General features: G+C 35.5%; 9 protein-coding genes and 3 pseudogenes across 19 annotated transcripts; 8 read left to right on the forward strand and 4 right to left on the reverse strand.

Moving 5' to 3' along the window:
* Positions 1 to 1,996: 1,996 nt before the first annotated feature.
* Positions 1,997 to 2,782, reverse strand: LOC125196408 (SAUR-like auxin-responsive protein family). The gene has a single exon (XM_048094909.2). The coding sequence runs from the start codon at positions 2,711 to 2,713 to the stop codon at positions 2,330 to 2,332; it is 384 nt and encodes a 127-aa protein (XP_047950866.2). The 5' UTR covers positions 2,714 to 2,782; the 3' UTR covers positions 1,997 to 2,329.
* A 10,892-nt stretch (positions 2,783 to 13,674) lies between these two features.
* On the reverse strand, positions 13,675 to 16,746 carry LOC125193526 (putative late blight resistance protein homolog R1A-3). Its single transcript, XM_048091343.2, has one exon. It carries the CDS (start codon positions 16,678 to 16,680, stop codon positions 13,819 to 13,821), a length of 2,862 nt encoding a protein of 953 aa, XP_047947300.2. The 5' UTR covers positions 16,681 to 16,746; the 3' UTR covers positions 13,675 to 13,818.
* Positions 16,747 to 23,312: 6,566 nt separating this feature from the next.
* On the forward strand, positions 23,313 to 32,438 carry LOC125192086 (alpha/beta-Hydrolases superfamily protein). Its single transcript, XM_048089541.2, has 11 exons — positions 23,313 to 24,233; positions 25,063 to 25,339; positions 25,589 to 25,774; positions 26,119 to 26,271; positions 26,361 to 26,798; positions 27,078 to 29,294; positions 29,973 to 30,133; positions 30,236 to 30,391; positions 30,999 to 31,233; positions 31,340 to 31,653; positions 31,771 to 32,438. The coding sequence occupies exons 1-11, from the start codon at positions 23,464 to 23,466 to the stop codon at positions 32,075 to 32,077; spliced, it is 5,214 nt and encodes a 1,737-aa protein (XP_047945498.1). The 5' UTR covers positions 23,313 to 23,463; the 3' UTR covers positions 32,078 to 32,438.
* A 3-nt stretch (positions 32,439 to 32,441) lies between these two features.
* Positions 32,442 to 34,201, reverse strand: LOC125193531 (pectinesterase pseudogene; annotated as a pseudogene).
* A 1,184-nt stretch (positions 34,202 to 35,385) lies between these two features.
* Positions 35,386 to 37,632, forward strand: EIF3K (eukaryotic translation initiation factor 3K). The gene is made up of 8 exons (XM_048090681.2): positions 35,386 to 35,565; positions 35,737 to 35,793; positions 35,888 to 35,938; positions 36,025 to 36,087; positions 36,657 to 36,707; positions 36,830 to 36,896; positions 37,002 to 37,084; positions 37,229 to 37,632. The coding sequence occupies exons 1-8, from the start codon at positions 35,440 to 35,442 to the stop codon at positions 37,430 to 37,432; spliced, it is 702 nt and encodes a 233-aa protein (XP_047946638.1). The 5' UTR covers positions 35,386 to 35,439; the 3' UTR covers positions 37,433 to 37,632.
* Positions 37,633 to 37,952: 320 nt separating this feature from the next.
* Positions 37,953 to 48,557, reverse strand: LOC125192988 (phosphoinositide phosphatase SAC4-like). Of its 2 annotated transcripts, none has more exons than XM_089056056.1 (17): positions 48,314 to 48,557; positions 47,827 to 48,146; positions 46,825 to 47,029; positions 46,580 to 46,745; positions 45,253 to 45,475; positions 44,950 to 45,026; positions 43,872 to 44,059; positions 43,681 to 43,778; positions 43,358 to 43,491; positions 43,142 to 43,270; positions 42,191 to 42,578; positions 41,418 to 41,539; positions 41,046 to 41,159; positions 40,365 to 40,553; positions 39,579 to 39,737; positions 38,658 to 38,766; positions 37,953 to 38,429 (listed from the first exon to the last, which is right to left on the reverse strand). In XM_089056056.1, the coding sequence occupies exons 2-17, from the start codon at positions 47,944 to 47,946 to the stop codon at positions 38,310 to 38,312; spliced, it is 2,541 nt and encodes an 846-aa protein (XP_088912182.1). In that variant the 5' UTR covers positions 47,947 to 48,146; positions 48,314 to 48,557; the 3' UTR covers positions 37,953 to 38,309. The 2 variants fall into 2 exon arrangements, with proteins under 2 accessions (XP_088912182.1, XP_047946634.1); XM_048090677.2 differs by having other exon boundaries at positions 48,279 to 48,557.
* A 4,465-nt stretch (positions 48,558 to 53,022) lies between these two features.
* SMU2 (RED family protein) lies at positions 53,023 to 57,539 on the forward strand. Its single transcript, XM_048090679.2, has 11 exons — positions 53,023 to 53,197; positions 53,496 to 53,639; positions 53,748 to 53,797; positions 53,964 to 54,078; positions 54,448 to 54,496; positions 54,587 to 54,676; positions 55,167 to 55,235; positions 55,320 to 55,443; positions 56,002 to 56,357; positions 56,496 to 56,885; positions 57,124 to 57,539. Exons 1-11 carry the CDS (start codon positions 53,151 to 53,153, stop codon positions 57,400 to 57,402), a joined length of 1,713 nt encoding a protein of 570 aa, XP_047946636.1. The 5' UTR covers positions 53,023 to 53,150; the 3' UTR covers positions 57,403 to 57,539.
* Positions 57,540 to 57,956: 417 nt separating this feature from the next.
* Positions 57,957 to 61,262, forward strand: LOC125196573 (RING/FYVE/PHD-type zinc finger family protein). Its single transcript, XM_048095142.2, has 5 exons — positions 57,957 to 58,160; positions 58,589 to 59,485; positions 59,743 to 59,943; positions 60,216 to 60,411; positions 60,882 to 61,262. Exons 2-5 carry the CDS (start codon positions 58,637 to 58,639, stop codon positions 61,058 to 61,060), a joined length of 1,425 nt encoding a protein of 474 aa, XP_047951099.1. The 5' UTR covers positions 57,957 to 58,160; positions 58,589 to 58,636; the 3' UTR covers positions 61,061 to 61,262.
* Positions 61,263 to 64,974: 3,712 nt separating this feature from the next.
* On the forward strand, positions 64,975 to 75,053 carry FAB1A (1-phosphatidylinositol-3-phosphate 5-kinase FAB1A). Of its 4 annotated transcripts, none has more exons than XM_048095793.2 (12): positions 64,975 to 65,222; positions 65,759 to 66,447; positions 67,688 to 68,416; positions 68,989 to 69,142; positions 69,336 to 69,680; positions 70,411 to 71,283; positions 71,378 to 71,709; positions 71,964 to 72,087; positions 72,171 to 72,329; positions 72,537 to 74,003; positions 74,156 to 74,422; positions 74,505 to 75,053. In XM_048095793.2, exons 2-12 carry the CDS (start codon positions 65,831 to 65,833, stop codon positions 74,820 to 74,822), a joined length of 5,385 nt encoding a protein of 1,794 aa, XP_047951750.2. In that variant the 5' UTR covers positions 64,975 to 65,222; positions 65,759 to 65,830; the 3' UTR covers positions 74,823 to 75,053. The 4 variants fall into 4 exon arrangements, with proteins under 4 accessions (XP_047951750.2, XP_088913657.1, XP_047951751.2 ...); XM_089057531.1 differs by having other exon boundaries at positions 65,839 to 66,447; XM_048095794.2 differs by lacking the exon at positions 64,975 to 65,222 and adding an exon at positions 65,231 to 65,416.
* A 327-nt stretch (positions 75,054 to 75,380) lies between these two features.
* On the forward strand, positions 75,381 to 80,975 carry LOC125193206 (disease resistance protein RGA2 pseudogene; annotated as a pseudogene). 3 transcript variants are annotated; one of them, XR_016137724.1, is made up of 5 exons: positions 75,381 to 75,540; positions 76,018 to 79,237; positions 79,931 to 80,055; positions 80,176 to 80,442; positions 80,514 to 80,975. The product of XR_016137724.1 is annotated as a disease resistance protein RGA2 pseudogene, transcript variant X1 (transcript). The 3 variants fall into 3 exon arrangements; XR_016137725.1 differs by lacking the exon at positions 79,931 to 80,055; XR_016137726.1 differs by lacking the exons at positions 80,176 to 80,442; positions 80,514 to 80,975 and having other exon boundaries at positions 79,931 to 80,169.
* Positions 80,976 to 102,340: 21,365 nt separating this feature from the next.
* On the forward strand, positions 102,341 to 106,773 carry LOC125197086 (disease resistance protein RGA2 pseudogene; annotated as a pseudogene). Of its 3 annotated transcripts, none has more exons than XR_016128980.1 (3): positions 102,341 to 102,483; positions 102,838 to 106,040; positions 106,555 to 106,773. The product of XR_016128980.1 is annotated as a disease resistance protein RGA2 pseudogene, transcript variant X3 (transcript). The 3 variants fall into 3 exon arrangements; XR_016128978.1 differs by having other exon boundaries at positions 106,558 to 106,773; XR_016128979.1 differs by having other exon boundaries at positions 102,361 to 102,483; positions 102,833 to 106,040; positions 106,558 to 106,773.
* Positions 106,774 to 114,514: 7,741 nt separating this feature from the next.
* LOC125193542 (disease resistance protein RGA2-like) lies at positions 114,515 to 117,952 on the forward strand. The gene is made up of 5 exons (XM_048091366.2): positions 114,515 to 115,610; positions 115,822 to 117,205; positions 117,406 to 117,468; positions 117,560 to 117,779; positions 117,875 to 117,952. The coding sequence occupies exons 1-5, from the start codon at positions 114,515 to 114,517 to the stop codon at positions 117,950 to 117,952; spliced, it is 2,841 nt and encodes a 946-aa protein (XP_047947323.2).
* Positions 117,953 to 121,464: the final 3,512 nt, after the last annotated feature.

Consider the following 121,464-nt stretch of genomic DNA (forward strand, 5'->3'; position numbering starts at 1 on the left):
ATTAAATAAAATGGTATGCCACAACTTTTTTGTGGGGATGAGAAAGGCAGATAGGAAACGCGTTACAGATAATAGTGTTACCAAATGCGTTTACTTAACAAATCTCTTGTCTTCCACTTAACTTTAGCAAAATTATTTAATTACAAAAAAATTTGCATAAAAGAACTAATTAATAAACAAAAATAAGTTGTGTCCAACAACAAGAAGGTTGATCCGAACAACCCAATCATTATTTATCTGTATAAAAAATTGCGTAATTTATGCTAATCTAACATAAGTCGAACAAACTGATAAAATAATCCATAAGTTTGTTTGACTCGTTGTTTGTGCTTGACATTAACAAAATTTAAAGATGGCTTTAATATAAAATTATGTATTAATTAAAGTTGATTGGTAGATAGTTCCAAATGGTGCTGGCAAAAGTGAAGAATAGAAGTTTAAGTGCAGTAGTTTATTTCTTAATGTTGAATTAATTTAGGTTGAAAGCGACTTAATTTGTTGGCGATTTGTGCTTTACCATCTTTTAACTATTTTACTTGGAATAGTTAGGAAAGATGTATTTTAACTAGAAAAGTTCAAATGAAAAATATTGGGATGGCCGTTATTCTGTATAGGGTTTCTTGGTCGGATCTTGAATATTTATAATTTATGTTTTTTTGTTTAGAACTAGTTACTTTTATTGGCGGTTCGATAAGTTAAGACGTTGTCGTATGTTATATTCTCGTTTGTTGTTTGTTGTTGTTCTGTTCAGACACTTTCGCTTACTTTATGACTTGAGGTTTTCTAATCGAAAAAGCGATTTCTATAAAGTTCATAATTTCAAGGGAGATTTTGTATAATAATCATTCCTTTACTACTCGAGAAAAAAACAATCTTCCGAACATATCGAATGAAAAAAGTAAACTACCCATTTTCATTTTTTTATGTTACAAACACTAAATAAAAAATTACAGTAGTGATTAACAAATTAACAATACATAAGCACTTCCAAATATAAGCCAAAAAACAATGAAATCAATATCAACATCAACACAAATATAAAATTAAACGTTATGTTTAAAATCAGTGCATAAAATAACAATAACTAAAATGTACAATGTTTAATGTTAATTAGTATTTAATTTTTTTAATGGTTTTGATGAATCTATATATCTTTATAATATTCATGATAGAGACATTGGAATCACTCCAAAACTAAAAAGGAATGAGATTCTTTAACGTATTGCGACCTTTTTTTTATTAATAGCTAGTAGTAATAAATTGGGTGAGTCGGAATTTGAAATATTTTGAACTTTGTTAATATTATAGGAATTAAAATGTATTTTACTTTGCAAAATGTCAAGCCTTATTTAGAAACAATATCTACTAATTTTCTATAGCAATTTTCTTTCTGGACTTTGTCAGTTTTTGAGTTTAGATAAACGCAAATTATTTACAAAAATAAAGAATACACCTTAGACTTTTTTTTTTTGTTTTTTAAAACAATACACCTTAGACTTTATAAATTTAAAGCCTTAATTGAAAATCTTTATTACTTTCGTTTACATTATCTTTTCTCTTTAACATATGTGATTTTATTTTTCATCAACAATATTTAATTTTTTTTTATACTAGTAGTATTTTTCTTACTTTATTAACTTTGTAGTATAAAATTTGTATTAAAATAATTGATAATGAATGAAGAAGTAATAAAATGCAGTGTATCAGTTGGAGACTTGATTACATAAACAGATCAAGTGACAATGATACTTATCATTCAATTATACTTAGCCAACCTTTGTGGCCTCCCTCAATTATTATTTTTAATATTTCTAATCATACATCCTTTCTCCCTAAGTCTACATCATATCAAATTCCACCACAAAATTTCCCATTTCCAACGTGGCTTTTCCCCAATTATTCACCATTTTTAGACTAATTCATGTAACATTTTAGTTTCTCTTTAAGGAAATTCATTTTTCAACTTTTGTAATTTAAATAAAAATGCAAAGAGCAATAGAGCTACAAATTCATCAATTCAATATCCACTTTGGGAAAAAGAATGAATAATAACAGCAATTACAAATACTGAAAAACATTAGCACAAATATCCCATCGATTCGAGATTATGGGTTAATCTTGACCGTCAATTTTCACTCTCTTTCTTCAATGTATATAATCTACACCGCTAATCATCTCCTTATTAAACAAAAAAGGAAATTTCCGAAAATAAAAAAGGAAAAATATACAGCTATATACCATTATAATGTATGTTGCTGCGACCACACCCGATCCCACCCCTTCCCCGGCAAATTTCAGTTATTAATCAATCTCGCCGTCGCCGCCGCATTCAGCAGGCGTAGAATTCGACGAGTTCATCGAGCGATTCCGGCTGAGGATCGGCATTCTCGAGCATCCAGAGGAGGTGCTCGAAGAGGACGACCTCGCAGCCGACGGTGATCATCGCGCCGTCGTCGTCGGATCGCCGGTCGACGAGCTCGCGGAGGAGCGGATTGTCGAGGACGTCGGAGGTGATGAGGTAGCGCCGCCGCGATTTGCCGACGTAGACGGCGTGGAGGTCGGCGTTTGCGGCGGCGGCGGCGATCGAGCACGATTCGTCGTCGTCGGAGGTGTTCGCGGCGGCGATCGAGCTGGCGCTGGCGCGGCCGAGCTTGAAGGACTGCATCTTCTTCAGGACGGACTTGATTTTGGTGAGCTTGCCTCCCTTCGCCATGGATGAATGCAGAGAGAGAGAGAGAGATCGCTGAGAATTGAATTTGGGGGTTTTGAAGGGTTTGAGAAATGGGGAGGAAGCTTCGGTATATAAAGGGGAGAGGGGAAGGAGAGAAAGAGAAGAAATGGGGCATTAAATGAGTAAACGGGTGGGGCCCGGATAGACAGGGTCGGACCCATGGTTTTTCGGGTCAGGTCTGGTCTGGTCTGCTCCGTGCAAAACCATCGGCGCCTTTTTGACTGATTAATAAACACCTGTTTTTACTCATTTTTTTTATTATATAGAGATTTAATTTATTTGGTTTTATTTCCTTTCCGTGAGTTACGCATTCCGAAATTCCGAGACATCCGCTTCTCCGGGAGCACGGGTGATCGATGCCGGAGCACGAGTTGTGTCGCTCAGCGAATGGGCGACCCGTGGCTTGCTTCGTTATTTATTTTCTAAATCTGGAATTTTGGCGTTTTATCTGTAAATGCGTTCGCTTGTCACTTTATTATTCACACTTTCGCGCATTCCTTTTTTCTTGGCCGTAATTTTAATTTATTTTATTTTTAACAATTTTTCTCATTATCCGGGTGGATTCTAGAGACTTTTACATACTAATATGAAACTTTTAAAGTTAATGCGCAATCGTCGTGATCACGAGTACCCAAATGCTGAAGCGCGAGTTCTGATAGTCAAAGAATGAGCGACCCGTGGTTTTGCATTATTATTTATTTTTTGCAATGGAAATTTTGAATTTTTTTTCATGTTTAAAGATACACATTGCTGATTCATTATTCCTATCTTATTATCTTTACATTCTCCTTAGTCTTTCTTACTCTATCCATCCTATAAAAATAGAATCTTTTAGGACGATATGAGTTGTAATGTGCAATTAGTAAAATAATAAAGAAGAGAAAGAAAAGTAACTTAAATATTGCTACTAAAAATTGGGCCCCTCCTCATTAGAGAATTTTTTTAAAAAAAAATAGAAGTGTGTTATTTTTATGACCAAAATTGAAAGTGTTTCATTTATATGGGAAAAAAGAGTATAATTTTAAATTTTGACTATATTTTAAACTAATTCTCTCATCGTGTCGTATAAATTCTAGTGAAGTTAATGTGCAGTCACTACCATAGTCAAGTTTCGGTGATTTCATTATTTGGTCGGGTAATATCGAGTAGTAATTTTTTTGAAGTATTTACTTTTTTTATATTAATTACATACTTGTTACTTTTGTACTATTTCCGTCCCTGAAAATTTGTCACTTATTTCCATTTACGTCCGTCCCTAAAAATTTGTCATCTTTCACTTTTACTATTTTGGAAGTGGACCATATATTCACTGACTCATTTTCACTCACATTTTATTATAAAATTAATATATAAAGTAGGACCCATATGCCTCTAATTTTTTCAACCCACTTTCTATTACTCCCTCCGTCCCTGATTAAGAGTCTCACTTTTCCATTTCGGTCCGTCCTCAATTAAGAGTCACACTTCATTTTTACCATAAATAGTAAGTAAATCCTACATTCCACTATCTCAATTCACTCACATTTTAGTATAAGAATAATATAAAAAATGAGTCTCACATTCTACTAACTTTTTGAACCAACTTTCCTTTACATTTCTTAAAACTCGTGTCCAGTCAAAGTGTGACTCTTAATCGGGGACGGAGGGAGTACATTTCTTAAAACCCGTGCCGAGTCAAATGGTGACAAATTATGGGGACGGAAAGAGTATATTTTATATATCCGCAAATTAATTTAATTTAATTTAAAATTTTAATGAAATAAAAAAAGGTATACTGAGATGAATAGTGAATACAACTGCTGACTAGTATGTAAACAGTGTGCGCTAAAACATATACTGCTAAATAGAGATATGGATTGGTAAATATTGTTATTATCTGAGTGGTTAGAATTATTTAATGTTTCTGAACTGGGATTTTTTATTGTCACACATATGTATATAAAAGTGTGATTTCTATTGGAGGGCAAGTCATTTCATTACATAGCAACTTCAAAAGCTTTATGACTTTTCATATTTTAACACTCACTATTACTACTAGCTTTCATCATATTGTACTACAGATCATTGTATAAAATAAATAAATAAATATATTTCGTAAGGAAAATTCAGTTACAGTAAGTAATTTTACAACTATATTTGAAGAACATTTAATTCTGAGTGCTGTCTTGTCAGATTGTGGAAGAATTCACTGCATAAATTAGTTATATTCAATGATGAACCATACCAAAACAAAAATCAATAGCTGCTCATTAAATTTAGTAGTACCTGTATTATATGATTTCTTTCTCACGTTTTTTATTTGTATTATAAAATGGAGTAGCATTTAATTTGATTTGAAAGTTAAATTACTTTGAAATAATAATATATAATTTAAAGTAAATTTAACCATGTAAAAAAACAAAAAATTGAAACATGATAGTAATTATAAAATATACAGTGCCTCGATCATTTCAATTCAATCAGAACAAAATACCTAGTTAAAAGTATCTTTGAATTATATTTATGTCCCTCTCAAGTCTCAACAAACAATTCAAATAATTCCATTTTCCTATTTTATGTGACCAACCAGGAATAATTAATTCGTTGATTAAGTTATTAAGTCTAAAACTAACTCGGTTTATATAGTTACATTTTTTAATTGAAATACTATTTAGATAGTACATAATTTTCGGTGGTTGGGACCCACAAAAAATGCATAAATTGTTTTACCATTTTTTTAAATTCGTGGAAAATATTAAAAATATAAAAAAAAAACTTTAAAACAACAATAGTTAGTTCGGTTGCAAAATTTATTTCTGCTTCCGAGTCAGACATGGTCATTGAAAGCGACAGACATGTGCGAGAGAACTCTCCCATCACCATTTACTTGTCTCTTTCTTTCTTTTTTTCTTATAATTAATTATTACTCTTATCTGAATTTTGATACTAGTACAATATCATTATTTATCCATGTCAACAAACTATGCACTCAGATTATCAATCAGCAATTTAAATAAATTAACAAAACGAGTCTTGGATGGAGTAAAAAAAAAATTAGATAAGAGAAAATTAATTACTTTAGAGTAGGAACCATCTATTTGTTCACATGGTCTTCCTTACTCTACGATGTCCAGATTTATTTGTGACATTCGAAACCAGGTCATATTCAAAGAGTGCAAACTAACATTATAAAATGGAAAAGAACATTCTATTATGGCGATTAGGCTCTGGGCTAGCCGGGTAGAGGTTGTTACCCGAGCATTCCCTTCACACTTAGACTGTGGTTGACGAGTTTAGCGAAATCAGATAGTGGGTTAGAGCAGTGTATCGTTGTAAAGTGAGACTCTCTGAAATGTCAGTTTTCGATATGTATTATCTTTTGTCTGCTTGGCTTGGGAAGTGATTATTTACTTCTTCTTTTTACGCTACTTAATTTCCTTATGTTCGTGTTGTTTTTTGGAGTTTGTCTGTTTTGTGATTTTGCAATTTTTTTAGCATTGGCTGGTTATGAGGTGGTTTTTCCATATATGGCTCTTTCTTTGTTCTTTTTGTGTCGTATTATTTGCTCTATGTATGTGTTGTTGTTTTAATTTGTTTGGAATGTACGGCTCAACCGACGTGTTGGCTTGTCCTTTAAAATAAACGGTTTGAGTGTTGTTTATTTTTCTATATGATTGGATTGGATTGGATTGGAATATACGAACATCTTGGCTCGCACTTTAAAAAGGCTCGAAGTGTTGTTTATCGTTAAAAAAAACTATTTGTTCTTATATATGATACATATATTGTTACTAGGCAATATATGCATGTAAAATTGGAAAAAAAAAAGAAAAAGAAAAAGGAGAGTTACACATGTGCATAGAATTAGGTGGGTGATATTAATACATAAATTGGTGGAGAGGACAAGATTGTGCGGTAGGAAGAGCTTGGCTTCAACGCCACAAACAAGAGCCATTATTCTCATCCGTTTGCTAATTCACTAAATAATGTGTGTAATTTGTTTAAATCAAAAAAAACATTTTATTAGATTTTCGGTGGGAACATGGTTAGAAGAATTTGCACGACTCTTAACAAGGAAGTAAAGAGCTAGATGTTGAGCACAATCACTTTTATTATCAAGCTTTCATTTTATGTAATTTGTCAATTTTTAGATCTCAATAGTTATGATGTGTTAAAAAAAATAGTACTACACTGGTTTGGATTATGCTCATAAATGATCAGTGACATATTTTTCTTTTTTCGATGTAAAATAAAGGCTCGTATCACAAGAGATGAGCATAAATTTGCGATAACAAACACAAACAAAATATAATATATTGTATTATAAAGTTACGACAAGACCAACAACAAAAGACGTCCAGACCTATAGTCTACAACACAAAACATGTTCAAAATACGCACAAATAAAAAAAAACAACTAAATGGAGAGGCAAAATGCAACATAAAGAGAGTAGCTCCTCGATCAATACACGGAAGGTGAGGCTGGTTGGGACTCAAACACCCAAAAAGAAGGTCGAGACACACACACGTGCATCCACATAACAATGACCACTATGTCATCAAGATCTTCGGTTCCGACCACCTCCTAATATCCCCCAAATTGTTTATTGTTCTTATATGTATAAATCACGAATATAAATGAACGAACAAAACAATTGTTTACCTATTTTGATAGGATGCGTATCAACGTCTGATGTCAAACCATATATTTCACTATAATTTTCAGTTACAACTTACAATGAGATAACAACTATGTATAGACAACATAGCAAACTCTAATATGAATTGTATTGGGCCCACATACGTTTGACTTGAGGGTCCCGCCATGATCGTAGATTGATTCACTTTCTTTCGTCCACCATACTCAACAACGTCATAAGTGCTAAACTGACTATACTTCACTCAACCCTAGTTAAAGGCTTGACTCTACTATGTCGTGTATTTAGGTCCAACGCCATTTACAAAGCTAAACATAGGAAATAAATGTCCATAAATATGTAGAGGCATATTGTCTAGGCTTGAACATATGTGGTCCTTTTTTCGCTAGGAGGAAAACCAATTGACAAACAGGAATTATATATTCAACCTTTTCGGACAGAAAAAACCAAATACAAGAATAATAATTAGTCGATATATGTTTTGGATCATGGGATCACCAAATCAAATTGCAATTGATAGTCCTATAATTGAAAGAGAAATTGACACTGCATGTTCCTATAAAATCCATCCACATCAGCATGAGATTAAATTGAATGAATTTATTTTCTTAGGAAATGGAATACTTTAATTTAAAAAATAAATAAATCCTAAATGTCCATACCTTCCCATGTGAGTTTCATGTAAGTATAACAAAAATCATGGTATTGGTATGGGATAAGCCAAAATATTGTGTAAGAAATTGACCATGTTAGTCCTATATATATTTTTATATACTAGTCTACATGTGTTGTAACATATTTGATGGGATTGTATATTTATTTATAGTATAATGTAATCTATTAAAATATGTAGCTTCTATTTTTACACTTTATTTTGTTTTTTATAGTTGTTGTTAGTTAGTTAGTGCAGTTGAAGCCATATGATATAATAATGTAAATAGATTAACTTATTATAGCTAGACACCACCATTGTAAATAGAAGTGAACAATCTATTTTAGATTGGACTTTTGCCTAATCTAAACCTTTTCAAAAGTTCGAATATGAAGTGAATATAAATCTCATCCGAAATATCCTAAAATTTTAAAAATTTATAACTAAATCCGAACCAAAACGAAAAATCCAAATTATTGTAGAAAACATGAAAATTCGACTTAATTTTTTAATTATTATCATTATTTAAATAAACATATTTATAAATATTAAATATAGTTCCATTTGTTATTTTTAGATTACAAAAAACATTTCTAACAAGAAACCAAAGAGATTTTAGAAAAAATATGATCAATCCAAAAATTTGAACAATCAAGTTTAATACTACTATTTTTATTTGGTTTGGGTTAAGTTCGATTATTCTTATTTCGAATATTTTGCTCACCTATAGTTGTAAACGTGTATGATTGATATCACGTTTTGATCTGTCTGTTTTGTGACTCTTTGCACATGTGTACTCTCGCTCACCATGTAAGTGGTTTCAGGTTTGTGACTTTTTTTTTATTATAAAAAATTGATATCTATCTATCAGTATTAGTGATAGAACATAGCTTCGATTTAACATTTTTGTGATGTAATGATAAAAAAAATCATTTTGGAGACATGGAGTATAATTTTATCTTGTCAATTCATTGAATTATATTGATTAATTTCCCTATAATTGTATTGAAGTGCTAAACTTTAAGAATATTGGATTGCATTTTCACATGACTAATAAATCAAAAGACCAGATTCAAGGGAAGTGTTCATTAACAAACTATTGCTTTTTACATTAATAAAATAAAATGACATTAATTAGGGCTATATGTCTATATTTATAAATGTTGTTAGATGTATAAATGTGCTGTTTAGATTACATTGTAGCCTACCTAGATTCAATCGATCTCTCACTAAATGATGTTTAGCAAAATGTCAAAAACATGATTAGTGCTTTTTTGCTAAATATGAAATTTCCCACCAAAGTCGGCGCTTTGTTCCCCCAACATCACAAATATTTATAAATGACAATCAAGTAAATCTTTTTATTTTAATTATTTCATTCACCTCCAAGCAAAGATAGGTAAATTAATAAATACTAGAAGAAAATAGTGACAAAATGTTTGGTATTCAAGATTCCCTAGCTAGGTCTCCTGTTTTTCCAAGAATAAGTTGTTGAGACAACATATATAAATATTGGGTTTTTGTCAGTTTTTGAGTGCTGAGATTAGATTTTTAATTATTTTGAGATATTATTCTTGACTTAGGGGAGCATAATATCTTATTATATCAGGATATGCTGCTCATCATTGGCTTTATATCATGTTAATTGAATAATTTCCTAACACATTGTAACTATATATGTGTATTAATCACTAATTGTAGCTAGTTAGGCTAGACATGTGATCGATTATAATATAAGTATAATTAATTAATTAATTAAGCTTATGAAATTGGGATTACGAGGGATTCTGTCATGTGCTTACATATTCTCCCTCAATAAATGTGACATTACTGTTAGATCATGTGAATTTATATACTAAAAGCTTTGGTTATTATGATTTTTGGTTAGAAAAATAACAAGATACATTACTATCATAATTTTTTTAAATAACTAGCACAATGATCAAGTTAGTATAGACTTACTTGGAAAGATAACTCACACTTAGGTAAAAATTGTACCATAGAGCCCTCACAATTTACAAAGACTTTGATGAGTTCATTGAGTTGGTTCTACTATTTGGACTTGACCTCATCGACTATTATAATTAAGATTATATGTAAACTTAATATAAGCAAATACGATTGTATTTGTATTTTGTGGAATTCTTTACAAGACATATGGTTAATCACACTATTGCCATGTAAGATCCAACATAATTACAAATATATTAGTAGTATTAAATATGTATTTGGATTCGGATCTTGACTCATCTCACTTTGCTATTGTCTTTTGCAAGTCCCAATTTTTATATTTATTGAAATGATCAAAACATAGCGTAACATTAGACTCAAATTTTATGATTTGGGCCCTTGGCTAAAATATTTATAATTAAAAAGGCCCACACATATGAGAACGAATATTTGAGTTTTAGTTATTTTTTATAAATGGACCTTTCAGCCCATTTGTCCAATGTTTTTTACTGTATTATTTTAAATTTATTTCGTGTGGCCTCACATTTTTAGTTAGGGTTAGAGAAAAAAAAACTGAAAATCGAATGTCCAAACTCAATCAAAGAAAAATTTTGAAATTCGGTTCGATTTTTTTGGTTTTTCGGTTCGGTTCAGTTTTAAAAATAAAAAAAATTCGGTTTTAAATATAATATTATGTATATTTATTCTATTAATTTAAATATATTATATTATATATATAATATATTCTTTTAATATATTTATATAATATGTATTATATATTTTATTAATTTTATATTATATATTTATATTATAGTTAGCAAGTTAGCAACTTAAGAAATTTAGCAATTGATCACACCCCTATTAATATGAGCTCTATATTTTTTTTCGGTTTTTCGGTTTTATTGAAAATTTTGATTTTTCGGTTTAATTCAGTTTTTTTAGATCGATTTTTTGGTTTTTCGATTTTTGATATTTTGGTTCAATTCGATTTTGATTTTCAAGGAAATTCAGTTTTTCGGGTTTGGTTCGGTTTGAATAACCCCAACCGAAACTCGAATACACACCCCTATTTTTAGTTGCATATATGATACACGTTGAATGAAAACAAAAACTATTTATATATTTGTCTTCTCAAAGAATGATTTAAATGAATATGTGCATGGACAAAGAAAAAGGCTTGTAATGTTTGATTTTCTTTTGTTTTTTTGAGAGGAGGAAATGATAGTATGTGTTTGATGCTCCTACATAAATATTTTGATTTTCTCTATTCACTATATTATCTTTTTATGTTGTCATTTCAAATTATATGGTATCTAAGTTATGTTATGTCACGTCAACCTTTATGTTACACTCTTTCTCAAAATCTCTAGGAACTCCATTAGCCCGAAAATAACATTTCTTGTTCAATTTTATAAGAGATATTAACATCTAATATCATGCAACTTTTAAAAAATTGAATTTTTTTCACAAATTTTAAAATTGACAAATAATATCACGAACTTTACCCCGAGTTTGTTATTTCCCACCAATGAAAAAATTCCCACAAATAATATTATGATACGGATTTTTTTTCGTAATTTCTTGACAATAATTTTGAAAGCTTCAAGTTTTTCAATCTTTGAAGATAGTTTTTCTTGAAGCACACCCTCCAAAATTGTTCTTCAATCTATTAAAATAACATGAATTTTTTCATTTGTGGGAAAAAACAAACCCACGATAAAATTCGTGATATTATTTACCAATTTTAAAGTTCGTGGGAAAAATCCAACTTTTTTAAAAGTTCCATTATATTAGATATCAATATCTGAATGTAGCAACTACACATTCCAATGTTTAAAATAGACTATATTGTTATCAAATGTTTATATTGAACAAATTTCGAGATCTTAAACATAATATTTCCCACATTTTACGTAAAGTTGATTTAATTTGACATTAATAATTTTTTAATCACATCATATCGAAATAGAAGGCACCAGAAAATCGAGAACTCGCCAAAGCGGAGGGAACCGCACACGACTTAACTGCAGAGAACGCGCCAAAATTCCCAACCGTCAAACCGAACCAACTCATGCATACTCTCCACCGCCACCGCCGCCGCCAGCTCCGCCGCTGATCCGCCGCTGCTATGACGCTAGCGTCTGGCCAGTCTGTATTCCTCCTCCCACCGCCATCTATCCACCGGCACGGCACACCGCCATACCAGCATCCCCGCGCATGGAAACGCCGCCGTCTCAAGCCCAATTACTCCCTCCGTCCCCGATTAGGAGTCACAGTTTGACCGGGCATGGATTTTAAGAAATGTAAAGAAAAGTTGGTTGAAAAAGTTAGTGGAATGTGGGACCCACATTTTTATATTGGTTTTATAATAAAATGTGAGTGAAGTGAGTTAGTGGAATGTGGGACCTCCTTGCCATTTATGGTAAAAATGAAGTGTGACTCTTAATTGGGGACGGATTAAAATGGAAAAGTGTGACTTTTAATGGGGGACGGAGGGAGTATTTTTTTAATTGGGCACAAGTCGCTGAAACGACTCAATTTCTTTAAATTTGATGAGTAAAATTGTCATCCCACCTAATTACGGAATTTAGAGCATCTACCTACAGCCATTAACACCTAAAAGAATTTTTTAAAAAAATATTTCTTCCGCTTGTAATTATAAATATTTTCACTAAGTTGCTTTTGGTGTAATGCTTATGTGGCCTTAATTTATGCACTATTATAATTGGTTCAACATTAATTTCTTTTAATCGGTTCAATTATTGTCGACACAATTTTACAAACCGATCGACCAATTTATTATTTTAGTTATTTTTGGTGCTTTGAAAGTAATGATCTGAGAAAATATTAAATATTCAGTTTAAAGAGAGATGGGTCATAAATATTACAGTAATAAGTTGTTGGGCCTACTGTCCCATCATCGGCCTGTTTCCGAAAATATTTGGGCTTCAAATGAGGCCCACCAATCACAAGGAGAAGCAATACTATTAAAAGATGAAGAAATTTGGCTTTACCATTTTCGCCTCCAATTTTAATAGTATCTCCTTAACTAAAAAAAATAGTCTTATTTTTATATTTTAATCTGTCTATTAAAATTAGTACTTTTTTTCTATTTATGTAAAATTTTCTTAACATTATTTCTTTTTCTCTCTCTTCTCTTTGATAAATTTCTCACTTTTCCTTTTTTTTTCTTTTATTTACCAATTGCGTATTAAAAAGTCCAAAATTGAGATTATTTTTCGTAGAGAGAACGGTATGAAATATCTCACTTTCAGTCATATTATATCATGTGACAATTTCCGTCTCCATTTATGCAGACTGAAATAAGAAACCATTGTTTTCTCAATGCATGCATGATCAAATAAACCGATTAATACAAAAAAATTGCCGCAATGAAATTTGGTTCGTATTTAAATTTACAGATATGTATAACACATGTGAAGGAAGTTGTATGAAGAAAAAAATATTTGACATTTAGTATAAATTTTAGCAAAATTTAGTAAGGGCTAGTAACATTTGTGATAATTCACATAAATTTAAAATAGCAAAAGAATAGGATAAAGATACAATTAGTGGGTGATGAATTTTAGTAAGATTACCAACTCAATCGTGTAGTTCGCCAGTGACTTTTTTTTTTCTCTAAATAAATTTTAAATCAAAATAAAAGAACTTTGAAAGAAAAATGAAAGGGTTTGTATTGAGATTGTTTTGAGTGAAAGTCAACGAATATACCCTGCCTCCATACAAGTTTATGAGATTGATGTAAATGCATTGCAGTTTATATGGTAAACCATTACAATTGCAAATACAACAATACTACATTTTGAAAATGCGAAGAAAAAGAAATCTCAAAGCCAATACTTGTAATTAAATATATATACTTCAAAGTTGGGACCTGCGAAACTCCGGATTGATTGGTTCTTCCTGCGATGCCAAACTTTAATACGAAAGGGAAGATTGTCTCCTTGTAAATCCATTTGCTCCTCTACAATCTCTTTTGCACATTTCACCATTGATTCGTTGGGAAGATTCATCTCTATGCATTGGAGAGTCGGTATGTATCCAATTTCAGATGGGATACTTTGCAATCCATTCAAATCATAAAGGTGAAGCTTCTCAAGGCATGGGAAAATGGAGTTCGCTTCTGTAGTCAAATGTTTCAAGCGATGACACCCAAACAACCCCAAGTATTTGAGGCAAGGGAATTGATCTTCGAATATTTCCCACTTGCCTGTTCCGAAGCATCCAAACCACAGCTTTAACTTCTCAAGAAGGGGCAACGAACCTATCTTTTCCAACATCGGCTCCCATTCAAAGTGATGTTCCATTTGAAGATTCAAACTCTTTAGGGTTTGGGGAAAGGTGAGCTTATACAAAGAGGCATTCCCTCTGAAATCAAACCAACACAAGATATCGAGAGATTCTAATTTACACAGACGATCAATATTGCTCAGGCGGTAATAATCATCATATCCCTTTCCCTTCCTACTTGAATATTGTATCCTCAATTTCTTAATATTGGGAATTCTCTTAACCATCTCTCCTTCCCACTTGAAATTACGTGCTCCCTCAAGTACTACAAGATTCTCCATGACGACAATATCACTTGAAGGATCTGGCGGAATAAATTTTCTCCCTGCCATCTCAATGTGCCTTAGTTGAGGCATTTTCCACATCTCACTAGGCATATTACATCTACGCAGACTGTAAACTATCAATCTCTGTAGATTCCAAAGGTGATTGAAAGAAGAAAAAACTGAAGACCATTTACCAACTTCGACACCAAGGTGTCTCAAGTTAGGATGCCGAGAAACAAGAGAATTCACACAGTTTTTGGATTCACATGTGCCCATTGTCAAGATTAATTGATGGGCAGTAAAACAGATTGGTTCGCCCACAATATGACCAAAAAGGTGCCAAAAGTTAACATCCCGAGACGCAAGAGAATTCGGCCAATTTTTTTCTTCGTTATGTGCGTGTATTGTCCTCAACAATCTAATATTTAGACATCGTGGAACTTTTCCATGCTCCCAAATAATGGAACGAACATCTGACATAGATTGCAACTCATCAAGGACTTTCTCCTTTGAAGTGTTCCTGCGGATAACAACGCGCCGTTGGCTATTTATGCCTCGGGGACTAGATTCTCCTATTACATGATAAAATCCTTCTTTCTTGCCCTCGTTCACTGATACATCTCTCAGCAAATCATGAAGTTTGACTCGTTTTATGTTTCCGGTACTACCCAACCAATCAACTAAAATGAGATTTCTATCAACTAAATCCTTTATGAACCCTTTCCCAATTGTTTCCAAAGTTTTTCCTTCTACTGGTTTGAGAAATCCTTCAGAAATCCATAGTTTGATTAGCGTTGAGACTTTAATTGCATCATCTTCCTCAAACATGCCCATGTATATAAAACAAGGCTTTAAATAGACAGGCAAATGATTGTAGCTCTTTTTCAACAATCTCAAACAATGCTTATTATCATCCAAATTTACCACTGAAGTTAAGTTGTTTCTTATTGATTTCCAACGTTCTTGTGTGTGTTCCACATTTTTCAAAATACCTCCAACTACAACAATTGATAAAGGAAGTCCTCTACAATTCTTTACAATTTCCTTTCCAATTTTCTCTAATTCCAAAGGAAAATGTTCATCTCCAAATACAGTTTTAGAGAACAAGACCCAACTACTACCCTCATCGAGAAATTCAACTTTGTGACTATAATGATTGTTTAATCGAGGACTCAATTGTGATAGTCTAGTCGTCACCACTATCCGACTACAATTCTCATTGTTAGGAAAGAAATGTTGTATCCCATCCCAAGACTCGATGTTCCACACATCATCCATTACAATCAAAAATCTTCTACCCGACAAAAATTGGTATAGCTTAAATCCTATTTTTTCTTCGCTCTTTTCACCTAGTGCTTTCTTGTTTATGTTAGTAGCTTGAGAAACAAGTTCACATAGAATCTCTCTTCTATTGAATTGTTCGGAAACAGTGGCCCAAGCACAAATATCAAAACGCTCTTTAATAACTTGTTTCGAATAAACATCTTTAGCCAGAGCAGTCTTACCTATTCCCCCCATACCAGTAATGGGGATGACTTGGCGACCGGGTGCTTCCGCCACGAGCTTTTCCATGATCCCGTTCAAGACATCATCAGAGAACACCATCACGCCACTACTCTTCTTCCCAGTGGAAGAAAAAGAAGAGACGAATCTCCGCCCTTGATCACCGAGTATCACCGCCTTCTCAGTGTTGGCCTCCATCGCCACTCTCTTGATCCGATCCATTTCATCAATCACATTTTGCACACCTTGATACAACTTCTCCGCTTCATCATCACCATCACCGTGATTTGAAGAGACATTTCCGGGATCCATTGGACCTCGAAAGCAATTGAAGAAGCTTCCGGTTTTGGCTGCTTTGGATGATCTATCGAGCTGGATCTTGCGGACAATGTGAGATTCGATAACATCTTCAGCCGCATAAGCTGCATCTGCGATACGCATCTCCAATGGATCTGCTTCGTCGCTGTCGGAAACGGGGGACTTGTAAGCTTGCAGAAATTCCTGCAGAAAGTGAACATTTTGAGTGAGAGACCGAGTTTGGTGTTTGTTGAGAGAGATGGGAGGAGAAGGATGGTTTTCGATGTCATCAATGAGATGCATTAGAGAAACCAAGGCTGCATAGGCTGCCATGAATCCAACTAAAACAGAGTATTTTTATTATGAGAAGAATTTGATGAGATCTTTATTTAGCTTGTACTAAAACAATGTTCAAGAGCACATTTATATGAGTTCTGAAAGTGGTGATCTTTATTTCCCAAAACAATGATTATGTTTTGTAAAAGCCAAATTTAACCAAATTTTGTGTTTTTTTTCCTACAATAGAGCCGTTATTGCTCTTGGATATTTCCCAAAACAATGATTATTGTTGATTATTTCTCGTTAATTACGCGTTATAAGGAGTCAATTAGTGCGTTTCAAATGAATTACTTCTAAATTTCTAATGTTTAGCCTCTAGTTAAGAGAAATTACGATTTGACGTTTAATTTTCTAGCAAGCATTGATATTATTTAAACTTCGTTTTAAAATATGATTTCTAATTCAATAATTATTTATTTTTAGTAAAAAGTTTTAGTTATGCTCTTGACTACATTCCGCGTGAGACGGCCAGAAATTAATTTGCTGTCATTTTGGATATCTAATCCTTTAAAGGTTTGTGAAATGTAGAAAATCAGGGTGGAAATGTGCAATTCAACCAAAAAAAAAAACATAGGATCCTTGTCCAGATTTTGGTGTCGGATACTTTATTTAAAGTGTTTTTATATACTGCTACTCCATAATTTTTTTAATAGTGTTAAACGTACATAAATTTTGTATAAATAATTGGATATTTTAAAGTATTTCACATTTAAATTCGACTCATAATTTTAATTACTTAAATCAATTCTATGTAAATAATTAGATTTTTTAAGTTTTCACATTTAAAATCGGTTTATATTTTTTAATTATTTTTAAATCAATTAGTATAAACATATACTCCTTCCGTCCCGGATTATTCGGGTCACTTTGACCGGGCACGGGTTTTAAGAATTGTAATGAAAAGTGGGTTGAAAAAGTTAGTGAAATGTGGGTCCTACATTTATATATTAGTTTTATAATAAAATGTGAGTAGGAATGAGTTAGTGGAATGTGAGGTTCATTACCAAAAATGTTAAAAGTGAAATTGGACAAATTATGTGTGACGGACCGAAATGGAAAACTGGGACGAATTATCCGGGACGGAGGAAGTATATCTTTTGAGAATAGATACGATAGATCTGCCCATAAACGTGTGATAATTTTTTTCTCACCAAACACAATTTCAGAATTTCTTCCAAATAGCTAACCCTTCATTTTAGCTAACTCAAATTTGTAATTAATAATAAATTTAATTGTGCCCATTTAAATTGAATACTAAGGTTTAATTAAATTCATAGATATACTCCAAGCAACCTTGCAAATAAATAAATAAAATAAAATCCTAAACTAAACAACCTAGCTTGCAATTAAATAAATAATTAAAACCCTAAATTAAACGTCACTGCATCACGATTCAATTTCCGATTCTCCATCTTCACCATGCTCTTCTTTTTCTTCTTTGATGCATTTAATTTTTTAAAACAAAAAAACATAGGACTGGAGGATAGTTAATTTGTTACAGATTCTCATGCAAGCATACTCATGTAACATTGAATAGAAAACTAAAACTGGAAATTAATCTTGAAACCAAATTTATAGAAAAATTAAATAAACAAAATTAAAGCAATAAATCCTTCATAGCAACATCGTGTACTGTTAGTGGAGAGGGTAGTTTTCGAGCAACAAATCCTTCATAGCTAGGACTTGTCCAGATTTTGGTGTCAGATACTTTTTTTAAGTGTTTTTATATACTGCTACTACATAATTTTTTGAATAGTGATAAGCGAACATAAATTCTACAAATAAATAATTGGAATTTTTTAAGTATTTCCCATTTAAAATTGATTCATAATTTTAATTACTTTTAAATCAATTATATATAAATAATTATAATTAGATTTTTTAAGTATTTCACATTTAAAATCGGTTTATAATTTTTAATTATTTTTAAATCAATTAGTATAAAACATATATATCCTTTGAGAATAGATATGATATTGACTCAACTTTATTTTATCCAAATAATACCCGCAAGTGTACGGGGTTATCGTAGCAAACAGCAAGTGTATCCTTATAACTCTTAGACCTAACTCCTAATAGTTCGATTAGATTAAAGATCTCACTCAAAACCTCAACTCTCCCGAGTTTTATTGAATTAAGGTGTGAATAATTCTTCTTTCAAGGTTAAATATTTCATCTCCCGATTATTCTAAGAAACCCTATACTCTCAATTGGTGATCAAGCAATTGTTAGGAAAAAGCACAAGAATAATTCAAACAATTGCAAGAGCAAGATAAAAGCGAAGTCAATTGGATTAAGACTATAAATCAGTGCATCTTCACCAAGAATTCTACATAAAAGATGTTTAGCTACTCATGTTCATGGTAGAAAACAAATAGAAACAAGGAAAAACAGTGGAAATCATGATGCGAATCGCAATCGGCGAAGGAATTGAAGCTTGAATCTTCAATCTTCTTCCAAGAGTTCTTCACAAAAAGAGAGTGTGTGTTTTGTCGCTTGTCCAGAATGAATAGAATTGACCTAATTCTTCCTTCTTATTTTCTCTTCAAAATATTGCGTTTCAGCTCTAAAAAACGCCAAAATGACGGACCCGGCCGGGTGGAATTAATCCACTGGAAATTCACCCGGCCGGGGTGGGACTTCTTTGGTACTCTCTGGAATCTCGCAGGCATAATTACGCCACCCGGCTGGGTGGAATTATAGGGTAAAAATTCACCCGGCCGCGTGAGATTTTCTGGACAGCGCAGTGTTCGTATAACAGCCATAACTTTTTCTACCGAACTCCGATTGAGGCGTGCGAGATACCCACACGAAGCTCTTTCGAAGACGAAGAGATTGGTATGCATTAGGGGCTGATTGGACTTCAAAATCTCCAGTAAATATTGTCTCAAACCAAGGCTGCTGCACATCCACATATTTTATACCTTTTTCTACACATTCTTAACAAAATGGTCAACATACCAACATAATAGAGAAGTAGATATAAACACGCCTAACAATAGACGAAATATGCTCAAATTCATACAAAACCACTTTCTAAAACCATGTAAAATCCAAGTATGTCAAATATAAGTACTAATTATATTTATTAACTATAATCATACAGATTAAATACTATGTGATGTACAACATATACAGTAAAATCTAGCTATGAGATTCATACCAACGTAAATAAGTTATAAATTTAGATATATGAGATTGTATCACTGCGAGTCCGCAAGCATACGGCGCCTTCAATATCATTAATTATGCAGGTTAAAATATTAATTAAGATGATTAAGTGTTAATCATAGTATTGAATTGCTTTTGCACTTATGGAATGTACTATGTAGCATGCATATATAGTGGAGCTATATATATATAATATATAGGGAGATGATCAAAACAAGTAGTGCATTTAAATCCAGAAATGCAGCCCAAATCTTGACCCTTGGATTAAGTGATCTAATGATCAATAATTAACAAAAAACACAGAGGGTCATAATTAAACAATTTTAGGCCATATTATAAAATTCTATTTTATGCCATGTTAAGATCATTTTAGGTCATGCTTTGTTAGCATGACCTAAAAATAAACTAATTATGACATAAAAATGCCCTACGTATGACTGTGTTCTGCGTTTCTGTATTTAAATCTAGTTTTCATAGATCAAAACCATATATTCAATTGCTAACTCATCATTTAATTGCTAACTACAACTAATTTAAGGCCATAGGATTTTAGAAAACGTGTGGTCTACAATTTGCCACGTGTAATTTTCGTTTTTATTAATAAAATAAAAAAAGATTAAAAAAAACTTCAAATTAGGGTTTTAGATGAAAATGTCAATATAGTGTTTCGGAAATATCAACACAATGCTTTGAGAATGTCAACACGATGCTTTAAGAATGTTAACGCATTGCTTATATTGACATTCTACATGTATTATATTGACATATTTTATATAGTATGTTGACATTTCTGCTTTACGAAAAAATTGAAAAATTTTCGAATTTTTTTTCAAATTTTGACGTCGGAACATATGCATATATGATATCGTTGGAATCCTTATAAAATTATCTTTAATTTGATATATGTTATATGAATTTAAAGTTTTGGGATTTCTTTTAAAAGTTAGTTATAACTGAACATGTAGTTAATTTGCATTAATATCTCTATTGATATTTTATGGAATTAATCCTATGGCTTTATTGACGTTTTTTATTGATCGTATTGATATTTTTTGGTTGATGATCTAGCCCTTAATTTGAATATCTAATGACTATTATTTAGTTGTAGTTAGCAATTAGGTATTGAGTTAGCAATATAACACTCCCCTAGGGGAGTGATCAATTGCTAACTCATCATTTAATTGCTAACTACAATTAATTTAAGGCCACATGATTTTAAAAAACGTGTGGTCTACAATTTGCCACGTGTAATTTTCATTTTTTATTAATTAAATCGAAAAAGATAAAAAAAAAACGCCAAATTAGGGTTTTGGATGAAAATGTCAATATAGTGTTTCAAAAATATCAACACAATGCTTTGAGAATGTCAACACAAATTTAGGATTGACATTGTATATGCTTTATATTGACATATTATCTTAGCTGCATTGACATTAACCGGTGTACGAAAAATACGAAAATTCTAGATTTTTTTTTTCAAATTTTGACGTCGGAACATATGCATGTAGTATATCGTTGGAATCCTTATAAAATTATCTTTAATTTGATATATGTTATATGAATTTAAAGTTTTGGGATTTCTTTTAAAAGTTAGTTATAACTAACTTGACATTAATACCCCTATTGATTTTTATTGGAATTAATCCTATAGCCTTATTGACATTTTTTGTTGATCGTATTGACATTTTGTGGTTGATGATCTAGGCCTTTAATTTGAATATCTAATGGCTATTATTGAGTTGTAGTTAGCAATTAAGCATTGAGTTAGCAATATAACACTCCCCTATATATATATATATAGAGAGAGAGGGTAGTGATAAAATGCAAACTTATATATTGTACAAACTCAAAATTCCTCAACAAAGCTTCAACACAGTTTCAATACAATATCAACTCAGTGTAAAATTTCAAGATTTTAATGTCAACACAATATCAACACATTATCAACACAGCATCAATCATTGACTACCGTTGAAATTCTGTTGACATTTTTCTGTTGATGCTTTTTTGTGATCTGTTGACATTTTTCAATGGTCCAGATCATAATTTTGAGTTTGTACAATATTTAGAGTTTTCATTTGATTACATATATATATATATATATATATATATATGTTTATGTTTGTGTTAAAATGACACTGTGACACCACTTATACAACAATATTATAAACGCTACACAACAATATTACAAACACTACACAACAATCTATAGATTGTTGTATAGTGTGTCGGATATTGCTGGAAAAGAAATATTGATGTACAAAGACCAGCAAATTGCTGACCGTCTTTTTTCAGATTTTTTTTTTGCCACGTGACAGCTTATTATTCGTCCACGTGTACAAATGATTGGCTATGAACAGTGGTATGGTGTTATTTTAAGGGGTGGTGGCACCCTAACATGCCCATATATATATATATTCTATTAATTTATTATATTATATATATAATATATTTTATATAATATGTAGTGTATATATTCTATTAATTTTATATTATATATTTATATTATAGTTAGCAAGTTAGCAACTTAAGAAAGTTAACAATTGATCACGCATGTTACGGTTAATCGGAGAGGATCTCCTACTCAACTCCTCCTACTCCACTCCTACTCCACGTCTCACAATGCAATAAAATAATCCATCATCACTTATTAAAATTGGTCATAATTATAATATTATTTTATTGTATTGTGAGAGGAGGAGTAAGAGTGGATTAGGAGATCCTCTCCACCTTTTAATATATGCTCCATATTTTTTTCGGTTTTTCGGTTTTATTGAAAATTTCATTTTTTCGGTTTAATTCGGTTTTTTTAGTTCAGTTTTTCGATTTTTGATTTTTCGGTTCGGTTCGGTTTTGATTTTTAAGGAAATTCGATTTTTCGGGTTTGATTCGGTTTGGGCAAAAAACCGAACCAAAACCCGAATGCACACCCGTATTTTTAGTTGCATATATGATACACGTTGAATGAAAACAAAAACTATTTATATATTTGTCTTCTCGATGAATGATTTATATGAATATGAGCATGGACAAAGAAAAAGGCTTGTAATGTTTGATTTTCTTTTGTTTTTTGAGAGGAGGAAATGATAGTATGTGTTGGATGCTCCTACACAAATATTTCGATTTTCTCTATTTTTCACTATATTATCTTTTTATGTTGTCATTTCAAATTATATGGTATCTAAGTTGTGTATGTCACGTCAACCTATTTGTCACACTCTTCCTCAAAATCTCTAGGAACTCCATAAGCCCGAAAATGACATTTCTTGTTCAATTTTTTAATGTAGCGACTACACATTCCAATGTTTAAAATAGACTAATTTGTTATCAAATGTTTATATTGAACAAATTTCGAGATCTTAAACATAATATTTCCCACATTTTACGTAAAGTAGATTTAATTTGACATTAATATTATTTTCATTACATCATATCGAAATAGAAGGCACCAGAAAATCGAGAACTCGCCAAAGCGGAGGGAACCGCACACGACTTAACTGCAGAGAACGAGCCAAAATTCCCAACCGTCAAACCGAACCACTCATGCATACTCTCCACCGCCACCGCCACCGCCACCGCCAGCTCCACCGCTGATCCGCCGCTGCTATGACCCTAGCGTCTGGCCAGTCTGTATTCCTCCTCCCTCCGTCCTCTATCCACCGGCACGGCACACCGCCATACCAGCATCCCCGCGCATGGAAACGCCGCCGTCTCAAGCCCCCCACCGTCCGCTGCGAGTTCAATTCGCCGCCGCCGCCTCTCGATAACCTCGTCAATGGATTTCTATCTCAGCTCCTCTCTCTTAGCTCGCTCGATTTGATCGCCCCTGCAGTCGGCTTCGCCTCCGGCGTCGCGCTGTTCCTCTCTTCTAAAACCCCTAAATTGCTCCCTAACCCTAAATCAGCCGCGAATTCGAGCTCTGATATTGGGGAATGGATTTTATTTACGAGTCCGACGCCGTTTAATCGGTTTGTGACGCTGCGGTGTCCGTCGATTGATTTCCCCGAGAATGAATTGATGGAAAATGTCAGCGAGAAGCTTGTGAAAGAGGATAGGCATTATGTGAAATTGAACAGCGGGAGGATAATTCAGCCGGCGGAGAGTAGTGGTGGAAGCGAGGATGATGAGAAATTGGTGTATCAGAGGCTCTGTATTGGCACGGAGGATGGCGGAGTCTTATCGTTGGATTGGCCGGCTAATTTGGACTTGGAGGAGGAGCGAGGGTTTGATACCACGGTGTTGATTGTTCCGGGGACGGCGGAGGGGAGCGGTGAGAGAAAAATTAGGGCTTTCGTGTGCGATTGCTTGAGGAGAGGTGTATTTCCACTGGTCATGAATCCAAGGGGATGTGCGGCCTCGCCGTTGACAACGCCACGGTTAGCGTCTCCGAGTATAATTTCAGCTTGTTGATGTTTTATTACTCCATTATATGCTTTTCCATTTCTATTTTGTGTACATTATAAAGGCTGAATTTTGCCTAGATTAGTTTAGGAGGTTGATTCAAACCTGAGTTGTGCTTTGTTTCTTCTCAATTGTAGTACTTGATGAGTTGGTTTGGAAGTTTCACATAGAGTAGCTGATGTGGTTACTTGTGTTTCGTTCATCCCCGAGTGTGAAGTTCTGTCTTGGCTTGTCTATGGATAATAATGAACTTGGTGGACTGGTTAAAATGAAAGCTAGAATGGAGGCTTCTCTGACATAGTACTTGTTTAGGACCTAATTTTCGTGGTGAACTCCACTGTTCGCAGAGAAATTGTTGAGGAAAAAACTGGGGGATCTAATTAGATCTTGTGAATCGCTGCAAAGTATACACGACTCAATCTGCACTAATTGTGCAATCAAAATATAGTGCGATTAGGTATTGGCAAAAAAAATCTGCAGATCCTCTAGTGCTTGATTTGTCTGCGCTTGTGAATCAGTTCTGCCCACGTAAATAATTTACTTTTTCAGATAAGAAATAGATAATGCCTTTGTTGGGTAACAACACTTTCTAACTCTCGCTCCTCTTGTTTAAAAAGGTCTAGATATTCCCTTGAATTAATTTTTTTTGTTGGGTGATATGGTGCTTTCCCTTGGCAATAGGCATAAAGTCGCTTAATTTTTAATTATAGAAGAAGTTACATCCAAAATAAAAATAGATAGTTTCATTACTGTGGTAAAACAAGCTGATAGTGGGATGCTGCTATAAATGCTTCATCTATGTAGGTTATTTACTGCTGCTGATAGTGATGATATCTCCAAAGCTGTTCAGTACCTAATTAAGAGAAGGCCGTGGACAACATTAATGGCAGTTGGCTGGGAGTATGGTGCAAACATGTTAACGAAGTACTTGGCAGAATTTGGGGAGCGAACACCTCTTACGGCTGCAATATGCATAGACAATCCTTTTGACTTAGAGGAAGCCACAAGGTCGACTGTTTACCATCCAGATTATAATCAGAGGCAAACAGATGGCTTGATTGAGATACTTCGATGTAACAAGGTTGTTTTCATCTATAGGCATTGCCTCAGACTCTTGTCTAGTATACTTTCTTAGGATCATGCTTATTTTGGTGGAGAGTTTTCATGCCAATAAAGGGATTTTATATGAGTCAAATATAAAATTTAAGAATGTAAAATAATTTTTAAACTTGAAACTAATCTGTAAGAATTTTTACAATTTGATCATCTGTCCCAATGTTGCTTATGATTTTTTTTCCTACTGTCATCTGACTATGTACTCCGTACTCAGGAATTATTTCAAGGCCGTAGTAAAGGATTTGATGTTGAAAAAGCACTGTCGGCCTCATCAGTTCGCGATTTTGAGAGGGCAATTTCTATGGTTTCTTATGGATACGATACCATTGAAGACTTCTATGCAAAATCAAGCACACGAGATGTAATCGACAAAGTGAAAGTTCCTGTTCTATTTATACAGGTTTTATTTCCTTACTGTACTGCTACCTTTTTATGTTGCTAATAACTTTTTCTCTGAGTTCGCCAGATTGGTAATTGGTTGCTATATATTTAAGGCACTCTGATTATTGGTTGTTATATTCTATTGGTGCACAGACTTTTATTTATTTATTTCAGATATTGGAATCACATCTTAACACGTATTCTGATTAAAAAATGAGTGCTCTTATATTTCTTCATAACTTTGGTCCATCTAGATTTGTGCATGCTTATAAGTAGTCTGACTTTTACCGTACTTGTAATTATAGCATTGCATACAACAAATTACACTTAGATTTAACTATTGTGTTTGTGATTGATTCACAGAATGATGACATAAAAGCTCCATTCTTCTCTATCCCACGGAGTTTGATTGCAGAGAATCCTTATACAAGCCTTCTTCTGTGTTCTTACAAGCCATCTAGCAAAATTATGAATGACAGGTCAACGTTCTCTTGGTGCCAGCACCTTGCTTTAGAGGTAAATATGTTTTGAGCAATTTTGTGTCCTTGTTATTACAATAATGTTTTGATATGAACTGACTTTATGGAGAAAATGCTCACCCTCAGTGGCTCTCAGCTGTGGAGATTGGACTTCTGAAAGGTCGACATCCACTTCTGAAAGATGTTGATGTCACTATAAATCCATCAAAGGGTTTAGCACTAGTGGAAGGCAGAGCTTCGCCTAGAAAGGGAAGAGTTAGTGGGGCCTTGAATCTTACTGATGGAAGTTATACAAATCCTCAGTTGGGGATGTTTCAGGTTAATGGTATAGCCACAAGAACTCAATTAGAATCTAACAAAGATACAGGACATCCACATATCAAAGGATTGCAACTAGAGAACAACAATGCAAGGGAACGACCTGATGCTGCCGTTGACCCAACCATAGAGGAAGTAACTCCTTCTGAGGTAGAAAGAGGACAAGTACTACAGACTGCAGAAGTGATCATGAACATGCTTGACGTTACTATGCCTGATACTCTGACAGATGAACAGAAGAAAAAGGTAATGTCCTGCATCATTTAAGCTTCGTACAGTTTGGGTAGGGTATGTTTACCTATGTTGTAGAGGCAAGAAGGGAGAGAGAATCTATCAATTATAGGGAGCATTGCAGTTTGCTTGGTCTTGGTCACTAATAAATACTCATTTTTCCTTGTATTGAAACATAAAAAAAAACAAGTTATGTAGAAGTTCATTGTGGTCTTAATTAATAACCAGAGAATAAGAAATCTTATGTTCTTTTTGTTTTTAAATGTTTAAAATCTAGAGGGTGTTTTTATGCAGGTTTTCACTGCTGTGGGTAAAGGAGAAACCGTAATGAAAGCTTTGCAAGATGCTGTTCCAGATGATGTTAGAGGAAAGCTCACAACTGCTGTTTCTGGTATCCTGCAGAGTCAAGGATCTGATTTGAATTTTGATAAACTATTAAAGCTAGGACATAATAGTAAGGAGGCGCCAAAATATGACTCGAAGGTGCTGGACAAAGATACAATAGAGAAAGCAATTCATGGTGAAGATGTTCAGTCTTTGGACCAAAAGAAGAGGACTAATGACGTTCAAGACGGTTCATCTAGTGTTGATCATGGCCCTGACATGTCGTCTAGGGATATGAAATCAGAGAAACAGACACCAAAGATCATAGAGAAAGAGAGTGACCCCATTCCTGATCTTGGTAATGGGTCCCATAATGAGATGGGAAAATCTAACGAGTCTGGTGATAATACAGTCGAAATATCCGACAAGGAAATTGTGGCAGAAGTAAATCCAAAACAGGATTCATCCAGCATGTTCGATGGGCCTGATGTAGCGGAGGGTACTGTTGACCTAAAAAAAGTGGAAGAAGGCTCCGGTATAGGTAAAACAGACCCAACAAGCAAAAAAATTGAGCAAGAAAGTGATATTTCAAATGATCAAAAATCTGAACCCAACACAGAGGAACCATCTTCTGCTCCACCCCCCACTTCTGAGGCACCTGCTATGGAAAATAATGCAGAAAATAATCAGGGGAAGGAAGAAAAAGATCCAATATCTTCTTTAAGCCAAAATATGGGTGATTCATCAACCTTCAGTGTCTCTCAGGCATTTGATGCATTAACTGGATTTGATGATTCAACCCAACTTGCCGTTAATAATGTATTCAATGTAATTGAGGGCATGATTGATCAGTTGGAGGAGAAAAAGGGCGACATGGTAGATGAAGTCAAGAACAAAAAAAGTATAAGTGAAGGTAATGGAGTGGTGGATGTGAAGGAATTTAGTAATGGCTCCGTGTCCAAGAATCATCTTCCGCAGGATGACCTCAGATCTTCAGGGACAACGAATGCCAATGAAAGCCCAGAGTCTGGTAATCCAGATGGTACTACTTTGCAAGATAAAGAACACTCTTGGGACATAAATGCAGGACAGAATCATGCACACGGTTCATACAACTGTAATAGCACCGACATAACCAATACAGGGAGCCAGGTTAAGACCGGACATGAAATCTGTTTTCTGCCTCCATCAGGAGAATTTCCAACTGAGAATGTTGTGACAGATTTGAGTAGGAGTTCAGAAAAGATTCCTAAATGTATAAGTGAATTTCCATATGGTGATCCACTTTACAAAGAGTACCTCAAGACGTATCTTTCTTTGAAGATGAAAAACGCAAAGCCTCTTGGTGTGAATAAACCACCAGCATTATATTTAGACTACAGTGCTGAAGAAGGACAATGGAAGATTTCAGAGCAGACTGAAAATGATACTGATTATGGAGAAGATAAGACTGAAATCCACCCAAGATCTAAGAGTAGTGAAAATACTATTGAACCATCTTATGTGATATTAGATTCTGATAAATCTGAGGACCCAAATGAAGAACTTGAGAAAGGTACTATCGGGAACAATGCTGAATTTGATGAGGGAAAAGTTGGTGGTTCCATACCTCTCATCAAAGGTCTTATATTAAAATGTTTAGAGGTTGAAGTTGGACGTAGGGTCAGTGCTTTTGATCTGGAAGATTTGGAACTCAAACTTGCTGGAGAAATGGAGTATGTTGCCAATGCTGTTTCCATGGCAGCAGGAAAAGGGATGCATCATATGGAAAAAGGGAACGGTAGCCTTCAGGGGAAACATGGCATCCTTGACGGAGAGAACGTAGTAAGAGCTATTTCGTCTGCTGTTGAGGAGACGGAATATCTGAGAACAGTATTGCCTATTGGTGTTATCTTGGGGTCAAGTTTAGCTGCATTGAGAAAGTTCTTTGATGTGGCAGCAGTGAATGCTGATGATGAACAGATTCTGACCCTTGATCAGGTTGATAAACCAACAGAGAGGCTTCTTCTAGTTGGTGAAAAGGAGAGTAGGAAAAGGTCATTAAAGGAAAGACAAAATAAAGATAATTTCACCAGTTATATTGATGAAGAAACTTCTGATGATGATACTGATCATGGAAATTCTAAAGTTATAATGGGTGCTGTCACAGCTGCTCTGGGGGCATCTGCACTACTTGCTAATCAACATGTAAGCTAGCTTTCTTTGACTACTCAGAATCTCAACAATGCTTGTATGCTCATTATAATTTCTTGTGTTGAGTCCATATATGGGCTTCTTTGATCATCTAAAGCTTTGCAAGCCATCATTTTCTTCGACCTCCCTCCTGGCGTAGTAACTGCCTTTCAACTAGGGGAGGCTAGTTGAACACTTAGTGTGTTTGGCAACATAATATTTTCTTCTATAGAACTTAATTTATAGTAATATCAGATCATGCCTGGACTTCATTGATGACAATCAATCAACACATGGCGGAGCTTTGTCGTGAACTTCCCTCAAATTGTTATAGTCCTAGTAAATATGATTTGTAAAAAGGAAAATCTGACGCTTTGCATTTAATCTATGATATACCACTTCAATTTGATCTAACTTACTGCAACTGTTATCTATAGTTGTTGGACTAGTAATCATCTTCTTTGCATTTCTCCATATTTTGAGAAAATCCAGAATGGTGCTGCTTTTTCTGTATTTAACGTGCCAATATTATCACTGATACTACTGGACTGTGGGTTTCGCTACCTGTATATAAGTTGTAATGTTGTATAACTTGTGCATGTGTAAGTGCATCTAGTGATTGCAGTATTACCCTTTTGAACTGCCTGAATTTTACAATGTGCTTTGGAGTACTAAAATTGTCAACCTTTGAAGGAACCTTTGAATGAGGAAGAACAGAGTAAAGGATCTTTCGAGCCAGACGAAATGGACAAGAAAACCGAGACCAATATTGTTGCAAGCCTTGCAGAGAAAGCAATGTCTGTTGCTAGTCCTGTGGTGCCTATGAAGGAAGATGGTGGAGTTGATCATGAAAGGTTTGGTTTGTTTACTTCATCCCACATTAATGCTTGTTCATTGAGTTATTTTTTTGTGGTCAAAATGTTGATTGTTGAACTGTTATTGGATCTGTCAAATAGGATTGTATCGATGCTTGCTGAACTGGGACAGAAGGGAGGTATGTTAAGGCTTATTGGAAAAGTTGCTTTACTTTGGGGTGGAATACGTGGAGCTATGAGTTTAGTTGACAAGCTCATCTCATTTCTGCGCCTTTCAGAGCGGCCATTGTTTCAAAGGTGAACTGTATTATTGTTTTTGGATAGTATGGTGTCTTCATAATTTGGATAGTTATTCGTTTGTGAACTCCTTGAATTTATAACATCATCTCATATCTATATGCTGGAAGTTTGTGGAATCCTGAAGTAGTTCTGGTTCCTTAACTATGCAAACATGTGGAAATATACTGTTTGTTGTGCGGGTTGTAACAACGCGCTTTGTTTCAGGGAAAGATTATTTTTGCGATCAGTTACAATTTTTTTGTTTTGCTGTGATATACGATCATCACAAGAGATATTACTTTAAGTGCAACCAAGAAATAGTTATTTTGGAAAAAGGAAATGAACTGTGTTGGTATGTGCTTGATGCATATATGTAAGCAAATTTTCTGTACTTTTAGGGATTCCTACATTTAGATTTTGTTAGTAAACCTGTGCAATGCACAGAAAGGAATGTCATTAAAGCACATACTGTGTATATCTGTTTGATAGCACTTTACTATAAGTCCATCAAATTAATTATTTTCTATGAAAAATGAAGCATGCTTCTGCATACTTGAACATGTATGCACCTCAGTTTATTTTTCCTAATAGAAGTAATTGACATTTCCTGCTCTTACAAATGCAGGATCCTTGGCTTTGTCTTTATGGTGCTGCTTCTATGGTCACCTGTTGTTCTTCCTCTGCTTCCAACACTCATGCAAAATTGGGCAACAAGGAATCCCTTTAAAATTGCTGAATTTGCTTGTATTGCTGGCCTCTACATCTCCACTATGAGCATGATTACGTTGTGGGGCAAAAGAATCCGCAAGTATGATGACCCTCTTGTGCAGTATGGGTTTGATTTGGCTTCACTGCCAAAGGTATGGATTCAACATCATGAAAGCTCCCTATATAACTATGGAGTTTATTAACGATTACTGCATTGATTATCCAGTTTAACATATGTGATGATGGTGATGCCTGCAGTTGCAGGATTGTCTGAAGGGTCTGGCTGGAGGAGTCGTCCTTGTTACACTGATACATACTGTCAATGCATTACTTGGAAGTGCACATCTACATTGGCCAACCACTCTGTCTTTACCATCTTCAGATCTTGTTGCGTCAATGAAAGCATATGGACGGATGCTTCTGCTGATTGTTAGAGGAACTGCAGCAGCAACTCTCATTGCATCTGTGGAGGAATTGCTCTTCCTCTCATGGTTGCCCCAAGAGATTGCCGCTGACTTTGGATTTTACCGTGGAGTATTTATCTCAGGACTTTTGTTTGCTTTGTCTCAAAGGTAGCATCTTTATGTTTCACACTGCTAACAATTAACATTTCTTACCTAACCAAGATAAACATTTATGGTGGCAACTTCATTATATGTATGCGTGACTCTATTCCTCTTGATCTTCAGGTCATTATTGGAAATCCCCGGGCTATGGTTGTTATCCATAAGTCTCTCAGGAGCCCGGCAAAGAAATCAAGGAAGTCTCTCGATACCAATTGGGCTCCGTGCAGGGATAATGGCTTCTAATTTCATCTTAAGAACCGGAGGCTTCCTGTCTTATCGACCCACTTATCCTCTATGGGTCGCTGGCGTCCGCCCTTTTAAACCATTTAGTGGACTCGTTGGCCTTGCCTTCTCTTTGGTTTTGGTAGCTATTTTGTATCCTAAACAGCCTATTCATGAGCAAAGAGGAAACAGAGTCATCAGAGAGTAAGTTCTCTCAATTTCCTGAGAAAATGAAGCTGAGTAACTCAAGATCAGTTCAGAGGATACTACTCCTTGCGCCCTCACGACCCTCGGAAAATCGTTCGATCTGTAGCTGCGAGATTAGCAGTTGTATGTTCAACCAATTTTGAGATGAAAAGGGTATGCTAAATGTTGTACCCATGATACATACCTTGTACAAATTTGTAACATTCTGCTAGTTTATATACACACCCTTCTGTAGTTTTGGAAGGCAAGAAATATTTGTACTACTTTTTTTGGGGAAGAATCATCATGTAACAGAGCCATGGTAAATGTAATCACATCAACAATTGTATTATTATTTACACTTGAAGAAGCATAATTCTCCACATTTCCATTGCAAAAATCAGGATTTGATCCATTTTCAATCAAAAATTGGTATCACAGTCGACTCTAACCAGTCATCTTCTCCATGTAAGAACTCTAGAACTGCAAACCGCTTCGCCATCTCCGCGGTGCAGTTGTTCCGGTAACCACCCCACGAGATCCGCCGCCTCATAGATGCACCGGGCCCGTAGTTCCTGCACTCGACGTACTCCACCGTATCCGCGTCGCTGTACAGAGGCCACTCCAGCCACCCTCGCGGGTGTATCAGGTCCCCGAGGTAGCTGTTCGCGACGAACACCCTCGAGTACTTCCTCCACGGCCTCCCTAGGTACGTCGCGAAGCGCTTCCTCTCCGTCGAGTTGAACTCGGCCGCGGCCTCGATCGTGCACTTGTGCAGGCTGATCCCGGTGTTCTGGTTCGGGTCTTCCCTCCCCTGCGCCGTGATGGTGTTCCTCTGCCCCGGCAGCGGCCTCCGCACCAGTATCCTGCACTTGCTGAACACGGCCGCCGCGTTCCCGAAGATGAAGTCGATCGTCCCCTGGATCGTGCACTCGTGGTAGAGCTGGCGCAGCGAGTGCGCGTAGAGCGTGTCCTGGTGCGACGCGATGTTGCAGCGATAGAATGCTGCGTTCGAGGTCACGCGTAAGGCAACGGCCTGGTGCTTCTCTGCTGCTGCTGTGTTCTGTATGGTGATGTCCCTGGCTATGAACTTATCTCCCACCACAGCTAAGAAAAGAAATCAAATCAAATCAAGTAAGTCTGATTTTTTCAATTTTCAATATTCAATTTTCAATTTTCAATACATACTAAACATGAAACAAAAACACCTACTGAGAGTGGCTGATTCAAAAGTGGAGAATCCATCTGCTAAGCTTCTTGAAGCAGTGATGATGGTTGAATTCATCCCTTCTCCAACCAGCATGATGTTGATCTTCTCTCTTGGGATCACCACATTCTCCCTATAAACCCCCTTTTTGATCTTGATCACATAGGTCTTCACACTCATGTTTGGAGCAGCTGCAATTGCTTCCCCAATGAGGCTAAACCTCCCTCTCCCACCACAATCCACCACCACATTAGCCCTCAATCTCCTCCTCCTCTTCCTCCTCCTCCGAGCCAATCCGGTCGCGGCCTCACCGGTGACCATCTTGACATTCTTGACACTTTCTTGGGCCTCCACATGCCTGATCAGCGCCAGGGCATTGCTGATCATCTGAGACACCGGGGTGAGGAGGCTCTCGAGAAACCTCCCGTTTTCGACATCCGAGAATCCGTCGATGCAGGTGTGCTGATTGGTCATCGCGGCGCTGAGGAGCGTCCGGATGTTCTGGTACGGGGGCCGGGAGGCCGGGAGCTCGGCGAGGGCGGATTCGAGCTCGTAGACCGTCTGGTCGAGGAGGTCGGCGCAGTCTCGGGCGGGCGGGGAGGGGGGCTTTTGGGAGGAGGAGAAGTGGTCTAACGCGGCGGCGCGGGCGGAGGCGGCGCGGGAGAGGGAGAGGTGGAGGGAGAGGGGGAGGAGGTGGTGGGAGGAGTTGGGGAAGGGGGAGAGGGAGGAGAGGCAGAGGGAGGGGTAGAGGGTGGCGGAGCAGGCGGCGGAGAGGGGGGTGTTGGGGGTGGGGGGGCGGTGGAGGTGGGAGAAGTGGAGGAAGATAGAGAGGACGAAGGCGGAGATGGCGAGGGAGAGGAGGGCGGTGATGACTGTTTTGGTGCGGGTTTTGGTGAGGCGGGGGATGGTGATGCTGATTCGGATGCGTTTGAAATCCATGGGGGATTGGATTTGTTGCTTGATTCAACTGAAATGGAGCTGCTTCTGCTTTCATCAATGGCGGATTGGATCAAGATTGAAGATGAAGGTAGTTAGTTGCGCGGGAGTTGTTTGTGAAATGACGAAAAAGGGGCTGCGCGTTTAGTTCTTGGAAATTGGGGAATTTCGCGATTAATTATAAATCGTGTCATCTATGATTAGGATCATTTTTAAAGACAGAGCTAGTATTATAAACCGAATTGTGCCCTCTAAGTTTTAGTTTAAATATGAAATTTTTTTATTCGTAACTCATTATACTCCATAATCTCATATAGCTTACAATTAGAGTTAGGCAAATTGTAATTGCGTGCTGAAAGATGTTATGTGATCGGCTTGATAAAAACCAATCTATTACGGCCAAACACAAACCTGTTACTGATACGGTCTGATTCGTATTAACTTGACACGATAAGAACATGATGATGACACAAATCAAACATGACACTAAAATGACATGGTTTGTTATGGCAATATATATAATATGAGAAAATAATGACCTAATTTAATTACTATGTACTATAAGGTGGTGTTCGATTTCTTAGATAAAATAATATCAAGATATAATTTAGGATTGAGTTGTGAGATTATTTTAGTCATAAGAGGTTATGACTAATTATTCCATGATTGTGATTAATTTGTGGGATTGAATCTCATGAATCAAATACACTGTATTTAATTCTAAATATAATCTTGCAAACTGAACTTCTCCTATAATTACTGATAAAAACAATTGAGTGTATTATGAGTTAAAAATATGCCTAATGGCTGCAACATCAATTTAATAAGTATTACCTCTATCCTCCAAATTTTGACACAATTTACCATTTTGGTCTGTCCTTGAAAAGTTGACACACTTCATTTTTACTATTTTTGGTATTGGACCTTATATGCCACTAACTCATTCCTACTCACATTTTTTTATAAAACTAATACTTTAAAAATATGACTCACATTCTACCAAACCTTTTCAACTCACTTTTCATTACATTTCTTAAAACTCGTGCCGGATTAAAGTATATCAAAATTTGGGGGACGAAGGTAGTATGATACTTATTCATAAATAAACACTGATGATATGGCCGAGGAGATAGCCCAGCCCAATTCGTAGGGCCCAATAGAGGCGATAAAGCCCTAAAATCAACTTCAGTGTGCAGCATTGTTCATCTTCTTCAATCAAATTTAGCGCAGAAATTGCAAAAATGGGAAGAGAGATGACCAATCAGAAGCCGCAGTCGGAGATGTCTTACACCGTCGAGCAGCTCGTTTCCGTCAATCCCTACAACCCCGACATCCTTCCCGATCTCGAGAACTACGTCAACGAGCAAGTAAGCCGCTATTTTGCTTCACCTAGGTCAATTTCGATGTCTGGGCATTTCCAATTTTGGATTTTTTCACTTGGGCTTCGTTCGACTTGTTGCTGTTTTGCTGAATTGATAATTAGATGAAAATGTGATTTTTTTCACCTAAAATGTTTCGCTTTGATAATGTGATTTTAGGTTTCGTCGCAAACCTACAGTTCGAATGCGAATCTGTGCCTTCTGCGTCTCTACCAGGTTCCTTGTTTGGAGAATTTTTTTTGTTTGCATCATTGATGGAAGTTGTGATTGTGATTGATTTTTACTCTTTTGCACAATTGAAACCCTACAGTTTGAGCCAGAGCGGATGAGTACTCAGATAGTTGCTCGCATTTTGATTAAGGTCAGTTGAGTGTGTTTTTTAGATGCAGAGAATTATACTGAGTATGTGTTGTGCATTTGTGATTAACAAATTGATGTTTTACACAGGCACTGATGGCAATGCCGGCCCCGGATTTCAGTCTCTGCCTCTTCCTAATTCCTGAGAGAGTGGTACTTTATCTATCTCTTTAGTCTCTCAAACCACAGTTACTTCCGAGTTTTGCCTTACTTCAAGTCCAAGAGAGCTTTAGTAAAAGACCTAGCATGTTTGCACTATGCTTCATGTTTGACTGGGAAGCAACTTCTGAATATGAGAACTGAGTGGGTGCTTGGGTTATGGAAGGGAAGGGGAATTACAATTGGTATGGTAATAAACAGGGGATAGTTGCTTCCGTTCCTCCTTCACCCAATGCATTAGACAAAGAGTACTTGCGATATAATAACCAGATCTTTCCCTTTTAACAATCTTATCAATGTAGAACATGATATTTATATAAGTTGGCTGATGGAACTATGCATGTTTTACTTTTAGTTGCTGTATAACTTAATGCATTTTAGCTAATGGAAGATCAATTTAAGACTCTCATCGTTCTCTCGCACTAGTTGGCTGATGGAACTATGTATGTTTTTACTTTTGTTTCTTTATATATTATATATCATCGGGTGCATATCATTGCTTTGTTTCAAAGGACATAAGTATTCTAACATCTTGTCCTGCTTTTTTTGTGTGGAACCATTAGCAAATGGAAGATCAATTTAAGACTCTCATCGTTCTCTCGCACTACTTGGAGGTATGTTTATCATCTTTTCTCTACTTTAATCGCCATGAAACATGCTCCTTTTGGTCATATGCCTTGTGAGATATTCATTTGTTAGAAACGTATCATACTATGTACTTCTACTTCATGCACAGACTGCCCGATTTCGTCAGTTTTGGGATGAAGCTGCTAAGAACTGTCATATATTGGAGGTCGTACCAGGTATATGGAGTTGGCCACTATTGTTTCTTTGATTCCCCACCACAACATTGTGCATTCTCAGTGCTTGCCTCTGCTGTAGTTTACTGACATGCCTAGCTTAATCAGGTTTTGAGCAAGCAATCCAAGCATATGCAATCCACGTCCTTTCAATAACTTATCAAAAAGTTCCCAGAACAGTTCTTGCCGAGGTATGATTCTCTGCCTTGAAGCACCCTCTTTTGTAAAATTCAAATTAATATAAAAGCTTTTATATAACTCAAGTAAAACATTTAATCCATTCCATTTATTACCAAACATGATTAAGATGTTTTGAATGGCTGGTTATTTCACAGGCCATCAACATCGAAGGTCTGGTCTTAGACAAGTTCATTGAGCACCACATCACTAACTCCGGTTGGTCTATAGAGAAGAATCAGAACAAGGGTCAACTTATCATCTTTCCTCACAATGAGTTTAACGATCCAGAGCTTAAGAAGAGTGCTGCAGATGGGATTCCTTTGGAGAATATCACCCGTATTCTTCCCATTCTCGGCTAATCTCTGCTGTGGAGGGGCACAATTTGGAAGTGATCGTTCTTCTGAAGAGATGCGTGATTTTCTTGCCAAAACACTATTTTTGAATCTAATATGGAACTATAGTGCTTTCATTAAAGAAGACCTATTTGATCTATTTTCAGCTGTAGCATATTATTATCATGTACGAGGATTAAATGCAAAATCTTGTTATTTGACTGTAACTTCTTTTTTCACTCTATCTTCACCTTTCTCAAGCAAGAACCAATTAGGTTGAAGTCACATGATTCTTGCTGCACATTTTTGGTAGGTTTGAATTGGGTGGTCACATAAAGTGTCAACTTCCCAACTATATAGTTTGTGCCAATCATAACTTTTCTGCTAATAAATAAATCTATTGAATACCAAAAACAAGTTTGCAAGTTAAGAATTATTAGATCATATGTTTCATATCAAATCCTAGGAGCTGCAGTATATTGAGCAACTTTTATCAGCCAGAATGAGGCATTCAAACTTGAATACTGTAAGAATCAACAAAAGGGAGTATGGTTGAGAAACTTATTTGCAACGTCAATTGTTTCCACCAAAGTAAAAAATCCACAAATAAATGAAAAGAATCAATAATAGTAGCCCTAGTGCTAAGAAGGTGGAGCTCCGACCATTAGTTTATGATATGGATATATACACATATACTAGAGGTGGTGTGGAGGACTAAATATCAGAGCACATAAACAGAAGGGAAAGGAAAAAAGGAACAGAAAAGAGCTCCAAAAGAATCTTAAAAACTGTAGTCTATTTACTCTTTCAAGCTAAGTTATCTTCCCAGGTGTGGCCTAGCTTCCTTGCTGCCAACGGTTCCTGGAGCCGATAGCTATTAGTGCCGGAGACAAAATTATAGCCTTCAGTGGCAGATTGCTTCCCCGTAGGTCACCCAACGCACAAAACTATCAGAGAAGTCTTCGAGAACTTCATAATTTTGGGCTTCAGTGTAGCCAAGCTCAGTCCCGGTGTGATCTCTACCCTGCATTCGTAAAAAGTAGAACCAGTGCATCCAGTGTTAATGCCCGGTAGATGTCATAAAGTCAGAGTAATCGGATTTCTCAGTTTGTATAACAAAATTTCAGTGCTTTCAAAAAGTAAACAACTTAAGGCTGACTTCTTAATATCATATAATTCCTACACAATTCCTTTCCACATCTCTGTAACTTGATCTTTAAAGCAAATACATGGGTGGGTAGATGAACATTACCCTTCTGCTGGATCCACATTCACTGGTGGATGCCGTGATTTCACTAATTGTTTCATTGATAACATTTTCTGATGATAGCAGAGCTGTTGGAGATGCTAACAGCATTGACCTGGGTATGGAAAAAGAGAAGGGTTAGCTCATTAAAATTCTGAAGGGTTCACAGTCAATTGCCGAGAACCACTGTCCACTGCCAACCATTGTTTATGATACTATTCTGGCCTGCTGGGTAAGCCCCAAATAAAACTATGTAAAACGTGGATAAAAATTTGAGCAAATATTTACTATTTAAGTACATGATACATGGAGATTTTGAGGAAGTATTCATATATGAGAAGTCCAAATTGGATGTTACATCAAATCTGGACTGTGTTGGCCGATTTAGAAAGTGTGGTATCATATATTGAAAATTTGAGAAAGTATGCTCTCTATCCGAGTCAGTGATGAGAAGTCCAAGATTAAGAAACCACTCTATCACCACAACCAGAAAGAGAGAGATGCAGGTCTCACAAAAAAAGAATCATGAACAACCATCTGAGAACAGCCTTAATGAAAACTCTAGCAAGTCAATATATATCACGATGGATGAGCTACAAGTCCCATTAATAGCATGGAAGGTGGGTCATTCTATAAATGGCATGGATAAAAAACATAACAACTAAGATCATACGATGGGAATCAGAAGTAATACGTACTACACATTCCAAATGAATGGCCAGCCCTATGTTGTAACAAATGAAGGGAATAGAACAATTTAGAATGATATCAAGGTATACAACTTAGGATTGGAGTGAATACTGCTATTAAAGAATGACAACAACAATTTATGTCCATTACGGACAAGGAAATTTAGAGAATAATCACTGCACCGCCTTATAATTATGTCAAAGAGAAAATTCATATTACTATGTATAGAAGAGTTACCTTTCTAATAGCTCTTCCTCGCATGAATTTCCAGAGGAAGAGAGCCAATCTAAGTCAACAAAGTTTGAGCAGTCAATTGCATCCCCATTTTCATGTTCAAGGTACCTTACTCTTTGCATTTCAGCAAAAAGCTCCCTGTTAGGCATTGGAGAAGTATCACTGCAGAAATGACAAGATGATTAATTTTCTATAAAAATAATATAACAAAAGGAAGAGTTTTCTGATTCCGAAGGAATCTATTATTGATCGAGATAAAACAACAAAACATGGCATTTCCAAATGTAATGAACATACATGAGTTGTATACATGTCAAGGAAATGCATAAGAACCTTAGGATGATAATGATATTCAAGATACAGTAAAGAAAAAAGAATGATATTCAGGATAATTGGGTTAAACGCCTAAATTACATCAAATCCGTCATTCCCCGCATATTTTGACAAGGGCTAGACAAAGTGTCCAAGTATATTTGAGTCCATGGCTACCACAAGAATATACAAAAACCTACTGGAGGGCAATGCAAAGATGCAAGAGAACTTTTGAGCAATGGAGTGAGTTATCCAAACAACACAGCATATTTTTTGTGATAATTCTAGGAAATAGCTCGTGGGTACTAAGGCCGTCATCCTCCAACATGAAGCCTCCTACTGGAGGGCTATGCAAAGGATACAAAAGTGTTGCAATAATACTGATCACTTAACAAATACATGCTGTGCAAGGTTCAAGCAATCTTGCCCGCATAAAAAAACATTATAAAGCATCAAACCCTTAGGAGAGTAATGCACCTCGAATATGCTAACTCGCTTTCTGATGTACACATATTTGGTACAGACTCGGAACTAATCTTGCTTCTTCTATCCGATTCACCAGGGAAACCAGCACTGGACATAACTTTATTAATGTTTGGTGTAGATGAGGGTGAATGACTTTCACGAAGGATGTTCCCATCTGACCATGATCTTTTGAAAAGTGACCTAGAAATGCAAACCAAGAGCGAGTGTCACCATGAAGACTGCCACCAGCACATAACACACAATATAGTTATAGAAACTACATCTTGGACATTTCGTATGTTGTTTTCCCTACTGATTTTAAACTTCACCAATTAACACCACACTAAATGAATGGCATGCCACTCTTTGAGAATTGAGATCAACAGGTACACATCATATTCCCCCTTTAAACATCAAGAACCTAATTCAATTACAACTGGAAGCAGACAACACAGGATATTAATATTCACTAACAGACTGAACTAGGATCAAGGATCCAACTAAGGTCAGTTGCCTGTCATTGATACTTCTAATTGTGGTTAAGAGAATAGTGCAGTGGACAAAAATATAAGCATACTGAACATAACTAAGAGTTGTACAAGTAATAAAATAACCACCCACATATGCACGTTTAACTTAATAAGCATCACCATAGTATCCTAGCAGATATGTAGCTAGGCACTCTGGTTATACCTTCCATATTGATCTGAATTTGATTGTCCATTTCTTCCCACATTGTAATGCTGATTTGAATCAAGCTCCCACAAATCAGGTTTATCTGGTTGAGGTTGAAAATGTCCCAAAAATCTGCTCCATGATACAATCAGTTAACTTAAGTAAAATTGTGACATAAACCTTGAAAAGCATAACAGACAACTGGTGCAAGAAACAAAATATTGAAGTTAACTATTTACAATTTATGGAGGATGTCAGAAATGAGAGAACTACCTAATCAGCTATATTACTGAAATATCAAAGTCACTCTACCATCTCATTTCCAATTTAATCTCTAAACATGGATAAATATCTTGAAAACGCATAAAACTATGAGAGCTTTTAACTCACACATTAATTGCATTTTGTTTCTCTCCATCCAAGTATGCATTGTTATAATATCTCTGGAGTGTGCGGAAAAACTCCTGTGACTGTGTTGCTGCTTTCCATTGGCCTCTTCTCTGAGAGAAAATCTATGATAAAACAAAATTTCGACGTGTTAATAGGTAAAACAATTAAAGTCCTAGCTGAAAGCAAATTCTGGCAACAAGAAGAAATCCAAAACATTCTATTCCATCTTCTCCCTCTTCTGGAACTACCAATATCAGAGAATAATTCAGTTTTTATTAAAGGAATAGAGTGGTTATGAGGACATCTAATTTGGAGAAGTGTGCAAGTACAGGGACTCAAAATTGCATATGCCTTTGAAGAACACAAAGTTCACATACATAAACAAAAGAAGCTTTTACTTGGTGATATTTACAGTTATAACTTGAAATGTCTCAATACGAATACCCTTGACTCGAAAATTTTACTTAGTCAGAGACGCTGGATTCAGTACTAATACAAGTCATGATGCGATGTTTAAGTACAGCTTTATAGAGAGTACCTAATGTGTGGATATATTCTGTAGTTAAGGTTGAGGACTGATATTAGTCCCCTTCCAACTATAAGATTATACAGACAACCTTATCATATAAACACCCAATGGCCTTCAACCAGATATTAAATACATAGGCTTTCATCATTGCACAAATAGCTATATTAAAGAACTATTAACAATGCTGAGGAAAACAGTAAATGAATCCAAATATATGAAGAAAAATAATAGAACATTAACTTACTTTGTTGTGAGCAGCAGAACCACCGTACTGGTGTGCTAGAGTATCACCCATTCTCTCATAACATCCCATCAATTCTTCAGCCAAAGGATCATCAAGGTCCATCTTTGTCGAGTTCGTTACTCCCAAGGCATGCAACTGGTGCCCTAAAGCAGCCAAGCCATATGCATACTGCGCAACATTTGTGCGATCCAAACAATCTATGCAATTAGTCCGAAGCACTCCATTTTGGATCATTGGTGGCCTGACAGAAGGATTACTGTTTGTGCTGCTATTTCCCCCACTGGATTTTCTATCTGAGCTATCAGAATCCTCAGTCTCCTCATCATTATGCTTTCCATTCTCAGAATGAGAACTTGTTGAGGTAGCCATGCCAGGGGCAAAAAGATTCCTGCATTAAAACGCAACAAAGACTCCAATTAGCATCTATACTAAGTTCTAGTGCCAGTTATATTTCAAAGAGTAGTCAAACTATTCTGTAAACTATTTTGGGATCTTTCTTCAGCACACTGTTAAGAAATGCTAAAACTCTTTTTCAATGAACAGTTTACAATTCTAACTAGCATATGAAACATTAATACATTACTTTGAGCATAAGTATCTCTTTGAAAATAAGAATATCATGTACTCTCTCCTTTCCAGAAAATAGTGCATACTTTGTCATTTTGGGGTGTCCCATAAATATTAAAATAGTGAAAACTTCTGGGCTTTCTTTTTTTGGAGACCTTTCCTTTATACTTTATCCTCATTTTGCACACCAATTTACAAATAACTAACATGGCCCACAATTATCCACATTAACTAACATAAAAGCCAACACAGGGGGCACGATGGACATAATACCAATAAAGGGGAAGCTGATAAAACAATGATATCTAAGAATAACATTGTGAGGAAAATAGAAATGTCAAAGAGAAGATTATAGTTTGGTTACACGTGGAATGTGCGACTTACTCATTACTAGGGCATTTAAGTTGTCCCCCTGATAGCATCTCTGGTGTGGCTTGACAATAGAAAAAACCTGTTAGCGTCAAAGCATATGTAGCCACCTTTCCCAACAGTAGCAATACATTTGCAGATTTGCTGGAGAAAATCAGAAATAGAAACATCAAATCAGATCAATAACATATGCACATAACCAAGAGCAATACAAAATTGAACATTAAATACCTTCGAGAATGTTTATTCAGATCCCAGTGGAGAAATTTAAGACGCTTCTCCTCAGAAAGATCCCTATTTATTACTTCAATGGCATTGGCGAACTCTGTGCGAAGAATGGATTCTCGCGGTCTCTTTTCATTTGTCTGTTAAACAAAAAATTTGAAAATCAGTGTCTATATACACAGACATGAACATTCTATGTATAGAATTGTTTCAGCGAATACAGATGATTAGGCAGTTATTATAACTTGGGCCTTGCAGAAAAATTTGTGTGTGCCTTGTTTCTATAAAAACACTAGAATGCCAAAGCCAAACATATTAAATTCTCTTGCCTTAATCAAATTCAAAATAATGATGGGATTCCCATATCTATTGGCAAGATTTTCAAAATGAAGCCTTGTAGCTTCATATCTTTGGTCCCTCTTTGACACTACAAAACAGAAGTGACAGCTTAGAGATTATATGCATCTCTCATAGATATGAAAAATGAACAAATACAAATCAAGTAATTGGGCAAACATACATATAATATCCGGTTTGATATTTAGGCGGGAGGTTTCTTGTGACCAGAAGAGTGGTATTGACCCACGATTTTGGACCACAGAACTAATTTGCAAAGGCAGTCCTTCTGGAACATCCTCGGTTAAAATTTGCTCAGTCTCAACATCATTTGCCACTCTGCCCCTCTCATTGACACCTCGCTTCAGATATCTGCATTAATTAATTTTAGCTTCATATGGAAGGCTCAAAAGGACAGAATTCTCAAAAAAAAACTCTACCCTGACAAATTTAGAGGTGAAAAGGGCAGAGGGAAAAAACTTAGAGAATAACAAGCGGGATGTGAGCAATGATTCAATATGACCTAACTAAGAGGAGCATTATAAGTTAATAAAGCCTAAGTTATGCAACAAAACATTTGTCCTGTCAGGTAAAGCACCACCACAAAAGCTCAAAAGAGCTATTTCTTTCCAATCTCAGTGTTCATTGTATCCCAAGTGATAGTAACAGTTGATATATGTCATACAGACCTCCACAGTGTATACGATATTCATAACCACAAATGAGAAAATAATAAGTTTGTTATTAGAACACTCCTACACCTCATAACCAGCTAATGAGTGTCAAACCACTAAGGATCCAAAGCTGCTTTCCCTTTGAGTAGCGCAATTTAATTTTTTTTTTTTTTTTGTATTTTGATTGAGATTTGTCAACCCTTAATAACACTTGACTTTATGGAATTAGATATCATCCTAACACAAGCATGCTTCTAGCAGCACGTGCCAAAAACATCTGTATGCATTTCTTTTACAATTTTTTTTATTTTTTATTTTGGGAGGTGGGGGGTCCAACTGGCCAAAATAAAACAATATCCCATACTGAGAAGTAAATCAAATGAGGGAGTTATGCATAGTTGCATGCTTAAAGACGAATAAATTTAAGATGTGCCACGTCCTGCATTCTGTGTCTATTAAAGCAGTAGAGTTTGAAGATCCTCGAAAATAGATAAATGCATGTTTGAAACAAAGTGCCATAAGAGAATATGTAACTTGGACTCGACTTATATACTCCAAATTTTGACACTTTTACAGTTGCAAACTTACCTAGTGCCAGCATAATGTCGGGAACGCCTGGATATTAGAGTCAGCTTGAGATCCCTCCCTGATATAGAAAGTGTAGCCTGGGTTGGGTTCATCAAGATCATGCAATCACAATCAGATTCTAAATACTTGAAAAAGGTAAGCAATGGCAAGATACAAAATCATTTAATAAGCACAATTATTGTGATTAAATGGAGGTGAAACGGCAATACCAAATTAATATATAAGATTGATGAAATCTGGAAGTATATCTATATACTCCTATATATTAAGCCGGAGCAACTCATGAATATTGTGCAACCTCACCTGCTTAAAAAAGCCATAGACCAAGGCAACAGTCCATACAGTATTCTGAAGAATATTTCGTATTCCACGAGTCAGAAATTCATTCCACACAAACATAGTTTCGTACAAGACTTGCCCAGTCTCATTATCACACATGTTCCTCTGGAGACTTCTCATCACATGGTAGGAGTAACTAAAGTAGAAATCCTTAGTAAGATCCACCATGCACAAGAGCTTCTTGTATCTATGTCACCAATAAATAACAATGTTCACTAAACAATTAAGCAGCAAAATATCCAGAAATGCATATTAGGTATACAAAATCTTTGCATGGAACATACTGGGTATAGAAAATACAAACAAAAAAAAATTATGTAAAAAAAATTTAGTTTTTATGAACTGCTTATGAGAATTTCGCTGAATAATAAATAGTACAGTAGTATTATATTCAGGAAAATTTTCATGTTGCGCAATCAAATATCAAACAGCAGGCAACAGTTTAGGTGACACGAGTTATAAGTAAATCCTGTTTGGCTTTGGCCTAAAGAAACTTAGAAGGAAATAAAGCGAACTGTGGGTTAGCAATCATTTAATAGAGCCCTACTTGAGCTTGACATTTGTTTACAGAGTAAAAATAAGATATTAAAAAGTATAATAAAAGTGAAGACGATCATTTAAATAATAAATTCCCAAGTTCTCGATACATGTCCAAATTCCGAAACTAGGGAGTGTTTGGGATCAACAATTATAAAATCATAGGCATAGATATCAAAGATCAAAGCAACCAACATTCCACCACACTGAGGATCTTAAATCTCAATTCCAATACAATAACAATCTACCACATAGATTATTTAGTTTTCTGCAACCATTGTCATATCAGTAATGTCTTGTCTAGGGAGAGTGGTGAAAACTATCTGGCATAGAAGACATGCGTCCAACTTATTTGGACAAGAATTACTCTCTTAATTCTCTCAGCTTTAGTAGCTTCCATTCCAGAATCCATGAATAAAAAATTGGACAAGTCCAGTTATGATGGAAACTAGTACATTACATTGAACTGAAGATTGACAAGATCCACTTCATGTCACTACTTTAACAAGACATACTTAAGTATTATAAAACACCTGCTCCAACTACAAAAGTGCATGGCATTCTCGCATGAAAATTCCTATACCCCCAAAGTACTAACATCATTTATTAGAGAGATACTAAAAATAGTTATATCATTTTAATAAGAAGTGATCATAAAATAAAATAGGATTTAATGAAATGGCTCACAGCTTGTCATCTAAATTAAAAAGAAATTGTTTTAACGAGCATATTACAAATGCAGAGAGGTTATAACCTGTTCTCATTCTTATAGTTGACCATATTGGCTCTAACTGCCGAATTTGGCAAGGGAATTATCTCGCTTTTGGATATAGCATACACATTGTGACCACATATTACACCGATCTGCTCCCTTTTTGTTATGAGCACCATGTAATATGGCCCAAGAAATTTAATGAATCCTGAAAATGAAAGATGAGAATGGATTATCAAGACTATCATCGATAATCTTAATAGGATACAATCAGCACTAGAACGCACCAACGATGCCATAACAAGTAGTAATAAATTTAAGTCCCCCAGTAGCTTTGTTTCCTTCATGTATTCTTCTTAAGAGATCTGAGCACTCCCGCTCACTATATGTGGCAGAATCTTCAAGAATGTTAAGCTCTGATGGTTCCAACCTATCAATTTTCAAAATTTTCCAGAAGGTTCTAGTTTTGTCCCTTCCTACCATATAAAAATTCTGCAACCAAAATAACAAAATATAATCAGATGTAGATAAAAACCTGTTGATTAGAACTTAGAACGTTGGGTTAAGAGATATTCAGTACGGAAATATCGGTGTACATCCAATTGAAGTAACTATAAGGTACAATTTTGATGTTGTTCCAAGGGAATGAGAAATTGGATGCATGTAAAAATAATCACATTTTCAATATTGGCACAGATATTTCAGTTTATCCAACAATTCAATCTAACAGTTGAGCCCTTTCAATTTCAGCACATGTGAACAATCGAACTATATTCTCAGCAACTAAAAACACGAGCCAGTTATAGGTTACAAAAGCATATAGTTCAAAATAGTATCTATTGGTACTCCAAATGCCAACACGTTATGGCAAGTGCTTTATCTAACCGGTGAACCTAGCACACAGAAGGAAAAAGTAGTATCTTTTCACTTTATACTAAACTAAGCACTGCGTGAGGGATTTAAGTAAGACAAATACGCAAGTTTTCAATCATGTCCAGACCACATCCAGAAATTCAATTAATTAAGCATGTAGCTAGACATCGATATTTATTCAACTTCGAACTTGCGTGTTTGGAAGTCGGGAACACAAATCCAGCAATCCAAACAACATTTTTTATTTGACAAAACGAACACAATAACAATCAAAAGCTTCTAAAATATCTCCGATTCATTTAGAGAAATCTCACAGCATGTCATAATCATATAGCATTTCAAGATCAATAAACAAAGAATTTAATTTTCACTGGATATGCCACCAACAATCATAAGCTGAAAAGACAATACCATACCGATCGAGTCTCATAGAGCCTGAATTTCTGCATCAACCCCTCAGCAGGCGGCGCAGGAGGCGGAGAATCCGGCTGAACTTCATGCTGTTCTAGCTGTACAATATTCGACACATCTTCCATTGCTTTCCAAATATTCTTCGCGAGCCCCGAGCCTCGGGCTCGGGAATCAATCACGCTGGCATTCAATTACAACTCACAACTCTCCCTCTACTTCCTCTCGCTACCACCACCGTAGGCTGCTTCAGGTATAGCATTCCCCGACGAAATCAAAATCATACGAGCTTTTGACTTTCTTCCCCAGCTTTTCCACTACCGAAAACCTAAATTCAACAGCAGCAGATACGTGAATTACAGAAAAACAGTAGCTGATCTTCAACCGAGGCTATGAGACTGAAAAATCCCCCATAATTGAAACAGATTCACGCATCATTTCCCCGAAAAAAACACCTAACCTTCACAAAACTAAAACAGATGAAATCAAACGTGCCTGTAATAGCTGGAGCTCACAAAAACACAACAAATTTGGGGCGAATAGGTTGAAAAACAAGGAAATTGGTGGAGGAGCTGCGAGGAGAAAATTTCTGCTTGATTCAAATGATGATTGCAATGATGATGACGATGAACAGAGAAGAGTGGTTCCAGTTTTTGATTGATTCCTAAAACAATTTAAGAGAGAGGAGAGAGAGAGGGATGAACAGCTTGGATCTGCAGAGGCAAAATGAAAACCACAATTTATTTGGTGATGAATAATAGAATATGCCTTTGCTTATATCTAGCTATTCTTCTCTATCTATTTTGCCAACAGATAATGATTAAAAAATAGGTTTATCATTAAATTAATTGAAATATAAATTTTTACTCCCAAAAACTATATTTTGCCCTAGCTATATGATGATAGTTTTTTGTAAAAAATTATGTGCATGTAAGTTGGATATAGTATAGTGAGATTCAAAGATGCAAGAGCATGCACGTCAGCGTGTTTTTCTTTTAAAAATGCGCGCATTTTAATGCTTAGTTTCATAAATACAATGAGCGCGCGCATAATTTTCGCCTGCGCTTGCAAATTAAGCACACATAGGTTAGCCAGTGCCGCATAGCTTTTCATTTTAAGAAATCTCGATAATTAAAATAATAATATGTTAAACGTTTTTGCATGCGCAATAAAAGCTTCGAGTGGAGAAGATAATACGTGAATTGTGTAAGTACTTAAGATTCAAGTGTTTTTCTGCGCATATGGTACAATTGTTCTAAGCATTCGTATATAGTAAAAATGGTGTAGTGAATGTTACATTTATAAATTTGTGTCAAATATGTCATGGTAAATCTTACCTTTACTGATATATCCACCACAAATTTAGCCACAAAATTCATTAGGATATACTTAAATGGAGTATAAAATAATGCAACCCCACAGAATCTATAAAATTTTTGACAGCAAAAAGTGAGCTAAAATACATATTAAAAATAACTACTCATATTAAAAGAAAAGGCCATGAGAAATTATTACTTGCATAAAGCAAGTCTAATTCTTTTGTGAACAATGTGGGTCTTATTAGTTATTATAGTATATTACACTCTACATTTTACATTAATTTACAAAAAATGGAAGTAATTAATTATTTTAGATGGGCAAAATTTGGGAGTGAGACAGTGACTAGTAATTGGTCATTGGTCACTGTTTCTATTTATTATCTAAATGCATTGCATATATTTTGGACATAATCTCTGTATTACAAAGATTAAATTTCTAATAATTAATAAAATAATTATATTTTATTTAAATAATATGCGATAAATTATAGAAATATAATAGTCCTATAAAATATACTACTAAACATTTTCCATTAACTATCATCAAACTTTCTCTTTCTCATTGAAAATCAAACTTTCAAATATATTTTAAATATTTAATTACTCCTTCTCGATCTATGTTGACCTCTTTTTCTTCTTTTGTTGTTATACACATTAATCAAAACTCGAACAAAGTTAAATATGATCTCAATTTAATTAACAAAATTCATGTACCACTATTTTTATTGGTCTATATATTATTGATTTCATATAAATTTTATAAAATTACCTATATATATTTATATATCATGTAGTAACAATTATTATCTACACCCAAAATACCTACCAACCAAACAACATTAAACTTTGCTGTACACTTTCCTCTGCCGTGGCAATATAATTTTATAATAATTCAAGATCTTATTTTTTTAGTAAAAAAATGTTTATTGTGGCAACTCACATCATTACAACTCAACCCCCTTTACCAGGAACAGGTCAGAGAAATTAGTAAATTAAATCATGGAAACGTGTTAATATCTCCAATTGACCACATAATCCAGCTAATTTTTGTTTGAAAATTCTCATAATCAAAATCAAAATCAAGCCAAAAATTATGATTATTATTAATGGAGGTCAAGGCTGAGTACCTCAGCAGTATTCCACGTAACATCTGTGAAAATACGCTAGAAAGTCTCATAATAAATAAATAAATAAAAAGAAGAGAAAAGTTAGTGTATAAGATATGTGACATAAATATAAAATGTGATTGATAAATAAATTTATAAAAAGAGAGAAAAGTTATGAGATGTGTGATCATAAATAAAAAAATGTGATTGCTGCTTGTTTAGGTTTGAAATAAATAAAAAGTGTAATTCAATGATTGAGGGTTTCTATATTTTTGGGTGTGGAAATTGAAATGAAATGAAAGATGTGAACATGAGGCCACGTCTAGAACCTTGGAAGGTAATATGCTTTCTCTCTCTTTCATTAATTTCACACACATACACATCTCCAATAATTGTCTTCTTAATTGATATCACGATATAGGAATTGTGGTTATTGGTGAATATTTTGATAAATATTTATTATAGTATTAGATTGGATTGAGATTTTGTAGATAGTGTATTATGAAGACGACTTGTGGGTCGAATTGTTGATTATTGAGACCTTATTTTATGCAAATATAGGGAGAGTGTTTGAAAACTACTAATTGTTTTAGTTTGGTCGGTATTTCATTTCAAAATTGATTTCATTTTATATTTGTAAATGAAATAGTATAGTAGTATTATTTGTTTTTATATGGTGAAAACGACAAATAAATTATTGAAACAATCGAGAAGTCTGAAACTATGGAATTTTAGACAAAAACTTAAGATGCATGCAACATCACAATACACGCATCTCCACTCGCCTCTTCTTCACCGCCGCATCCTCCTAGCCCCTCATCTTCCCTCTCTATTTGTCGCCGACATCGTGGGATACTCCTATGTGGTGAGACTCGTCTAGGTAAAAAAAAATGTTCAAACACTAGCAGAAGAAAAAAGGTTTTTGGTTGTAAATTTGTACTACATAGTATTTCTAATTAGTTGTAGGAGTATATGTGATGCGAGTAAGTGAAGAATGTGTATGCATAAAGAGCAAATGAGCATTTGTAGATTGAGAAATATATACTCTGTAAATTTGTAGCACCACTTATTCGATTATTAAAATAATTGGGCAAGTGTTGTCACTTTGTAATATAATTAATGCATGTATTTAATACTTTGTTTAATAAAGCATCATCATTTTGTAAATCTCACTAATATAACAATGAGCAGATCTCAAATTAACAATATTGACCTAATTAACTAGCTCAAAACAACTTGTTATTTTGCAACCACGAATGCATGATCTAGTTTATTCATGATATAGTAGTATTTTTTAGTATTGTTACTAAACCAAATTGGATATAGTAGTATTCTAAAACTTCACGTGGAATGTTGGTTTCTAACCAAATATATTTAAGTTTTAGGTCCAAAAAATAATAAATAAATTAAAAAAACACACGCCGCGACAAAAATATCCATGCATATAGAGGGCTTAAGATTACTACTTAATTTATAATTATTGGAAAATTGCAATGAAATAATATATATTGTACCACTTGTGGTGTGCAATGCAAACATATTTCACATGTTGATTCAACAAAATGTGAAAATCAGGTATCTTTCCTTTTCATCTTCTTCTTTTTTCATAGAGAGAGAAATTAATGTGATAATTAATTAAGATAGTGAATGTAGCCTGCGGAGACCAGCCCCAACATAGCTTAATAATTGCTAATTTACTTTCCCATTAAATAATGTATGAATATGTTTGTTTACTTTCGTTTTCCTTTCAATGTGATCATGTTCTTCATCAAGTCAGATGATATAGGTAACAAAGTAGGTACAAAATATTTTTATCTTAATGTCACATTCATATTCCTATTAATTATTCAACTCCCAATCGCCATTTGGCAACTACATATATACGGTTGCTTCATATTATCATAGTAGTATATAATTAGGGCCAACATTCAAAATGATTGTTGCTTGAGAGTGTATAAAAAATTAAATATAATCAGGTTAAAACAACATAGTTCTAATTATAAATACAATGCAAATTAGGTTGTTTCTGTATGGGGAAATATAGTCAGTAGTACGTCCGGACCACTAAATTTTTATTTTCCGAGACGCGGAACTCTGGAGATTCTATTATATAAATACAATTCGCCCGCAGGGGCGTAGCGCAGTTGGCAACGGAGGGGCAGATCTTGCTGCAATGAGTATGAGTTAAAATCTCACTGCTGTCGTGTCACAAATGTGAGGCCTTGGGAGTGTAGTTGCTTCCATCTCTCAGACACAAATGTGAGGCCTTGGGAGATGGGCTCCTGGTAGGGTTAAGACCTCGCCCTTAACGGGCTACTACATACCCTGATTTAACCTCTTCACATGATGTCGGGCCAGAGTGGTGGAGCTAGTTGCTTCCATCTCTCAGGCACAAGTGTGAGGCCTTGAGAGATGGGTTTCTGGCAGGGTTAAGACCTCGCCCTTAACGGACTACTACGTACCCTGATTTAACCTCCTCGCATGATGTCGGGCTGGAGTGGTGGGACTGCCAATGCGACAGAATCGCCTTTTTTGCTGCAATTATATAAGTACAATTTCATAATTACACATTTATTGAACATTTTTAGAAAGAACTTTTTACTAATATTTCTTTAGAATTTTTAATTAGGCTGCAGCCCAATGAAATCCAATCTGTAACCAAAATTTTAATTGGGCCTTAACTGAAGGCCCACATTTCCTGTTTCAATTTATTAAATGCAAGGGTAGAGTTGTAATTTCACTCCAATTCGCGAAATAGCAACGGTTTCTCTCTCCTCAGATGAATTAACCGCTTATTTCAGTACTAAATTTCCCAATCGCAAAAGCCCTAAAAACGAAAAATTTCATCAAATTGAATTTCCGATTTGACGGATTAATCATCAATCGGCGCCTGAAACTTGCTCGGCGATGTCGTCGAAGCGCAATCACAAGGAGAAAACCGTGCGGCGCCACCAGTACGGGTTTCCTTCACCTTCTTCGCTGCGATTATTGTGCTTGCATTCATTTTTACACCTTTTTTCCTGCATTTCGCTTGCCGTTGTTGTGATATAAGCTCACAATTTAAGTTTTTCGAGCTGGTTTGATGGAAAACGCGAGCTCTTTTAGTGCCTCGCTGGTTTCATAGTGATGATTGAATGTTGATTGATATTGCACTTGTTTGTTATAATTTGTGGAGGTGGTTATGTTATGGTGTAATTGTGCTGAGAGTGTGGATTTTTTTTTTTTTTTTTTTTTTTTTTTTTTTTTTTTCAGTAAGGAGGAGAAGCCGGAAGAGCCTGAGCTGCCGAAATACAGGGACCGAGCTAAAGAGCGGAGGGAAGATCAGAATCCAGACTACGAGATCACTGAACTGACGTCGTTTCATGCCGTTGCTCCTCCTGGAAGTGTTGATATATTGTGAGATGCTCAACATAACTGGCTTCAGCTGTAGTTATGCGTGCTCTTTGTATTTTAATTTACTTTCGTTTCAGTGTGTTATTATGCTTGTCTTCTTTTGTTACTCAGGTCTGCTGATGCGCACAAGTTATCTATTGAGAAGAGTAAATATCTTGGAGGTATGAGGCTTTAGATGGTTACGCAGTTACTTATTTCGTCTGAATTTTTGTTGTTTTGATAGTTAGTGCTTTTGGCCATGTTTTGGTGGCAGCCTGTGTTTCTGTTTGAGCTAGACTTACATGTTTCATGTGAAGGTTCTTATGAGTGGCTGATTATGTTATTCAGGTGATGTTGAGCACACTCATTTGGTCAAAGGGTTGGATTATGCGTTGCTTAATAAAGTGCGAAGTGAAATTGATAAAAAGCCCGATGCTGGAGAAGAGAATGATGGGAAACCTAAGTATGTTACTCTTTTCAGTTCGTTAGAGGCTTGGAATCTGTTTCTACCCTTTCTTACATTTCTTTTGTGGCTTGTTGGGTCCTCTTAGATTTCTTCTGGATTACGTTGTTCACACACACACACTTACTTTTTTAAAAAGAAATGGCTTGTATCCTAACTAATAAAAAGGCCCCATGTATATATTATCAGATCTATTTGTTCTGAAAAAGGAGTCTTTTTTCATAAGCCAACTGGGTCTTGAATGGAAATGCTATCTTCATAGTTAATTGGTCAAAGAATAAAGGACTACTTGGTGAAAAAGTTCAGGCTTGGTACTAGTATTTAATTTCTTAATCCTGTTCATTCATTCTGCGTTTTACTTGTGTATAGAGTACAAAAGGACGATCAGCCTGTAACTTTCCGCACTGCAACAGCAAAGGTGCATATTTTCTTTCTTCTGGGGAATTTGGTTTTTGAAGCTACAGCTGGATATTTGTTCTTTGAACTAATTGTAGTGCTCTTATAACAGTCAGTTTATCAATGCATAGTCAAGCCACAAACAGTCATCAAGACAAATGAAATGTTCCTTCCTGGAAGAATGGCTTTTATTTTTAACATGGTAAGACATTTAATATTTGTAGGGTCCAAGCAATTCACAGTTTTTACTGAAATAAAAGAGGTGAAAACAATTTTTTAGCCATCCATAGTTGGGTAATCGTGAGCTACTTGATTGATCCTAATATTGCAATGATGCTACGCACAGAGTGTCAATGAGTCCCTTTTCCACCATTGCACTTTGTTATGATAAGATAATCCATCCTAATAGCATCAAAGGATCATGATCTTGATTCATGCTACCGAAATTATTATAGTTCAGCTAGCCTCACAAAGACTTAATGATATATTTTATGTTCACCATGCCATTATGTTAATGTTTTCTGTTGTACCATGATGGACTGTGCATCTATGCAAGACTGATCTGGCAGCAGTTTGGCTGAGTGCTTTCATTTGCTGACATATTCGTTTGATATTGAAGCCTAAATAGTGTCTTGAGTAAAATTGCCTTGTTAGCCATGTTAAAACAATATTTTGTGTTACATGTATGTCAGGAAAGTGGGTTCTCTCATGACATTCCAACAACTGTCCACAGAAGTAAAGCCGATTGTCCTGTTCCGGAGGTATTTTAGTCCTCTTTTTTTTGTTGGTTTTGTTTTGCCTTTTTTATGACTGTGTATAATACCATGCCATTCCTTTATCTCCAGGAGATGGTTACCGTGAGTGTTGATGGTTCAGTGCTAGATCGAATTGCTAAGATCATGTCATATCTTCGCCTTGGCTCATCGGGGAAGGTTATGAAAAAGAAAAAGAAAGACAAAGATGGAAAAGGTGTTTTATCAAGCATTTGTTGAACTTGTCTAAGCTGTTTCCTATTTCTATAGTCATAAGACGCATTATAGTTTATCTATTAAACCACAAACATATTCGATCTTGGAAGCTTGTTGTGCTTTGCTATTTAACATCGGTGTAGATTATCTATTAAACCACAAACATATTCGATCTTGGAAGCTTGGTGTGCTAATGTGCTATTTAACATCGGTGTAGATTATCTATTAAACCACAAACATATTCGATCTTGGAAGCTTGTTGTGCTAATGTGCTATTTAACATTGGTGTAGATTAAGTAGATAAAGAGCATGATTGCAAAATGGAGTCAGGAAAGAGAACAATGATAGCACAAAAATGTGCTATCTAACATATGATTGTCCTTATTTTGATACTGTCACACAACAACCATTGTTGCTAGTTTCTTATTTGTCTTTACAATCTTCTATTATTGTTGTGGTTCTTTTGACTTCCTTTCTGATATCTCGCAACTCCTAAGCTTGCCTTTCCATTCCCTATATGTCTTGCTGTGCTTGTTCTAACATGACCTGTAATTTTTAGGAAAGAATTTTTCTGTTCCTAATGGATATGAGGAAGATGAAAGGATTTTGAAATCTGAGTCTCTGAAGAATCAAAATGGTGGAGAAATCCGACTGCCACCACCTCCCCCACCTCCCAGAAAGAATTATCCTGACACGAAAGAGAAGGTGGAGTCGCCCATTGTTAGGAAAGAAGAGGAAGATATTTTTGTGGGTGATGGTGTAGACTATACTATTCCCAGTAAAGATATGAGCCACAGCCCAATTTCAGAGGATATGGAAGAATCTCCTCGGAACAAAGAGAAACAGTCCTACTTTGCTGAGCCTGCGTATGGTCCAGTACCACCTGCTGAGCTATCTCATGGCTGGGAACAAGCAGTTAGTGCATGTTATTTTTTCTTTCTCTTTTGGACTTCTCTGATTTATTTATCATTTGAATCTTAACATTCCGTTTGTCCATGACACTTCAGTTTTATTACTCTATGCTTCTCAATGAGTTTCATCTTTGCTGCTCAGGATGGATACGAGGCTTTGCAAGCACAAGCGTTGGCTAGTGGCTACCAAGGAGAGTGGCAGAATTACCAATATGCTGAGCAACTAGCTTACCCTGAGCAGTATCTTCAGCAAGACATGCAGGCTTATGATATGCAAGCTCAAGCCGATCCAAATGCTCTGCAGGATCCGCGTTTCATGACCCAAGAAGAGAAGGATAGGGGCTTGGGATCTGTGTTTAAGAGAGACGATCAGAGACTTCAACAACTGCGTGAAAAGGATGCCCGAGAGAAAGACCCTAATTTTATATCTGATAGTTACTCTGAATGCTACCCTGGTTACCAAGAATATAACCGTGAGGTTGTCGACAGCGATGAGGAAGGTGATTTGTCCAAGATGGACATGGGCGGACGAGTAAGTTTTTGCTGTTATTTCTTAAAAAGTCAATTACACGTATAGACAAACACAAAAATGGAAGAAAAATTTCTGGATTATAAACAATCCCATATAGGAACTCAGAACAACATTCTGATGGTCCAAATCTGAAACATATGTGAAACACTCTGCCTAAGCTGATCCATTAATAGCCGTAGAATGATCATATCATCATTCTACGAATAAGTATATGATACTCCTATAATATTTGGTACAGGCAAAGGGACGGCTTCACCGGTGGGACTTTGAAACGGAAGAGGAATGGGCTAAATACAATGAGGAGAAGGAAGCAATGCCAAAAGCTGCATTCCAGTTCGGTGTGAAGATGCAAGATGGTCGGAAGACCCGGAAGCAGAACAGGGAACAGAAGCTCACCAATGACCTGCACAAGATAAACAAACTACTCGCTCGGAAGAAGGCCGAGATGGGTGGCGACAAAAATGATGACGGCAGGTCGTATGGCGATGAAACTCCGGGAAAGAAGCTAAGGATATGATGCAACTTGTTACACATATATATTTGTATTATGCCATTTCTAGCCAGTTTTCTTCTTCCCATTTTTTTGGTTTTGAGTTTTTTACTTGGATATTTGAATTCTGATTTACAGTTACAAATGATGACTACTTGATGAGATATGCAGCCTCATCTTTTCTACTTCTACAAGATAATTCTACCTCTGTCCATGATCAATAATTTTAATGCAACACAAGTTTTAATGCAAAATACTAGTACGAAATAAATAAATAAATATCGGATTTCGGTATACTGAAGAAGGAAAAAAATAAAATAAAATAAATAAATATCGGATTTCGGTATACTAAAAGGGAAAAAAAAAGGTAAAGAACATTTCCCATATTCATATCCATCTACACTGTAATCTAGTGATCTTTTAAAATGAAAGTTGAAACTTTTTGATACCTTTGAATGCCCAAATTTAGTAAGTTCCATGAAGGTTGGAGTTTGGGCACATAAAAAAATAAAAAATAAAAATAAACAAATGACGTGTCAATTTGAGGCATTTGCCGAAATAAAATGTTTTCTTGCGCATCATATCTTCTCTTCACAAACGCAAACATCAAAACCCAAACCCCCAAATTGCCAAATCCCGATAATTAGGGTTCGTTCAATCTTTTCGGATTCTCTTTTTAATCATCAATTAAATCCCAGTTCGGCAGAATTTTAGTGTTTCAATCCATTATATATTCATCGCCTTAACCTTGGAATTCAAGGGTCCCAAAATTCGTTGTCGTCTCTGTAAGTAACATCTGTTTCTAGTTTATACTATCGACTTGATCGTATACATGGCGCGGTATTAGTTGCTTTATGCATATTGTTAACTTCTATTGAGCCTTTCTGAACTCTCAATTTAGGTGGATTTGGTTGCAAGTTATGAACTTTACGCTTTATTATGTGCAATTTCTTTTTCTGTTTTTAACTTTGGTTGTTTTTCAGAATTATGGTGATTTTGTAGCTTCTTCTGTTGATATTTATTGTTTACATGCAGCATTAGATCCATTTATTTCAGATTGCTCTTCCACCACTTAGCTAACTTCGAATTTGTTTGGTTAATACGATGATGTTCATTTGTTTTCCTTTAGCTATTTCTCCTTTATCGTCTGAGAATAGACTGGATTATGATTATAAATTTGCTTTCTTTTTTTATATAATTTGCCTTTTTTCAGGTGTCATTTCCAGTATCTTTATTGTCTGTTTACCGTGGGGCGTAATTCATGGCTTCAGAGGGGAAAGTTTCGTATGCGTCCCTGTCTAATATGGAAAAGGCGAATACCAAGTTTTCTTATGTAGATGATTTTGATGACACTCCCTGGCCACCGCAAGAAGGCCATAATGCGGAGGTGTTGAATCATAAAGTGTCATATCCAAATCCGCTTGATTCTGATGATTTTATGGATCGAGGTTATGACTCGGGTGAGGATCAGTACCCACCGGTGTCGAGAAATGGCCCACCTGAGGTGAACTTGAAAAATGTTATGGGTGGGATATTTGCCATTCTTACTGGACGGAATAAAGATCATTCTGCTGTAAGAGGTCTCCCTCAGTTGCCAAGTTCTAATGTATCATTCCTTGGATCTGCAAAGGATGGAGAAACAGTCTTGCATTCTTCAGTTTACATTCCGAGTGCTCCCCCACTTCTTGAGCAGAATGCTTTCAATTATAATGCTTACAAAGATGTCCTGGAGGCTGAACCACCGGAATGGCTTCCAGACAGCTCGACAACAGTTTGCATGCAATGCACTGCTCCCTTTACAGCTTTGACTCGTGGTAGACACCATTGTCGCTTTTGTGGAGGCATCTTTTGTAGGGTGTGCTCAAAAGGGAGGTGTTTATTGCCTGCCAAGTTTAGGGAAAGGAATCCGCAGAGGGTGTGTGACACTTGCTATGATAGGCTTGATCCATTGCAAGCTGTATTGATCAATACCATCAGCAATGCTTCCCAGGTTGCAAAGCATGATGTGATGGATTGGACTTGCTCGAGAGGGTGGTTAAATCTTCCTGTGGGGTTGTCCATGGAGCATGAAATATACAAGTCGACCAATACATTGAGGAACTTTTCGCAGGTTCAAGTGTTATTCACTTAAATGCTCTTTAAATTTCTAAGAATGATGTTGACCTGTTCTTGTTTCTTATCTTACTATTCGATCTTAAGAAATACTGAAATAGTATGTTGACTGTGTTCTTGGTTGAGTCTCATGACTTTTCGTTGATACAGCTTTTCATCGAACTTTAGCCATTGTTGATGAGTGAAAAGTTTTTCCTCATTAAATGAAAACTCTATCATCTGTAGATGGTGAAACTGAAATCATCTAATGAACAGGTGGCTAGGTTGAACCCGGAGAAGTCCATCCCTGCGGCTGTTTTGAAAGGAGCAAGAGGATTGGCAATCTTAACAGTTGCTAAAGCTGGTGTGTTACTTTCTTATAAACTTGGGACTGGCTTGGTTGTTGCCCGGCGATCAGATGGGTCATGGTCGGCACCATCTGCCATTCTCTCTGCTGGTTTGGGATGGGGTGCACAGGTATGCTTGTAGACCTCAGGATCTGTATATATGTTGCATACTTTCTTTTATGAAATATATAAATTAATTTACCTGTAACAAGGAACTAGAATCAATTGTCAGCGAGTTTAGTTAAACTTTCATATCTGTGATTTTATTTTGGTGAGAGCTCTATGTTCCCATTCTCTTTGGAATTTAAATTGTTTGTATGTATTCTGAGTCTCTGACACAGACTAGTGTTTCCTCCTAAAAAGCTGTATATTTGAGCCTGATTTTTTGCTTGTTATTCACAGGTCGGGGGTGAACTCATGGATTTCATAATTGTGCTGCACAACACCAAAGCTGTGAAAACATTTTGCAGTCGCATGCATTTTTCTCTTGGTGCTGGTTGCAGTGCTGCTGCTGGACCAATTGGGAGAGTTGTTGAGGCAGATCTACGAGCTGGAGATAAAGGGTCCGGCATGTGCTATACTTACAGTTGTAGTAAAGGTATGATCTCTTGGTATCTCTATCTGAATGGTAGCTAATAGTTAAAACGTTCATGGGGTGCAAAGCCCCCTAAGGTTTTGCACACCTTTAAAGTGTTATTTGCACCTTGTTCCTTTGAACTAACCACCGTTGCCTTACTCAAAACAATTTCAGACTGAAATCATCATTTTGTTTCAAATTTGCATTTTGTACTCAGTTGAAAGCTGTGATATGAACGAATGGATACATGATGTTGTCGACAAGTTTAGTGACCATAATTGATGCAATATCATGAATATAACTTGATTAGAAATGTTTGACTCTTTGAACACTGATTATAGAATTCGATTCTACCCCAAGATTGGGAGCTCAAACCAAGAGAGTTAAATAATGAAATGTTAAAGCATTGAGTGTACACTTCTGCCAATATCGATATGTTAACAATCATATACAGGAATAACTCACCATATACTTGGATGGGAATGTCTCAGGTGCATTTGTGGGGGTCTCGCTCGAAGGGAACGCTGTTGCAACAAGAATGGACGCAAACCTTCATTTCTACGGCGATCCATACCTAACCACAGCTGATATCCTTCTTGGAAGTGTGGATAGGCCAAAGGCTGCAGAACCATTGTATGCTGCTCTCAGAGACCTTTACTCCAAGCTGTGAAGCGCTAGTCCTTGCCCGGGCCGGTTCGCGTATAGTATAGTGCTTGCTGGTGACATGTACATATCAGATGCTTATATTTTGTTCATCTACATTTAAAAAATGCTCATAAACTTGTACATAAATTGGTTTATGTTACTAGTCACATACTTGAAGTACTACTCTTCTCCTAAAATATATATGAAGATTTCTACTATTATTTTTATTTAGGATCATTAGATAGTTACAACACTTATATTGATAAATAAATATAAGTAAATCTTTACATTGTTATGTGTTTTAGATTATGTTATTTAGATAAAGGTCGAGTTACAAAAGTATCCTCAACATTCACATAAGACACGAGATCTATCTGCTTTTTGCTATAAATGGTAAAGATCACATTATATAAAATACTAATATTGGGGATCAATTATTTATTTGCTTTTTGCATTATAATTTGTTTCTATTTGAGGCCCAATGCCAGATTTGTTGTTACCTGAAAAGGTGGCATTCCTCCGGAAACTACAATCTGTCTATTTCTCAATCAATCTCAATAATGCAATAATTTATGGCATTTTCTTCTTTTCTGGTGTTTTCCATATAATAATACTATGACTCTACAAGAAAAAAAAACAACTGTCTTTCTCTAGATTGATATTGAGTGATTCCTAGGTTTATAAGAGCATCCACAATGGATGCCTGATCTCACGCCCGATCGGCCGAGATCGAGCTCGGGCATGATCGGGCATCCATTGCAAGTCACGGGCATGCCCGAGGACGACCGAGAGTTCGGTCGCGCCCCATCTCTCGCCCGATCTATCGGGCGTGAGATCGGGCGCCCATTGCAAGCCGATGCCCGAGCCCGAGTCCGATCATTTTCCATTTTTTTTTTATTTTAAATTATTTAAAACCTAATTAAACCACTACAAATACTCCATTTTTCTTCACTTTTCACACACCAAATCTTTCACTTTCTCTTCTCTATTTTTAATTTAGTATTTTAGTTTTAATGTAGTTTTGTTTTTTAGCTAAGTATGATATAGTTTCACTTTTAAATTAAGTAATGTATTTTTTTTTTGGCATTTGTGGTGTTTAATATAATATATTTTGATATTTTAGTTTAATTAAAAATAAAAGTAAAAAACAATGATTTAAAATTGAAATGAAAGTGGATAAGACATAGGGCATCCACTAGGGCTTTATCATTGCAGAAAGATAGGGCATGCTGATATGGCAATCACTAGGACTCTCATTGGGGCTTTTACTAGGGCATCCATTGTGGATGCTCTAAGTACATTTAATTATTAGAAGCTCATTGGGATTTTAGTTTTCCAAATAGAATTTAACCTTTAATTCAATTCATTATTAAAATTTGATTATAATTTAATAACTTCCAACTAAAAACACAATCATGACCTTATTTGATAGTCATTATTTAATTAATTTATTGATCACTTGTGCAAGTAACGTGAATTCAATCTATTCCGAAACCTCCCTTTAATACATGAAGTTCTATATATTTGCAATAATATTTTTAAATTATTGACACAACAGTAGTTAAATATAGCTCGTGGATTTATAGCAAAGTAACCTTTAATCTAGTTAATTAAAACAACAAATTTGAATATGACTCTATCAATAGGTAACAATAAGAGCAGCCAATTTGAATTTTAACATAATAAATAACTCAAGAAAGTCGATTTATGTCCAAAGTCATAGAGTTATTTAATGAAATTAGCTCATTCTAAACAGACAAATTAAGCTATTTAAGAGGTATGGTATGCACATACATTTGAGTTGAGATGATGATGCCAACTTTTATCTAAATAAAGTTGGATGAGGCTTTATTTAGGCAATTGAACTTGGTCGAATTGATCGTTTGTTTAACAACTCTATAGTACAATCTAGTTTGTCTTCTTATATAAAATAATGGAGTATATAAGAATAAATGTAGCTTTAGTCCTTTTCAAATGGATATTGACTGAAAGGAATATATGAGTTATTAAATTAATAGGATAAATGTTCAATTTTGTCTAATTGGTTAATAATCTCAACAAAAAATGCCCATACTATAAAAAAAAATATCGAATTCTTTTCAAAATGGAAAAAATTTTATAGGAATATATTTTGTAATTGGCTTAGGTGGCATATTTTGTTAGAAAAACTAAAATGATTGGGAAAAATTCAATATTTATCCAAATTAATATACGACAAAAATTCAATCAATTTGTTGAATAGATTACAACAATAGTAATAAAATAAAAATGAAAGTGAAAGACAATACTATTTTATTAATGTGGAGTTGCTAGTTATGTATGCGAGCTGGATTCAGAATTTCAAACTGTCTATTTATGTGCATGCAATTTAATACTATTTGCATAGTCATCTGATTATAACAACACGTAGAGTTATTTGCTTCTAATCATTGAGGTCTTGATTTTTGACACATTTATAATTTTATATCATGCTATCATTGATCATGCACTTGCTAACTAATTTTATGCGATGTGTCGGCCCTCAACTTTTATTACATAGAGATACTTTGAATTAAAATTTTAAATTGTAAATCTGAAAATTGGCTTTTTTTTTGATGTAGTTCAATAACTAGCACTAAATCATATGTTGTACTACGAATTTAATAAAGCTTTATTTATAAATTAGAGTTCCTAATTCAACACATTCATAGAGATTATGGAGGGACAAAATGAGAGAGAAAAAACAACAAAACAAACTCTTCTTACTGACTAAAGGGGACTAATTTGATTAAATTAAAATTTGTTTTTCTTATATTATCCCTGCTTATTTCAATTTATGAGGGACTCTTACTTAATAATTACATATAGGTTTTATTCATTTCGATATACTGAAAATATGAATTATTTTATATGAATAATTATTCATAATTTTGATAAAATCCTACGTATACTATTCTTTAAATACATAAAATTTAGCAATATTTGACAGCCCTTAACGACGTCATATGATCTAAACAATACTTTGTCTTCTTTTCAATTAGTGGACACAATTCTATTAAAATTACTTGTAACGAATCTACATGGCAAATATGGCATTTAGACAAAAAAAGGTTTGGCGTTTAGACACTCAAATAAAATGCCACAAATATATGTTGAAGGCTTCAATTGACAACTAGTAATATACTCATATGGAACTAATTAGAGCCTATTATATACAAATGAAAGTACACAAAGTACAAAAATAACTATATGTACATGAATATTTATATTCCATCAATTACATATATCCCGTGGCTTCAAAATATTTAAAAATAGCAACACTCTTTTATAATTCTCCCAATAAAATAATAATCTCATTTTACTATTATTAATTATTATATGTTCACTGATTTATATTAAAACTCGTATCATTACCAAATTCTCATTTTTAAGGAACAAATGGAATATAGATTGGAGGCAAATATTTGAATTCCAAGTACATATAGATATAAAAAACGGATCAATTATACCGCAAATCAGCACACTAACATCCAATAACCTTTAATTTCTATATCGGATAGTTTAATTCACGAAAGCAAGTAAATTAATCGAGTCAAACTAAACTACGAGTGGTATAAAATAACTCCAATCATCATACATACAGAAAGTGGTGGATTTAGGCTGGGTACGTGGTCAATCGACTCCACCATCAACTCATAAAGACTGAAAAATTTCATTAAATTCGATTTTTGAAACTGTCATTGATTCCACAATACGAAAATTCCGCTCCAAGGAGTTGTGTTCAATTTATTGTCACCACCGCAGGTGGTTCTCCAAGCTAACAGACGACCTTATTCATTGTGTTTGACTCTGTAAATTCCGAATCACAAGTAAAGAAAAAAAGAGTTTTATTTGGAGGGAATTGAATTATTTACTTTGGTGTGAAAATTATTGTTTGTTTCTCTGTGAGAGTCGAGTCATGAGCTGCGTCGCCATCTCCGCTCATACCATTTTCGTGACCCTCCCACTTACCCCTCTCTCTCTCCATCGCTCTCGCAATTTCCATTAATTTTTCTGGTTTTTCCTTCTCCATTCATTCCAGCCACCCCTGCGTAACCCGCCATTTACCACCGCATAAAAGAGTTGCTACTTTTTTCCTTCCTTTGGAGCTTTCCGACGCTCCTCAGCCACAAATTATGCGTATTTTTCCTGCTCAAAAGTCCTTCCAGGTTAGCATTTCTGTGTGAATGTTTTTCGGTTTCTATTGTGGCTGTAATTGGATTAGGTAGACACGTATTTAAGCAATAGGTCACATGCGGCACTGTGATCAGTCGCGCTGGATTTGTTGAGGTGAATATGTAAGCAACGTTGCAGATGTGTGATTTGTTGAGTTTGCCTAAGTTCCGTAGCGATTCGGAATAAGGTATCCCCTTTTTGAATTCAATTTGAATAAATAGCTGAGCTGGTGATTATTTGAAGTTCGTGAATGAGGCTGTAATTGGAAAATTTGTCGATTTTGTGCTTGTGGACCGCTTGCATTTATTGTTTTTCTACCTAGTCTAGTCGCTAGTACGATTTGGCAGCTGGAATTACTGAAGAAGTTGTGTGATTATTGTTTTGCTTTTTCGATCTGGTTGTGTGTGGTTTTTAATCGGATTTGTTTGGGCTAGAGGTTGTTTCTGATGTCCTGGTAATTGCTGTGCTTTTTAGTTTTTTATTTGTGGTTTCTATTTTTATTTTTTATTTTCGTTTTATGGTGTTTTAGGAGTTCTATAGGTAGCCTGGCAGTGGCTGATGATTGATTCATAACCATGAGGTTTGATGTTTATATGCGTTCATGGGCAGTACTAGCGAGAATAACAAATTGTCTGAGATTGTTGACGTACTGAGATCATGGATTCCAATGAAGGGGGAATCTGGAAATATATCGAGAGATTTCTGGATGCCCGATGAAAGCTGCAGGGTGTGCTACGAGTGTGATTCTGCATTTACTGTTTTCAACCGCAAGCATCACTGTCGGCTGTGTGGGCGGGTTTTCTGTGGCAGGTGCACCTTAAACACTGTGCCCGCACTCCCTGATGAGCCCAAGAGTGGGCGAGAAGATAGGGATAGGATTAAAGTTTGTAATTACTGCTTCAAGCAATGGAAGCAACAGGTTGCTACTGGCAGTAACGTGGTGCAGTCGAGTCCCGGGATCACTCCATCTCCATCCTCATCGAGCTTGGTGAGCAGTCAATCTAGTTGCTGCACCTGTAACAGTGGCAGTAGTGCTGGTTCTACTGAATTCTCAACAGGGCCTTTCCAACATGTTTCATGCGCTGTTAGTCGGAGTCCTCATTCTTCTGCAGGGATGGATTCAAAGTCACCAAAGCAAGACCAGGCAAGAAGCCCTGAAAAACTAGATTATATTGATTCTATGGATCCATTTGGCCATCGGTTGGGATCTTGCAGCAGGTAATTCCAGAAATTCCCCTTCCTTATTTACATGACATAATGATAACATGGAGTTACTTTTTTTTCCCAAAAGATTCACTTACTGCACCTCAATTATATTCTATTTTATGCTACTGCTAATTTTTTATTACCTTTTGCCTTCATTTACTTACAGTTCGGTTTGTCATAAGCATTAAATCGAATTGAGATGCACAAACCTCATGGTTCATTGACTTTCCTGGTGGCATGTTATAGGTGTTTGCTTTTATAAATGGCAATTTTTTTTGAGTGAAGCATCTTAGGAGTTAGGACTGACTTATGAGCTTCATCCGAGTCCTTGGTGAGGATTTGTGTGCCCACTCTTGCATAATATTTTCTGGAAGAGAAGTTTTTCCCTAAGGGTGGAACTTTTTTCTTGACCATTTGCAGTTTATTATATTGAGCCTGAGAAATTGAGCATGGAGTTGAAGGTGTTTCTGCATAGTTGGTTGAATGTAAAGCTGCATGTTATCTGTTTTCACTTCCCAGAAATGTATAAATGATCTTAAAGTGAATTTCCAAAACCCTTACTATTATAACTGTCATTCTATTGAGAAAGCAAACAGTGGATGGAATCTTCAGTGCTATCCATAATTTAATCATTACATTTCCAGTATCTGAAAGGATAATTATAGTGAAGTTTAAGAAAGAATGACAATCCAGTTACTGTTCTACCCACGTTATCTGTTGGCCAACTTGGTCTTTGGGGTTTGGTACAACATTCTTAAAATTAAAATGTTCACTTATGATCTGGAGATGATCATATAAAATAAGTTAAATCTTTTGAGACCCATTGGGATATAACCACACTATTGATTTCAAGATTCTTTCTTGGATGTTCCATCAAGTGGCTGCAGAATTGGCTTCTTTGGAATACATTGGGAATCTTTTACCATATCAACCCAACAGTCCCTGTCAAGCTCGGGTTGATTAGGTCAATTCACAGAGGGAATTGTTGTTCTGGAATTGGTGCTTAAACTACTAGCTTTGTGGCGTGCCTTCAATTTACAATTTTATAGTCATGACATTTGGTGCAGTTCAGTCATGTCCATAGAGTTAATTTTCTATATACAGAAAACTTTTATTTGTAAAGTGTTACAACGAGTAGAAGTGTATTGGTTGCCTACTTCATTGATTCATTTACAAGTTTTGTACTTTTATTTAGTTGGTTTATTGGAAGTTGGAACTCATGTTTTGTTCGTTATGCCATTGGCAATCCCAGGAGTGATGATGAGGATGATGACTACCCTGTTCATGAACCAGACTCCGAAATAAATATAGTAAGCCCTGACATGGGCTATGGAACCAACAGCTACTGTCAGATTGATCATATCTATGGGCCTTGCGAAGCAGAATCGAATGAGGAAAGCACTCACCCAGATTATAATTCAGCTCTGGTACCTGAGAATTTAGAGACACAAGGATCATTGGACTATAAAACAAGTACAGAAGCAGATACACAAAATAATGATGTCCAATTTGGATTAGCTCCTCCACATGCGATGGATGATGCAGATGTTGAAGCTGTGGATTATGAGAATAATGGTCTTATCTGGCTTCCTCCAGAGCCTGAAGATGAAGAGGACGAGAGAGAAGTCTTTGTATCTGATGATGATGATGATGATCCTGGTGAGGATGCCACAGGAGAATGGGGTTACCTACGATCAAGCAGCTTTGTAGTTGGGGAACTTCGAAATAGGGATAGATCAAACGAGGAACACCGGAGAGCAATGAAAAGAGTAGTTGATGGGCATTTCACAGCTCTTATATCCCAACTTTTGCAGGCTGAGAACTTTCCTGCTTCAGACTATGAGAGTTGGTTGGAAATTATTACACATTTGTGCTGGGAAGCTGCTACTCTTCTAAAGCCAGATACAAGTCGGGGTGGAGGAATGGATCCTGGGGGATATGTAAAAGTCAAGTGCATAGCTTGTGGGAATCGCAGTGAGAGGTATTTTATTTACTTTAGTTTTCAATGTCAATTTGTTTAGGAATGACATCCTTGGTCAACTTAATTAATGAAAATATATCACTTTGCTTTATGATCCACATATAACTTTACAGTTCCCACTGATTTCTGTTTCATGTAATGTAAATGCTTGCTAGATATCCTCATGATTACCCCTTCCTCTCATATTCGAGGTGTTGATGCCGTTAGATGGTTAGAGTACACCATCATATGATTTTTCTCTTAGACAACTTTCATTAGGTTGTTAATGTATCAGGCGACATGATATGATTTTAGTGAATACTTTAACACCCTTTTACTTAGTTTCTTTGTTGTCTGCTAACTGTTTTTCAAGAATTTCTGAATATACAAATTTAGTAATCTAAGAAACTATGTAACTCTTAAAATTAAGAAAATGGAAATACTTGGATAATAGATAGTAGAAAGGAAATATCTAACTCTCTAGGTCACGAAAATTTGGAATTGGATCCTACATTCCTTATTTAATTCATGCGTGTTGTATTCTGTTTTGTTTCTGATGATGCTGATGAAGTTATTACCTCTTTCCTCACAAGTTCGGTGATCAAAGGGATTGTTTGCAAGAAAAATGTGGCTCATCGGAGGATGAGTTCAAAAATTGATAAAGCACGACTTCTACTGCTTGGGGGTGCCCTGGAGTACCAGCGGGTTGCTAATCACTTATCAAGTTTTGATACTTTACTGCAGCAGGTTGTGACTATAACTAAACTCTGTAGAATTAAATATTGTCATTACATTATATTACCCCTGAAACTAATTTTTCTTTGTTTTGTTCATGGATAAGAAATAATCTCCTTTACTACTAGGAAACCATGCTATTAACTTCTCTACTATTTGTCTACCAAATTCATTAGCCTTTTGCCTTTGTCTTGTGCTGCTGCAGGAAATGGACCATTTGAAAATGGCTGTAGCCAAAATTGATGCCCACCACCCAAACGTTCTTTTGGTAGAAAAATCGGTATCTAGATATGCACAAGAATATCTTCTTGCAAAGAACATATCCTTGGTTCTTAACATCAAAAGACCACTTTTAGAGCGCATAGCTCGCTGCAGCGGGGCACAGATAGTTCCTTCAATTGACAGTCTTTCTACCCCAAAACTTGGATATTGCGACTCATTTCGTGTAGAGAAGTTTATTGAGAATCTTGGTTCTGCCGGGCAAGGTGGAAAAAAGTTAACAAAGACACTGATGTTTTTTGAAGGCTGCCCACGCCCATTGGGATGCACTGTAAGTTACATGACTTTAGTGTATTGCAAACCCATGTTATTGTAAAATCTTTTATTTATAATAATCCTGACGAACATAATGGCCAAAAAGGTGTTGACATTTAGCTTATGTATGGATATTGTGAGCATTGGAGTGCCAAATGAGCAATTCTCTCTGTTAATATCCTCGACAACTTAGCCAAATGTATCTTTAAAAATCTAGATTGTGAGAGATGGTAGCCACAATATTTGGATTAAATTTAAACATATAAAATTTGATTACTCCTGGTTAACGTGAATTCAAATAGTATATTACACTTACTTCCCTTAAGAAGAAATAATGATTGTTTTATAATCAGAAATAGAGTTAGCTTTTTACAGAACATGTTTGACCAGATTCCGAATACTGTATCAATTGTTATGCACCATCTTCTATATTGTCATTTAGTGACTTACAACAATTGTTTGCTTGTCATCTCAAAGTTTCCTGCAAGATTTCACACACATGCACTCACACACATACACACACATCTATGTTTCCGTTGAGGAGAGCGTGAGGAGAGAGTTTAGTCACTATTGCCTATTGGTAGTCGCTCTTGTCTTTTTCCTTTTATTTTATCTTAATATATTAGGAATTCTGGTGTTTGGAACCTTGGATTAGTATTTATGTAATCTGCGAACAACTTGGTGATTTATAAAATTTGAGCCACTTTTTCAGCTGAGTATTAATTTTATTTCATTTTGGGAGTCAGATTCTGCTCAAGGGTGCTAGTGGGGATGAACTAAAGAGAGTCAAACATGTAGTTCATTATGGTGTATTTGCTGCTTACCATTTAGCACTCGAGACCTCATTTCTTGCTGATGAAGGTGCTTCTCTGCCGGAACTCCCGTTGAAATCTCCAATAAAAGTGGCCCTGCCAGATAAGCCCTCTAGCGTTGATAGGTCCATCTCTATGATACCTGGCTATAATTCTCCTTCCACTGAAAAACCTCAAGCACAACAGCAGCCCACTAATGCAGTTCAATCTAGAAATGACCTGTCTCTGGATAGCAGACGGTCTCTAGTAGTTTCAATGTCTGTAGCAGAGCCTGTTTTTTCTAAAGGTTCCACTGCTCAAATTCCAAGTGCTGAATCTAGAATTAGAAATGTGGATAACATCACGTCTGGTGCTGACATATCAGGTTCTCAGTGGGAGCAGCTCTCTGATAGTCCTTATTCTATGGAAGGAAATAGGCTGGATGCTAACGGATACTTTGATGCTAAACAATTGACTAATCTGGAGAGAAATTATACTTTAAATTCTGAACATTTATTTGAGGATGAGGCTCTAGGACAGGGATTTAATTTTTCGCCGGGTGATGCAAATAGACTTCCTTTGAACATGGACAAATCTGAGTCAGTACTCTCGGGGCAGCATGGAAAGGACTACTCTGGGGAGTCGGAAACACTGAGAGATGAATTTCCTCCCTCACCATCTGATCATCAGAGCATTTTGGTCTCTCTTTCAACAAGATGTGTGCTGAAGGGAATTGTATGTGAGCGTGCTCATCTCTTCCGAATCAAATACTATGGGAATTTTGATAAACCTTTGGGTCGGTTTCTTCGAGACCATTTGTTTGATCAGGTACACTATGTTTTATTCATGTGTCTGTGTACACTAATATTGCTGCATTTCTTTGAAGATCATCTTTGATACTGGTCTATATATTGTCTGGCAGGGCTCACGATGTAGTTCATGTGAAATGCCTTCAGAAGCTCATGTTCATTGCTACACTCATCAACAAGGCAGCCTTACCATCTCTGTGAAAAAACTTCAAGAATCCCTTTTGCCAGGCGAGAAGGAAGGAAAGATATGGATGTGGCATCGTTGTTTACGATGTCCACGAACCAACGGTTTTCCTCCTTCTACAAAAAGAGTTGTAATGTCAGATGCTGCCTGGGGTTTATCTTTTGGAAAATTTTTGGAACTCAGCTTTTCAAACCATGCTGCTGCAAGCAGAGTTGCTAGCTGTGGTCATTCCCTTCATAGAGACTGTCTTCGGTTTTATGGGTATGATTTGTGCTGATAAGTCCCATTAGATAATTAGGTTTTTTAAAATCATTTCAATTGTAAGTCCGTATGTGCTTCTCATGTCTACTAAAGGGAGTTTTCTCTTTGAATCTGACTTCATATTTTATTTTGTGCTGGACTGCTGGGGGTGGTGGGATTTAAGGGCAGTGTAGTTAGAATGTCAGATATCACTTACAAAGAGTTAGACTTCTTTTATTATCAATTAAGTCTTGATTGGTGCATCTTATATGCAGGTTTGGGAGGATGGTTGCATGTTTTCGGTATGCTCCCATCAATGTCCATTCTGTTTATCTTCCACCATCAATGCTTGAATTCAACTATTACAAGGAGGAGTGGATACAGAAAGACTTTGAGGAGGTAAGATAATATGGAGAATATGCTTACTCTTTATCTGGTTTCTCTGATTTGCAGTTTCATAACTGGATTTGATGCAACTATAGGTCAGCAGCATGGCATATGTCTTTATCACTGAGGTTCAGGATGTGCTGCATCATATTTCAGACAGAGTAGAGGATGATTCCGGCGAAAAAACCGATGAATGTAGAAAACTGCTTGCCGAACTAGAGTTGATGCTTCAGAAGGAAATAAAAGAATTTGAGGTTATTCTTGTGCACATGCCTTTTAATTATTCATTATGTTTGGTTAACAATTAATTCCCTAAGTTTGATTCTTAATTCATATCAGTTAATTAACCGGTACACTGGTAGTGTTTTTGCATTCAGAAGAAACATTGTGACATCTGTCATGTTTAAAATACATTAACTTTCGTTTTGTATTCCTAAAAAATGAACTTTTGTTTTGTATAGGAATCATTGTGGTATGTGTTGAAAAAGGAAGTCAAACACGGTCAGCCAGATATGGACATTCTTGAGATCAACAGAATAAAACGACAGCTTGTTTTTCATGCTTATGTCTGGGACCAGCGGTTGATGCAACTTTCAAAATATAAAGTTGGTACACTGAAGGAGAAGCCTGCCAATATCAGGGAGAAGCGGTCCGAGGTGGATACGATTTCAAGGTTCACTAGAGGGTTCACCAGCTTGGATTCTTCTTTTGCTAATATGATGCCTTATTTAATGCCTAATGAGGGAGAAGAGAGCAGGATCACCCGTCCAGATGAGATTCATAAAGGAATGGATATAGATCAGCCCTCGAGAAATAAAGAGGATCCCAACCTTTATCAGCCTTCTGACAGAAATTTGAGTAACCAGTCAGACATCCCAGAATGTAATAAAACTGTGCGAAGGGCCCGATCAGAGGGGCAGTTCCCAGTGATGGAAAATACATTGGATAATCTCGATACTGCATGGACAGGGAATCAGCAGTCAGAACGTGTGTATTCTGAAGACAAAAAGACCAATACTCCTAACACATTCCTACAAGACTCTTCTGGTGCATTTTCAGTCACTAATCCTTTACGTTCTGGATTGCCTGCAAAGGGACCTAATGATATTGAAAATCCAAAGAGTTGGCTGGGTATACCTTTTTTGGCTCTGTATCGGTCAATCTTCAACAAAAATACTCCAACTACTTTGCAGAGGCTCGGCAAGATTGCTGAGTATAGCCCAGCTTATATCTCCTCATTTAGAGATCTGGTACACCTTGGTGGTGCTCGACTGCTGCTACCTACAGCTGATAGTGACATTGTTGTCCCAATTTATGATGATGAGCCTACTAGCGTCATTTCGTATACTCTGGTGTCACCAGAGTATCATAACTTTATGTCAGCAGAACCAGATAAACAGAAGAGCTATTTGCAGTCCTCGTCCTCATTTTCATTACTAGATCCGATGAATATATTTTCATTTAGTTCTTTTGATGAGTTGAGTTCAGAACCAATGAAAGGTCCTGGCTCTGCTGATGAAAGCATCTTATCCTCGGGTTCTCGGAGTTTCTCTGGTTTGGACTCTCTTCTTTACCCAAGTACGATGCATTCAAGAATATCCTTCACTGATGACAGTCCTCCGGGAAAGGTGAAGTATACTGTAACTTGTTATTTTGCTAAGCAGTTTGAGGCCTTGAGGAAAGATTGCTGTTCAAGTGAGTTGGATTTCATCCGCTCTCTTAGTCGCTGTAAGAAGTGGGGTGCACAGGGTGGTAAAAGCAATGTCTTCTTCGCCAAAACTTTAGATGACAGATTTATAATCAAACAAGTGACTAAGACGGAGCTTGAGTCATTTATAAAGTTTGCACCATCTTATTTCAAGTACTTGTCTGAGTCGATAAGCATTGGATGCCCGACATGCCTAGCTAAGATCTTAGGCATTTACCAGGTATAAATTCTTAAACATGCAGAAAGAAACCTTTCATATTGTCATATTGTTCGAGTGAAGAACTGTATCGTCTTTATATGTATGCTTACTGTAATTAGTAATTCTGTTACATACTTGGATTAGCTAATCCTTTGTTGGATGTTGGCATGAAGGTCACCTCGAAGCATTTGAAAGGAGGAAAAGAGACAAGAATGGATGTTTTGGTGATGGAGAATCTTCTATACAGACGCAATATCACACGACTGTATGACCTCAAAGGTTCTGCTCGATCAAGATACAATCCAGATTCAAGTGGAAGCAATAAAGTTTTGCTCGATCAGAATCTGATAGAGGCTATGCCAACCTCTCCTATTTTCTTGGGAACGAAGGCAAAACGTCTGCTAGAGAGAGCTGTGTGGAACGATACTGCATTTCTTGCTGTAAGATTCAAATTGCTTTTCCATTTTAGCCCCAAACATTACACGTATATTATTGTCTTCTTACATCTTATGGCATGTCCAGTCAATAGACGTGATGGACTACTCGCTTCTTGTTGGCATTGACGAGGAAAAGCATGAGCTGGTGGTTGGGATAATCGATTTCATGAGGCAATACACATGGGACAAGCACCTGGAGACATGGGTGAAGGCATCAGGCATTCTCGGAGGACCCAAGAATGCTTCTCCCACAATAATTTCTCCAATTCAATACAAGAAAAGGTTTAGAAAGGCAATGTCAGCTTATTTTCTAATGGTTCCAGATCAGTGGCTGTCCTCGACGATCCTCCCGAGCAGTTCCCAGCGCGAAGAAAGCTCGCAAGATAAGGTCACCATACAGTAAAACTTCGGGTTTTGAGCTTCAATTATTTACTGTAGCTGCCTCATCTGTACCTGTTTGTAGATCTGGATGCAGAAAAAAAGGCTCTTTTTCCATCACATTCTTTTTCTTTTTTGGGATGTATATAGGTTTCAGAATCTCAGTGTAAGGAGCCAAGTGTAAAATGTAGTGTGTCAACTCTACACAGAACAATAGTCTCTTATCCCTTTCTTAATAAGATGATTGCTTTCTGCCTTTTCATTTCCTACATCTATACTTTTCCCTTTTCCAAACATCTGTGAGATTCATGTTTGTTTTAGATTATAAAGATGTATTAATCCATCTGTACATTCAGAACTGAGGTTACTTGAAATTTGATGGAAAATTATTTTGTAGAAAAGGATAATCGTGACACATATTTTGTGGAAAGTAAATATAATTATTTCAACGAATTAATATTTAATAATCAGTTTGATTATGAAATTAATCCAAAACCAAGACAAAACCATAGAAGCTAAATTTGAGTTATTTAAGTGGGTTGTTTGAATCCCCACCAATTAGAATGAAGAAGGTAAGAGGGTTGTTGGAATCTCATTAATTAAAATGAAGCTTGTTTGAAAAAATCAATTAGTCAACTCTATGGCTCTTTCTTGATGGTGCATTATTGAACTTCTCTCTTTTGTCTGCAACTGCAAATCTCTATTGGCAATTATACGTTTGGCGTTGTAGTTCTAATTGAAAGGTAATGATATTATTGATTCCTTCTTACTTCCAATTCTATTGCTATCTTTAGTTTTAGTGGTTTGAGTATTGACATAACACCATATGAATATCCAATTTGCGAGTTGAAAACTGAATTTTAGATTTTACGATAAAGCCGTTTCTATCTAAGAACATGCCAAAGCATCCCCTCATATTTTAGCATGTTATTCATGAAAAGACTTCCTAAATCAACACATGAATAATTTAACATGTTGAGGTATTGTTAATTAGCATGTTGAGGTTCCTTATCAATTCCAACTGCAAATCTCTATTGGTAATCATATGTTTAGTGTTTTGAGCATTGAAAACTGATTTCTTAGATTTTACAATAAAGTCGTGTCTATCTAAGAACATTTCAAAGCATCCCTTCATATTTATCATACTTATTATATTTGAAATTTGGCTATTAGAATAGTTTTCTCAAAAGAATTCCTTATCTGAGTTTTTGTTATGGTAGTATGGCCGAGGCATTTCTTAAAGTCGTTCTTGATAATCTGGGATCGCTTATCAAGGAGGAGATTGGACTGATATTGGGCGTTGATGAAGAGATGCAGAAGCTTTCAAGCACCTTCACCACCCTTCAAGCTGTGCTGGAAGATGCCGAAGACAAGCAAATCGAGAGCAAGCCTATTCGAGATTGGCTGCAGAAACTCAACGCCCTTGCTTATAAGATTGATGACATCTTGGATGAGTGCAACACTCATGTCTCCAAACTCAAACACACTCGCAACAAACTCAGTCGCTACAGCCTCCAGAAGATTTTGTATCGTCACAAGATCGGGAGGAGGATGAAACAAGTCACAAAGCAACTGGATGGTGTTGCTGCAGAGCGTGCTAAATTTCATCTGCTTGAGATGCCTGTTGATAGGCCAAGAGAAGTTGCTGCCTCACGTGAGACGGGTTCTCTGTTGAACCATACTAATCAGATTTATGGTAGAAAAAAAGATAAAGAAAAGATTGTGGGGATATTGTTGAATGATGTAAAGGAGAATCAGGATATGTCTGTGTTGCCAATCATTGGCGTTGGTGGTCTTGGAAAGACTACTCTTGCTCAGTTAGTCTTTAACGATCCGCGGGTGGTAGACCACTTTAATATAAGAATTTGGGTTTGTGTCTCTGACAATTTTGAGTTGAAGACTTTGGTGAAGGCAATGATAGAAGCTGCCACAGGGAGCGCGAAAGCTACGGATCTGCACCAGTTGGATGTTGTAGAGCACCAACTTTCGGACTTGTTGAGCCAAAAAAGATATTTGATTGTACTTGATGATGTTTGGAACGACCAGCAAGAGAAATGGTTTGAGTTGAAAGATACTCTATCATGTGGTTCAACTGGTGCATCCATCATTGTCACCACACGCCAAAAGAAGGTTGCTGATATAATGGGAACACTTCCACCTCATTTCCTAAAGGGGCTGTCAGATGAGAATTGTTGGATGCTGCTAAGGTCACGTGCGTTTGGACATGAAGAAGAGGCGTCTCTACAGTTGGAATTGATTGGGAAACAGATTGTGAAGAAGTGTGCCGGCGTGCCCCTCGCTGCAAAGGCGCTTGGAGGAATTCTACGATTTAAAAGGACAAGAGAGGAATGGATATATGTGAAAGAGAGTGAATTATGGAAGCTCTCGCCAGAAGAGAGTTTGATACTGCCAGCTTTGAGATTAAGTTATCATCATCTTCCGTTGCAGCTCAGACAATGCTTTGCTTATTTTGCAGCCTTCCCTAAGGACCATGAAATTGAAAAAGAAGAACTGATTCTTCGATGGATAGCTCATGGTCATATTCCATCAAATGGAAATATACAAGGGGAAGATGTTGGAAATCAAATATGTAATGAGTTGTTACTCAGGTCTCTTCTACAAACAAGTGTTAGGAATGACAAGTTCATGATCATCCATGATCTTGTCCATGATCTAGCACAGTCAATAATGGAAAACAAAGTTCCCGGAATACCAAGTGATAGAAATATTCTAAGGGCATCTACTATTCGTGAGGTAAATTTGGTAAACAAAACTATCTTGTTTCCTAAAACTTTTCAGCAAAATATGAACATTTCATCCATCTTGGAGCTCACAAGTTTAAGAGTATTATATGCAAACTACAAGGGAATAAAAGATTTGTCTCCTTCAATCGGCAATCTTAAACATTTGAGATACTTGAATTTGTCTACATCTACAATTCACACTCTCCCGAACTCATTATGTGCTCTTTGGAATTTGCAAATCCTCAACTTGGATTATTGTCATAGTCTTGTGGCCTTACCTAAGAAGTTTACATCCTTACATAATCTCCAACATCTGTGTTTATCTAGGTGTGAGTCGTTGTCTGAGATGCCCTCTAGAATAAGAGAGTTAACTAGCCTCAAAACGATGAGTATGTTTGTAGTAGGTGTCAAGATTGGTAACCAACTTGAGGAACTGCAGTGCTTGAACCTCAGCGGAAAGCTTGAGATTCGACATTTGGAGAGAGTAAAAGACCACTTGGATGCAAAGAAAGCAAATATGGCTGCCAAAAAGAATCTCAAGGAGTTGAGCTTGTTGTGGGAAAGAGATGATTTATCCAAGTTAGAGGAAGACATTGATGAAAAGGTATTGGAAGCACTTGAACCTCATCCCAATCTTGAATCTCTTCAAATAAAAGGCTTTAGAGGTAGATTTCTTCCACGTTGGATGACATATTCAACTCTGGGAAATGTTGTTAGGATTAACATAACAGACTGCCTAAATTGTAGTTGCCTTCCAAAACTAGAAGAGCTTACTCATCTTAAAAGGCTGGAGTTAAAGAATATTGGGGTGGAGTACATTATTGAAGAAAATGGAAGTGGAAACCCAGTAAAGATTCAGTTTCCTGCTCTGGAAGAGTTGATTTTATCAAATATCCCAAATCTGAAGGGGCTTTCTAAGGAGCAACTGAGTAATGAAGCATTCCCAAAAGTTAAAAGCCTATGGATTCCACATTGCACTTCATTAAGACTGCAACAACTCCCATTCCTCCAAAAGTTGGAGTATCTAAATTGCAGTAGCTCAACTCTGGCTTTATTATCTGAGCAGGACATTCCTAGGGCTCTATGTGTGTATATTGAGGAGAGCCTGACATGTTTCCCAATGGAAATGCTGGTACAGTACCCTAAGCTCCGGTCATTAATAATTAGTGATGCAAAAGAGATCTCTGTAACAAGAGGAGGTTTGGAAGCCTTAAAAGTGCTTACATTTTTACGTTTATTAAATTTTGATACAATGACATGTATTCCACAAGGGATGTTGCGAAATCTATCTGCTCTGCAAACCCTCAGTATAATATCTTGCAGAGAAATTGTAGAGCTGCCAGAAGAGATTAAACATCTTCATAATCTTCAAAATATACACTTATCCCGACTTCCCAGGATGGTGTGCTTAAGGAAACCTTTACAACACCTCCCCACACTCGAATATCTATACCTAAGTGAACTTCCTGAGCTGAATTCACTCCCAGACCAGCTACCATCTCTTCACAGACTCAAAGTTACTGCATGCCCAAAGGTTGTATCTGTTCCAGCTCTACCAAATGCCAAAGAACTAAGAATCATTGCATGCCCGCAACTAGAAAGACGATGCCATAGAGGAACAGGAGAGGATTGGCACAAGATTTCCCACATTCGCCGTCTTCGAATTCATTATAGCTAACTCCACTCCATTCCACAGGTACGTATCATTGCTTCGACCAAACACACTAGCATTTTCAGCAACTTCAAGTCACATTTTCTTCTACTGAATTTATGTAGAGTTCATAACTGATTTATCTTCCCAAATCTGCATTTCTGTTTTTCACACCTCATTGTAAGTCTTTAACATAAACATAAATGTCTTTGAAATGAGTCGATCACCCTTTCTTGTTCTATTCTCCTTCAACACCATGTCACATTTTTTATATTCTTCACTAGTTCTGCTAGAGTTGGCCATACTTGTTCTATTTTGTTTTGGTTCTCTTATTGAATAGCCATATTTGTTTGTAGCTGCCTGATGGGATAAAGTTCTTTCACGCATTTGAATTTGGATTACTTTTGTGGACTAAATTGAAAAAAGGAACAACTTGAGAAAATCAACTAAATTGCATTTAGTATCATGTGATGAACTTTACATATTAAGATTATGGTATTTAACCACATCTTGATATAATATGCTACATTACAATCTTCTAAAACTATAGAGGTTGATCACTTGATTTACTGCAATTCTATAATTCTATAATCACTAGACCAAATTGGTTTCTATTTAAAAATAATTGCTACTTTTGGCGAATTCTGGTTTTGAATTTTAGCTTTAAGATTTGTGTTCTAATTGCTAATCTTTCGATTTGGTTTCATATTGCAACATACTGATATTGGCTAATAACAGTGCTCACTCGACTTACTTAACGATCGAAGTGGAATTATTCAGCAACTTCAGAAGCTGACAATCTGCAACATCCCTTGTTGAATACATGTCACTTTGTAACAATAATATAGACATAAACTCGAAAGGTCTTTTAATGCTTCTAGACCTTCTCTTGCCACATAGATTTCTCTTAAATTGTTTCAAACATTCAGTAATTCTGTTACAAACTTGGATTAGCTAATCCTTTGTTGGATGTTGGCATGAAGGTCACCTCAAAGTATTTGAAAGGAGGAAAAGAGACAAGAATGGATGTTTTGGTGATGGAGAATCTTCTATACAGACGCAATATCACACGACTGTATGACCTCAAAGGTTCAGCTCGATCAAGATATAATCCAGATTCAAGTGGAAGCAATAAAGTTTTGCTTGATCAGAATCTGATAGAGGCTATGCCAACCTCTCCTATTTTCTTGGGAACAAAGGCAAAACGTCTGCTAGAGAGAGCTGTGTGGAACGATACCGCATTTCTTGCTGTAAGATTCAAATTGCTTTTGCAAACATTATACGTATACTATTGTCTTCTTACATCTTATGGTATGTACAGTCAATAGACGTGATGGACTACTCGCTTCTTGTTGGCGTTGACGAGGAAAAGCACGAGCTGGTGGTTGGGATAATCGATTTCATGAGGCAATACACATGGGACAAGCATCTGGAGACATGGGTGAAGGCATCAGGCATTCTCAGCCAATAATACCACTACCTTCCTTACATTGCAAGCTTCTCTCCACTAATGGATTTGAGAAGATTCTCTCGACGTGAAAGAAAACTCAGAGCTGTGAGTTCAGGGCGAGACAAGAATTGAAGCCGTGGTAATTTTTCTCTTGGATGTGTTGGTCATAAGTTGAACTAATCTGATTGATCTGCTACAGATAATGTTTCATTGTCCTTTTTTTTTGGTAATGTGTTCATCATTTGCTTTATCAAATCCTTAATTATTTGTTTCAACAGATATTGTTTGTCAATATTACATTAGCTTTATCATATCCTTATATCAATATCTATTGATTGGTAAAGAGAGGAATTATTGTTCCTATTGATGTTGGATTTTTGAACCACATTTTTGGTGGCTATATTCACAAGAATATATTTTTGAAAAGAACATATCCTTGGTTCTTAACATCAAGAGACCACTTTCAGAGCGCATAGTTCGTTGCAGTAGACCGTCTCTCTAGATTGCCGTTGGTTTTATAGTTACGTGATTTCTACCGATAAGCATGTAGTCTACACCTACGGGAGATAAAAGAAAGAGTCATTAGATTTTTTAAAATCATGTCCAATTGTAAGTCAATATGTGCTTCTCATGTACAAGAAAAAGGTTTAGAAAAGCTATGTCAGCTTAGTTTCTTATGGTTCCAGATCAATGGCTGTCTCCAACGATCCTCCCGAGCTGTTCCCAGCACGAAGAAAACTCGCAAGAGAAGGTCATAATACAGTAAAGATGTTTCTACATAATCCTAACAACCTCAAAAGTTTCAAATATGGCAATCATAAAAGTTTTCTCAATACCGGAGTTATTGATCCAAAAAAGAGAAATGATTCCTAACAACTAATTGGATGTGGTAGTGCATCAACTTTGGGAGTTATTAAGCCAAAAAAGATATTTGATTGTACTTGATGATGTTTGGAAAGACCACTAAGAGAAATGGTTTGATTTGAAAGATACTCTATCATCATGTAGCTCAACCAATGCATTCATCATTGTCACCAGACGCCAAAAGAAGGTTGTTGATATAATGGTCACACTTCCAACTCATTGTCTTCAGTGGTTGTCGGATGAGAATGTTGTATGCTTCTTAGGCCACGCCATGGGCGGATCTATCTTAGGGTTGGGTGGGGCATTTGCCCCTCATATTTATCCACATACATATACTATTAAATATAAGTTTTATTTCTTTTAATCTCTCACTAAATGTCCTCCTCTAATTCTTAAAGTTTCATGTATAAATTTTTCCCCCTCCCTACAATTACTGGCTCCACCCCTAGGCCACACACCTTTAGCCCTAAAGAAGAGGTGTCTCTGCAGCTATAAATGATTGGGAATGAGATTGTGAAGAAGTGTGTTGGCGTGCCCCTTCGGCTAAGGCGCTTGGAGGAATTCAAAGGTTTAAAAGGACACGAGAAGAATGGATATATGTGAGAGATAGTGAATTATGTATGCTCTCACTGAGAGTTTGATAACGCCAGATTTAAGATTGAGCTATCATCATCTTCCGTTGGAGCTCAGACACTGATTTGCTTATTTTGAGGCCTTTCCTAAGGATCATTTTATTGAAAAAATAGAGTTGATCCATATATGGATAGCTCATGGCCATATTTCATCAAAGGAAAATATGGAAGTGGAAGATGTTGGAAATCAAATATGTAATGAATTACTACTCAGATCTCTTCTACAATCAACTTTTTTGGATAACAAGATCATTATGCATGATCTTGTTCATGATCTTGCGCAATCAGTAATGGAGAACAAAAATTCACGGAGTAAGAAGTGACAGAAATATTCCAATCGCAACTACCATATGCGAGGTAAATTTGGCTGACAGAACTATTTTATTTCCTAAAACTTTTCAGCAAGATATGGACATTTCTTCCATCTTGGAGCTCACAAGTTTAAGAATATTATATGCAAACGTTGATGGAATAAAAGATTTGCCTCCTTCCATTTGCAATCTTAAACATCTGCGATACTTGAATATGTCATCCTCTAGAATTTGCTCTCTGCCGAACTCAATATGTACTCTTTGGAATTTGCAAATCCTGAACTTGGATCATTGCTATAAGCTTATGGCTTTGCCTAGGAAGCTGACATCCTTATATAATCTCCAACATCTATGTTTGTCAAACTGTTGGTCGTTGTCTGAGATGCCTACTAAAATGAGGAAGTTAACTAGCCTCAAAACACTGAGCATGTTTGTAGTGGGTTCCAAGATAGGTAATCAACTTGAAGAACTGCATTGCTTGAACCTCTGCGGGAAGCTTAATATTCGACATCTAGAGAGTGTAACAGACCACTTGGATGCAAAGAAAGCAAATATTGCCGATAAAAAGAATCTCAGGATGTTGACATTGTCGTGGGAATGGAATTTTTTATCATAGTTAGAGGAAGATGATGAAAAGGTGTTGGAAGCACGGGAACCTAACTCCAATCTTGAGTATCTTTGTATAGAAGGCTTCAATGGTAGATATCTTCCACGTTGGATGACAAGTTCAACTTTGGAAAACATAGTTGAGATTGAAATCAGAAATTGCGCATATTGCACGCGTCTTCCAAAACTGTGAGAGTTAACTCATCTTAAAAAACTGGATTTAGAGAATGAGAGAGAGTGAAATGTGGAAGTTCTCGCGTGAAGAGAGTTTGATAATGTGAACTTTGAGATTGAGTAATCATCGTCTTCTGTTAGAGCTCGGACAATGCTTTGCTTATTTTGCAGCCTTGCATAAGATCATGAAATTGAAAAAGAAAAAAACAGATCCTTCGTTGTATAACTCATTTCCATATTCCATCAAAGAAAATTATGGAAGTGGAAGATGTTGGAAATCAAATATGTAATGAGTTACTATTGGGATTTTTTCTACAATCGACCTGTTGGGATAACAAGATCAGTGTGAATGATCTTGTTTATGATTTGGTGTATTCAATAGTGGAGAACAAAATTCTCGGAGTAAGAATGAGAGATATATTCCAAGGCATCTACTATCTGTGAGGTGAAATAAGAACTGTGCGAATTTCAAATCACCGTGCGGATTTCAAGTCATTCTGACACCGTGCGGATTTCAGGTCATTCCGACAAAGAATATTTCCGGTGCATTTTAGCATCACTGGCGAATGATTGTTTACTAGTCATGGATCTCTTGCTTGACCATCCAACATCGATTGGTTCCAAAACTACCAAATAATCTAGATAGTTCGCGCTACAAAAAAGCGCAAAATAGTGACGAAATTAATGACAGCATTCAAAAGCTCAACAACCAGTGACAGAATTAGTGACGATAAAGAGTTAGTCAATAATCAGTGACAGATTTTCCGTCACTAATGCGAGGTAGTCCCATATGGTTTCACCATAGTAAATTTAGTGACGGAAAAATCCGTCTCTAAATTTTTTACTGACAGTTCTGCTAAACATAATCTGCAACTAACTTGTTTAGTAAAGAAATTTCACTGTTTAGTGACGGATATTTCCGTCACTAATTGGCGATTTTTTTGTAGTGTCGTGGGAGGACTTTACACTCGCTCTTCAACTAAAATTTGATCTAGATGCCATCATCTTCACCATGATGAAGGAATAACTAAACAAAATGATGGAGACAGTTGCATACTTGGCAAAAACTGAGGTCACGTTTGGTTTCGTCTTAGAGGCTGTTGCAAAAATCGAAAATGAGTCGCAACCAGAAGTGCTCGCCGAGACAATGGTTGAGCATAATATGGTTGAAACAAGATTTCTTCCAAAATTCATAGCTCAGAACTCTTCGTTGTGGTCACTGTTACGCCATTGAAGTTGCTGAAGATATATATCCCATGCAAAAAGACCGTTTCTCCATCACTCGGTGGGGTTCCATCACTCTGTTTATGTGATTGGATCTCACTTGTTTATATTGGATCTATTAATTAAACTAGTAATGAAGGATCAAATATTAATTTTGAGTTTACGGCTGCTTGAACATTTCTTTGCAATTCTGATGACGAGGTCAGTTAAATTTCTTAATTGAAAATGTCTGATAATGAAAGCTGATTAAAATAATTTGAGTTAACGTCTGTTTGAAAAGTCTTTGCATTAATAACCTCATTTTTATGCCTCCATTTCTCTTTCTTGATTGACCATGATATCTTTAGTTTTATTGCTTAGATTATTACCATATTATCATATATCATATAGTACTCCGTATTACATTGGCAATCTAAAATGTTTTCTCGAAAGAATTCCTTAATTAGATTTTGTTATTCTCGTATGGCACAGGCATTCTTTCAAGTTTTTTATTTTTATTTATATTTACTTATTATTATTTTTTAAATAATCTGAGCTTCTATAGATTTGTCTATATACTTTTACCAACTTTCGACATTTGCTGACTCTTTTGAGCGACCAGTTTCTATCAAAATAAAATTGTGGTGTTCAATATTTTGGACATTTTTTTAAAACTATATTGGATTATGTCAAAGGTCAGATTAAATTTTTTGAATAAATTATGAAATGACATATTTTTATCTTTTAAATTGCTTGGTTATAATTTCCTTTATTTAAATTATGTAATTTTAAAAAATTTGAACAGATTAATAATTAAAAAATTCATTCTCTTTAAATTTCAATAAATATAAGTTAATATTTATGTCTAAATTTAAAACAAAGTGTTGGATATTTTAGAAAAAAAATAAATCATTATAGAAAAATCCAAAAATTTTCAAAACGTTGAGGAAATTTTTAGAAAATCTTAAAGTTTGGGGTTCGTCTATAAAACCTCAAAAGTTCACTCAAAAGATATCATTTTAATACTCGATGAATTTGGCCGATCTTTGCTTTTTGCTAATATTCAACTATGTCGACATTGTTGTGACGAAAAAATGTATCATCCAAGTTAGAGAAAAACGATGAAAAGGTGTTGGAAGCCCTTGAACCTCACTCCAATCTTGAGCAGCCCTGACAAACATTTTGGATGAGAAATTCAACTTTGTAAAAAATAATTGAGATTAATATAAGATTTTGCACATATTGTAGGCGTCTTCCAAAACTGGAAGATTATTGGATACAATTATTCGATCCTCCGAAGATGACATGCTTACCACAAGCCGTACAACACTCTCTTCGCTCAAATCTCTCATATTAACCAATCTTCCTGAGCTGGAATCACTCCAGACCAACTACCTTCTCTTCACAGACTCGAAATTACTAATTGCCGAAAGATTGTATCAATTCCAGCTCTACCAAATGCCAAAGAACTAACTATTAGCATATCCCCAAATCTGGAAAGACGCTGCCAGAGAGGATCTGGACGGGATTGGCACAACATTTCTCACATTCGCTGCCTCGGAATTCCGTATAACTAACTTTACTCCACAAGTATGCATTGTTGCTTCTGATCATCTTCACACAATGCCCCATATTGTTTTAAGAATGTTTTTTTCTTTATTTTTTAGGCATACTTATTTGCTTGCTGGATAATGACACGAGCTCCTTCTCATTCAAACCATCACTACCATCCAAACAAACCACCCAAGTTAATGATTATGTTTAGTTATTTCCTTACAGAGTCAAATTTATCTCTTATCGAGTCAAGCTTTAGTTTCCTTCCGGGTTTTCTTTATGGTTCTTTCCTCGAGTTGGAGAGTCGATCCATACAGTTCTAGGTTTGTTTTTTCTAGTATTATAAAAGTGTCTTGTTTGCCACATTATTTTCAATTAAACACTACTCTTTATCTTTCTCCTCCGTTTCTTGGTTCTCCTACGTATATGCATGTCAATCTCCTCTTGATCTTTATCAGATAATGTTCTTTAGTTAATGCATTTAAATTTGGATTACTTCTGTAAATATAAAACCATCTTAGACTATTGTTGTACCAAAATAGTACTTTGCTTGATCATATTTGCTAAGATCATTTTGTGGATTTGTGAGGATTGTCCTTTGCTTGATTTCAGAGGATTAAATGGGGAGTACTAGAAAACTCAGAGCTGTGAGTGTATTTGTGCCCTTTTTAAAATGCGCAATCTGGGATATACGTTCTTCGCATAACGTTGTCATCCATGATCCCTTTTCCCAAAATTGAAAAAAAAAAATTCATTTCCGTTTGTCTACTTTTTTTTTATGATTCTTCACTATTTCTTCCCACATCATGCATTTCTGTTTTTTCACACCCCATTGTAATTCTTTGACATAAACATATAATATATGTGAAATGAGTCACTTACCCTTTTCTTGTTCTAATCTCCTTCAACACAATGTCACATTGTTTTTTATTCTATTTAAATTTGCATTACTTTTAATAACCAAATTGTTAAAAAAATGAACAACTTTAGAAAATTAACTAAATTGCATTTAGTTGAACAACTTGAGAAAATTAACTAAATTAACTAGCCCAGAGTTAGCGTTCATTGTTAATGAGTTGTGTTTTCCGAGTCCCAAGTGGAATGAATCATCCGATAATCCATAGCTCTAGCTCATCCAATGTGTTTAATGTATATTGGGAGGAGTAACAAGTTCTCATCTTGTTATTCTTGTTTCAATCGTCTTTTGAATTACTTTTCTCTGTAATAGTTTGAAACATCAAAACAAAGTCCAAATTTTACGTACTCTATTTGTTTCTTGAACTAAATCACCTACGTACATATGGTTCAGACACTCTAAATATTGCAATGGACGCTGTATTTTTAAAGCCCACTGACAAATAACATTATTTTTCAATGGAAATTTTCGTGGTTTAGGAGATAGTGGGCTTTTTGTCATTCATGTGGATAGACCTTTTTTGGTGTTTGGTAAAAAAAAAAAAAAATACATCCACAAAGTCCACTGTAGTTGTTTTGTTGAAAGGGCAAGTGTTTGAAAATAATTATAATATGACTAAGTTGCCCCTGACTTGGTTTATGAATGACAACCGAAGCATCAATTCATTATTGTTCTCATAGGTCTTGTAGTCCAACCCCAAAAATGAAGGTTGAAAATAATATAAACGGAGATGGAAGAACGATTGTATTTTACTCCACACCAGAACACCTCAATTCCCTCACATGCCTTTGCACTTTTCATCACCAACACCATCCTTCCATTTCCGTCGTCGTCCTCTCCACCACCTTCGCTGCCGCTGCTTCTTCCGTCACCTTCCTCCGCCCCCTCCCCAGTCTCCTGCTCGACGCCAATTTCACCCCCATCGAGCACTTCTTCCAAACCCCTCGCCTCAACAACCCTAATTTTCGATAAGCCCTAGCTCAAATCTCTCTGAAATCAAACATTGGAGAGTGTTTTTACCAGGTTGGGAGAGTGTTTCAAGGCTACCAAAAGAAAAACAAAGATGGTGAACAATGCCATTTCATGCTATTTCTGGGCTACCAGTCAAATCCTTAGGTGTGAAAGCTATCGGTAAAGTGAGAGAGAGATGGAGGGAAAATGTGGTGGAAGTAGTGTTAGTGAATAGTAGTGTCCACATTTAGAATGATGTGAATGATTAGTACTCCATCCAACCCCAAAAACTAGACTAGTATTTTTCATTTTGGACCGTCCCCCAAAATTAGGCAAAGTTTAAATAAGGAAAGTTTTGAACAAACACACATCACAATCCACTAACACTATTTCCACTACCCTTTTCTCCCTCTCTCTTACTTTTTCCCATCTCTATCTTTCTTTACCAGTTCCACATTAAAACGCGTGTCATATATAAGAGTGTCCATAATAATGTGCACAAGCCCAATGCACAGCAAAAAAAAAACTCTTCCACCAGCCAAAAAACTTGTCCATAGCCAAAAAAACTTGTCCAAGTCAATAGTGGACTTGTCCACAACAACAAATCACATTATTTTATCAATTATTGGCATATTTTAATTCAAGTTGAATAAAAATTATTGGACTAAAAGTGATTAGAAAAAGAAACATAAATTAATTAGAAATAAAATTAAAACCAAATATTCATTGTATTATAGATACGGGAAAATTATACAACGAAAATTTTATAAAAACACAAAAAATAACCCCGGCACCGCCTACTCGATGGCATCATCGGAATCCGCCGCTTTTATTACATAACTATTAATTATAAGTAATCATACATAAGATTTACAATTTTTGATATATTATTTACTAAATACGTACATAAGATTAATATTTATTACATAACTATTAATTAAATTTTATTACTATTATTTATATATAATTAATCATACATATTATGCATATAATTTGAGATATGTATATATCACGAATTTGAAATATTGTGTACAATATTGCACTTCATAATGAACATCAATGGAAATTTGCACTAACATGTTGAAGAGATAATGGACATCTGCAATCTGTATAATGGACAAGTACATGCACAAAAAGGTTGCTTTAAATAAAAAAATTAAATTATAAACTTTGGGATAAAACGGAAAATATTCCTTTATTTAATGAAATATATCTATATGATGAAATCGTTATTGAAAGCGTAATGAAAAAGTTTCATATACGATTATGGTATATCATAATTAACAAAATCAAATTTAATCAAGGAATACTCACCGTCTGGTCATATTCTAATGCTTATAGCACCCTAATCCAAAATCAAGACTAAATCTCCACCCTTAGATTTTAAAATGAGTGGATGAGATTAAATCTTATGAATCTCAATCATATGATAATTTTCGTGAATGTTTTTTTATATCAACATAGTGTATTACAAATATCAACAATATGACATAAGAATATCAACACTAGTACAAGAAAATATCAGCACATATTTATTGAGATTTTTACATAGTTTTATTGAGATTTTTACATGGTATTATTGATATTTTTTTGATATATTTGTTGATAAAATTCTGGTTATTAACATTTACTAAAACTAAAATAAAAAATATCAAATTTCATCATCCGAATGTCGTCGGAACATATGCAATTGAGATCTCGTTGGAATCCTTATAAAATTATCTTTAATTTGATATATTTTTTGCGAAAAATAATTTAAATCGAGAGAGTTACGTATATTTAAAGTTTTAAGATGATTTTAATGAGAGAGAATTGACATTAATATCTTCTAAATTTATTTATTAATTTTCTTAATTAAAAATATAATCCATGTGGTATTATTTCAACCACTAGATCTTCTAATCTAATGGCTAAGATTTAGTCTTAGTTTGGGATTGCTAATTAGTTAGCAATTGATCACTCCCCTACTCACCCTACATATTGTTTTGATCTATGAAGACCAAATTTAAATATAGAAACGCAGAACAAAGTCATACGTAGGGCATTTTAAGGTCATAGTTAGTTTATGTTTCAATCATGCTAACAAGTTAGACCTAAAATGATTTTAACATGACATAAACTCAAATCTTATAATATGACCTAAAACTACTTAATTATGACCGTCTGTGTTTTGGGTTAATTATTGACCATTAGATCATCTAATCCTAGGGCCAAGATTTGGGCTGCATTTCTGGATTTCAAAATGTATACTCCCACTTTCGTGTCTCTCTCTACTTATCTTCCCTAAATTCCATACTCAAAAATCCCTTGCTAACTGTTAACGAGCCTTGCCAAAAGAGTGAGAACGATTTGATTAGTGAGGATAGCAATTGCATGCCTGTCAATGCATCCTCAGATCGCATGAATGAAGATCTCCTTCTGAGGATAAGGAAACAAAATAAATCGAGGATGTGAGTTAGCATGAACCACTCTTTGCATTAATATGTAAATATTTTGCTCCTAGAATAGATAGAAATTTCCCTTGTATATTTAGCAATCATCTCTATATAAAGAGATGGTCACTGCATTACATTACATCACAATACAAAACGATATTCTATGCAAGACACTCTTTCTCTAGCAATATGAAAAGCCTCAGTTTTCTTCACTAACAACATCGCCAATCGTCACTCAAATTGAACACACCCAATGAGAGAAACCAAAATTTAAAAGACAGGTATATACAAATGGAGTATAATTAATGCAATCTTTCTTTATCTCAAACAAACAAGAAATCCATATATGTTTGAAGAAAGGAAAAAGTATAGATGAAGGAAATGAAAAGGCAGAAAGCAAACAGGAAATCCGTAGATGATTCATCTTATTAAGAAACGGAAAAAAAGACTATTGTTCTGTGTTTTTTACTTTGACACCCTGGATATTACAATTGACTGCTTACACTGAGATTCTGAAAACTTTATACTCCGAAAAAATTTGTCACCTATTGACGGATTACTTTTCACTTTTATCATTTTGGGTAATGGACCCTACATTCATTAACTCATTAACACTCACATTTTAATATAAAACTAATGTATAAAAGTAGGACCCACATACCACCAACTTTTTCAACTCACTTTCTATTACATTTCTTAAAACTGTACTGGGTCAAATGGTGACGAATTATTAGGGACAGAGGGATTACATCTGTTACAATCTTTGAAGAACTTGAGGAAATAAAGGAGAGAATGAAGCTAATGATCTTGAGAGTGTTTTTTCAGAAAACTGTGAAAACAGAATATTATTGAATAAGAAAATGAAATCTTGTTGTTCCACTCTTCCTCAGCTGAGTTTACAACTATACACACACTCCTCTACTAGCAAACCGCCACCAACGGCCTAATCAATAAGGAAACACAAAACGGAAACGCAACAGCTTTTTCCAATGGCTATTTTAATTCCTTGAACTGATCTCTTTTCCCTCTCTTCCTTAGTTGCTGATTTCCTCGATGGGCTGAGCTGCTCATGCACACCATTTCCCACAACATCCAAAGAAGAAAAATAAGCAAACATTGCCTTTCTAAACCTTTTTCCTGTACATGAGAAGCACATAATGACTTACGATTGAACATGATCCACATATATCAAGTAGCGCAAGATGTTCTTAGCAAACATGATTTCCCCAGCCCCATTAGGTGAAACAATTATTTCATATAGACAGTATTTTGCTACAACAACTGTCTAACGATTCCATCTTCGCTACTCTTTCTAATGAAAGAATCTTGAAACATTTGCAAAGTATGATTACTCAGTAGAAGTTAGTTGTCACGATCAACTAATAGCGATACTTGAATTGTACTCCAGTATGTTATTTATTTTATCATAAAAAACATACTCTCCCGGTAAGAGTCTCATTTCTTGACGACACGAGTTTTAAGAAGTGTGAAGAAAAGTGGGCGGAGAAAAGTTAGTGGAATACAAGTCCCACTTGTATATAATAGTTTTAAATGATATGTGAGTGGAATGTGAGACCCGTAAAAATGACCAGGTACTCCTATTCGCCGACGGACTAAGATGGAAAAATGAGACTCTTATTCGCGAACGGTGAGAGTATTATTGAAGTGTTATATTTAATATTTCATCATTTCATTCCGCCTCCTCTATTTTTGGATCCTGGACCCACTGCTATAATGGCATGAATATGCCTAGGAGAACCGAAGGAGAAAAAAGATAGAGACTAATGTTTAATTGAAATAATGGCAAAACAAACTCTTTTATAATGGAAAAAATAAACACACTATTTGGTTAGACACTCCTACTCTGATCTGGGAATGAACAGTAAAAAAAATCCGGAAGGAAGCAAAAGCTTGACTTGATAACAGAAAATAACGAAGGGTTCGTTTGGACAGTATCGTCTAACAGTGGTTAATGAAACTAAGATAGCAATAGAAATATTTAAGGATTTGATAATGCTAATGATGATCACATTACACCAAAAAAGGACATTGAACCATTACCTAAGAAGTAACATTCTCACAGTGAACCATATCAAGCAAGACCTCGACAACCCGCTCAAATCAACTGGTTCTCAAATCCTGAAATCCAGAATTCAGTTGGGATAATTTGATTATACAGAAAATTATCCCAGCATGCAGAAGCTTACATTGCATACACATTTCTCTTAAAATACCATAAAAAAGAAAGAAGAGACAAATGGAAACTAGAATCACTCAATTTCACTCCGAAAATATATAATGATTGAGTAGAGCAGGAAATGTATGTATCTAATGCTCAATAAAGAAAAGGAAACGAAGGGGAACAAACATGAACAACTTTGCAGAACTAGTGAATAATCATACAAAATTATTTGGAATTGTGTTGAAGGGGATTAGAGGAAGAAAATGGTACTTGGATCATTTTAAAAAGAATTATGTTTATGTGATTTTGTAAATATAAAACCACTTGTGTTCCCTACATAAATTCAGTCAAAGAAAATGTGAAATGAAGTTGATGAAATGCAAGCGCGTTTGATGGAAAAATAATTGAGGAGAAGCAATAATACATACCTGTGGAGTGAAGTTAGTTATAAGGAATCCGGAGACGACGAATGTGGGAAATCTTGTGCCAATCCTCTCCTGTTCCTCTTGGCATCGTCTTTCCAGTTGTGGGCATCCTCTGATAGTTAGCTCTTTGACATTTGGGAGTGCTGGAATTGATGCAACCTTTGGGCAATTTACAATGAAGAGAGTATGAAGAGATGGTAGCTGGTCAGGGAGTGATTCTAGGTTAAGAAGTGACTGTATGAATAGAGATTTGAGTGAAGAGAGGTGTGGTAAGGCTTGTGATAAGTTCGTCATCTTGCGAAGACCGAGTAACTGCATGAAATCTAGATTATGAAGATGTTTAATCTCTTCTGGAAGCTCTACTAATTCTCTGCAGGAAACTATAGAGAGGCTATGCATAGCAGTAAGATGCCGCAACATACCTTCTGGAATATATGTCAATGAAGGACAATTTTCCAGAGTGAAACATGTAAGCTTTTTTAATGCTTCCAGACCTTCTCTTGTCACAGAGATCTCTTTTGCACGCTCAATTTGCAATTCCCGGAGCTTAGTGTACTTTATAACCGTTTCTATTGGGAAACATGTCAAGCTCTCATCGACTTCCACGCACAGTGTACTAGGAATGTCGTGCTCAGATAATAAAGGCAGAGTTGAGCTACTGCATTGCAGTTTATCCAACTTTTGGAGGGATGAGAATGGTTGCAGTATTAATGAAGAGCAACAACTAATCCATAGACTTTTGAGATTTGGGAATGCTTCTTTACTCATTTGCTCTTTTGAAAGCCTCTTCAGATTTGGGAGTTCTGATAGAACCAACTCTTCCAGAACAGGAAACTGTATCTTTGTTGGGTCTCCACTTCCAACTTCTTCAATTGTTGGGTTTCCACTTCCAACTTCTTCTTCAATTGTTGGGTTTCCACTTCCAACTTCTTCAATTGTTGGGTCTCCACTTCCAACTTCTTCTTCAATTGTTGGGTCTCCACTTCCAACTTCTTCAATTGTTGGGTCTCCACTTCCAACTTATTCTTCAATTGTTGGGTCTCCACTTCCAACTTCTTCTTCAATAATGTAGTCCACTGACATACTGCATAAGTACAACCTTTTAAGATGAGCTAGCTCTCCCAGGTTTGGAAGACACATACATATTGGACAGATTCTTATATTAATCTCAACTATTTTTCCCAAAGTTGAATTTGTCATCCAATATGGAAGATATCTACCACAGAAGCCTTGTATGCTAAGATACTCCAGATTTGGGTGAGGTTCAAGAGCTTCCAACACCTTTTCATCGCCTTCCTCTAACATGCAATAATGATTTCTTTCCCACAACAAACTCAACGTCCTTAGATTTTTTTTGTCAGCAATATTTGCTTTCTTTGCATCCAAGGGGTTCTTTACTCTCTCAAGATGTCGAATTTCAAGCTCTCCGTTGAGGTTCAAGCACCCCAGCTCCTCAAGTTGGTTACCTGTCTTGGCACTCACTACAAACATACTCAGTGTTTTGAGGCTAGTTAACTCCCTCATTTTTGATGGCATCTTAGACAAAGACTCACAACTTGACAAATAGAGATGTTGGAGATTATGTAACGATGCCAACTTCTTAGGTAAAGCCACAAGACTATTACAGAAGTTCAAGTTGAGGGTTTGCAAAGTCCAAATAGTACATAATGAGTTCGGTAGATTGCGAATTCTAGATCTTGACAAATTCAAGTATCGCATATGCTTAAGATTGCCGATGGAAGGAGGCAGATCAGATATTCCCATATCATTTGCATATAATACTCTTAAACTTTTAAACTCCAAGATGGAAGAAATGTGCATATAATACATATCATGGTCATATTTCATCAAAGGAAAATATGAAAGTGGAAGATATTGGAAATCAAATATATAATGAATTACTACTCAAATCTCTTCTACAATCAACTTTTTTGGATAAAAAGATCATTATGCATGATCTTGTTCATGATCTTGCGCAATCAGTAATGAAGAACAAAATTCCCGGAGTAAAAAGTGACAGGAATATTCCAATCGCAACTACCATATGCGAGGTAAATTTGGTTGACAAAACTATTTTGTTTCCTACAACTTTTCAGCAAGATATGGACATTTCTTCCATCTTGGAGCCCACAAGTTTAAGAGTATTATATGCCAACGTTGATGGAATAAAAGATTTGCCTCCTTCCATTTGCAATATTAATCATCTGCGACACTTGAATATGTCATCCTCTAGAATCTACTCGCCGAACTCAATATGTACTCTTTGGAATTTGCAAATCTTGAGCTTGGATCATTGCTATAAGCTTATGGCTTTGCCTAGGAAGCTGACATCCTTATATAATCTCCAACATCTATGTTTGTCAAACTGTTGGTCGTTGTCTGTGATGCCTACTAATATGAGGAAGTTAACCAGCCTCAAAACACTGAGCATGTTTGTAGTGGGTTCCAAGATAGGTAATCAACTTGAAGAACTGCATTGCTTGAACCTCAGCGGGAAGCTTAATATTCAACATCTGGAGAGAGTAACAGACCACTTGGATGCAAAGAAAGCAAATATTGCTGACAAAAAGAATCTCAGGATGTTGACATTGTCGTGGGAAAGAAATGTTTTATCCAAGTTAGAGGAAGATGATGAAAAGGTGTTGGAAGCACTCGAACATCACTCCAATCTTGAGTATCTTTGTATAGAAGGCTTCAATGGTAGATATCTTCCACGTTGGATGACATGTTCAACATTGGAAAACATAGTTGAGATTGAAATCAGAAGTTGCGCATATTGCACGCGTCTTCCAAAACTGGGAGAGCTAACTCATCTTAAAAAATTGGATTTAGAGAATGAGAGAGAGTGAATTGTGGAAGTAAGTTAGAGGAAGATGATGAAAAGGTGTTGGAAGCACTCGAACCTCACTCCAATCTTGAGTATCTTTGTATAGAAGGCTTCAATGGTAGATATCTTCCACGTTGGATGACAAATTTAAATTTGGAAAACATAGTTGAGATTGAAATCATAAATTGCGCATATTGCACGCGTCTTCCAAAGCTGGGAGATCTAACTCATCTTAAAAAACTGGATTTAGAGAATGAGAGAGAGAGAATTGTGGAAGTTCTCGCGTGAAGAGAGTTTGATAATGTCAACTTTGAGATTGAGTAATCATCGTCTTCTGTTAGAGCTCAGACAATGCTTTGCTTGTTTTGCAGCCTTGCATAAGGATCATGAAATTGAAAAAGAGAAAAACAGATTCTTTGTTGTATCACTCATTGCCATATTTTATTAAAGAAAAATATGGAAGTGGAAGATGTTGGAAATCAAATATGTAATGAGTTACTACTGATTTTTTCTACAATCAACCTGTTGGGATAACAAGATCAGTTTGAATGATCTTGTTTATGATTTGGCGTATTCAGTAGTGGAGAACAAAATTCTCGGAGTAAGAATGAGAGATATATTCCAAGGCATCTACTATCTGTGAGGTGAAATAAGAACTGTGTGAATTTCAAATCACCGTGCGGATTTCAAGTCATTCTGACATCGTGCGGATTTCAAGTCATTCCGACAATGAATATTTCCGGTGCATTTTTAGCATCACCGGCGTCTACTGCATCAATGCATTTCTCTAAGTCATCAAGGATCTCTTGCTTACCATCCAACATCGAATGGTTACAAAACTACCAAATAATCTAGATAGTTTGTGGGAGGACTTTACACTCGCTCTTCAACTAAAATTTGATCTAGATGCCATCATCTTCACCATGATGAAGGAATAACTAAACAAAATGATGGAGACAGTTGCATACTTGGCGAAAACTGAGGTCATGTCTTGTTTCGTCTTAGAGGCTGTTGCATAAATCGAAAATGAGTCACAACCACAAGTGCTCGCAGAGACAATGATTGAGCATAATATGGTGGAAACAACATTTCTTCCAAAATTCATAGCTCAAAACTTTTTGTTGTGATCATTGTTATGCCACTGAAGTTGCTGAAGATATGTATCCCATGCCAAAAGACGGTTTCTCCATCACTCGGTGGGGTCCCAAGTAATGCAATTTTGATTGCAAATGATGATCAAAACAACAATAACAAATATTATTTTTCTGACTTCCACCTTTAAGGCGTATGATTTTCAACGGTGGGAAAGTTGATAAAAGAATGAATAAAATAAAATATTTGTCATTCTCTCTTTTATGATTTCTCCCCCATGGAGAAACCTATTTCTCTCATCTCTCTGAAAAACACTCATTCTCCTACTCTTTGCCATGGGAAGATATTTATAGCATGGCTACGGTTGATTAAATGGACCTTTTCTCTAATAAATTTAACTGAGATTTATATATTCTAAGGTCCATTTGATTAACACTTTTTATATTATGATTCCATATTCTTAAAAGTTAAATCTGTTTGGTTTTAAAAGTAAAAAGAAAGTACTATGGTTCCCAATTTTAGTGTACAGGTTTGAAACCACGTGATTTTTTCCGATTTATATAGTGATGGTGGAAGTTTTAAATGTACCATCAACTACCAATATTAATGCATTGATAAAGACCTATAATTAGCTTGTAGCCGTTTAAATCAAACTAAAGCAATATATATAAAATAATACTCCCTCTGTCCCATTTTTATAGTCACATTTAGTTATGACACGGGTTTTAAGGAAATGGTGGAGTGTGTAATTAATGAAGTGAGATGGTAAAGTGTGTAATAAATGAAGTGAGATGAAAGAGTGAGATGATGGAGTGTGTAATAAATGAAGTGAGATGATGAAGTGTGTAATTAATGAAGTGAATTGGTTGAAGGTGGATCCCTCTTTGACTTTTTGGTTTTTTATTTTTGTGTTAATAATGACATTTGGGTGTAATTTTAGTGAATAATGGGGTAAAATTTTATGTCAAAATATGAAAAATTCTAAATGTGACTATAAATGTGAGACGGACTTTTATGGCAAAATGTGACTATAAACTGGGACGGAGGGAGTACTACTATATCTTTGAGGAGTCGCGTTAAAATACTTATAATTAGGAGTTGATTAGTGGATCTATCGTTTGATAATGAATCTTACATTTGGTTAATAGTAATGACCTATTAATTAAACTAATAATCAAGGCTCAAATATTAATTTGAGTTTACGGCTGCTTGAACATTTCTTTGCAATTCTAATGACGAGGTCAGTTAAATTTCTTTATAACCTTTGAACATGATATATTTAGTTTTATTCATTACTTTGTTTCTCCTTCATTTGGAATTTGAATTCTTATACGAACTTTCGATATTTGCTGACTGTTTTCAGCGACCAGTTTCTATCAAAATAAAATTATTTGTTGAATTGGTCTAGTTTGGCTTTAAAAAATTTTGAAGAGTTCAATTTTTTGGACACTAATTTTTTTTAAAACATATTGGATTATGTCGAAGGTAAGATTAAATTTTTTGAATAGATTATGAATTGACATATTTTTATCTCTTAAATTGCTTGGTTATAATTTCCTTTATCCAAATTATGTAATTTTAAAAAAATTGACATATTAATAATTAAAAAATTCATTCTCTATATTTTTCAATAAATATAAATTTAAAACAAAGTGTTGGATATTTTTAGAAAAAAAAATAAATAAATCATTAGAGAAAAATCCAAAAATTTCAAAAGTTTGAGGAAATTTCTAGAAAATCTTAAAGTTCGGGAGTGGAGTTCCTCTATAAAATCTCAAAATGATAGATGTTTGAGGCCAAAAGTCTCAACAATTGCAATAACATCTATATAATGGACTAATTGATTAGTTTTATTCTTATAAATACTTTGATTTTATAATGACATTTAGTGTTGGCGTTGGTGGTCTTGGCAAGACTACTCTTGCATAGAACTTTGAGAGTTGTTGAGCCTAAAAAGATATTTGATTGTAATTGATGATGTGTGGTACGACTACCAAGGGAAATGGTTTGAATTGAAAGATATTCTATCATATGGTTCAACTGGTGCACATCCATCATTGTCACCACACGCCAAAAGAAAGTTGCACATATTATGGAAACTCTTTCAGCTCACTGTTTAAACGGGCTGTCAGATGAGAATTGTTGGATATTGTTGCTCAGGTCACGTGCCTTCGTACCTAAAGAAGAGGTGTCCTGGAAATGATTGGGAATGAGATTGTGAAGAAGTGCGTTGGCGTGCCCCTTGCTGCTAAGGCACTTGGAGGATTTCTACGGTTTAAAAGAACACGAGAAGAATGGATATATGTGAGAGACAATGAATTGTGGAAGCTCTCTCCATAAGAGAGTTTGATAATGCATAAAATTTGATTATAACAACTTTTAAATTTTAATAATGTGTTACATCAACTTAATTTTCTCTTAGATATTGAAATATCAGGACATTCTCTCAATTTTCTCTTAATTTTCGTTATATGACCGGTTTTTTAATCAATCTATAGTTTGCTAATGAATCTATCATTTGATTTATAGATATATGTATATTCACTCCGTCCCGAAAGAATATGCAATTTTGGTTCGACACGAGTTTTAATGCGAAATTAGTAAGCAAGAGAGAGGTAGAGAGAAAAAGTATTAAGTATCGTTACAGGAGAATGAGTCACGCCTTATTAAAGATACTAAAAGAATTTTTAATATTGGAAATTGTATATTCTTATGAGACTAACTAAAAAGCAAATAGTAATGCATATTCTTGTAGGACGGAGGGAGTATATGTTTAAATGGGTCTCTTTTGATTAATGGATCTATTATTTGATAATTAAAGCTCAAATATACAATTTTCCCCTACTTGAACATATTCGTTAAGTTTTTAATTTTAAGAGGAAATAAATTAATGTCGCATCACACAACTTTACTAAAAATGACAGATTTGACAAATAATTAAGTCAGTCAACATAAATGCTACTATCAAATGAACAATGTTTCGAGTCAGTCAACAGAAACGACGCAGTTTTAATTCATTTGCTAGTTGCTACAGTATTTTTTTCAATTAAGCTTTCACTGAAAATTTGGGCACTAACTAATCCATAAGACCGTAATAATCCATATATAATAATGTGATGATCAACGTTGAACAATGCTTTTATTCAAATAACGATACATTAGCATTGAAACATTCATTCAGTTTTAAAGATTATTTATTATCTTATATTTAGTTAAATGCTTATTTATATTTTACGATTTAACTATTAATACAATGATAAATTAATGTTATGTTAATAAATTATAGTTCATCTTATCTTTGGAGTAATCAATTCTAGTTATAATTTGTTTTAACTAAAAATTTATCAAATTCAAAATGTCATTTTGTATTTAATTTTATAACTCAATCACTATTATACTAAAAATTAATTTTAAAAAAATAATTGAAACTCCCTTTGTATTGTTTTTAAAATTATTTTTAATGTTATATTAGTAATTAATTTTGAGATAATGATTTAAGGGATGATTGTCATTTATTTTTATTGATTTCTTGTTAATCTCATATATTGAAATTTGAAATATAGTATAAGTTTTAAATTTTTGTTGATTGTCTCACATTTCTCAACATAAAAACTAATATGACAAAATCAAATGCTCCATCCGTCCAAAAAAATAAACTAATTTTACTATTTTGTAGTGTCCACTAAAATTAGACTAAGTCTAAAAATGGAAACTTTTCAACCAATACTAACCATACACATTATTCTAAATATGAACCCAACAATCCAATAATACTCATTTCACTACTTTTTCCCCCTCTCTCTTACTTTACCAATTATACATTAAAACCCGTGTCATTCACAATTTTGTCTATTTTCCGTGGATGGAGGAAGTATAAAAAAATAACAATTTGACAAGTCTTTTGATAAACGATATCATTATATTTAGAGTGTTAATTAAAATATGGTGGTGGGGTGCGTTAAAATGACAACACTTTTTAAAATAACACCATACCACCATTCCTAGCCAATTATTTGTACACGTGGACGGATAATAAGCTGTCATGTGTGCAAAAAAAAGGTAAAATCTCGGCCAGCAATATGTGGTGTCACGATGTCACTTTAAGGTGTTGTCATTTTAACACAAACCTATTGTGATGTACTCCCTTCATTCCATAGTAATGGAGGCAAAACTTTTTGGCACGGAGATTAAGAAAAATTGTGTTAGGTGAGTTAAGTAAAGGGAGAATAAAGTGAAAAATGAAAAAATGTAGAGATATGAAGAGATAAAAAAGTAAGAGAGAGTAAAGTAAGTGTGGAAAAATGGGTTGACTTTTACTAAAAAGGGAAATGACTCTATTACTATGGTGGAACGTACCAAAATGACAAAATGACTCTATTACTATGGAATGGAGGGAGTATAAAAAATGACGTGGTTTTGTTGCCATATCATATTATAAATTTTATTATTTTACTTTCAGTTTTGATCATCATAGGACAATTGAATAACATGAAATGTTAGTATTTGGGTTTCAAAATTATGGAATTGATCAAATTCAATAAAAGATTTTGATTTAATAACAGTTACCAATTATCCCTAAATTTAAATATAAAATGAGTTTTCAAAATTGATAAATTTTTAGTCAAAAATAAATCAGAAATCGAAATTGAAACTTCCTACTGCAATAAATAAGCTCTTAGTTATGATTTTAAATAATAATCTATTGATATTACATTAATTTATAACAATAGTATTAATTAAAATAATTTGAAATGGTAAATTTTGAATTACTAAAAGTTATTACTAATATTCAACAAAGTGAAGTAGTATTACTATAAGTAAATTTACTATTCAACAAGTTTTTAAATAATTTCGTCAGCGGCGGAGTGGAGTGTGGACAGTTGTAGTGCAATTAACTTAAACAGTTGACTAATCATGGATACAAGTCTACAAGTGAATGCTTAGTTAAAAAAGTACTATAGCTGTTCCCACCACGGCAGGAAATCCACTCCCGTATAAGATGGCATAGTAATAGAGTGATTGATGTTCGATGCCAAAGTTTTCAACAATTACAATAATACCTATATAATGGTCTAATAATGGACACTTCTATTAAACTGTTTGCAGTGATGCTTTGAAATCTTCCTTTAATTAATTGTTGTTGTCTTGTTGATGTTAGGTGTATGCTTTCGTTTTGCATGTGATACTCCCTCCGTCCCAGAAAGATTGTCCCAGTTCATTTTTTGCACTCGTTTTACAAAAATAATAGTAATAAATAGGTAGAGTAAAATAAGAGAAAGAATAATTTAGGTACAACTATTCTGTACGTTACTTTCTCTTTTACTTCACTCTCTCCACTTTAACTATTTATTATTATTTTTGCAAAACGAGTGTGGAAAAGGAAATGAAACAATCTTTCTGGGACGGAGGGAGTACTACTTTTTATGATTTTAAGTGTCATAGAAGAAATATCTAAAAATTACTAAATCTTAGTCGTCCATCTTGAATGGATTTTACAGTGACATTTATTCCACAAGGAAGTCTTTGCATCTTATCAACTTAACATATCTAAACTTCCACAACCACTCATTGTTTCTTCATTATACACTGTTGAACTTGTCTTTCTTGTTTCTGAGGCTCCCTCTTCTTCATTTCATCTGCAACTTCAAATCTTTATTGCTTGCTGAAAGGTAATAATGGTATTTTATTATTGCTTTCCATCTTACAATTCCAAGGCTGTTGTTATCTTTAACTCCTTTTCATCTCTTCTGCAACTCAAATCTTTATTGCTTACTGAGAGGTAATGATGGTAGTATTATATTATTGCTTGTTATCTTACATCAAAGTCTGTTTCTATCTTTAGTTTTATTGTTATGAATATTGCCATATCATTATATCTCATTTGCAAATGGAAAACTGGTTTCTTAGTTTTTTACAATAGAGCCCTTTCCACCTAACAACGTTTCATAACATCCCCTTAAAATTTGGTATTTAGAAAGCTTTTCTCTCTGAAGAATTCCTTATCTGAGTTTTTGTTAGTGTAGTATGGCAGAGGCATTTCTTAATGTCGTGCTTGATAATCTGAGCTCGCTTATCAAGGAGGAGATCGGACTGATATTGGGCGTTGATGAAGAGATGCAGAAGCTTAAAAGCACCCTCACCACCCTTCAAGCTGTGTTGGAAGATGCTGAAGACAAGCAAATCGAGAGCAAGCCTATTCGAGATTGGCTGCAGAAACTCAACGCCCTTGCTTACGAGATTGATGACATCTTGGATGAGTGCAACACTCATGTCTCCAAACTCAAACACACTCGCAACAAACTCAGTCGCTACAGCCTCCAGAAGATTTTGTATCGTCACAAGATCGGGAGGAGGATGAAACTAGTCACGAAGAAACTGGAGAGTGTTGCTGCAGAGCGCGCTAAATTTCATCTGCGCGATAATTCTGTTGATAGGCCTAGAGAAGTTGCTTTCTCACGTGAGACGGGTTCCATATTGAACCATACTGATCAGATTTATGGTAGAGAAAAAGAAAAAGAAAATATTGTGGGGATATTGGTTAGTGATGTAAAGGAGAATCAGGATATGTCTGTGTTGCCAATCATTGGCGTTGCTGGTCTTGGCAAGACTACTCTTGCTCGGTTAGTCTTTAACGATCGGCGGGTGGAAGACCACTTTGATATAAGAATTTGGGTTTGTGTCTCTGACAATTTTGAGTTGAAGACTTTGGTGAAGGCAATGATCGAAGCTGCCACAGGGAGTACGAAAGCTGCAGGTCTGCAGCAGTTGGATGTTGTAGAGCGTCGGCTTTGGGAGTTGTTGAGCCAAAAAAGATATTTGATTGTACTTGATGATGTATGGAACGACCACCAGGAGAAATGGTTGGAATTGAAAGACATTCTATCATGTGGTTCAACTGGTGCATCCATCATTGTCACCACACGCCAACAGAAGGTTGCTGATATAATGGGGACACTTGCAGCTCATGACATCAAGGGTCTGTCGGATGAGAATTGTTGGATGCTGCTCAGGTCACGCGCCTTCGGACCTAAAGAAGAAGTGTGCACGCAGCTGGAAATGATTGGGAAAGAGATTGTCAAGAAGTGCGTTGGCGTGCCACTTGCTGCTAAGGTGCTTGGAGGTATTCTAAGGTTTAAAAGGAAACAAAAGGAATGGTTATATGTGAGAGATAGTGAATTATGGAAGCTCTCACCGGAAGGGAGTTTGATAATGCCAACTTTAAGATTGAGTTATCATCATCTTCCGATGGAGCTTAGACAATGCTTTGCTTATTTTGCCGCCTTTCCTAAGGATCATGAAATTGATAAAGATGAGTTGATCCGTCTATGGATAGCTCACGGCCATATATCATCAAAGGAAAATATGGAAGTGGAAGATGTTGGAAATGAAATATGTAATGAGTTACTACTCAGATCTCTTCTACTATCAACTTTCTCGGATAACAAGATCATTATGCATGATCTTGTTCATGATCTTGCGCAATCCGTAATGGAGAACAAAATTCCCGGAGAAAGAAGTGACAGAAATATTCCAATCGCATCTATCATACGTGAGGTAAATTTGGTTGATAGAACGATTATGTTTCCCAAAAATTTTCTGCCAGATATGGACGTTTCTTCCATCTTGGAGTACACAAGTGTACGAGTATTCTATGCAAACGTTGATGGGATAAAAGATTTGTCTCCTTCCATTTGCAATCTTAAACATCTGCGATACTTGAATATGTCATCCTCTGGAATCCGCTCTCTGCCGAACTCAATATGTACTCTTTGGAATTTGCAAATCCTGAACTTGGATCATTGCTATAAGCTTATGGCTTTGCCTAAGAAGTTAACCTCCTTACATAATCTCCAACATCTATTTTTGTCAAACTGTTGGTCGTTGTCCGAGATGCCTACTAAAATGAGGAAGTTAACTGGCCTCAAAACACTGAGCATGTTTGTTGTGGGTGCCAAGAAAGGTACTCAACTTGAGGAGCTGCATGGCTTGAACCTCAGTGGGGAGCTTAGTATTCAACATTTGGAGAGAGTAAAGGATCACTTGGATGCAAAGAAAGCAAATACATCAGACAAAAAGAATCTTAGGAGTTTGAAATTATCTTGGGTTAGAAATGTTTTATCCAAGTTAGAGGAAGATGATGAAAAGGTATTGGATGCACTCGAACCTCACTCCAATCTTGAGTATCTTTGTATAGAAGGCTTCTGTGGTAGAAATCTTCCATGTTGGATGACCAATTCAACTTTGGAAAAAATTGTTAAGATTGATATCGGAGATTGGGCATATTGCACGCGTCTTCCAAAACTGGGAGAGCTAACTCATCTTAAAAAACTGAGGTTATGGAATATAGGGGTGGAGTACATTATTGAAGAAGTTGGAAGTGGAAACGGAGTAAAGATACCATTCCCTGCTCTTGAGCATTTGCAATTATCAAACCTCTCAAATCTGAAGAGTCTTTCAAAGGAGCAAGAGAGTAGTAGAGGAGCATTCCCAAATCTTAAAACGCTATGGATTTCACGTTGCTCTTCATTTATACTGCAACCACACCCATCCCTCCAAAAGTTGGATTCTCTAAGATGCAGTAGCTCAACTTTAGCTTTTTTATCTGAGCAGGACGTTCCTTGGCGACTGAATGTGGTGATTGAGGAGAGCGTTACATGTTTACCAATAGAAACATTGGTAAAGTACAGTAGTAAGCTCCAATCATTGAATATTGAGGGTGCAAAAGAGATCTCAGCAACAGAAGGTCTGGAAGCATTAAAAGGGGTTACATTTTTAGGTCTATATAACTGTGATAGAATGACGTATATTCCACAGGGGATGTTGCAACATCTTACTGCTCTGGGCAGAGTTGATATATTTTCATGCAAAGAATTAGTAGAGCTGCCGGAAGAGATTAATCATCTTCATAAACTTAAAGTTATACAGTTATCCTGGCTTCCGAAGATGGCATGCTTACCACAAGCCATACAACACCTCGAAATTCTATTCATGCACGACCTTCCTGAGTTGGAATCACTCCCTGACCAGCTACCTTCTCTTCACAAACTCGAAATCACAAACTGCCCAAAGATTGTATCAATTCCAGCTCTACCAAATGCCAAGAAACTAAGTATCATCCAATGCCCGCAACTGGAAAGACGATGCCAGAGAAGAACAGGAGAAGATTGGCACAAGATTGCCCACATTCGACGCCTCGAAATTCCTTATAACTAACTTCACTCCAGAGGTATGCATTATTAAGGCTTCTCTTCTAAATCAATATTAATTGTTTTATGATTCTTCACTAGTTAAACTTTGTTTTATTGAATAGCCATATATGTTTGCTGTTGCTTGCTGGGATCGTGATATTGATATGAGCTCCTACTCATCCAAACCATCCACACCGGCACCCAAGTTTAATGATTATGTTTAGTTATTTCCTTATAGAGTCAAGTTTATCGACTCAAGCTTCCGGGTTTTCTTTATGGTTCTTTCCCTTATAAAAGTAGGAGAGTCTAACCATAGAGGTTTACGTTTGTCTTGCTTCTTGCTCAGATATTAGTCGTGTTTGCTACCATCATTTGTGCTACTTGGAATATGCAAATGGATTTGAGTAGTAGATTGTTCTTTGCTCGATCATTATGTTCTTTTTTGTTCCAACTCTGCACAAAATACATTTGAATTTATCTCTCTATCTTCCTAACCACTTCAGCAGTTCTACTTTTATGTGAAATAAACTGATACGAGTCCTATGTTGATAGCAGCGCAAGAGAACGAGCAATCTTTTGAAACGGTAGAAAGGGAGAAGTCGACGTCGTCGGCATGTCTCGACCAAAGAGGAGCGCGCGACGTCCAGACCCTTCGGAGACTTCGTGTCATATTAGTATGCAGGTTTAGTTGCTCTTTATTTATTTATTAGTAGTATGTTTTATTTACTTATTTTTTTTGAACAAATTATATTAGACGCTTTATTTGCCTTATCTTTTTCTTCTTTATCGCAATTTCAAGCATCTTCACGGTTAATCGACGAGGTCATTGTCCTCGCGACTCCGATTATCATTGTTCTTAACATACACTCAGCAAAATGCTTTAAAGACATATATCACCCGTCCGTTTTAAATTCGCCTTCTTGAATGCGTTTTCTTAGTTAACGGAATTTATAAGAGTTCCTGTCATGACATTTCAAGGATAACCTAAAATAGAAAAAAAAAATTAATTCATTTTCCCTTTATCAAACTTTTTATTTATGATAGAATGAAGATTTAAACACTAATTTCTTATAAGAAACCTTCAGCTTCTTTACTTGGACTTGGGCCTTGGGCTTCTTTCATGGGCTCTAATAATATGTAGCATATGCTATCGTTTATTAAATAGGAATTCATTATTAAATTGTATTGGCCTTTTTTCAATGTGGTTAATAAGTTCTAAGGCTCATTTGATTAAACATGGATTGTATAATGATTCCGTATTAAAAAGCGTCCTTGTTGGTAATTTTTGTTGTAGTGGAAGTTGAATCTGTTTTTTAAGTTTTAAAATAAAAAAGAAAGTACAAAGTATGATTTCTAGTTTTTGTGTAGAGTTTTGAAGCCACATGATTTTTCCAATTGATATGGTGATAATGGGAGTTTTTAAAGGCTATGCCAATCAACTACCAATATTAATGCTTTGATAAAGACCTATAATTAGCTTGTAGCCAAATATAAATAAAATTAATAAATAATACTCATATCATTGTCAAATATACCATGGTGCTAATTATAAGGAATAGTTGTTTAAGTCTCCATTGGAAACTGAGTTTTTGAGGGATGTATCAAATTTGATTATACCAACTTTTAATTACGTGTTACATCAACTTAATTTCTCTTAGAAATTGAAAAATGTGGACATTTTCCCAATAAAAAATAAAAGTTGTTTCTAAAAATTGAAACAAATAATTTTTTCGTTATATGACCAGTTGATTAATGGATCTATAGTTTGATAATGAATCTATCATTTGATTAGTATATATGTTTGTGACTGGACCTCTTTTAAGTTTTAATTAATGGCTCTCTTACTTTAATGAAATTAAAGCTAAAATATTAATTTTACCCCTACTTGAACATTTTGTTTAATTTTTTAAAGTGGAAATCAATTAAATGTCGCATCGCACGACTTATTAAAAAGGATAGATGAAAACAAACATTTAAGTGATCCAATATGATATCACAATTATTCTCAGCCAAAAAAATAATTATTCCAACTTTGATAATGCCAAAAACATAGTGAGAAAAGTAGAAATAATTATCTCAAGCTGGTGTTTGGATTATGATTATCATGGGGTCTCTAGACACTCTACATTTATGAAACAAGTGATTGAGAATTAGGTACTTTATATAGTTATGGATAACAATGATTATATCTGCTTTTCTACATATTGTCAATCACAACAAGAAACAACTTGATAATGACAATTACCATAATATCTATAGTAATAATAGCACTTAATTTCTCCTTTTTCATTTGTTAATCAAATCATCAATTGATGTTAGCTTTAGTTATATCAAATGGTTTGCGGTTGTCTCTATATAAGGTTAAGTAATTTCTTATTTATAACTATAATACCATGCACGAATTCTCAAATTTGTAGTGTGCCCACATTTTGAAAGGAATGTGATGAAAATTATATCTATGGTTCTCCAAAGTTCAATTCATTGGAACGTCGGTTTCCACCCTTTTATCGGTTACAACGTTTCTGATCTACTGTTCGTTATAGTCATCAATGCTAGTAGCAAAAATCGTATCAAAAGGAGAATAAATTCATAAAAATCAAAGATGCATTTTACATTTACATATTATTCTCAAGATACACATTACAATCATTTTACCATTTCTAACAAATTAAAAATACATCAATCGAAATTAATCATCACTTTTTTTTTTTTTTACTTAACTTGGTTTCATTTAACTTATATACAAAACCAAATAACCTTCAAACCCCGGAATCAAACGTCACCCCCGTCGACGGCAGCCACTGGTTCCCTCCAATGAAATTCGCCACCGTGAACCCCGCCTCCGTCGCTCCCAGCACCTTGAACCCGGCCCGACGTCGCCGTGACACCCCACATGTTGGCATACTCCGCGAAATACAAATTGAAATTGAAAAAGAAAAAACAAATCCTTTCGTTGTATAACTCATTTCCATATTTCATCAAAGAAAAATATGGAAGTGGAAGATGTTGGAAATCAAATATGTAATGAGTTACTACTGAGATCTTTTCTACAATCAACCTGTTGGGATAACAAGATCAGTGTGAATGATCTTGTTTATGATTTAGCTTATTCAGTAGTGGAGAACAAAATTCCCGGAGTTAGAATGAGAGATATATTGCAAGGCTATTTGTGAGGTGAAATCACAACTGTGTGAATTTCAAATCACCGTGCGGATTTCAAGTCATTCCGACAAAAAATATTTTCGGTGCATTTTTAGCATCACTGGCGTCTACTGTTGGAAATGCATCAATGCATTTCTCTAAGTCATCGATAGATTGCTTATTATGGAGGAGATGATTGTTTACTAGTAATGGATCTCTTGCTTGACCATCCGACATCGAATGGTTCCAAAACTACCAAATAATATAGGTAGTTCGTGGGAGGACTTTCGACTCACTCTTCAACTAAAATTTGATCCAGATGCCATCATCTTCACCATGATGAAGGAAATTCTAAACAAAATGATGAAAACAGTTGCATAAGGCTGCTTGAACATTTCTTTGCAATTCTAATGACGAGGTCAGTTAAATTTCTTAATTGAAAATGTCTGATAATGAAAGCTGATTAAAATAATTTGAGTTAACGTTTTTTTGAAAAGTCTTTATGCCTCCATTTCTCTTTCTTGATTGACCATGATATCTTTAGTTTTATTACTTAGATTATTAAAGCCAGGGACGGAACCAGAAGTTTAAGCAAGCCAGTACTAAAATATACTCATCATGTTCGGTATTAAGAGTCCTATTTGAGTTCGGCACAAGATTTAAGAAATAAAGGAAAGTGAGTAAGAAAAAATAGTTTAATGTAGAACCCATTTTATACACGGAGTATAAGTTTTATTATAAAGTGAGTGAAATGAGTTAGTGGAAAGTGAAGTCTACCAACTATTTACTGTAAAAATAAATCGAAACTCCTAATGGCAGACAACTAAATACTCCCTCCGTTCTATGGTAATAGAGGCATTTTATTTTGCGCACTCGTTTTAAAAAAATAATTATAAATAGTTAAAGTGGAGAAAAAAGTAAAGTACGAAAGATAATATTGTAGATATGACTCTTCTCTAGATAATTCTTTCTCTTACTTTACTATATCTTCACTTTAACTATTTATTATCATTTTTTCAAAACGAGTGTAGAAAATGAAATGCCTCTGTTACTATGGAACGGAAGGAGTAGTAAATTGGGACTTCTAATGGCGCACAGAGAGAGTAAATAATATTATTTAAATATTAGCATATTTTATATAAAAGATTTTTATAATTACGAAATGTTAGATGAAAACTGTTTTAATAAGTCATTGTTATCGATTTTATATATTTTCTCCCGACTACTACAAATCTGTAAGTTTTAAATATCTGTCATAATAAATTTTAAAGTTTTTGGGAATAAGCTAGTTTTGAAATTTTTGAGAAAATTAAATAATTGTAATTATTAATTAATGGATATAGTATGGTTATGAGCCAATAATGGTCTTAATATATTATTAAGTGATGACATCAATTAAGAAGATCATTTAATTATGCCAATTTACAATTCATATAGCCGTAGAGGAATTAATATCAAGAAAATGGATATCAGTTCCTGTCTATCTTACTTTCACTTATACATCTCTATCCTTACGACACCTCACCTATTTACCATGCATTTTCTATGCCTATGAGCTAGCGGAATAAATCAATTCAATAATAAGATTATGGCATAAAATATAGTGGTAGTGGTAATGGTTGTATCTACGTCTCTTATACGTAGATGGAGAGATAAATGGAGAGTTAAATTAATATAACTACTATAATTTTTTTAATTATTTTTATGAAAAAATCATTTTCCAAGTACAAAAGTATTTGAGAAAATATTATATATTTTCTCATTTTATGCAGAGTTAAAATCTTATAACTATCATATTTATCTTTTTTCATGAAAATCATTCTAAAAAAAAAAAGGTATTTGAGAGGATATTACACTCTATACTTTTTAATGTATTTGTATTATTATTTTGTTTTAAAATAATTTATCTTTATATATACTTTTTTCTTTAAAATATGTCGCTTTTTAAGAAGGTAAATATATGATATACTTTTTTTTATATACCTTCCAGATGTATTATTTTGACAACCAGAAAAGTTTTCTCCAAAGAATTCCTTAATGAGTTTTTTGTTATTCTGGAACGGCACAGACATATTTTCAAGGTTTTTTTTATTTTATTTTTTATTTTTATTTAATCTAAGATTCCATAGATTTGTCTATATAAAAATACATACTTTCGATATTTGCTGATTTTTTTTTCCAACTAACAGTTTCTATCAAAATAAAATTATTTGTTGAATTGGTCTAATTTGGCTTTTTTAAAAAAAAAATGAAATGTTCAAGTTTGGACACTAATTTTTTTAAAACTATATTGGATTATGTCAAAAGTCAGATTGAATTTTTTTAATAGATTATCAATTGACATAATTTTATCTTATGGTTATATAATTTCCTTTATAAATTACGTAATTTTAAAAAGTTTGACCGATTAATAATTCAAAAATTCATTCTTTTTAATTTCAACAAATATAAATTAATATTCATGTCTAACATCACAACAAAGTGTTGGACATTTTAAGAAAAAAAACAAATCATTAGAGAAAAATCCAAAAACTTTCAAATGTTTAATGAAATTTCTAGAAAATCTTAAATTTCGGGGTTCCTCTATAAAATGTAAAAAGTTTGTATATTTAAAGCCAGTTACATTTTTCTTTTCAAAAGACATCGTTTTAATACTTTATATGAATTTTTCTCCCATAACTTCCGATGAATATGTATGGAACGGAGAGATTTAGAATAATTGAGAAAATGCAAGTAACAAATAAAAAAAAAAAAATATTATGCTAAATTTCAAAACTATTTTGTTGACAGAACTATTTTGTTTCCTAAATTTTTTAACAATATATCTTCCGCTTTAGATGACAAATTCAACTTTTGAAAAAAATAGTTTGAGATTGAAATCAGAAATTGCGCAAGGCGTCTTCCAAAACTGGGAGAGTAAACTCATCTTAAAATACTTCAGTTGGGTAATATAAGAGTGAAGTACCTAATTGAAGAAGTTGGAAGTAAACGGAGTAAAGATACAATTCCCCGCTGTTGAAGAAGCTCGGGTCATTGAGAACCGATGGTGCAAAAGAGAAAGTCCGGAAGCCTTTAAAAGCCTTATACATTTATGTCTATCAAACTATAGTAGAATGACGTGTATTCCACAAGGAATGTTCAACATACTCCATCTGTCTCATCGAATATGAAACGTTTTTTTTCCACATGTTTTAGAAAAATGATAATAAATAATTAAAGTGGAGAAAAAATAAAGTGAAAAAACGAGAATAATGTAAATGGGACTTCCTCTACATTATTCTCTCTTACTTTATTTTTCACCACTTTAGTTATTTATAATTTTTCAAAATAACTGCGCAAATCAAACGTTCCATATTTAATGGGACATAGGGAGTATAATTCATGCAAAGAATTAGTAGAGCTGCCGGAAGAGATTAAACATCTTCATAATCTTGCATTTATACAGTTAGCCTGTCTTCTCAAGATGGCATGCTTTCCACAAGTCATACATCACCTCTTCTCACTCAAATTTCTACGAATTAGACCATGCCTAGAGACTGAAAGCAAATAAAAGCAATATATAATAAATAATACTTATATTTTAAAAAGATTGTGTTAGAATGCTAACTAACTTAATATGCTATACTTGCTAACTAATCTATGCATATATAAAATTGTCAATACAATAATATGAGTGTGTCAACACAATGACAAGAGTATGTCAACAAAAATTAGTGTTGATATTTATTGCAAGTAGGACATTAAGTTATTATATTGGATCTTCACCACCTATCTTAAAGTACACCAACAATCGCCTTGGACTAGCAATAGTCCCGCTAAAAACTCCTCGTGCCACAATATCATGTCATTCCCACAGCTTACCCAAAGCTCTAGCCCAGCAATAGCCCAGTCAATATCCTAGCTGGCTAGTCTGCTATTGTGGATGCTCTAAGGCACCATTGTATTTTTAGTTTGAGTTTTTTAGAAAAGTATCAAATTTAATTATAAGAACTTTTAATTATGTGTTATATCAACATAATTTTCTCTTAGATATTGAAAAGTGTGGACGTTCTCTCAATCAAAGAGTGGTTTCTTAAATGAAAGAAATAAACTTTTCGTTCCATAACCAGTTGATTAATGGATCTATAGTTTGATAATGAATCTATCGTTTAATTGATAATATATGTTTGTGATTGGGCCTCTTTTGATTAATGGATCTATTAGTATTTAATAATAAGAGCTCAATTAATGGATCTATTAGTATTTTACCCCTCCTTGAATATTTCGGTTAATTTATTAATTCTTTGTTGTGGTTGTTGGCACAATGTCACCTCAAAGCATTTGAAAGGAAGGAAAGAGACAATAAGTATGTATTGGTGATGGAGAATTTTGTGTAGAGTTTTGAAACCACATGATTTTCAATTCATTTGGTGCGAGACAAAAATGAGAGGTACTATAATATATCGGCTTCTAATATAAAAAATTAAAAAATATAATAAATATATCAATCTCTATAATTGCCAATGGAACAATTGGTGCTAATCGGAATTAATAGCGCAAGAGAATATAATATTGCCCCCATTAGAGGAAGGTGTCTAAATTAGACCTATAACAATTTTTTATTACACAATTATTGTGCATCAACTTAATTTTAATAGGTTATGAACTGACATATTTATAATTTTTATTTTTTAAAATGCATTTTGTTGTATAATTTCCTTTATTTAAAGTATATAATTTAAAAAAATTTGATGGATCAAAAAAGTGTAGGACATTATAGAAATAAATAAACCATTGAAAATATTCAATAGTTTGAAGAGATTTCTATAATATATCTCAAAGTTTGGGGTTATACCTCAAAAGTTCGTGTATTACCATACAAGTTATATTCTTCTATTTAGAAAACATCGTTTTAATACTCGGAGAATTTTGCTCCGCTGGAACTTCCGATGAACATGTTAGCTTAAATTATAAGACAATTATCTTCAAAGTAAAATAAGAGAAAAATAAGAAAGTATTGCAAGTTCATATATTTAATGGCAAGTAATCAACAAAATTGATTTTAAGAACATTTTAAAGCATTCCCTCACATTCATCATATTTATACTTGAAATTGGGCTATTAGGAAATAATTTCTTATTAGTTTTTTTATTGCTATATGTGGAGATGTTTGTAAATGATGTGAAGGAGAATAAATATATGTCGTGTTGCCTAGCCCATTTTGATATAAGAATATGGATTTATCTCTCAACAACAATTAGTTAAAAGTCTGTGTTTAGGGCCTTTCTACCTAACAACATTTGATAGGGCCCCTCATGTTTATCATCCTTAAACTTGAAATTTGGTATTTAGAAAACTTTTCACTCAGAAGAAGGGTTTTTGTTAGTGTAGTATGGCAGAGGCATTTCTTAAAGTCGTGCTTGATAATCTGGGCTCGCTTATCAAGGAGGAGATTGGACTGATCTTGGGCGTTGACGAGGAGATGCACAAGCTTTCAAGTACCCTCACCACCCTTCAAGCTGTGCTGGAAGATGCTGAAGACAAGCAAATCGAAAGCAGGCCTATCCGAGATTGGCTGCAGAAGCTCAACGTCCTTGCTTATGAGATTGATGACATCTTGGATGAGTGCAACACTCATGTCTCCAAACTCAAACACACTCGCAGCAAACTTAGTCGCTTAAGCATCAAGAAGATTTTGTATCGTCACGAGATCGGGAGGAGGATGAAACGAGTCACCGAGAAACTGGAGGGTGTTGCTGCAGAGCGCGCTGAATTTCATCTGCGTGAGATGCCTGTTGATAGGCCTAGAGAAGTTGTTGCCTCACGTGAGACGGGATCCCTATTGAACCATATTGATCAGATTTATGGTAGAGAAGAAGAAAAAAACAAGATTGTGGAGATATTGGTGAGTGATGTAAAGGAGAATGAGGATATGTCTGTGTTGCCAATCATTGGCGTTGGTGGTCTTGGCAAGACTACTCTTGCTCAGTTAGTCTTTAGCGAACCGCGGGTGGTAGGCCACTTTGATATAAGAATTTGGGTTTGTGTCTCTGACAATTTTGAGTTGAAGACTTTGGTGAAGGCAATGATAGAAGCTGTCACAGGGAGCGGGAAAGCTGCGGAGTTGCAGCAGTTGGATGTTGTAGAGCGTCAGCTTTGGGAGTTGTTGAGCCAAAAACGATATTTAATTGTACTTGATGATGTATGGAACGACCACCAGGAGAAATGGTTTGAATTGAAAGATATTCTATCATGTGGTTCAACTGGTGCATCCATCATTGTCACCACACGCCAAAAGAAGGTTGCTGATATAATGGGGACACTTCCAGCTCATCGCATCAAGGGTTTGTCGGATGACAATTGTTGGATGTTACTTAGGTCACGCGCCTTCGGACCTAAAGAAGAAGCATGTTCGCAACTGGAAATGATTGGGAAAGAGATTGTGAAGAAGTGCGCTAGTGCGCCACTTGCTGCTAAGGCGCTTGGAGGTATTCTAAGGTTTAAAAGGACACAAAAGGAATGTATATATGTAAGCGATAGTGAATTATTTAAGCTCTCACCGGAAGAGAGTTTGATAATGCCAGCATTGAGATTGAGTTATCATCATCTCCCATTGGAGCTAAGGCATTGCTTTGGTTATTTTGCCGCCTTTCTAAGGATTATATTATTGATAAAGAAGAACTGATCCTTCGATGATAGCTCATGGCTATATTTCACCAAAGGAAAATATTGAAGTGGAAGATGTTGGGAATCAAATATGTAATGAGTTACTACTTAGATCTCTTATAGAACCAAGGTTTATGGATAAAAGCATCGCTATGCATGATCTTGTTCATGATCTTGCGATATCACTAATGGAGAACAAAATTCCCGGAGTAAGAAGTGACAGAAATATTCCAATCGCATCTACCATACGCGAGGTAAATTTGGTTGACAGAACGATTTTGTTTCCTAAGCAAGATTTAAACATTTCTTCCATCTCGGAGCTCACAAGCGTAAGAGTATTCTATGCAAAAGATGACGGATTAAAAGATTTGTCTCCTTCCATTTGCAATCTTAAACATCTGCGGTACTTGAATATGTCAAACTCTGGAATTCGCTCTCTGCCCAACTCAATATGTACTCTTTGGAATTTGCAAATCCTGAACTTGGATCGTTGCTATAAGCTATTGGCTTTGCCAAGGAAGCTGACATCCTTATATAATCTCCAACATCTATGTTTGTCAAACTGTTGGTCGTTGTCTGAGATGCCCTCTAAAATGAGGAAGTTAACTGGCCTCAAAACACTGAGCATGTTTGTAGTGGGTGCCAAGAAAGGTACTCAGCTTGAGGAGCTGCATTGCTTGAACCTCAGTGGGGAGCTTAATATTCGACATCTGGAGAGAGTAGCGGACTTGGATGCAGAGAAAGCAAATATTGCTGACAAAAAGAATCTCAGGAGGTTGACATTGTCGTGGGAAAGATATGATTTATCCAAGTTAGAGGAAGATGATGATAAGGTGTTGGAAGCACTCGAACCTCACTCCAATCTTGAGTGTCTTCGTATAGCTGGTTTCCGTGGTAGATATCTTCCACGTTGGATGACAAATTCAACTTTGGAAAACATAGTTGAGGTTGTAATCAGAAATTGTGCATGTTGCAGGCGTCTTCCAAAATTGAGAGAGCTAACTCATCTTAAAAAACTGGAGTTAGAGAATATAGGGGTGGAGTACATTATTGAAGAAGAAGTTGGAAGTGGAAACGAAGTAGAGATACAATTCCCTACTCTTGAACAATTGGACTTATCAAAACTCCCAAATCTGATGAATTTTTCAAAGGAGCAAGAGAGTAGTAGAGAAGCATTCCCAAATCTTAAAGAGCTATCGATTTCACGTTGCTCTTCATTTGTACTGCAACCACTCCCATCCCTCCAAAAGTTGGATTTTCTAAAATGCAGTAGCTCAACTCTGGCTTTATTATCTGAGCAGGACATTCCTAGGCGACTGGAAGTGGAAATTGAGGAGAGCCTGACATGTTTTCCAATAGAAACATTGGTAAAGTACAGTGAGCTTCGGAGTTTGAATAGAAACATTGGCAAAGTACAGTGAGCTTCGGAGTTTGACAATTGATGGTGAAAGAGATCTCAGCTACAAGAGAAGGTCTGGAAGCCTTAAAAGGGCTCACACGTTTATGTCTAAAAAGTTGTCATAGAATGATGTGTATTCCAAAAGGGATGTTGCAACAACTTACAAGGGATGTTGCAACAATTTTCTGCTCTGCGCATCCTTATATAATGTACTGCAGAGAATTAGTACAGCTGCTGGAAGAGGAAGATATTAAACCTCTTAATAATCTTCATGTGATACAGTTAGTCAGCCTTCCAAAGATGGCATGCTTACCACAAGCCATACAACACCTTTCCTCACTCAAATCTCTACTCCTGAATGATCTTCCTTAGTTGGAATCACTCCCAGACCAGCTACCTTCTCTTCACATTCTCCGAATCAGAACATGCCCAAAGATTGTATCAATTCCAGCTCTACCAAATGCCAAAGAAATATTTATTAGAGGATGTCCACAACTGGAAAGACGATGCCAGAGAGGAACAGGACAGGATTGGCATAAGATTTCCCACATTCCCCGCCTCCGAATTCCTTATAACTAACTTCACTCCACAGGTATGCATTATAAAAGCTTCTATTCAACATCCGTATTAATTGTTTTATGATTCTTCATTAGTTCCACTTTGTTTTTTGTTTTCTTTATTGAATAGCCATTTTTCATTGCCGCTGCTTGCTGGGATCGTGATACGACCTCCTACTCATCTGCACCATCACCACCATCCACATAGCTGAGCCACCACCTGCGACCCGGCCATGCCCACACCCAAGTTTAATGATTTAATCAGGTTTAGAGGTTTCAGGTTTGTCTTGCTCAGATAATCATGTTTATGATAGAAACCTAAATTACTAACGAACCGATAAAACGGAAAATAACAATATAAGGAGAATCCGGCGCCCGTGAGGGTCGGCGGGGATAAGGATCTGGGTGGTTGTGCGTGGATTGGAACCCGTTGGGCAACGGCTATAGATCAGATATACGTTCCGACTGTGCACGGGGAGATTCCGTCGGGCAGCAGGTAGCATAGAATTAGGGATTCAAAGAATCACATATGGACTTGGCCAAATAATATATTGATTGATTGAATAAAATGATAACAACCTTTCTCTATTTATAATAATAGAATACTATCCTAACTTATTGAACACGAAACAAATATCTAAATATAAATTAGAAAGATATGGTGAATTAAATAGGCAATTAAATGATTGGGATATGGAAGATATGGTATCGTAACAGTTTGCTAGCATCATTTGAGTTTATGTCTCTCTTCTTAAACACTTTAGTAGTTCTGCTTTTATGAAGAGACTATATCATCCGTCAGTTTTAAATTCTCATTCTTGAATGCGTTTTCTTGTTAACGGAATTTATAAAAATTCCTATTTTGACATCTTTTTCGTGGATAACTCAAAGTAGTTTTTTTTTTTTTTTCAAAAAAAAACCCTTCATTTTCCCTCAAGTCTAAGTTTTTCTCAAAAATAGTTAAAATAAATACTCCCTCCGTCCCATTTAATATGCAACATTTGGAAATCGGCACGAGATTTTAGACCATCTCCAATGGTCGGCCAACGACCGGCTAAGCGATTTGCAGTGCTGGCCGATCGGCTAGCCGAACCATTGGAGGCGGCCAGCGAAAAATCGGCCAAAATTTTGGCGTGGGCTGGCCGATCGCTCGGCGTTGGCCGATGCGCTGGCCGGCATTGTGGCGTGCCGATCAGCCAGCGCCGAATTTCGAATTTTTTTTTTAAAAACCTATATAAACGCAATTTTAGTTTCATTTTCATTTGCAACGCTTGTTTTAACGAGTTTTCTCTCTCTCTAAATTTCTGTACAAGAGCATCATCGAGCGATGAGTAACGCGGGTGGTAGCAGTGGTGGTAGTGGTAGGGATGCTGAGCAGTACGAACGGAGGATGAACGAGGGTATAGAGGCCTACATGAACCGCGAGTGGGAGCGGTACATGCGTAGGGTGGAACAGCAGGCGATACCTCGCCCTCCACCGGTTGTCCACCGCCGAGCAGTGATTGATTGGGATCACGAAGCTGCACATCAGCGGATATATGACGACTACTTTTCAGAGAACCCGCGGTTTCCCGCAACCATGTTCAGGCGGCATTTTAGAATGCGCAAGGAGTTGTTTATGCGTATCGTTGCCGCTTTGGAGCGTCAATATTTGTGTTTCCGCTTCAGGCACGATGCGGTTGGCAGAACCGGCCACACCCCAATTCAAAAGTGCACGGCGGCAATCAGGCAGTTGGCCTACGGAGGCGCAGCAGACATGTGGGATGAGTACCTCCATATCGGTGAGTCGACTGCTCTGGAATATCTGAAGTATTTCTGTCAGGGCGTGATCGACATTTTCGGTGAGGAGTACCTCCGAAGCCCTACTGCCCAAGATTGTCAGAATCTGATGCAGATGCACGGGGAGAAGCATGGGTTCCCCGGGATGTTAGGAAGCATAGATTGTATGCATTGGGAGTGGAAGAACTGTCCGACTGCCTGGAAGGGGGCCTACACGACCGGCTACAAGTCAAAGAATCCCACGATGATCCTCGAGGCCGTAGCTGATTACCGGTTGTGGATCTGGCATGCATATTTTGGGGTAGCCGGGTCGAACAACGACCTCAACGTCCTCAACTCGTCGCCCCTATTCAACGAGAAGTGTCAGGGCATCGGTCCAGTCATCTCATTTGTGGCCAACGGCAACCGGCATGATATGGGCTACTACTTGGACGATGGGATATACCCTAGGTGGCCTGTCTTTGTGAAGACGATCAGGCACGCAAGTGATGAAAGGAAGGCCTACTTTGCGGAACGGCAGGAGTCGGCGCGCAAAGGACGTAGAGCGCGCATTTGGTGTGCTCCAGTCTCGATGGGCGGCAATTAAAGGTCCAACGCGTTTGTGGGATGTTAGATGCGTTTCCCAAATAATGTACGCGTGCATTATCCTGCACAACATGATCGTCGAAGACGAAGGCGTACAACTGACTAGTTGGGCCAATGACGATAAAGCCGGTCCAAGCCACGGAACGGCCACCCCTAGCGTACAACATGGGGTACCTCTCGATGAAGTCGGCCGCCTCAAGGAATTTGCCGACATGCGCCAAGTGGATGCTCATATTCAACTCCAAAAGGATATAATTGAAGAGTTGTGGGCACGGAGGACTGCACGCCGATAGTTTTTTTTTTTTTATCATGTAATTTTTTTTTATCTATGTACCTTTTTTTAATACAATTAATGAATTTTTCCGTATATGTCTCCTAAATTTAATTTCTTAATTTAATCGCGATTTTAAATCCGTAAATGTAGTATTTTTTGAAGTTTTTTTTTTGCGGCTGGCCTATGGCTTGCCTAAATCTGATGTGGCAGATGGTTTTTTAGTGATGCTGACGTGACAGGGAGAGAGACTGGCTGGCCTATTTGCATTGGAGATGCTCTTATGTAGTGTTGTTTTGTGTGTTAATGAAGAGAGAGTAAAGTAAGAGAGATGAAAAAGTAGAGATAGAGTTATTTTCATTTAAGGAAACGTTTTATTTTTAATGGGACAACTAAAAATGGAAAACATTTCATTTTTTATGGGATAGAGGAAGTAGTACGTAGTAGTAAATAATTTCTAATAAGAAACCTTTCGCTTCTTTAACTTGGGCTTGGGTCTTGGGCTTCATTCATGGGCTCTAACACTATGTAGCATGGGCGATCATTTATTAAATGGGAAATCTTATAAATTTATACTCCTCGATTTAAAATGAATTGGCCTTTTTCCCAGGTACTTCCTACGTTCCATTGTAATGGATTCGTTTCTTTTCGGCATACAGATTAAGAAAAATTGTATTATGTGAGTTAAGTAAAGAGAGAATAAAGTGGAAAATGAAAAAAAAAGGTAGAGAGATGAAGAGAGAAAAAAGTAAGATAGAGTAAAGTAGGTGTGGAAATATGTGTTGATTTTTACTAAAAGGGGAAATGACTCTATTACTATGTAACGTACCAAAATGGCAAAATGACTCTATTACTATGTAATGGATGGAGTATTTGATAAATTTTAACTCATAAATTCTAAGGCTCATTTCATTGACATAGATTGTACTATAATGATTCCGTATTATTAAAAGTTAAATCTGATTTTTAAGTTATAAAAATAAAAAGAAAGTAGTATGATTTCTAGTTTTTATATAGAGTTTTGAAACCACATGATTTTTCCAATTCATACGGCGATGATGGGAGTTTTAAGGGATGTATCAAAT

Source organism: Salvia hispanica, chromosome 4, assembly GCF_029641045.1.
Source record: "Salvia hispanica isolate PSC_SH4W2 chromosome 4, Shi_PSC_v1, whole genome shotgun sequence".
NCBI classification, from domain to species: domain Eukaryota; kingdom Viridiplantae; phylum Streptophyta; class Magnoliopsida; order Lamiales; family Lamiaceae; genus Salvia; species Salvia hispanica.

What these genes read in the sequence shown, in the direction of transcription:
- LOC125192988 (XM_089056056.1), bottom strand. Translation starts at nt 47,946, where the DNA reads ATGGAAGATGTGTCGAATATTGTACAGCTAGAACAGCATGAAGTTCAG. An exon ending in CTTAAATGCCCTAGTAATGA is followed by an intron (nt 42,579 to 43,141) that starts GTAAGTCGCACA and finishes GTTTTAATGCAG; the next exon opens with GAATCTTTTTGCCCCTGGCA. An exon ending in AGCGAGTTAGCATATTCGAG is followed by an intron (nt 39,738 to 40,364) that starts GTGCATTACTCT and finishes TCATTTCTGCAG; the next exon opens with TGATACTTCTCCAATGCCTA.
- LOC125192086 (XM_048089541.2), top strand. Translation starts at nt 23,464, where the DNA reads ATGACCCTAGCGTCTGGCCAGTCTGTATTCCTCCTCCCTCCGTCCTCT. An exon ending in TTCCTGTTCTATTTATACAG is followed by an intron (nt 25,775 to 26,118) that starts GTTTTATTTCCT and finishes ATTGATTCACAG; the next exon opens with AATGATGACATAAAAGCTCC. An exon ending in CACTACTTGCTAATCAACAT is followed by an intron (nt 29,295 to 29,972) that starts GTAAGCTAGCTT and finishes CAACCTTTGAAG; the next exon opens with GAACCTTTGAATGAGGAAGA.
- LOC125196573 (XM_048095142.2), top strand. Translation starts at nt 58,637, where the DNA reads ATGGCTTCAGAGGGGAAAGTTTCGTATGCGTCCCTGTCTAATATGGAA. An exon ending in CATTGAGGAACTTTTCGCAG is followed by an intron (nt 59,486 to 59,742) that starts GTTCAAGTGTTA and finishes TCTAATGAACAG; the next exon opens with GTGGCTAGGTTGAACCCGGA. An exon ending in TACTTACAGTTGTAGTAAAG is followed by an intron (nt 60,412 to 60,881) that starts GTATGATCTCTT and finishes GGAATGTCTCAG; the next exon opens with GTGCATTTGTGGGGGTCTCG.
- LOC125193542 (XM_048091366.2), top strand. Translation starts at nt 114,515, where the DNA reads ATGGCAGAGGCATTTCTTAAAGTCGTGCTTGATAATCTGGGCTCGCTT. An exon ending in AGAAACATTGGCAAAGTACA is followed by an intron (nt 117,206 to 117,405) that starts GTGAGCTTCGGA and finishes AATGTACTGCAG; the next exon opens with AGAATTAGTACAGCTGCTGG. An exon ending in AATAATCTTCATGTGATACA is followed by an intron (nt 117,469 to 117,559) that starts GTTAGTCAGCCT and finishes GATCTTCCTTAG; the next exon opens with TTGGAATCACTCCCAGACCA.
- FAB1A (XM_048095793.2), top strand. Translation starts at nt 65,831, where the DNA reads ATGGGCAGTACTAGCGAGAATAACAAATTGTCTGAGATTGTTGACGTA. An exon ending in GAGACCATTTGTTTGATCAG is followed by an intron (nt 71,284 to 71,377) that starts GTACACTATGTT and finishes ATTGTCTGGCAG; the next exon opens with GGCTCACGATGTAGTTCATG. An exon ending in ACGATACTGCATTTCTTGCT is followed by an intron (nt 74,423 to 74,504) that starts GTAAGATTCAAA and finishes TGGCATGTCCAG; the next exon opens with TCAATAGACGTGATGGACTA.
- LOC125196408 (XM_048094909.2), bottom strand. Translation starts at nt 2,713, where the DNA reads ATGGCGAAGGGAGGCAAGCTCACCAAAATCAAGTCCGTCCTGAAGAAG.
- EIF3K (XM_048090681.2), top strand. Translation starts at nt 35,440, where the DNA reads ATGGGAAGAGAGATGACCAATCAGAAGCCGCAGTCGGAGATGTCTTAC. An exon ending in TATATTGGAGGTCGTACCAG is followed by an intron (nt 36,897 to 37,001) that starts GTATATGGAGTT and finishes TAGCTTAATCAG; the next exon opens with GTTTTGAGCAAGCAATCCAA. An exon ending in CCAGAACAGTTCTTGCCGAG is followed by an intron (nt 37,085 to 37,228) that starts GTATGATTCTCT and finishes GTTATTTCACAG; the next exon opens with GCCATCAACATCGAAGGTCT.
- LOC125193526 (XM_048091343.2), bottom strand. Translation starts at nt 16,680, where the DNA reads ATGGCAGCCTATGCAGCCTTGGTTTCTCTAATGCATCTCATTGATGAC.
- SMU2 (XM_048090679.2), top strand. Translation starts at nt 53,151, where the DNA reads ATGTCGTCGAAGCGCAATCACAAGGAGAAAACCGTGCGGCGCCACCA. An exon ending in AAAACCGTGCGGCGCCACCA is followed by an intron (nt 53,198 to 53,495) that starts GTACGGGTTTCC and finishes TTTTTTTTTCAG; the next exon opens with TAAGGAGGAGAAGCCGGAAG. An exon ending in CTCATGGCTGGGAACAAGCA is followed by an intron (nt 56,358 to 56,495) that starts GTTAGTGCATGT and finishes TTTGCTGCTCAG; the next exon opens with GATGGATACGAGGCTTTGCA.